At 36.9% G+C, this 144,179-nt stretch overlaps 1 protein-coding gene across 2 annotated transcripts; it reads left to right on the forward strand.

Annotated features, from left to right (window-relative positions):
- Positions 1–18,904: 18,904 nt before the first annotated feature.
- On the forward strand, positions 18,905–63,063 carry Gc (GC vitamin D binding protein). Of its 2 annotated transcripts, XM_004871747.4 has the most exons (13): positions 18,905–19,088; positions 39,822–39,891; positions 40,431–40,563; positions 42,279–42,490; positions 43,656–43,788; positions 44,096–44,190; positions 48,194–48,323; positions 49,099–49,301; positions 50,399–50,528; positions 50,992–51,089; positions 52,564–52,696; positions 59,453–59,507; positions 62,557–63,063. In XM_004871747.4, exons 1-12 carry the CDS (start codon positions 19,031–19,033, stop codon positions 59,486–59,488), a joined length of 1,431 nt encoding a protein of 476 aa, XP_004871804.1. In that variant the 5' UTR covers positions 18,905–19,030; the 3' UTR covers positions 59,489–59,507; positions 62,557–63,063. The 2 variants fall into 2 exon arrangements, with proteins under 2 accessions (XP_004871804.1, XP_087044505.1); XM_087188379.1 differs by lacking the exons at positions 59,453–59,507; positions 62,557–63,063 and adding an exon at positions 53,313–53,354.
- The last annotated feature ends 81,116 nt before the right edge of the window (positions 63,064–144,179 follow it).

Genomic DNA, 144,179 nt, shown 5'->3' on the forward strand with positions numbered 1-144,179 from the left:
CAATTTCATTGAAGAGTTCAAACAGTAGTGGCAGTATTTCCTCTCTAAATATCTTGTAGAATTCAGCAGTGAAGCCATCAGGGCCCAGGCTTTCCTTAGTTGATAAGTTTTTAATTAAGTTTTCCATTTCCTTGGTTGATATTGGGTTGTTTAGAATTTTTAGGTCTTCTTCGTTCAACTTTGGTAATTCATATGTATCTAGGAATCTGTCCATTTCTTCTGTGTTGTCCATCTTACTGGTGTATAGGTTCTGGAAGTAGGTATTGATGATCCTTTGGATTTCTGCTGGGTCTGTTGTAATTTTGCCCTTTTCATTCCTAATTGCATGGATTTGGGCCTTTTCTTTCCTTTTTCTGATAAGGTTGGCTAAGGGTTTGTCAATTTTGTTGATTCTTTTGAAGAACCAACTCTTGGCTTCATTGATTTTTTGTATCGTTCTCTTGATCTCCATTGCATTGATTTCTCCTCTGATCTTTATAATTTCTTCCCTTGTTTGACCTTTGGGTTTGTCCTGCTCTTCTTTTACTAGAATCTTGAGGTTCAGCACCAGGTTGTTTAATTGGGCTTGTTCTGTTTTCCTAATATGAGTATTCACTGCTCTGAATTTCCCTCGTAAGACTGCTTTCATTGTGTCCCATAGATTCTGATATGTTGTATTGTCATTGTCATTTAATTGAAGGAACTGTCTGATTTCTTCAATTTCCTCTGCAACTCATTGGTTATTCAGAAGTGTGTTGTTCAATTTCCATGTGTTTATGAAATTTTTCGACTTTCTTTTTCTATGGATCTCCAATTTCATCACACTAGGGTCTGATAATATACAGGGAATAACTTCAATTCCTTTGCACTTACTTAAACATGTTCTCTGTGTGAGTATGTGGTCTATTTTGGAGAATGACCCATGTGCAGCTGAGAAGAATGTGTATTCTGATTTCGTGGGGTGGAAGACTCTGTAAACATCTGTTAAGTTCATTTGTTCAAGAGTTCGATTGAGTTCTAGTATTTCATTACTTATTTTTAGTCTAGTTGATCTATCTATTTGTGACAGTGGGGTGCTGAGGTCCCCCACTACAATTGTATTAGTGTATATATGACTTTTCCTGTCCATTAATATTTGTTTTATATAGTTGGGTGCACTAGTGTTTGGTGCATAGATATTTATGATTGTCATCTCTTCCTCTTGGATTCTTCCCTTTACAAGGATGTAGTGTCCTTCTTCATCTCTTTTAATCAGTTTTGGTTTGAAATCTACTTGATCTGCAAAGAAGATAGCTACTCCTGCTTTTTTTCGGGTTTCTCTAGCAAGGAGTATTGTTTTCCACCCTTTAACTTTCAGTCTGTGAGTTTCCTTTTGAATGAAGTGTGTTTCTTGTATGCAGCACATTGTTGGATTTTGCTTCTTGACCCATTCTGCCAGTCTATTTCTTTTGATTGGTGAATTGAGACCATTAATGTTGATGGTTATAACTGAAACCTATTGACTTATCTTTGCCATGACTTTTTCTTTTTGCTGAGTTCTCCCCCTTTACATTTAATTTCTTGTCCTGCCAGATGGGTTCATCCTGCTTCATTTCCTTTGGTTGTGATCCTCAATGTCTGTTCCGTCGATATTGTGTAAAATTCTTTGGAGTGCTGGTTTGGTATTCATGAAGTTCCTAAGGTGCTCTTTGTCATGAAAGTATTTTATTTCTCCATCAATTTTGAAAGATAGTTTTGCAGGGTACATCAATCTGGGTTGGAGGCTGTTTTCCTTTAGGGCTTGGAATATGTCACTCCAAGCTCTTCTTGCCTTGATGGTTTGTGTTGAGAAGTCTGCTGTCATTCTGATGGGCTTTTCTTTGCATGTGATTTGTTTCTTTTCTCTAACTGCTTGTAGAACTTTGTTCTTCTGTTGAGTTTTTGGAATCTTAACAATTATATGCCTATGTGTAAATTTTTTTTGATCAAGAATATTTGGAGTCCTATATCTCTCACTTTTCTGTATGTCAAGTTCTTTTCCCCTGCTTGGGAAGTTTTCTGCCATTACTTCTGTGAAGAGATTTTTTATGCCATCTGCACTCTCTCCTATTTATTCTTTGAGTCCTATCCATCTTATGTTATTCTTCTTTGCATTGCCTAGCAGCTGCTGGATTTTTTTTGTTCCCTTATAATTTTGAAGCAATTTTTCTTTTCCTGGTCATTAATTGCAATCTTATCTTCTATATCTGAAATTGTGTCCTCACATTGGCTCATTCTGCTGTGTAGACTTTCAATGGAGTTTTTCATCTCCTGGAAATCTATTTGCATCTGTTTTATGGATTCCATTTGTTTCCTAGGTTGGGATTCCATCATGTTCCTCAGCTCCTCTCTAGGTTTTTTAATCATGTCTTGCACTAGGAGCACAATCTTTCCTGTTATCTGAGAAATTATTTCTCACTTCATTTTTTCCAGATCCCCTTTTGTTGCAAATTCAGTGAGTCCAGGTGGTTGAGTATCAGAGTGTTCCATCTCATTTCCCTTTGGGGTTGCTATAGGTGATCTGGAAGTCTGGTTTTGAGACTTATTTACATGTCTTCTCATTTTGACCAGGGAGGGGGTGCTGTTGGCACCCACGTGGCTCACCTCCTCTGAGCTGGGAGAGGTGGGGCACGGGGTGGGAGCGGCGGGAGGGATAGTGGCCTGGAAGCTCCTTCCTCTGCACCAGGATCAGTGGGACAGCGACTCAGAAGCCCCTACCTCTGTGCTGGCAGTGGTGGGATGGATGGTGGCCCAGAAGCCCCTTCCTCTGGGCCGGGAACTGCAGGCTGGATGGTGGCCCAGAAGCCCAGTCCTCTGCACCAGGAGCAGTGGGAAAGCAGCTCAGAAGCCTCTACCTCTGGGCTGGGAATGGCGGGATGGACAGTGGCCCAAAAGCCCTTTCCTCTGGGCCAGGAGTGGCAGGCTGAATCTCTATTAAAGTTTTCATACCTATGAACTATTATTGAATTGCTTTCAAAGTGTGTTGAACTTTTTGAGGACAGATGTATTTTTGGTTGAAATCAAATGATAACAAAAGAACACCTGCTTTCCAATTACCTTTACATCATCATAAACATACTCTTATGATAAAAGGTAGCTATATTTTTGGTTAGTGGTAATCATGTGATTTTATACTTAATTATTTCTACAAATGGTTTCTTTCACATAAAATAAAATGCATAAAACAATTATAATAATTTCGTTCAGCATTCCCTAAGAAAATACATTTTCTTAATTTCATCTTAATTACCATGACTGAAAGAGACATCACAATCACATGTAAATTACCCTTAGCAGGTTCACTAATGTCAATATTTTAAAATATATACTTTATTGGAAGATTATATGTGATTTCACCATGAAAAACAAAGTGATCATTCTATAGTGATCCTGTCCTATCTCTAATCATACAAGTGTTGAAGCTAAGCTAGGCATGAATTTGAGGCTCTACTCAGTATTTTAAGAGTTGTTAATTTCCCTTATTTTAAATTTCCTTAACTATAAAGGGAAGAAAATAATATCCATCCATTGTATAGTTGTGAAGATTTATTTGGTGCAAGATAGAGTTAATGAATACTTCTATGTTCCTGGTACTGTGCAAGCAACTAGGTGCACAATAAGTGATAAACCTAAAAAGAATTCCTCCTTCTTGATACCTGAAATCCATAAGGATTTCTAAATATTAGGGAAATAGTTACATCAAAAATATAATATCATAAAGCTGATGAATGTTATTGATATAGGATCTCCAAATGACATAGGGGAAATATAACTCCTAACCTGCTAGATATCTGATACTCTGAGTTCATGCTTCCCAAAATCAAAAATTGAATTCTGAGGAAAAATGCAAGTTAAGAGTAGGAAATTTTATTGAGAGAAAAACAGCTCCTGAGAGGTAGGAGGGGACCTGGAAAGTGGGTTGCCATGGGTCATACTGTACAGAGGATATTTTATAGAGCAAAATCAAGAGGTGGGTACAAAAATCACAAGGTGGGTATAACATGAAACAAAACTGTGATCAACTAATAAAGTAACAAGAGGCCTTAACAGTGTCTTCCTGCCCCTTTTATCTTATTCAAACTACTTAGGGTGGGTAGCCCTCACACTCTCAATCTGAGTACTCTCAGGCCTAGCATTGCAGCATGAATAACACACTCTAGATTCAGCCACCTCCAAAATACCCCCACTTCATTCACATGAGGCTTTGGGGGGACATCTAAACACAAGCTATAACACTATGGACCACACTTTACAGAGAAAGCTTTATAGAGCAAACTCATGTAATGGGTGCAAAATCACAAGGTGAGTATAACATGGGACAAAGGTATGATCAACCAATAAGATTACAAGTACAGTCCCTTAGGTAATATAGATCCAATGGGGAAGCAAGTCACATAGTAAGTGTACATGGAAAGAACAAGGATCCTTTTTGGAAGAGATGGGTCAGAAGATCTTGGTCTCCTCTGGGAGGTAGGTAGGCATTGTGGGGATATATGAAGGCATTCTGTCTTTATCTTGAGGCCTGGCCTTAAATGTGTGTGCCTCCAGCCATAGCTGCAATGTGCTCTTATCTTCTGCACTGATTCCTTCAAGTGCCTAACCTGTCTGACTGAAATATTTCTTCCTAACTTAGCTGTCTATAATATTATGACAACCTATGATGAAAGGCTTTTTCCCAATGAGATGTTTGAGCTGAGACAATATGTGTGGTTAGGAATTAAAATGGAAAGAAGGTAAGAGAATATTTCATGTGCAAGGGTCCTGTAGTAAAAGGGCACTTAGATAGATATTAGAAGAAAAGTCAAAGTTCCTTGCACTAAGGAAGTAAAAGTATAATGTGACATTGGGCCAATTTTTAAGACTCAGTGACACAGGAACTTTTTAGGCCTTACTGGGCAGTGTTGTCCTTATGTTACCATGGTACGGGCCAATGGCCCAGGCTTTTTTGTAAGACAACCAAAGAACTGAAAGTGTATAATCTACATGGCAAGTGAAAAACAGCTACATTTATTTAAGAACACAGGAAGTTGTGCTCAGGGAAAGTCCAAGCCAACAAAAGATATGGCATGGACAGAAAGGTGCTAGGGTAACAGCAAAGGCACAGCATGCAGCAGCAGTGGTGACAGCAGCACATACATAAAACCAGGCTTTTTAAATTTAAGGAATAGACATCTCAGTTTAGGTGCCTCCCTCTGAATCTCTAGGTGTGATTAACAGGAATGATTCACTGTTATCTAGGCACTGTGTTATCCTGGAGTCTTTCAACATGCACGCTCATAAAAGAATTCACTCTGACCTTAATTAATGTATGACATGTAGTGCATATTTATGAACCTTTAGTGAAGTTGGAGTATGGTGAAAGTGACTGAAGGTCAAGCTAGGAGATTCAACTGCATGTGCATATCACCTAGAGCATCAGAGATCTCCTGAGGTTTTATCTTATTTTCTACCTCTCATAAGACAATGTGAAATGACCCTAGAGTGCTGTTCAGATTGAAATGGATGGAAGGGAGTGACTTCCTCAGCTCCATTGTTTCTAACTCTACTATTCATACTACATGGAGAGGGAAGTCACTAGAAGTTATTGACCAGGAGGACAGGGAAATTTTGTCCTAAGAGTAATTGGAAAAATAGATAACTAAGAGCTAGTATTTAAAATAACTGAAGTTTTACTACTAAGACATCATGACCAATGGGGTTTCAAAGTTAGTATTTGCTACTTGAAATTTGCCAGAAAATATGGTGAAAATGTAACATAAGGCAAATATTAAGTATATTTTTGGGTGTTTCTTTTCTTTATGAACTTGATAACAACTAGATTTTCTAGGTAGGCAACTCAATTTTTGTTGTTCTAAGCAAAATGTATTACGTTCTGTAGCAGTTACTGTTAATTTGAGCTTATTACACATAGAACATAAGCTCTCATGACAAAAGCAATTCTTAACAGTGTATAATTTCTACATTGACAATCATGGTTACTTTGCCATTAGTTTTTCAAAGACCACATTGTGGTGGAATGATGAGTTTGTAGTAGAACATTTGCTGTCTTATAAATTATGCTCAAGATCTATACATGTATCAGCAGTTGATGTAATTCCTTCTAATGTCTTCAAGAATATCATTTCTTCTCTATTCTAATATAATGTCAAAAGTCTCTTTCAAGTACAAACATACATATTTTATTCAGATCTCCTTGACCACTAACATTAGTCAATATTTACATATTTATTAATTACTTCTACCCAGAATGACTATTTCTAGCAAAGCTAAGGGCACTGGACTCTGTCAAACAAAACATTACTGTCTTCAAGCAACACTTGGTTAACTTCAAGTTGAGATGGATGGACAACAGAACCTCCATGACCTGATGAAAATGATCCTGGGATAATATTTCCAGATGCCATCCTCTAGTTAAATACAGATATGAACATCTCAGCATTTTATCCTGACACTAAAATCCTCTCCTGGACTTGCCTGCTGCTCTCTTACAGTGTATCAAAAAACTCTTAAGTTTTCTATATCTCTTTTTTTACTACATTCTTTTTTATTAGAAATGTCTGCAGTACATAATGTTTACATTCCCTGTGTGGAGTTGTTCTGTGTACATGACACATCTTCATTACATTGTTCATCACCTTTATATTTCTTGATTATTGGTAAATTATTTTTACCACTCATGGCATTGGCCTCTCATGCCATGCTTCACCCAGTAAACAATACTGAGCAAATATTTTTAGTCTGATCCCTGCATAATAATTGTGTTAGGTTATGTTATGTTCTCACTATACCTAATTTTAAGAGTCCTTTCTAAAATAATGTGAGGCTTTAGTTTAAGATTGAAAAGGAGGCAAACCATGGTGGTGAACACCAGTGATACCAGTATTATAAGCAGGAGAGTTAGATAGAAATTAATATGCAGTTAGATAGGGAGGGGTCCTTGAGAGAATCAGGGCAAAAGACAAGAACACATCACTACTGTAGATGGAGGCACACCTGTTGAAGGCCAGACCTCAAGAAAAAGGTGTAATAATTAGGACTACAAGCCTCCCTGAGGGATAAACAATATCTTGTACTGTAATTGGTATCTCCTTTGGCTGTAAAGTCCAGATAGATATCAATCATCCAGGTGGGGAACCAGAACATCTGGACCCAGACACCCAGCTGGATGACTACAGCATCCAGACCATTTCTTCCCAAAACTGCCTTTCTTCTTTCCATGGGCCCTTGCTATGTGGCTCACTTCCCTATTGCACCAATATTAGGTAAGCAGAAATATTTGTAATCCTATAGGTTGATTATAGTTTGACCTATGTTGAACCCACATTGTGACTTTGTTGTATAAATTGCTCCTAATGAAGGGCCTTGGTGTCAACCCATTTCCAGGACCCCTCCATTCTCTCAGGAGCTATCTCTCAATAAACCTTTTCTACTCTTAACCTCCTTTGTCCTTCAGAATTCATTCTTCAATTTTAGGGCACATAAATTTGGCACAGGTTTACAATTCTCCTATATCACCAGCAGTTGGGAGGCTGAGGCAGGAGGATAATGAGGTCAAAGCTAGCCTGGGCTACATAGTAAGCTCAAAGCCAGCCCAAACCACACAGGAAGACCCTGTGAAAAGGAGTTTTTGTATTCTCCTCAAACATTGTCAATCTTTTCATTTCTTTAACTTTCTTCCATGAACCATTATGCAAATTAAAAGTGATATAGGAGAGCTATAACTCCCAACCTGCTAGATGTCAGATGAGCTGAGTTAGTGTCTCCTGAAATTGAAGAAAGATTTCCAAAGGGTGAAGGAGTTTAAAACAGCCACATTATTCCAGCTGCCAGGCACTAATAATCAGTGTCATTACAGGAACAGCATCCCAATTTAGAAATGTTGAAATGTGAAAAATTGGTGCTGAATTATTGTCCTTCATTCCCTAAAATAATGCAAACTTTTCGCAGTTTTGTTTTATTCACTGTTTCATCTCTAGTACTGGGAATATGGTGTAGAGGATGTATCCTAAGTAAATAACCACACTTGTTTAATGAAAGACCATTATTTCCTTTGGTGTTATAGGTTTTTCCAGATGAAGGTTTGAGAGCTTAACATCCTAGGTGAGGGAGTAGCAGCTTAAGAAAACACTAATTGAAGGTCCAATCTTAGTCCAATCTTAGTCACCAGCTAGAATTTTAATAAGAGCAGAGTTGGCACTAGTCTCTTCTTAATAGACAGATGTTATTCAATACGCCTGAGTAGCATGAAAAAATTAAAGTGGCTACTGCTGAGAAAACAGTAAAAGTTTTCAAATATCCTTCACATCCAGAAAACCTCCCCACAAATGTGGAAGAGGAAGAAAACAGTATTATCACCCAATATGTTTATTTCTAATACAGATATTTGGTCTATCTGAGGTTCCATATCTAGATCAAATAAAAGACATAAATTCTTCCTGTTTTCATGTAAATTGTTTGAATTTAATTTTATATAACCTTCTGTTTCCTAGGATGAAAAAAATTGTGTCTGTGGAGCCTACTTTTCAGAGGAAGTTTTATAGAGCAAAATCACGAGGTAGGTACAATGTGAGTCAAAACTACGACCAGCCAATAAGAGTACAAGTATACCCACCCACTTAGGTAATATTGCAGATCACATAGCAAGTATACTTGGAAAGAACAAGGACCTTTTAAGGAAGGGGTCCTGGTCACCCACCTGGATGACTGATGTTTATCTAGACTTTACTGGACTAGGTGGTACCAATTATACTATAAACTTCAATTTATTGCTTATTCCTTGGGGAGGTATGTAGGACTGGTCATTTCATCTTTTTCTTGAGGCCTGGCCTCTGACAGATGCACCTCTAGCTACAGTTGTATTGTGTTCGCATCTTTTGCACTGACTCCCTGGAGGGTCTAGCCCTGTCTGCCTGCCTGTAATATTTCTACCTAATTTAGCTGTCTATAATAATGGGTTGCAAGAAAAGTATCATTTGGCAATGTCTTTAACCTTCTTAAAGTGACCTCAGCACATTTCCTCTCTTCTGTTCCTTCCTTCATCTTGCTACCAGGAAGATGAATGGCACTAAGTTGTAATATGAAGGGAAACTATGCACAGGAGAATAAAAGAATGAACCAGGACACTTAACACCAGGAAGTTATTAACTGCCTACTTGAAATTTCATGTGAGAGAAATAAACTTCTGTCTAGGTTAAGCTACAGGTTTCTGTCAATTATAGCTGAGCCCAATCCTAACCAGAATATAAACTGAGGCAATAGTTTTTACAAAGATTCTGAGGCATCTTTTCCAGAATCAAAATACCAATGTGTATGAAAATTAGGAAGTAAGGGAAAAGGCTATCAGATAGAACTTTGTGTAAAAAAAGCGCAGACCACAGTGAGGAGAAGGTAATGAGAAATTCTTGGATTAAGAAGGGAGAGAATCCAATTCACTTTCTGAAAATGGATTCTGGATGTCTATCAGGAAACAAAGAGAAAGCAGACAAGAGGGTACATGAGCAGCAACTATGAATTCATTAGTAATTTATGAGTGGGGTCTAGATTAAGGTGGTGGCCAAGAATATAGAGACAACTGAATGGATAGAAGTGGGGAAGTTTCTTATCCTCTTAAAGCCTCAGATTTTCTCTTCTACAGCACACTATTCCTTAAAGCATTTCTGTGAAAATTAAATGAAAGATGATAGCTTTTATTAAATATATAAACTTAATATGTGCTGGGCACTATTCTCAGTGGAGGCTGTGCCAAATCCAGTTGATCATCTGGAGTCCAATGAGCTGAGCCCATTACTTTGACTTGTGTCTAAGCGTCAGAGAGCACATTCAGTTTCTTGCTGAGGTATTTACTACATTTATTTTTTTGAGTACAGCACATATGAAATTTATTACTCAACTTTTTCAGAGGCAAAAGACAATACATTTATTTATGTAAATCTAATTAAATCTGGTATGAATCACTATACTTCTGACCAGAAATAAATTTATTTTGGAGAATCCTTCTTCAAAGTTATGACATTGATCCTGAGTCTTATTTAATCTAAACTATTTACAAGAGTCATTCATCTGCCCATTCTTGGGCAGCTGTAGGGTCAAAGCAAGAAACACTTCAGTGTCTTTAGGCATTTTGAATACCATGAACTTTGCCAAGTAGGAGTTAGGTTCCTAGTAAATAGCTTTTAAACTCATCTGAAGTTCTGCTGCCTCACTGGTGTGCTAATAGAAGCAAAGAGCTGAACCCCACAAGTCACTTCAAGTGTTCCATAAAATTTGAAAACTTTTTCTCTATTTCTGGTGGGAAGATTTTTTTTCTTTGCACCTGGGATCAAACTCAGGACCTTGTGCTTGTGAAGCAGGTGGTGGCACCACTGAGCTAAATCCTTGGCCTGGGAAGATATCTTTTGACATCTTTTCTATCTCCTCCCTAAAAGCACCACAATCTGTTTCCTCCCTGCCTTCACCATTTGCTGTTCAAAATTCACTAATGTTCTGTTTTGCTTATTCAGTGTTCCTTTTAGGTGTAAAGAGAACAGTTTGTGTTTCCTTGGGAATTAGCACCACACCATGGGAGTGGGAAATTAAACTTTTTACCCCTTTGCCTTTTGACAAACAGCTTCATCCATGAAGTTATGGACTTGGTAACCTGAGAGGTTGGCTTCAGGAAGCATTAGGTGCTTTTATTCTGAAGAGATCCCCTATATAGGGTGTACCAGAGAAATAGGAGCAAAACATAGAAGGTAGTTTGCACCTTTTATGTTTTGCAGCAGCACACCAGAATTTCTTAACCTTATCTGATTGTATCCAATAAACTGTGTCTTAAGAAAACAAGGGGCAGGGAGCAGCCCTGAAAATTGACCAATAATTATTCTAAGAATGCACCCATTTTCAAACCCCACAAACTAGTTAACTCTGAAAGACCTTTAGTGGTTCTACCAGACTGCTTTCCTTTCCTTCTGCTCCCTCAGTCTGGAACAATGGTATGGTCTCTACTCCAGTAGTTCACAGAAACAACTCTGTCTAAGGAAAACAAAGATTCAATCCTCTTGAATGGGCATAGACCACAAAGGTCTTTACTTTTTCTAGGGTGCAGAGGAGGAAAGTTACAAGAACAACTCAGACCTTCATTCTGCCAGTGAACAAACTAAATGTCTATGGACAGAAGAATGCATAAATAAAATGTAGTCTATCCATGCAACTATTGCAACACTGAAAACAAAATAGAGTTACCAACATCAATCTAAATAAATCACAGGGGCCGGAGATTTAGCTCAGTGGTTGCCCGCTGAGCAAGCGCAAGGACCCTAGTTCGATCCCTGGTACAAAAAAATAAATAAAAAATTGCCTATCTGAATGATAAATTAAAATGAATGCTTTTATCTACCTGTTTCTCTCTTCACTGGCCAAGAGTTGTACCATAGTAATAATTCTCTCATGCTTACCAGTTGGTATGTGTATCAGAATGGTCCTGAAATGCTCTACACTGGTTCATAGAGAAAGAAGGAGTCAGGAGGCAAGAGATACACAGTGAAGCTGCAGTCACTCACTGCCATGTACTATCTTTACATAGGGAATAGCCGCCACTAGTATAAAAAGTAGAGCTCAGGAGCTGCCCAATACACTCCATTCCTTATACCACTCAAATTCATTGATCCAGTCATCAAAGAGAAACAAGTCATGGTCCCCAATTCTGCAACTCATCCAAAGGCTACAATTACCTTTATCCTCACATTTTAGATTACCCTAATTCACCAGTAACAACTCAGTAGCTCCAGATTTCTTTCCTAATGTGATAATATAGAACTCCAAGGGAAAGCCATACCTTCAGTTACTTCACTGTGGTTTGCTTTAGTTGCTGTGATTATATGTCAGTATTTGTGACTGGGCATGGAAGCATCAAGATTCCCTGCGATTCTAGATATAGTCCTCTTTGTCCCTACTGTGTATCATCTTTATCAGAGATACCTAGGACTAATCATTCCTACCCATATGGAAACTCAATACTTGCCTAATGGTTCAGCAGCAATAGGAGTTGAAATGATAAGGTAGCAGAGAAGCACAGAATCCTTTTTGTGTCCTCCAGTAGAAGTATTTCCTTGATGGGAACCAGACACTCTACGCCAGTAAAACCATGGGATGAGAGGCATAATCCAAAGATGGTATTTGGAGTAATGTTGAGTGGGGTCAATTCTCACTGCAACTATTGGTTCCCACACTCATGTTTGAGATACTACAGATAACACCATTTAGAACAGTATTTGCTAACTCAGTGCATATACTGCATTCTAAAGGACAATCCCCAAACTAGTGGTGTTAGTAAACTGACTTTTTTCCAAAGTCTTCTCTATTTCTTTGTTTTGACATTTATAAAATTATTTTTATAATGATAAAATATGTGCAATATATAATTTATCTTTCAAACTATTTTTAAGTATACAATTTAGTGCATTAAATACATTCATATTGTTATACAACATCCTCCATCACTTAATCTCCTTCCCATTTTCCAAAGACTTATTTCCCTGTTTCTTATTATATATCTTTAATTTTGGTCATTGATTTATCTATACTTTGTGTATCTCATGTGAAAGAAATGATATGATTTTTAAACTCATGTGTCTGATTTATTTCACTTAATATTATGGTCTCCAGGTATATCTATTCCTAAACATAACTCAAACTTATCCTTAAGGCAAAATAGTACTCTATTGTGCTGCTAAAAACATAGGTATGCACATCATTGTAATATGATGTCTTTAATTCCTTCAGGAAGGTACCTCAAAGGGGAATAACTGAGTTGAATTGAATTTCTATTTAAAGTTTCTTAAGGAATCGCCATATTTATCACCATAGTGGCTGCACTAGTGTACATTCGCACCAAAAATGTAGAAGGGTTCCTTTATAACCACACCTTCATCAGCATTTGTTATTATTTGATTTTTTGAAGTCTGGCATTCATTCTGTAGTAAGATAGAATCTCATTGCTTGAATTGCATTTCTCTAGTGATCAGGAATGTTGAAGATTTTTTCATGTACTTACAAGCTACTTATACTTCTTTTTCTGAAAAGTGTCAATTCATTTCAGTTCCCCATTTTTGATTAGGTCTTTTATTCTGGGGGTTCTAATTTCTTGAGTTTTTTGTATATTCTAGATACTAATCCTCTGTCAGAGATGTAGCTGGTAAATTTTTTTCCATTTCTGTACCTTGTCTCTTCATGCTGTTGGTTGTTTCCTCTGCTGTGCAGAAACTTTCTAAATTAATATAATTCCATTTGTTGATTCTTGATGTTATTTCTTGTGCATGTGAGATTATGTTCATAAAGCCTTTGCCTATGCCTATGACTTCAACAGTTTTTCATATATTATCTCTAAGGAGGTTAAATGTTTCATTACATAGTGAAAAATATGGGACTGGCTTCAATTTCATGCATGTGTACATGCAGGTTTCCCTACACCACTTTTTAAAGAGACTATCTTTCCTTCAACTATGTTGTTTGGCCCCCTTGTCAAAGATCACTTGATAATAATGCCTGGGTCATTCTCAGTTCTATTTCATTGGTCAACAAGTCTGTTTAGGGGTCATTAAATGTTGTTATTGTTGTTGTTGTTAATCACTATAGTTTTGTAATATAACTTCAGATCTGAGATTGTAATGCCTCCTGCTTCGCTTTTGTTACCTGGGATTCCTTTTGCTAGTCTGGGTCTCTTCTAGTACCATATGAATTTTAGAATTTTCTCTAATTCTGCTTAGAATGCTGTTGGTGTATTGAATGGGATTGCATTTAATCTATATATCATTATAGGTTTAGCCTACCAAGGAACAATAAATGTCTTTGCAAATTATTTTTTTATTCATTAAGTTTATTGGTATATTTTAGGTATACACTATGATGACATTCATCATTGGGAATTTGTACCTTTTCTTGATATATCTTGGTTCTTATTTTTCCCCATTCCCCTGCCCTCCCTTCAACACCTCCACTCCTTCCTATTTAAAAAGACTTTGTTTACATTTTTTTTCCTTTTCTCATATGTATTCCTTTCCTTTCTTTCCTTTCCTTCCTCTTACCCTTCCAAATTCCCCTCCCCCTTTGGAACTTTTTTTCCTATTTCACATTATCTATTATGCCTTTTGATCCTTATTTACACTTTCAGTTTCTCACACCAGAGAAACTATTTGGTATTTACACATATGTGTACTATTTATTTCACTTAAGAGTATGACCTCAATGTGCCTCCATTTAACTATTAGTTTCTCTCTCTCTCTCTTTTTTTTTTTGGTACTGGGGATCAAACTCAAGTTCTTGCACTTGCTAGGCAGGCATAACTGATTAATAATAGTGATTTGTTGTACTATATGGTAACTCAGTTAACAATAATATAAACTTTTAATTTTCTAACTACAGAAAATATGAGATGACAGATATATTTAAAAGAGGGGGAACTTTATTTTAATCCATTAACTTCAATTTTATCAGTTCACTTATCAGGGAAAGATACTAATAATGTAATTTTATGCTATAAAGAGAACCTAGATGAAAGTATCACTCTGACTCATGAAATCCTTCTGAAGAGGTCATTTCTACTGGAACAGTTTTAAAGTTTTAATGGAAGCATTCTAAAGCAGCTATAGCAGCATAAAAATGTTAAAGATACTCTTTGTAAAGAGTAAAAATCTAAGAGTTACTTAAAAAGAGAAATATGATAGAGGAAAAGAACTAAACAATGGCTTAATCTCACAATTTTGTTTAAAACTAGCTCTGATTGGCAAAAAATAATCTACATTTTCTTGAAAGCTAATTCAAGACGGAAACAGAAGAGAGTGGCTATTTCAAATCAGCTCTTTATGGGAAAAACAACTCCTATAAAAATCCACTGCTTAAATATTTAATGAATTCTTCTTAAATATATATTCTCTAATAGATTTCACAGTTTCTATAACTGATGCTTTAACAAGTCTTTTCACCCATGTCTTTGCCATCTGACTTACTAGAGTAATCATGGTGACATGAGGCTTCTCATGAAAGCCAATTATAATTACTTCTGAGCAGCTTAGGGTCACAGTACAAAATCAGCATCTAAGAGATTAAGGAAAATCACATAAATAAGACTGAAAAAAACATGTTAGTTCAGTTGGATAAAGATAAACACAGCCAAGAGAATGCATTTGGCAGCTTGTGTGGAGATTTCTCAAGAGGGAACCTGAATGAGATGCTGCAATCCTTGCACATGTAGTTTATCATTAAACAAATGGTGTTATTGCAAAACCAGAGATTAAATGAGATGCCAAATCATAGATTTTTTAAAACTAAAAGAATGGCTGGTCTTAAACCCTGTAGCAAAAATTCATGAGAATTAATCTGTACGTTTGGATGAACTAATCATCCAAAGATAACAGAAATATTTTAAGATATGAAAGTATGTATAGTATTATCTTTAAATTAAAACTATAAATGCACTAATATTTTAAGTTATACTAATTTCTGGGTACTTAGTATTTTTTAACTTTTTGGCATCCATTTACAGTTTATTTCCATATCATTTGCAATAAAACTAAATATACTTTCAAAATAACTTGCAAAGTAAACTAGGACATCAGGCAGTGGGAAAATTTAAAGATTTGTAGAAGATGATAAGCTGCTCAAGCATATATCTGGTATATTTGAACAGGAAAGCTATTTTCTATTATTTCCACCCATGCTCACAGAATCTGCTAATCTTTGTCATGTGTATTTCCACTGATTTACCAAAATATCTCTGCTTTGATCTTGTGCTGTTAACTTTTCCAACTAGCTAGATTCTGCCTTCTGAACACCCATGAACTTTATGTATAGTGGAGGATCCAGTTAAAAATGTAGCTACTTAATGTGGATCATTAGATTTTGGTGGACTCTGCCCACATACTGTAGTATGATCCTTTGCTGGTGAATTGATAATGGAATCCTAAGTTCCCTAACTGTGAGACCCAGGCCATGGGCCTGGATTTAAAATCTTCAACTGTGTTCCAGGCTTCAGTGGTTCCAAAGACCTCCTCTGGTATTATAAATGTAGAGAGACAGAGGGGAAGCAGCCAACAACTAGAATAAAATCAATAGGTAACATTAGTACATGATACCGTATGGAAGGTGTTATGATAAGTTCTGCACACGAATTCACCTCCCAGCAATCATGTGACAAAAGTATTAAGAGTTATCACTACATTGCATATTAGGAAGAAAAGGTTTAGAGAGGTATAATAAACTTCCCAAGGTCACATAGCAGTAAGAGCTGGATAAGGATTTCATTCCAGATCCTATGTACCCAATTTGTACTGGACCATTTCTTTTTCTTTTTTTTTTTTATTAAATTATTATATTGGTACATTGTAGGTATACAACACAATTACATTTCTCATTGGGAATTGTACCTTTACATAATGCATCTTGGTTCTTATTTTTTCCCCATTCCTAGCCCTCCCTTCACACCCTCCACCCTTCCCTATTTACAAAGACTTTATTTCCATTTTTTCCATTTCTCAGCATTTTTCCTTTCCCTTCTTTCCTTTCCCCTGCCCCTCCCACTACCCCTACACCTTTGGACCTTTTCTTCCCATTTTACCTTATCGATTATTCATTCTAATCATTGGTACATTTTAGGTATACAATATAATGACATTCATCGTTGGAAATTTGCACCTTTACATAGTCTCTCTTGGTTCTTATTTTTCACCCTTGCCCAGCCCTCTCTTCAACCCTTCCATTCCTCCCTATTTACAAAGATTTTGTTCCTATTTTTCCATTTTCTCATATTAATCCCATTCCCTTCTATCCTTTCCCCTAGCCCTCCCACTTCTTTCCCCTTTCCCCCTTTTCTTCCTATTTCACATTACCTGTTATACATTTTGTCCTTATTTACACTTTCAGTTTCTTACACCAGAGAAACTATTTGGTATTTATTCATGTGTGTCCTATTTATTTCACTTAAGAGTATTGCCTCAATGTGCATCCACTTAGCTATAAATGTCTCTAATTTCTCATTTTTTATGGCTTGAGTAGTACTCCATTTTATTAAAAAACCACATTTTCTTTATCCAGTCTCCAGTTGATGGGCATTTGGGCTGTTTCCAAGTTTTAGCTATTACAAACTGCGCTGCTATGAACATGGGTGCACATATATCACTGTGATATGATTCTTTTAATTCTTTTGGGAAGATCCCCAGCAGTGGAATAGCAGGGTCAAATGGGACTTCCAGGTCTGGTTCTTTGAGGTATCTCCATACTGATTTCCACAGTGGTTGCACCAGTCTACACTCCACCAGTAGTGGACCAGGGTTCCTCTTTCCCCACAGCCCCGCCAGCATTTGTTATTGGTTGATTTCATGATAGCAGCCATTCTTTCTGGAGTGAAGTGGAATCTCAGCTTTGTTTTCATTTGCATCTCTTGAATGACCAGTGATGTTGAACATTTTTTCATGTATTTATTTGCTATTTCTACTTCTTTGTCTGAGAAATGTCTGTTCATTTCAGATGCCCATTTTTGAATTGGGTTTTTGAATTTGGGGGTCTGATCTTTTTAAGTTCTTTATAGATTTGAGATAGTAGACCTTTGTCTAAGGAAGAGCAGGTGAAGATTTTTTCCCACATTGTGGGTTGTCTGTTCACACTGCTGGTGGTTTCTCTTGCTGTGCAGAAGCCTTTTAATAAGAAGAGATCCCACTTGTTGATTGTTTGTGCTAGTTCACAGGCAACTGAGGTTTTGTTCATAAAATCTTTTCCTACACTGATGTCTTCAAGGATTCTACCTAACCTCTGTTCCAACTGGTTCAGAGTTTTTATTTTAATATTTAGATCTTTAATCCATTTTGATTTTAGTTTAGTGCATGGAGAGAGATATAGGTCTGGTTTTAATCTTTGGCAAGTTGAAGCCCAATTTTTCCAGCACCATTTATGAAAGAGGCTATCTTTCCTCCAGTGAGGGTGTTTGGCTCCTTTATTGAAGATGAGATGGCTGAGTGTGTCTGGCATGGTTTCTGCATCTTCTAATCTGTTCCACTGGTCCTCAAGTCTGTTTCTTTGCCAGTACCATGCTGTTTTTATCACATGTACTGGACCATTTCTTACAAGGAAGGCTACAGGAAAAATCAGGAGCTGATCAACTCCCAATAAATGATCATCACCTAGGTCTCTCTGGAAAAATCATAGAATCTACTTGGGGTCACTTCTCCCTTTTGTCAGATGACAATACTGAATTTCAAGATCCATAAGGCCACCGTGAACTCTCAAGTTAAGTTATCCTAAAGTGTGCCAGCTTTGTAGTTTTAGAAGGAGATTTAAACTTTGTGTGGAGAATCTGGGGGTTTCCACTAACATTTTATGATTGGGGAAAATTAATTTAACCTCTGCCTTTATTATATTCCTTACTTCGCAGGTTCTTCTTACTATGAATACCAGTGCTTCAGAAAGTGTAATACAGCATATAAATTAAAGAACCACGCCACCATCTCAAAATTGTTTTGTGGCATTAAAAACATGGATTTAATGAATTCTGCTGAACTGGTTTGTCATTATTCCATTCTCCCCTTTTAACTTAAAACATCTGTCTGTGATATGTTAAGGTAATGCTACTTTTAGTAGACTTAAACACAGAGAGTGTGTGAACACATCTCCAATTTTCCATTAGTACATGAAGAATAAAGGATATCCAAAGAAGACACTTTGCCCTATAAAGAGGGGGGAAACGTGTCCTTAAATAACATATTATATCAGTTTTTGTGGAAATAGCTACAGAAAATTGTCTATATACCTTGGCTCTTTTGAAGTTTGACGAAATTAATGATTGATATCTTCTAGACTTTCCACTATGCTATCCCCAGTGTGTCTGTTTGCCCTGATTAATATTTTACCTCCTGTGGGTCAAAGATGACTGTTCCTTGTATCTGTGCAGAGATTAATAATTGATTTGTTTACAGTCATGGGTCTTAGTAAAAGGGAACTGGTAACTTTTGGTTGTCATCTTTTATTTGGTGACCTGCAGTGACAGAAGTGGCTGCGCCCTAGTGGAGAAATGAAGACAGTCTTGGTTCTGCTGCTCACTGTAGCACTGGGGCATGCATTAGAGAGAGGTAAGGTTTCTCCTGTTGTGACCATTCATGAGAATTCTTACTAATTTAATTTTCTATCACCATATGAAAAACTTGTACAAAAGGGAAACAACAAAAGAATTGGTGAATATGTTGAAAGAAAGAAAGAAAAGTCAAAAAGGGATTAATCTGAGCTCAACTATACCATATGAATCTCAGGAAAGAAAGAAAATATAGTTTGCCAATTATTCCTATTTTTGATATATAAGACCTGAAGAAATGCATTAACTTTCTTTTTTTTAATTCTTTTATTGGTACATTTTAGGTATACAATACATTTACGTTTAGCATTGGGTGCTTGTACCTGTACATGATGTATCTTAGTTCTTATTTTTTCCCCATTACCTGTGCACCCTTCACCCCCTCCACCCTTTCCTATTTACATAGACTTTGTTTCCATTTTTTTCTTTTCTCATAATTTTTCCTTTCCCTTCTTCCCTTTCCCCTTCCCCTCCCACCACCCCTACAGGTACCTTTGTACCTTTTCCTATTTCATATTATGAATTATTCATTTTAATCCTTATTTTCACTTTCAGTTTCTCACACTAGAGAAACTATTCTGTATTTACACATGTGTGTCCTATTTATTTCACTTAAGAGTATGGCCTCAATATGCATCCATTTAGCTATAAATGTCTCTAGTTTCTCATTTTTATGGAAACCACCAACAGAGCTAAGAGACAACCTACAATGTGGGAAAAAAAATTTTAGCAGCTGTAACTCATACAAAGGTCTACTATCTAGAATATATAAAGAATTGAAAAAAATCAGACCCCCCCAAATTCAAAGGCCCAATTCAAAATTGGGCATTAACTTTCAGAAGATAATGCACTGGAGGCTGATTTATCAGTAAACATTTTCAGACTTCAAATATTTATCCCAATTAAGAGTCCAATTTTCTTTGTCAATGATGCAAAAGGCAACTGAGAGATTTCTTTCCTTCTCCTCAAGGAATCCTATACATGCAGTATTTGAGGTTTTTGTTACTGTTGTTTGTGTTTTTTTGTTGTTGTTGTTATTTTATGCAATATTTGAAAATGCCTTAATGGTTTTCCAAATATTTGCCACGTACAATCAATTATTTTTCTATAACTGTGAAACAGAACCACATAAAAGATAATTGAGTTATGTTTTTCATTGAAATTGTTCTTCAAATTGTTCTTTGTTTCCATTTTTTCTTCTCATAATTTTTCCTTTCCCTTCTTTCCTTTCCCATTCCCCTCCCACTTTCCCTACCCCTTTGGACCTTTTCTTCCTATTTCAAATTATCAATTATTCATTTTAATCCTTATTTACATCATATAAACTGTTTGCATCATTTCAAAAAGGCTTTAAACTATTTAGCTGCATGGACACTAAATAGTTTAAAGCCTTTTTGAAATGATGCAAATAGATTATGTGATATATATAACTTTATGAATTCTGCAGCTGTCAACTTCCCCTATCAGTTTCAATTTACTTTTCTGACTGATTTTTTAATGTGTATAATGGAATCTGCATTCATGCTGCCCTATAAAATTAAAATTTTCATGTAGTTCTGTCAATTAACAGCTTCACCTGAATCATATATTTACATTTGTGTTAGCAAAGGAATAAAATATTATGTTCCTGGGAATTATCATTCATTAACCATGATCTGAAAAATATTTCTCTTGACTTTATCTCATTCATTTTATATTTACTTTACCTTGATGTTACTTTTGGCATCCAAATTATTTTAAATTTTACCTTACTCATCCATAGATTCCAAAGTAGGCTACTAGTCCTTAGGAAAGACTACATAATCTGAGACAAAATGAAAAATTAAAGAAGTAAAATGCTTTGTATAGGCCAAATCTCAAGAAACCCTGAAAGCTTACTCTTTTGCCTCAGATTTCCCTGGGGGCAGATCTGACCCTGAAAATCCCTCTGAGGGCTGATCCAGACCAGGATCTACAAATGCAAAGGCCCAGAAGTGGCTTGGTGTTGGAAATACACATAGGACAGTAATTTGGGACATGAGTCACAATTTGGATGACTGACTCTGTAGGTGTACACCGGTTCCACCTCCGCATTACTAGTGTCCTTGGAGTTCCAAATGAAATAGACACCAAAAACCTCAGCAGTTCCCTTATAAGTTCTGAACTTAGTCTTCTTACCCAGGCTTTCATAAGTCAAATGATATCCTTCTTATTCATTCATTTTAACAAAAGTAGAATGCAATCTTCAGGAAATTAAGGACTTTATTTTTATTCCCCATTGTAACTTCTAGTTTTAGACTACTACTTGACATTTAATGAGTGTTTGATGGTTGTGTAATATCACAAAACTAGAGTACCAACCTCAGAAAGTAGTTTTGGGCATTAAAATTGTGTCAGTGAAGCTACATAAGGGATATCTTGGAAGGGATAAACTCTTTGTAGGAGTTTATCGTCATTATTTGTATTATTCTCATCATATAAATTTTCCACTATGGAGCACTGCCACCAAAGTTTGTGCTCTGTAAATAAATTATTAGCTAATATTTTATTTACAATGCCAGCATGCTTAAAATCTTTTGAATAAATTGATTTTATTCTTACAGTATCATAATGAGCTCAGTACTGTATTCCCCAATTTACAGATGAGGAAACTGAGGAATAGAAAGCTAGTCCCACAGAGCCAAAGTCGATGCTCTCAATCACTAATGTTGCTTCTCTCATTAAATAAATACTTTAAATACAATGCTTTCCTAAACTAAGAACATATATAAGATCAGAACAAGCAATCACTAACATCAATTGAATTGGGATGACTAGTGAAATTCATCTGCCTACTGTGTGTATCCGTAACTTGTCCAAACTCTGCCATCATTCCAGCACTGACTCCTAACCGCTCTACGTACTTTCCTGGCACTGTCACATCTGAACTGTTTCCTCAATTCTTGGACATTATTTGATTCAGTTTTATTTCCTACATTCAGTCATTCCTATATTCTGTACCTTTAGCTGTGAAAATGATCAGCATTGTACAGAGTATTCTATTGCAGAAACCTGCACAGTACTCTGTTTCCATTAGTCTCTCTCCTTTTCCTCCTATACAGAACTAGTTATTAAAGTGTGGGCACTGCCTTTCCTACCTCTGCCAGTGGGATTTCCATATACTGGTCCTATCCAGACCTGTTTCCTCCTTTGCCTGGCCATTGTAATTGGCTCTCTAACCAACTCCTTACCTCCAACACTGCCCCAATCATTCATACTGAGAAAATATAATAAAATCTTCTTATAATGCACCGAGTCCAAAAATAAATTAGGTACTTAGAATTCAGGGCACTATTGTGACAGTAATGAAGTGGTGGGGTTGAGCATGTGGACCTGGCTGGTGGGGACTCTGGGGACTGGGGTACCTCATTTAAACCTACTGTAACTGTGCCCTCTGTTTGGAGTCACCTAATCATAGGTTGACTGAAGTTTGAACATGAATGGACAAAACAAAGCCCCCTACCCCAAAAGGTGTGTGCATCCTAGTGCAGGGAAACTGAATAGATCTGATTACATCACAAAGGGGGAATTAACATTATAGATTTAATAAAAGTTGCTAATTGGCTGAAATTAAAAAGAATGCTAGTTTATCTGTGTGGAATAATCTCAAGGTTGGTTAAAGGTGGAAGAGGGAAGTAGAGGAGAGCCAGGAAAGTTGTGACTAAAGAAAAGAGACAAAGACAATTGCAAAATTGCTCCCTTTGAAGATAGAGGAAGGTGCCTTGGAGCCATGTTAGATAGACCTCTTCTAAAAGTAGCCCTTCTAAAACCAAGCAAACAGATTTTCCTCCAGAACCTCAGCCCTGCTGATAACTTGAAGAATTTTAGGCCAGAAAGACCCATGAAAAATAGAAGAGTAAGGAAATATGTGTGAGGTTTAAGTCTCCTTATTTGTGGCAATAAATTATAACTGCCATAGAAATCCAGTCCAGTATGTTTCTGGGTCTGGAAACTTCCAGAATGAACGGGCCGGTGAGCCGTGGTGCAGCCCTTTTATTGGACTACCATTTCCTCACCAGATCCAAGGAGATTTGGACTAGGTTCATGTTAACTCTTCCTTGCTTCCTGGGGGTCTTCTGTTTTTTACCTTCTCTTTTATATTGGACTAAACAGAAAACAAGAATTTAGTCCAATACCTAAGAGAAGCACTGGAGCATATCGCATGATATGATATTAACATATTTTCAATTATTGGATTTTAATGTAAAAAATATTGCTAATATTCACTGACAATTTATCATGTGTTAGAGACTGAATGTTTGTGTCTCTCGGGGTTCATATGCTGAAGCTTCCAGTGTGATGGTGCTCCTTGAAAGTGAGGCTTTCAAAGGTTGAACACTATAATGGAATTAATGTCCTTATTAAGGGAGGGGGTGGGAGAAGAAGAAGGACAGGAGGAGGGGAGAGGAGAGAAGGAGAGAAAGGGAGAAGAGATGACAGGAAGGGAAGAGAGAAGAAGAAGAGAGATGAAAATCTCTTTCTTTACACACATAACCAAAGAATCTCCTTTGATGACATAAGATGTCCCCCCCAAAATTTGTGACCATGCTGGCACCGTGATGTCAAACCTCCAGTCTCTCGGTCCATGACAAATAAAATGTCTAAATTACACAGTCTATGGTAGTTTGTCATTTCTGCCTGAAGACACCATGTTAGGCAGGAAATAGGTGACCAGTTTTACACAGGTTAACATTTTCATAGAATAGCTTATAATTCCAGGAGTCTTTTGGTGGACTTTTTCGGTCTTGTAGGATAAGATTACGTCATTTGTATATAATGATATTTTGACTTTGTCCTATCCTATACTTCCACCTCTTATTTCTTTCTCTTTCCTAATTGCTCTGGCTAATATTTCAAGAACTATATTGAACAGGAGAGATGATAGCAGACATTTTTGTCTTATTCCTGATTTTAGGAGGGAAGCTTTCAGTTTTCCCTGCCTTAATATGATGTTGGCAGTAGGTTGGTCATAAATGGGTTTTATAAATTAGAGACAAAGTCCTTCCATATCTATGTTTTTCAGGGTTTTTATCATGAATGGATGTTGAATTTTGTCAAAGCTTATTTTGCGTCTATTGAGATGATCACGTGAAGATTATGGTACACAGGATGTTAACTGTTCTTTTTCAGTAATTAATTTATTATGAAATTTTGCTTTATTTTTTCATAGAAGAGTGCTTTTTATATTTTTATTAATATCTATATTTATTTCATTAAATATAAAAATAAAAGAACAGCCTTATAAAGGTGATATTTATCATATTTATCTCAAATCTAAGGATATTCTTCCTTGAATACAAGTCACAAAGTGACCATTCTCATACATAAATATATTTCAGTAGATTTCCCATTACCTTAAAAAAGAAATAAAGTTTTGCCTGCCAAGTCTTTCTGGGTTTATCCTCCAGTTTTCTTTTTGTACTACTCATTCTTCTCCAGATTTCTCAGCTTTTGATATCTCATCATGATATTGTCTCCACTTAAAATTTTCCTGTCCTGATCTCTTTACTCCCACTACAACCCTACCTTGCTCTCAGTGTACTACAAGCTGTAGTTCCTGTTTTGAGGCTCCCTAAAGTCTCCCTTCCATTCTAAAGTTTCCATTTATATTGCTTTGTTCTATCTCTTGTATGGTGATTACTACTAGTACTGTGTACTTTGCTCTTCTCTCAGGCTCAGGTTCCTCAAGGATTGGTGGCTTTAGAGTTTTCTTTTACATGATGCTCTGTTCCTAGTAGATAATCCATATAGATTTGTCATGTGCAAGTGTATAACAATAGTCACAAATTGACACAACTTGGCCAATAATAGGTATATACTATTTACTACACTAGGGACAATTACTGTTCTGAGAAAATTAACTCATTTCATTCTCACAATAACCTATGAGATATGATCAGCTCCATCTTATAAATGAGAAACTAAAGAGGAATGGTGAGAAGAAGCAATCCCATTGCTTAGGCAGCAGGGGTTCAATTCAAGGTGGTCTGGACCCAGAGTTTGTGTCTCCTGTAGGTATATTTTCTTTGACCATCATAGTTTGAGCCAGCAAAGGGTTTGGTTTTGTGTTATGTGTTGTCCTTTTGTTTTTGTGACAGGAGTTTCACAGTGTTGCCTAGGGTGGACTCAAACTGTGCTCAAGTGATCTTCCTTCCTTAGCCTCCAGAGTTCTGGGATTATAAGCATGTGACACAGCCCCAAGATCATGGAAACGTCTTTAAACTTTATTTTGACTTGTGAAAATAAATAATAATAGTTGGAGATTTTACATAAAAATACAGATTTCTAGCTTCTTTGGAGGTATGAGAAGATGTAAACGTAAGGGCCTCATTTTCACCTGGCAACAGTGATAGGTGTTGTGACTTTCCCTTTGGGATAAACTGATGGTTCCTACCATAAGCATTTTCCATTTGTCATCTGGATCAAATGTAAGTTGTGCAGTTTCGTGACTCCATGGACATAAGAGTTTGCTATCCTCAGTGTCTCAGGGAGCATTCAAGACTTAAAGCCACAAAGAAAACTGACATCATCTCTTTACATTAAAATAGGTAAAATAAGTAGATATAGCCAGTTACATTGTATCATCCATAAGTAAAAGCTCATGAAGATTTTTATTATTGCATCTCCAAATTTTTATTAGTGCATTTCATTTTGGCATATTTGTACATACACATAACATACTTTAATCATTTCTCCCCATGGCTGCCCTTGCCCTACCTACTCCCCTATTCTCACAATTTGGGGATTTCAATGTGTGAAATATATTTTCATCATATTTATCCTCCAATTACATACCCTTACATCAATACTCCTTCCTTATTCTCTAACTCTTGTCTAATAATAACCTCACCCCTAATTTCTTGTCATTTATTTTAGATTCCACGTATTAGTGAGAACATGCTATATTTGTTTTTCTGAGTCTGATTCATTTTGTTCAACATGATCACCTCTAGACCCATTCACTTTTCTGCAATTGGTAATATTTCATTTTTTATAGCTAAAATACTCCGTTGTGTATACATATATATATATATATATATATATATATATATATATATCACATTTTCTTTATTCATTCGTTGATGGCCACCCAGGCTGGTTCCATGTCTTGTCTATTATATATTGTGCCACAGTAAACATGGGTATGGCAGTATCGCTACAGTATGCTGGCTTTGATTTTTGATTTTATTTTCTTTTGGGTTTTTATGTTTGTTTTATTTTATTTTTTTTGAGAATGCTGACTTTGAGTCCTTTGGGTATATTGTTTACATTTAATAAATTATACTTTTCATCTAAGAGATGGAAATTTGGAAAGTTCTTTAGTAAGAAATATAACTGCAAGAGTAGTTTTAAAATAATACATTTTATCTTATAATAACATCATGAATGTAAATTTATTAGTTTATTATTTATTGGTCTGGAAATTAGCTAGCAAATGGCTTTAAAAAGAAAATATTTTCATATGATAAAAATCTACTAGATTTAAAAAAATACAAATAATAAATTATTGAATTACTAATCATGCTAAAATTTAAGTGGGTGTTCTTTTTAAAAAATTTTACCAAATATAGTTAAGGTATTATAGTCTGGTGACAATTAGAATACCTGCTACATATCCTGTAGTAAACACTGGCATTCACTTTCCACCTACATGGCAAATGACAGATTTCTTTCTTTTAAAAGGCCAAATAATATTCCAACCACACTATCTTAGCCTATTTGTACACCTAAGCCCTGAATGAACACAGAAGCGCAGAGGTCCTTTAAGAATTTTGATGCTGATTTCTTTTAAAATATATGCAGAAGCAGTATTGTCAGATCCCATGATAATTGTACTTTAAATTTTCTTTCAAATGTGAAATTTTATTTTATTTTTAATTCATTTTTATTAGTACATGTTTGCAGTATGTAATGTTTACATTCCTTGTGTGGAATAGGTATAGGTACATAGCACATCTTACAGAAATCAGTATGGAGATTCCTCAAAAACCTAAAACTAGAAATTCCATTTGACATAGCTACTCCTCTTCTGAGTATCTTTCTGAAAGAGTTAAATACATCATATTACAGTATTTTTAATATTTTGAGGCACCTCCATACTATATTTTCATAATGGGTGTTGTATGTTACAGCCTCACCAACAGTGTATGAAGGTCCCTTTTCTCTGTGTCCTCACACCTGACTTTCATATCAGCCATTCAAACAAGGATGAGGTAGTACCTCACTGTAGGTTTTATTTATATTTCCCTGATGATTAGTAGTGTTGACAATTTTTTCATATCCTCATTAGCCATTTATATATCTTTTTTTTGAGAAATCTTCAAGTCATTTGCCCATTTTTCATTTGGTCATTTGTTTTCTTACTATTGAGTTGTCTCTTATCTGTTTTGAATAGTAAATCCTGATTAGATATATGGTTTGAAAAGGTTCTCTCCCAGTCTGTGGAGTGACTCTTCATTTTGTTAATTGTTTACTTTGCTGTTCAGAAGGTTATTTTGGTTTAGTTTGCTTTGTTTTGGTATTTTAACGTGATGTAATTCTAGTTGTCTATTTTTCTCATTTGGTTGCCTGTGCTTTCAAAGTCATAACAACAACAAAAGTCATTGCCCAGACTAATGCTGTGTAGTTTTCCCCACTATGTTTTCTTCTAATAGCTAAGCAATTTAAGGTTTTACATTTAACTCCTAATCTGGTTTCAGTTGATATTTTCTGAAATTTTTTGTTTTTTATTTTTGTTGTTTTTAATTTTATTTTATTGGTACATTTTAGGTATACAATATAATGACATTCATCATCGGAAATTTGCACCTTTACATAATCTCTCTTGGTTCTTATTTTTCCCCCTTCCCCTGCCCTCCCTTCAACATCTCCATCCCTGCCTATTTACAAAGACTTTGTTTCCATTTTTCATTTTTTCATATTAATTCCATTCCCTTCTTTCCTTTCCTCCTTTTCTTACTGTTTCACATTATCTACTATAACTTTTAGTCCTTATTTACACTTTCATTTTCACACACTAGAGAAACTATTTGGTATTTACACATATGTGGCCTATTTATTTCACTTAAAAGTAGTGCCTCAATGTGCATAGCTATAAATGTCTCTAATTTCCATTTCTTATGGCTGAGTAGTACTCCATTTTATTAAAAAAAAACCAAAACCACATTTTCTTTATCCAGTCACCAGTTGATGGGCAGTTGAGCTGCTTCCAAGTTTTAGCTATTACAAATTGTGCTGCATGAACATGGGTGCACATGTATCACTGTGGTATGATTCTTTTAATTCTTTGGGGAAGATACCCAGCAAGGGAATATCTGGGTCAAATGGGACTTCCAGCCCTAGTTCTTTGCGATTTCACCAAACAGATTTCCACAGTGGTTGCACCAGTCTACACTCCCACCAGCAGTGGAGCAGGGTTTCTCTTTCCTCACAGCCCCACCAGCATTTGTTATTGGTTGATTTCATGATAACAGCCATTCTTTCTAGAGTGAGGTGGAATCTCAGTGTTCTTTTCATTTGCACCTCTTGAATGACCAGTGATATTGAACATTTTTTCATATGTTTATTTGATATTTCTACTTCTTTGCCTGAGAAACATCTGTTCATTTCCGATGCTCATTTTTGGATCGAGTCTTTAAATTTTGGAGGTCTGATCTTTATAAGTTCTTTATAGAATTGAGATAGTAGACCTTTGTCTGAGGAAAAGCAGGTTAAGATATTTTCCCACATTGTGGGTTGTCTCTTCACACTGCTCGTGGTTTCTCTGGCTGTGCAGAAGCTTTTTAATGAGAAGAGATCCCATTTGTTGATTGTTTGTGCTAGTTCACAGGCAACTGAGGTTTTGTTCATAAAATCTTTTCCTACACCGAAGTCTTCAAGAGTTCCACCTAACCTCTGTTCCAACTGGTTCAGCATTTCTATTTTAATATTTAGATCTTTAATCCATTTAGATTATAGTTTAGTGCATGGAGAGAGATATAGGTCTAGTTTTAATCTTTGGCAAGTTGAAGCCCAATTTTTCCAGCACCATTTATTAAAGAGGCTATCTTTCCTGTAGTGAGGGTGTTTGGCTCCTCCATCAAAGGTGAGATGCCTGAGTGTGTCTGGCATGGTTTCTGCATCTTCTAATCTGTTCCATTGGTGCTCAGGTCTGTTTCTTTGCCAGTACCATGCTTTTTTTTTTTTTATCACAGTAGTTTTGTAGTATAGTTTCAAGTTGTGTGTTGTGATACTCCCTGCCTGGTCTATGTTACCTAGAATTGCTTTTGCTATTCTGGGTCTCTTCTTGTTCCAAATGAATTTTTGGATTGTTTTCTCAAGGTCTGTGAAGTATGCTACTGGGATTTCAATTGGAATTGCATTGAATCTATGCAGCAGTTTTGGAAGTGTGGCAATTTCCGCTATATTGATCTTTCCTACCCAGGAGCAGGGGATGTATTTCTATTTTCTGATATCATCTTCAATCTCTCTTTACAGAGTGCCATGGTTTTCAGAGAAGAGGTCTTTGATTTCTTTTGTTAGGTTGATTGTTAGGTATTTCAGTTTTTGGATGCTATTGTGAAAGGAATTGTTTGCCCCACTTCTGTCTCAGTGAGTCTCTTGTTCATGTAGAGGAAAGCTATTGATTTTTGTGTGTTGACCTTGTATCTAGCTACTCTACTGAATTTGGTTAATTAAGTCTAGAAGACTTTTGGTGGAGTTCTTGGGGTCTTCTATATACAGTATCATGTCATCTGCAAATAATGACAATTTGACTTCCGCATTTCCTATCTTTATTCCTTTTATTTCTTTCTCTTGTCTAATCGCTGTGGCTAATGTTTCCAAAACTATATTGAACAGGAGTGGTGATAGTGGACATCCTTGTCGTGACCCTGATTATAGTGTGAAGGATTTCAGTTTTTGACCATTTAGTATGATATTGGCTGTTGGATTTTCAGAGATGGCTTTTTTCAGATTGAGGTAGAAATCATCTATTCCAATTTTTTGTAGGGTTTTTATCATAAATGCATGTTGGATTTTGTCAAATACTTTTTCTGCATCTATTGACATAATAATATGGTTTTTGTCTTTGGCTCTATTGATATAGTACATTACATTGATTGATTTGTGTATATTGAACCATCCCTGTAACCCTGGGATGAATCCCACTTGGTCAGGGTATATGATCTTCTTGATGATCTTCTGCATTCTATTTGCCAGTATCTTATTAAGGATTTTTGCATGTATGTTCATTAGTGAGTTTGGCCTATAGTTCTCTTTTTCAGTTGCATGTTTCTCTGCTTTGGGGATCAAGGTGATGCTTGCTTCCAGGAATGAATTTGGGAATATTGCTTCCCTTTCAATTTCATTGAAGAGTTTAAAGAGTAGTTGCAGCAGTTGCTCTCTAAATGTCTTATAGAAATCAGCACTGAAACCATCAGGACCTGGGCTTTTCTTAGTTGTTAAGTTTTTAATTACATTTTCAATTTCATTGCTTGGTATTGGGTTGTTTAGAATTTTTAGGTCTTTGTTCAACTTTGGTAATTCATACGTATCTAGAAATCTGTCCATTTCATCTGTGTTTTCCATCTTATTGGCATATAGGTTCTCAAAGTAGGTATTGATGATTCTCTTGATTTCTCTTGGGTCTGTTGTAATTTCACCCTCTTCATTCCTAATTGCTTGGATTTGGGTCTTTTATTTCCTTTTTCTGATGAGGGTGGCTAAGGGTTTGTCAATTTTGTTTATTCTTTTGAAGAACCAACTCTTGGCTTCATTAATTTTTTGTATCATTCTCATAGTCTCCAATGAAATGATTTCTGCTCTGATCTTTATAATTTCCTTCCTTGTAGGAGCTTTTGATTTGTCCTCCTCTTCTTTTTCTAGAAGCTCGAGGTTCAGCATCAGCTTGTTTAGTTGGGCTTACTCTGTTTTCCTAATATGCATATTCACTGCTATGAATTTCCCTCATAAGACTGTTTTCATGTGTCCCATAGATTCTGATATGTTGTATTGTCATTGTCATTTAATTGAAGGAAATGTCTGATTTCTTCTTTAATTTCCCCTGTGACCCATTTGTTATTGAGAAGTGTGTTGTTCAATTTCCATGTGTTAATGAAATTTTTTGAGTTTCTTTTGCTATGGATCTCCAATTTCATCGCACTATGGTCTGATAATATACAGGGGATAACTTCAATTCCTTTGCACTTACTTAAACACATTCTATGAGTGAGTATGTGGTCTATTTTGGAGAATGATCCTTGTGAAGCTGAAGTGAATATTTATTCTGATTTTCTGGGATGGAACACTCGGAAACATCTGTGAAGTTCATTTTATCAAGAGTTCGATTGAGTTCTAGTATTTCATTACTTATTTTTTGTCTAGTTAATCTATTTATTTGTGACAGTATGGTATTGAGGTCCCGCACTACTATTGTATTAGTGCATATCTGACTTTTCATGTCTGTTAGTATTTGTTTTATATAGTTGTGTACACTTGCATTGGGTACATAGATATTTATGATTATCATCTCTACCTCTTGGTAGAGGTACCTTTACAGAGATGTAGTGTCCTTGTTTGTCTCTGTTAATCAGTGTTGGTTTGAAATCCACTTGATCTCAAAAGAGGATAGCTCCTCCTGCTTTTTTTCAGGTTCCTGTCACATGGAGTGTTGTTTTCCACCCTTTAACTTTCAATCTATGAGATTCTTTTTGAATTAAGTGTTTTTCTTGTATGCACCATATTGTTGGGCCTTGCTTCTTGTCCCATTCTGCCAAACTATTTCTTTTCATAGGTGAATTGAGACCATTAACATTGACGGTTATAACTGATATGCATTGACTTATCATTGTCATGATTTTTTCTTTTTGTTGGATTCTCCCCCTTTACATATAATTTCTTGTTGCATCCAATGGATTCATTCTGCTGTGCTTCCTGGGGTTGTGATCCTCATTGTCCTTTCCTAGGATATTGTCTAACATTGTTTGGAGTGCTGGTTTGGTATTCATGAAGTTCCTAAGGTGCTCTTTGTCATGAAAGAATCGTATTTCTCCATCAATTTTGAAAGATAGTTTTGCAGGGTACAGCAATCTGGGTTGGAGGTTGTTTTCCTTTAGGGCTTGGAATACATCACTCCAATCCTTTCTTGCCTTGAGGGTTTGCGTTGAGAAGTCTGGTGTGATTCTGATGGGCTTTCCTTTGCATGTGATTTGTTTCTTTTCTCTAATTGCTTGTAGAACTTTGTTCTTCTGTTGGGTTTCTGGAATTGTTACAACTATGCCTATGTATTGATTTTTTTTTTTATCAAGGCTAGTTGGAGTCCTATATGCCTAATTTGTGTCTATGTCAAGTTCTTTTCCCCTGCTTGGGAAGTTTTCTGCCATTACTTCTGTGGGCAGTTTGTTAAAATCATGTGCACTCTCTCCTGTTTCTTTGTTGACTCTAATCCCTCTTATATTTTTCTTCTTTGCATCGTCTAGCAGCGGCTGGATTGATTTCTCATGGTCCCTTACATTTTTGAAGCAATTTTTCTATTCCTGGTCACTAATTGCAATCTTATCTTCTATGTCTGAAATTCTGTTCTCACATTGGTTTATTCTGCTGTGTAGATTTTCAGTGGAGTTTTTCAATCTCCTGGAAATCTGTTTGTATCTGTTTTATGGATTCCTTTTTTTTCTTATGTTGGGATTCCATTATGTTCCTTGTCTCCTCTCGAGATTTACAAATCATGTCATGCACTGTGAGCACCATCTCTGCTGTTACCTGAGAAATTATTTCTGATTTCATTTTTTCCAGATAGTCTTTCATTGCCAGTTCAGGGAGAGTCCAGGTGGTTGAGTATCAGACTGTTCCATCTCATTTCCCTTTGAGGTTGCTGTGGGTGATCTGAAAGTCTGGTTTTTAGACTTGTTTATGTGTCTTCTCATTTTGAAGGGGTTGGAAGGGCTTGTGTGTGCTGTTGGCGCCTGCATGGCTCACCTCCTCTGCATTGGGAGAGGTGCTACAGTGGCCCAGAAGCCCCTTACTCTGTGCTGGGTGTGGCAGTACCTTTGTTTTTTTTTTTTTTTTTTTGGTACTGGTGATTGAACTCGGGACCTTGTGCCTGCAAGGCAGGTGGGGGAACCACTGAGCTAAATTCCCAGCCTGACATTTTCTGAAATTTTAATTGAAATACTATATTGTTAACCATCAAAACAGAATTACCACTACTTCCTATTCATATTAGCCCACCAAAGAAATGCAATATATATACAAATATGTTATCCTTTATTAAATGAAAATTTCCTTAAATTTTATAGTAATTAATGACTTAGCATTTTAAAAAGTACAGGTGCTGCATCCAGAAATGTGCCTGGCATCCAGGATCCCAAAATTCAGATGTGATCTTTACCCAGAGGAACTTTCATAATAAAAAGTTTTTTCTTAAATGGAACATAGTTAGTATTGACCTCCTTTGTAAGACCTATCATCAAATATCTAGCATTACTCTAAGTTTCTGACTCTACTGAGATGGAAAAACATGACTGAGACATTCAGCTAACCCATTATCCTTTCTATTTTACTGTGCCAAACTCTATAAGCTTGTTTTTTTAAAGGAAAAATATGAAGAATAAAAATAAACTTTTCTAGTAGTGGCAGTCATTGATTAAAACTTCAGAAGGCATAAATAATAATTATTCTTTCAATACCATAAACACAAGTGTGTTCTAATAAAATAATTCTGTAACTCACAGGCAAAATGTGTTCAAAAATTATTATGCTAAATATTTGGGAATTAAAACACAATTTTCTATGATCATAATTTATATGCAAGATGAAGTTCTTAAGCTGCTTTTCAGAAATGTAGTTAGATCATAGGTAAACTGTAATAACCAAAATCTCATAGGACTTTGTGAGCATTAAAGGAGGTGATGTAGGTCAAATACTTAGACCAGTACTCATCAAATTATTGGCACTCAAATGTTACTTACTTGGTTATTTTTATCCTTACACAGGTTGCATAACCCTAATCCAAAAAATCTGAAATCTAATGTGTTCCAATCCTCAAACCTTCTGAGCACTGATCCTTTAAAAAATTGGGACTTTGGAGAATTTCAGATTTTGAATTTTAAAATTAGGCTACTCAACTGACAAATCAATGTAAATATTACAAAATTTTTAAAAACCCTGAAATCAAAAACACTTCTGAACTCAAGCATTTCAGGTAAGCGATACTCAGTCTGTTCACTTCAGAACTGCAAGATTCCAGGATGCCAAGTCCAGATAGGGAAGAGATTACCTTCAACTACCTCAATGGCAGAAGAGAGGAACATCCCTCCCATCTTTATCTCTGAAAAACCAACTGTAGATGAGGAGGTGACCAGTCCACAAAATGAAAGAGAGAGAGAGGAGAAAAATATGGAGGAAAATGCTCCCTAGGATTGTTGTGGGTATCCTAAAGCACAAGGTAGGTACCACGTGTAGTGATTACAAGGACATCAGGGTGAATGAGTCTCAGAGGGCATGTTCTCCAGCAGCAGTATTTCCAGGTCACTGACTTGTTGAACTTCTATCTCCTACTGTTTTCAGTGATTTCAGTTTTTCAGAATCTGAAATGAAGCTCCATTTGTTCCCCAATACCATCCTAAGAGATACATCAATTTCCTCTAGATTGCTGAAGCCATAGATGTCCTGCAAGTCTATGAATTTAATTTTTAAAGGGTAGAATTTCTTGCAAATGAGGCAAACCCAGAAAACTGCATACCTGCTCACAACCATGAATATTAATATGAAAAGCCAAATCAATGCTCAATAATAACAATCTAAAGTATCAGTGGACTTGCAACCAAAAAAAGCTTGAAAGACAAAACAAAGTATTAATTCAATCACCTCTTCTTCATTTACATTATTTCTAGAGATATATCAAACTTCATCAACTAGGGGACCTTCCTAAGCCAGCTTAATATTTACTTTCTCAAGTGAAATCAGTACTCTGAAATCACCATTACTCAGCCTTAATTAAACAATGTAAACTGTATTCTTGAAAGATAAACTTTTTTAAAGAAACACTAACAAGCTGGGCACAGCCTGTGATGCTAAGTTTGAGCTCAGCCTTGGTAATTCAGCAATTTATCAAGGCCCTGTCTCAAGAATTTTTTAAAGCTGGGGAGGAGGAGTGTAGCTCAACATGAAGGTCCTGAGTTCAACACCTAATACTGGGGAAAAATTCTAATAAATGTGCTAATCTTTTCTAACAGAGATGAACCCATCTGTACAGAATAAAAATTAAAATTTCAAAAAAAAGAAACTATAAAAATACAAAATAAAGTTCTAAAAATACATGATTTTCAAAACACAAGAGAGTATCTGGGATCCTGTGTTAGCATCAACTCAAGTCTGTGTTATTTAGGATAATTTATTGTTCCTGGTATAAATTTTCCTAGGGGACCAAATTAGGTTTCGGTGAAAGCTTATATTAATCAAGAAAACACCCAAAATTCTTATTCATTGGAATTTGTACAAAGACAGTGGATGTCTCCATTAGAATGAAACTTTCAGGAGGGCAGGGATATATCTATTTTGTTCTCCACTGTACATTCAGTACTAAACCCAATGCCTAGCACAGAACTAAGTCTTCAAAAGATATCTCCTGTTAGCTGGGCATGGCGGTGCATGCCTGTAATCCCAGCACTCAGGAAGCTGAGGCAGGAGGATCACCTTGAGTTTGATGCCAGCCTGGGCTACGTAGAGAGTTCAAGGCCAGGCTGAACTGCATAGCAAGACCCTGTCTCAAAATAAATAAATAAATAAATTAATTAATTAATTAATTAATTAAATATTTGCTGCATATTTGAGTGAGTGTTCAACTTTGTTGGGAAAAGTAAGGTGCATAAAGCAATAAAGATTTCCTCAAAGTAAATTGAATTTGTTTTCAAAAATCCAGCATTAGACATGACCAGAATATTTCACAATATATGTAGATGAAACTCAGTCATGATTTTGCAAAAAAGTAAAACCTGTTAGTGAAGTCTATAAACATTTAGTGCTGAGAGATCTCTTGATATGAAAATGATTTCACAAGAGCCATTAAGTTTATGCCAATATTTACTGGTACCATATTGAAGTCCATATTTGGACTTCAATACAACTAACTGGACAGAGTGCCATTTCATTTGAGATTTAAATTGAACTATAGGAATCAGCAATGAATCAGAGACAGTTCAACTGGTGTTAAACATTAACACCAAAAAATACAATTATTAAACAGTGTTCCATTGGCATGAGAAATCAATGTGTAATTATCACATTATTAATTAACTTCAGTATTTATTTGCTGTTTTCTACAAAATTAAAAAAGGATTAACATATATTTGTTCAGTTTTGTAAGCTAGATATCACCTCTTTGGACAAATGAATAAATACAAATTTTATCATAAATATATTTGGGGTTGTTCATTTAAAAGATCATGTAGGTTCCATAGGCTCCACAGGTTATTTTATAAGAGCAGTCTACCCTTATATTTTAATTCCAAAGTTTTTAAACTCACCCTTTCAACTCCTCCTCCCTTGGGTCTTCTCATGCCCAAGGCTGAATATTCCAGCAAAAATGGCTCTAAAACCACTTTAAGCCTTAGGTTTAAATTTCCTACTTTTCTCTCATCAGCATGCGCTCTAACTAAAGCAGTATGTAAACAAGTATTTGAACTAATTAAAACTATTTAACAGTAGATAATCTGTCATACTCAATTGTGCTTCTTTCACATGTGTGCACACATATTCTCATAATACATAAATACATAATACATAAATACATGAAAATACATTTTTTGTGAAATGAGAAATCTGAACCTAAAAGGCTAGAAATAACATTTTCTCAAAATGTCCATCACCAGCACCACATTTCAATGCAGGCTTTCACTTTTGATGGTCACATTAAAAGTACAAACACAAACAGTTATGTGTGGGGGGTTGTTTATTAAAGTTAGCTCATACTCATTAAAAGTAAAATGTTCTTATTACAGATTTTGGGGTATAGCTTAAAACATTGTAAGCTTTGGGGGGGGGAGTCCATATAATTGCTTACTATTTCTAAAAGGTACCTATTTATGATATCTACAAAGTGATATTAAAGACCATGAGGATACAATCTTATACTAAATTCAGGAATCTTTAGTGTGTGTGTGTGTGTGTGTGTGTGTGTGTGTGTATGGTTATTTAAATTCATTTCAGTATTTTCACTGAGAAAATAAACTAATTTCTTCCAAATGCTGCCATCTTTTCAATTATTGGCCAGTTACAGTAATGTTTTCTTACATTGAACTAAATTCTACTACTCTATAACTCCTAGCCATTTTTCCTAGCTCTATTTTAGAAATAGCATAAAACAACTCTATCTTCACCCTAAAATATAGTTCTTCACTAAATAAAGATCACTCTAACCTCTATTCTTTCCTACTATGTCCTAATCTTCAGTCTCATAAAATACCATTAATGATTAATGAAATTTTTTTGCCTTCCTTTCACATTTTGAGCCTGTCACAATATCTCATCTTGTAAACTGATCAATAAATTTCAGAAAATGAACTAGATGTGGAGGTTCTCAGACATAGAGAGCTTTGTTGCAGGTGACTTTTGATATTCTACTGACCCTTAGCTTTATAGGTCCTGTGGCCTTGTCCTGATTTCTGGGACATGTCAGATCCTTACACATGGGGATTTTCCTACTTTCCATGGGCTTGTGATGATATACATTTGATTTGGCTCCATCTTACAGAATAGTGCTTCACAATATCGTCTCATACTTCTGACTTTTTTCACATAAGAAATCCATTTTGGGTTGTCAATCTGAAAAATACCGTACAACTTCCACTGTAGTCCATTTATATCATAAATCTACCAATCCTATAAAGAATCTTTTTATTTAAAAAAAAAAAACCTCCCCAATTTGTATCCAACCATCATTATCTCCATTGAAACAAGTGTTTCTACTCAGTTGTATTCAGTCTTCCTAGAACTGTAACTGGCAGAGAAGTGAGGACGTCTTTGGAATAAAATACATGATAGCAGTTACCACCACAACCTTTAAGATGGCATCATCAATGTTTAAAGCCAAGAGGATACATTTCTAAAAGTAAAAGTCCCTTAGAAGACAGACTAGGCTATTCATATACTTCTTACAATTTTTCAAAAGATAAAGCATCTGGGCCGGGGATTTAGCTTAGTGGTTCCACAGCCTGCCTCCCAAGCTCAAGGTCTGAGTTCGATCCCCAGTACCAAAAAAAAAAAAAAGATAAAACATCCCAGGGTTGGGAGATTTCCTGGACTTACATGTGTAAATGATTAATCAGGACAGAAAACACTGAAGAAGGGGGTCTCACAAGTAATGAAGAACCCAGCCCTGAGGGAATGGCTACTGCTTGCTTCTTGGATGGACTGAAATCCAGGTGCCATGATTTATCTGTTCACTCACAGAGAATGAAAAAGTCCTCTGATGTTTTTAACTCTGAAATAACAATTTAGTCCTGAGAAAGAATGGTTCTGTTTAACACTTGACAGTGTAAGTTTATTTAAAGTGAAGCTGCTACCCCTGGTCAGGCCTGCTCCAGACCTGTGATAGGACATTTGCCTCTCTTTTTCTCTGCCTACGCCCTTCTCTTTCCTCCCATTCTGTGGGCTGCATGGGGAAGGGAGACACTAGTAGGAGAGGCAGCACCAGGAAAAACTAACCTAATGGCCAGAATGGTGAACTACTGTCATTTCCTCTGATTATGGAGCTGTGCAAGCTGATGTGCTCTCTCGGTGGCTTGCTTGGCCTAACATCCTCACATCCCTAGAGATGTCTTACAGCCAGCTGGCACCTTGAGACCCCTGTAGGACTCTGATTTCCAAAGGGAGCACCTTATTGCCTGCAGCCCATGCCCTCCTGGTAGCTCTTATTTAGGAGGTAGGGGTACACCTTGTTCTCCCGCTTGGTCTACTTCAGACCTGCAGGCCACTCAACCTGTCCTCACTGTTTAGATTTCTCCAGCCTGAATCAAATGCCTGTCCACTGTACCTCAAACTTCAAGGGTCACCTACCAAGGTTTCTGAGTGGTTTTCTTGAAGCTTGTTTACCTAAGCTTGAAGTGAGGGAAGTCCTTTCCACCTTCTTCATATTTACCAAACTGAAAAATTCCTTCAAAAAATATTTTGTCTTACTTTTACTTCTTCCTAGCCTTCCCTTATAGATCCTGGAAGCGGGTGGCAGTGTTTGTTCCCATACACTTCCTTCATGGTCCTGCATTAGCAGGGCTGACCTCTCACCTTGGAATGGAAAGCCTTCTCCATGTACTTTCTGTTCTGCTTTCTGTTTAATCCTTAAGTGGAATAAGATAACAAAAGGGAAAGGGAAAAGGGAGGACAATAGAAGGGAGGGAAGAAGAAGCCATTCCATTTTTCCATTGTTATGAAGATGAAACTTAAGGGAATGGTTTTCTTATTATTGGATTTGAACTCACTAGTGTATACAATAATTCAACCATTATACTTTCAATATTAATGCACTCTTCTTTTTTTCTGCTGTTCATTAAAACACAGCAGCACATTATAAAGTTGTTGCCAATTACATGACAATAGCTAGAAAGGCACCCTAAATTAAATTACATATAGATACTCAGGTAATGCTACTTTTACCATACATTGTGTAGATCACTTTATACATGTACATTTTAGTACTAGATATTAAAAGGGAAAAAACAAATTTTTTATTTCTGGTTCCTAGGCCGAGATTATGAACGGGATAAAGTCTGCAAGGAGCTCACCCAGCTGGGAAAGGATGACTTCAGAACGCTGTGAGTGTACAGTACCCTCTCAACTCTGTTACTTCACCCTGAACAAAACTAAACACAAGCCAACAGCCAGACAATACAAAGGAAGGAAGAACTGTGTCTTTGAAGACAAAGCAACAGTCCTGCGGGACCTACACCAGCAGAGCCAGGCAAAAGGGGGACACCCAACAATTCCAGTGGGTTTCTGATGACTGTGAAGTAATAATTTGGCACCAGTAAATTTATGAATGAGTTTAAAGAGAGTAATTAAGGGACAGTTTTCTGAGGTAAATTAAGATATAATAGTACATTGTAGGACTCTGGTAAAAAAAGGTAATGAAGTACAAAACAGGACCACTACAGGAGGCTTGGAACAGTTATTGACTGGTTTGATTAGAACAAAAGCTACTTTTAAAATTCAACCTCATTTTTAATTAGCCAAATTAAAAAAAGTAAATGTATGAAGTATTCCATTTAGAAATTGACCACTTCTCATATTTTAATATATGCAAAACTGTGAAAATTCAAATATAATGAATATTATAATTATATTTTCTCCTCAGGTCACTAGTCCTCTACAGCAGAAAGTTTTCCAGCGGCACCTTTGAGCAGGTCAGCCAACTTGTTCAGGAAGTTGTCGCCTTGACAGAAGAGTGCTGTGCAGAGGGAGCTGACCCCAACTGCTATGACACCAGGGTGAGTGTGCTCAGCCACTGTCCTTATAGTGGCCCTGAGCAGAAATCCACCATAGCCTCCATGTCACACCTCTGAGAAGCTGAGACAACAACTCTGCTTGCTCCAAGTTTAGGGAAAATACAAAGCCAAAAGTTCTGAAAGATGATGGAAGGTAGGATGAAGAGTTTGCTTCTATGACTCATTCATCACATTACTTTCTTCCCTGGCAGGAAGGGCCTTCAGAAGTTTAACATTAGAAAGGAGACCAGTATTCGAAATAAGGACAAGGACATTAAATTACTTTTCACACATAAATGCTGTGTTAGTTACTTTTCTCATTGCTGAGACAAAATAACTGGCACCCAAAGTTAAAGGAAAGATTTATTTAGCTCACAGTTTGTAGAGTTTCAGCCCATAATCAGCTGGCTCCAAGGCAAGGTGGCAGAGGGGCAACCATTCCTGGTGGTGGAAGCAGCAAAAGCATCAAGGGACCTTAACAGTCTTTCTGTCCCTTTATCCTATTCAGACTATTTTGGGGTGGTAGTATTAATTCCTTAATCCTAGTGCCCTGAGGCCTAGTCCACCATGAATCAATCACACTCTAGATTCTCCAAAATAGCCTATGACAACATGAAGTTTTGGGGAGGACATCTAGACAAACCATAACCAATGCCAAGGTAATTTTTCCATGATGAAAAGACTATTTCTAATATTTTTTTTCTCTGAGATGTCAATTTCTTTTCTACAGTTTTATCTCAAGTATTGAATTATTTCCAAAAAGAATACTCTGTTACTACAATCCCTCAGGTGATGCTTTGTCCTTGCACGTACTCAACAGTGTAAAGGGGTTGAGGCAGGAAATCAGAGCACAGTAGTGGCCTTCAGCCCATGCCATTGTTGCAAGTACATCTTCAAACTCTGGAAAAAACTAATTTTCACACCTTCATCTTTGACCTACTGAATCAAATTCCTGGGTTGTGTAAACTTTGTATTTCTTATTTTTACATAGCCAATGAATAACTGTGATGCTAAAGCATCCTCCAGAACAATTACTTAAAGAGTTGTAGAAGGGGAGAATAGTTAAGTAGCAATAGTCTGCTCATTTGAAAAAGGGAGGGGAAGGAGGCCCTCATCCCTGCTGGAGTAACTGCAGCAAGATACAGTAGGGGCTCGCATGGGAACCTTAAGGGGGTGTTCCTGTGACCTTCAGAGAGCTGAAGCCCCCACAGACAGACGGAGCAAGGAGCTGCAGTCGAACATATTCTATTATGAAGGTTTTATTGTTTGTGCTACTCTGAGGGAGTACTTTCTTAGCATAAATAAGATCTTGTACTTGCCTCTAATGTAATTGTGCAACTGTTCGTGTTCACAAATCGTCTCACAAAAACTTTCCCATGGGCATTTTGTTACTAATGAGAAATTTTAATTTACAGACTAAGATGTTATGCAAAAGGATAAATACAGAGCAAAATAAAAGACAGATAATAAGAAGCAGGGAGTTAGATCTTTCTTAGGGAGGAAGGGGATCAAGAGATGGGGGGAAGGGGATGGAGGGAAAGAAGAGGGATGAAAAGGGAATTAAGGTGTGTAATGTCCATGTACCAACTTCACATCATGTAAACATTATGCACTTCCAACATGAACTAATGAAAAAAAGATGCTATGCTGAGTGGAGAACTACAAGGGTAGAAACTTGCATATTCTGTGAGTGCCCCTTTTTCCTCTTCTCATTGCAGACCTCAGCCTTGTCTGCCAAGTCATGTGAAAGTGACTCTCCTTTCCCGGTGCACAAAGGAACTCCTGAGTGCTGTACCAAAGAGGGCCTGGAGCGGAAGCTCTGCATGGCCGCACTCAGTCATCAGTCTCGAGAATTCCCCACCTACGTGGAGCCAACAAATGATGAGATCTGTGAGGCATTCCGGAAAGATCCGAGGGGGTTTGCTGACCAGTAAGCTGTTCTCATTACAAATAGAACATTAGGTTATAAAAAATCTGAGCTGAATCTCATCTAACTACTAACTCTACGCAACACTGTCTTTTACCCCAGCCTGCGCTAGTAGGAACTGGGCTCTGACCCAGGATAGCCCCCTTCCTGTCAGAACTGACTATTGAGAATGCCTTTCTCAGCCAGAAACAAAACTATCCTGAACTCTCACCCACTGGGCCCAGTTCTATTATCTGAAGCAGAAGCAGTTTCATCCCCCCTCCATGTGACCTGTATTCAAACATGTAACAGCCTCTATTGTAATTCCTCTATGCAAAAGGATTCTTGTGGACTCCAAATGATGAAGCAACTCTGTTGCCATACACATTTTAAATACTTTCCCATAAAGCATAAGAAATGCAATTTTTTCCCTTCATTCCTATGTATCTCCAGAAAAACCTATGAAAGTGATACAGGAACTACAAAAGCGAGGGTATGACTCTGACCTTCTCATTATTTAATATGAATGTGAAGTCAGATTAGACTCTGATTATGTTAGTCTAGGAAAGTCTAAAAATGGACAAAAATGAGGAAAAGTCAATGTACGAGAAAAATAATATATACATATACAGGTAACACAAAAATCAAAAGTAATGTCATTCAAATTGTCATCATTTTATAAATGTTATAAATTGGCTTGTCCAGTCCTATAAATCTGCATAGAGACTTTTTCCAAAGTATCAGAATCTTTTAGCTCATAAGGACTTGTATTCTTAAAAATTAAAATGGTTTCTCCGAACAAATAAGTAAATTAATGTGCAGCAGCTGTCTAGAATAATCAACTAAGATACATAATGAAGAGTAAATCCACTAACTGGATTACTTATAATTAATTCAACAAGCAGCTTAATAAGCAGCTGCCATGGGTGATACACTTGTATAGATATCAAGTGAATAAAGGGAAAAATTACTCCTCCCTCAGGCAGATTACATAGGAATCAAAGAACCTATGTTTTTTAAATAAATACACTGATTAAACATGATTGGTACTATAGTTCTTTCTGTAAATCCCTAATGGTTTTTAGACATTAAAACTGTAAACTCGTATCATTTCTCCGTCAAAATACTTACGAAGCATTAGGTTTTGTTTTCTTACAAATTTTTAATTGATCTTATTTTTCTCCCACAGATTTTTGTATGAATATTCCAGTAATTATGGACAAGTCCCACTGCCACTTTTAGTTGGTTACACCAAAATTTATCTCTCTATGGTCGGGTCCTGCTGTACCTCCCCAAGTCCAAACGTGTGCTTTTTGAAAGAAGTAGGTTTCATTTCTTACATAGTTATGTTCTGTAGTTTTTCCCTCATCTAATTACATTCTTTTTAAATAAGTAGGTGTTGAGATTTAGCAATTAGTAAAAATTTCTAAAATGGTTCTATTAGCATTTCATTAACTTGGAAATAAACATGCCACTTCTGGAAAGGAGGTATCAATAAGTCCTTTTAATCAGTGCTCAGTTTTCTATTCACCAAAAACATACTGAAATTAATATCTGCTTTTGCTATTGGTGTGCATTGTTTTCAATGGGTCTTGATCTTTTAATGAAATTCTCTGTCTTATTCTCTAGAGACTTCAGATTAGACACTTGTCACTCCTGACCGCTATGTCAAATCAAGTTTGTTCACAATATGCTGCTTATGGAAAGGAAAAATCAAGGCTCAGGTAAAGACTAAGCACAATCAGATTTAGAAGTTTGGTTCTGCACATCTATGATGTTAAGGGTCGCTAAAACGATATTTGTAAAAGACAATATAGAACAGAATCTACCACAGAACTACTCAAATAAAGTGACATTTTCTCTAGCACTTGTGTTTGCCTTTTACATTGAGATCATGCATTTGTCAAGTAGAACATAAGAATTTATAACATAAAACCACCATATGCAGCTCTTAATTAATCATTACTTTATACTTGGATTAGTGGCAAAGAATTTACTCCAGAAAAATATCTTCTTTCTCAACTAGGAAGGGGATCAAGAGATGGAAGGGAGGGGATGTGGAGGAGAAAGGATGAAAAAAGGAATGTGTCATGCCCATGTCCCAATTTCCCACAAGGAATGTAGACATTATGTACTGCAAATATGTACTAATAAAAAAAGAAGTATCACCTGTCCTGAACAAATGTTGTTACAAAATACTGCTCTCTTATTTTTGATAAGAAAAAATTATAGATTTCCTAAATAGTGATAGGATAGAAAATGTTCCAGTTATAGTATATAAATATAAAAGAATACTACAGTTTGCCAAAATTATATTGTAAGAGCATGCTTAATAAAAAATACAAAGCACTGCTCAAGGAAAGCAAAGAGAAAATACAGTAAATGGAAAAATATCCCGTGCTCATGGTTTGGAAGACTTAATGCTATTAGAACATCCATACTACTCAAAGCAATCTGCTGATTTAGGATCTCTGTCAAAAACGTATTTTGCCGAAACAGAAAATATCTGTGTTAGTTTTCTATTACTAAAACAAATACCTGAAATAATCAACTTATAAAGGCAACAGGCTTGTTTTGGTAACAGTTTGAGAGGTTTCAGTCTGGGATGGGCTGGGCCTGTGGCTGTAGGGCTGGGATGCCATAGCATGGTATGATCACAGGAAAGCAGACCGCTCACTTTACAGCCAGGAGACAAAAGAGAAAGAGGGATGGGGTTTCATTATCCCTTGGAGGGTGTGTCTTCAATAACCTAGAGACCTCTCCCTAGGCCTCACCTCTTAAGGATTTGACTACCTCCCAAATCAGGACCTGGGGACATTCCAGATCCAAGCTATAGCACCATCTTAGAATTAAAAGAGGGTCTCAAGGGACCTCAAATGGTCAAAGCAATTTTGAAAAAAAGTAAACTTGGGAGCTTAAAACATCTTGATAGCGAAACACACTACAAGGTAACAGCACTTGAAATATGTGATACTGACATGAAGTTAGATAAATAGACCAAAGGGATAGAATAGAGAACCCAGACATAAAATGTCTTCATATATGAACAACAAGAGTGCCAAAACTACACATGACAGTTTCTTCAACAAGTGATGTTGAGAAAACTGGGTATCTACAGACAAAAGAATGATGTTGGACCCTGGCATTACACCATATACAAAAGTGAACCCAAAAAGGGATAAGGACATAAATGTAAGACCTAAAACTGTAAAACTAGAAGAAAACACAGGGGAAAGTTTTCAGGGTACTGGATCTGGCAATGATTCCTTAGATGTGACTCCAAAATGTGGTCAAGAAAAATAAGGGAAATGGAACCACATCAAACACTAAAACTTTTGTTTAAAGGACATAATCACAGAGAGAAAGAGCAATGCAAGGCATGGTTGATATGCACAGTGACCATTTAAATTTTAAAAATTTATTACCATAAAAGATGCATTGCTGTTAATTGCTGTCTGGGAACACATTTGTCCCATTGTTCTTGCCACTTTCTGAAGCAATTCTGGAAGTCATCTTTCATGAGTGTCTTTATAAGATTTAATCAAAAATACAGTGAATGCTGCCACCAAGGGCCATCTAATAAAAGGCAGGCTCATATAAACATAACAGTGTGCCTCATTTACCGTATTCACTGCATCACTGCACCATGTGATGTCTGGCTCTTCCCCAAAGTCAAAATGACCATGAAAGTGCAGTGTTTTAAATTGATTCAGGCATCGAGCCAGCCAGGACAGTGCAACTAATGACACAAAAGAGGATTTCAGAAAGTGTTTCAGAAAGTGGCAAGAATGAAGAGATATGTGTGTTTGAAGTGAGGGTGAGTGTTCTGAAGGGGATTCATGCCAGTATGTCTTTTACTACAATAATTATGTAATTTAAAACATTAATCATATGTTTTGATCACTACATGTATTTTCACTCCCATGTTCATTGTAGCATTATTCACAATGGCCAAGAGGTAGAAGCAAGCCAAATGTATTTTGACAGATGAAATGATAAAGAAAATGTTGTATATACATGCAATAGAATATTTTGTAGTTTTCAAACAGATAATACCATCACATGCTACAACACAGAGGATAAACTCTGAGAATATGATATTAAGTGAAATAAGCCAGTTAACAAAGGACACATACTACACAATTCCACTCATAGAAATTACCTAAATTAGTTAAAATTATGAAAACAAAGTAGATAGCTCATTGCCAGAAATTAGGGACAGCAGCAGAGGACTCAGTGTTTAATGGGAATATAATACCAGTTTTGCAAGCCAAAACTGTTGAAGAGGTCCATTGCAAGGCAATGGGAATACACATAACACTGTTGGGCTCTATACATTAAAATTGGTAAGGAGGGTAAATTTAAGGTTGTACTTTTACTACAGTTCTTAAAAAAGAATATTTAATGATATCTTGACATATTGAGAATATTAATGTAGAAAAGAATATATAATTATATTCCTGATACCGTGGGTAAAAAAATCAGGTCTGAGAACAGTACAGGATAATTCCAATTACACATACAAATCATGTAAAATACTTAAGAATTTTATAACATCAATATTTATCAACTCTGTAGTGTAGGGCTATAGTTTTTTTTTTTATTCATTAAGTTTATTGGTACATTTTAGGTATACAATATAATGACATTCATCATTGGGAATTTTGTGCCTTTACATGATATATCTTGGTTCTTATTTTTTTTCCTCATTCCCCTGCCCTCCTTTCAACCCCTCCAACCCACCCTATTTACAAAGACTTTGTTTCCAATTTTTCCTTTTTGCATATTTATTCCTTTCCTTTCTTTCCTTTCCCCTATACCTCCCACTTCCCCTTCCCCTTTGGACCTTTTCTTTGGTACTGGGGATCAAACTCAGGACCTTGCACTTGTGAGTTAGGTGCCGGAACCACTGAGCTAAGTCCCTGGCCCTGGACATTTTCTTCCTATTTCATATCATGTATTCCACATTTTGATCCTTATTTACACTTTCAGTTTCTCACACTAGAGAAGCTATTTAGTATTTACACATGTGTGTCCTATTTATTTCACTTAAGTGTATGGCCTCAATGTGCATCCATTTAGCTATAAATGTCTCTAGTTTCTCCTTCTTTATGGCTGAGTAGTACTCCATTTTATTAAAAAAAACATAGCTTTTTTATTACTCCTTTTAGCTATAGTTTTGAAGTAAATTTATAAAGACAAAAGCACAATGTAGGCCTCATGGATAGAAAGACATGACTGCTTTCTTTTTTTCCTGTACAATTTTTTATTTTTTCTCCATTTTTTTATTTTACATGTTTACAGTACCCAGTGTTTGCACTCCATGTGTGGAGTTGGTACATGTGCATAACACATCTCAATTCCCTTTTCATCCCCTTTTCCTCTGCCTCCCTCCATCTCAGGGCCACCTTTCCATTTGAGAAAGATCTAGCTCCCTATTTCCGATTACCCATGCTTTCTTTATTGCTATTTTGGATCCAATATTTTAAAGGTATTCTTCAACTGTGTAGATTTGACCAGAAGAGAAACTGCTTTTGAGTTCTAAAAATGTGAAAATATTCATTTGGGATGATTTGATTTTGAGTATGTGGTTTTGATACACAGAATCTATCACATAGCAGATGTTCTCCATAATTGAAAGTACATTATTCATCTAGGTAGTGTGTTGGTGAAACCAAGAAAACTGAGAATGTGGGTATGCTAACAAATTCATTTTTAACTCATTAGCCATCTCATAAAATTAGCCCAAAAAGTGCCTACTGCTGATCTGAAGGATGTTTTGCCAGTAGCTGAAGATATGACTGCAATCCTCTCCAAATGCTGTGAGTCTACCTCTGAGGACTGCATGGCCAAAGAGGTACTATGACCACCATTTACATCATTGTGTGCAGTGCTACGTACATATTCTAACTGGCACACACTCTTCTGAACTGTTTTTCACATGCATTATCTTCTTAACTCTGCAAAGAAAGATTAACAAGTTTCAAAAATCTGAAACTATGCAACTAAAAGTGAAAGAATCAACATACAAGGACAAAATTAACTGACTCCCAAACTCTTACGTTACCTGTGCTGTATAATATCCATTGGCTACATATGATTATTTAAATTAATAATTCAAATTGAATATAGGTATATTTAGATTGAATATAATTTAAAATTCAGTACTTCGCTAATACTAGCCACATTTCAAATGTGTAATAGTACTGGATAGTGCAGAAATAGATCATTTTCATTACTATATAAAGTCCTATTAGTATTGAAACCATTGTACTACTAGAGTCTATTAATGTTTTTATTACACTTTTTATAATTTAATGGGCAGTTCAAATGTCACTATTTTTAATTTGTGTAATTTTCTCAAGTAGATACCAATTGAACTAATTGCTTTAGATGAAGATCAGTGTTCAAAGTCTTGTTCACCTCCTTAGTAAAAGGTACATTGAGTTGCCTGGTCTTTTTCCATCAAAATGAGTGACCATGTTAATGGATTTTTTTTTTTATCATTATGTATAAGGCTAACTAGGACTCTGCTGCAAAAATATCCTTCTAGGACTTATCAGATTAAATCTTATTTTTAATAAGGCCATCAAGGAAATTAACAATGCACAAATTCACCATTCCATTTGTAGCTGCCTGAATACACAGTAAGAGTCTGTGACAACTTATCCAAGAAGAATTCTAAGTTTGAAAACTGTTGTCAAGAAGAAGCACCCTTGGGCATTTTTACATGCATATACTTCATGCCAGCTGCCCTACCACTTGAGCTGCCAGCCATTGAGTTGCCCACAAGTACAGAAATATGTGACCAAAGGAACACAAAAGCCTTGGATCAGTAAGTAGGGGTGCTCTGGAATGTGCTTCTGCTCTGCTTTTACCTGAATGAAGGCCCAGCTGAGGGAAGGTATGCTGTCACTCACTTCAAACACAGGCAACATTCTTTGCATGTTTTTTATGGAGTAGAAGTATTTGTTAATTGATTTACAATTTCTCAAATTTTAAAAACTTAATAATCCATTTAAAAGGCAGAAAAATTGATTTTAATAGAGAGATTTTCATATGGAGAAACAAACAAACATAGAATTTCAGATTCTGCCTCTTGCTTGGATTACTATGCATGCATGGCAAAAGAAGTGACTTGATCTTTCTGAACTTGAATCTCTTCTTACATAACTTGAAAAAATAATATTGCCTGTGTGCACAAGGTTGCTAATGAGAAATGCACGTAGAAATGCAAGTGAAAGTGAATGTGAGATTTTTATACAATAAAATTCACCACTCATACAAAATATAGTAAGACAAAGATTTTATCACATATTAACTAGTTTTATTATATTACTTATAATTCACTACCTCTGAATATAAAAATATTTAAATGTGAAGAAATGACAAATCTTTACTTTGTTTTACCTAATTATAAAAAGAACTATAACATAAATATGCCATATACAATGAATGTATGTGCACTAATAGCATAAAACTAGTTCACAAATAGATTGGTAAAACACTTCATGGTATCAATTTCTAATATCAGACAGCAGAATTTAGATAGGACTGGAGCTTTACATTTTTCTTATTAATACTGTTTTTATGCATGCATAGAAAAGCATAAGATAAAATGTAATAGAAGAATTTACACAAACATATTTTTACACAAAAGTTGCTTACAGTACCCACTCGATGTTACCTATAGAGTCAATTGTATTACAAAGGACAATTCCTTAGGAGTTTGAAGATGTGTCTATGTATATATGACATATATTTATATATTATATATTATATATTACATTCACTTATATTATGTAATATATAAATATACACTTCAAAGTATTAATAACATATTTTAATGAAATTTTTATATAATCTAAGGCACACACACATCTACACATGCTTTGAAAAATAATGTCTACCTTCTTTTCTCTCTCATGCCAGGTATACATTTGAACTGACTAGAAGGACTCCTATTCCAGAAGTATTCCTCAGCAAAATAGTGGAGACCACCCTGAGAAGCCTTAATGAATGCTGTGACTGGGAAGACTCTGCTGCCTGCTTTACTGATAAGGTATACTCAGGAATTTCTTTATCAACATGTAGATCAAGGGTTGGTAAACTGTGGTTCATGGGCGACTGCCTACTTTTGTATGGCCTGCAGGATCAGAACAGAAAAAAATCACTTTTCAAGTCTTAAATATTGAAAAAAATTATCAAAAGTAGATGACTAATTCATGGTACATGAAAATTTAATGAAATTCAAATTTCAGTGTTCATTATACAGTTTCATTGGAATACAGCAATCCTCATTGTTTACACATTGTTCAGGACTACTTTTGTGGAGAGGGGAGGAGTTATAATGGAAAACTCCTATGGCCTGCAAAGCCTAAAACATTTACTTACTATCTGGCCTTCTACAGAAAATGCTTGCCAATACCTGGTGTGGATAAGATATGAAATTCTGATTTAGTAGTCTCATGGGACAATGTTTCACTACAAAGGATTTTGTTATAGGATTATTATTTTTTTAACAGGGTTCTCAACTGAAGAAGAAATTATCTTCTTTCATTGAGAAGGGACAAGAAGTATGTGCAGATTATTCAGAAAACACATTTACTGACTACAAGAAAAAGTAAGAGGCTTCTTCTTGTTGCCTTCTCCAAATGCATCCATCATATTTGTCTAGTGCTGTATTATTATTTTAACAATAATTAAAAGCTTAGGATATGCTAAGTGAACAATAAAATGAAGAGGTGCAATTAAAGAGCTTTTAAAAGTAGAATCTAACAACAGTATAAGGAGATACCTGATTCTTGGGAAGTCTCCATTTGAAAAGACCAGGTCATTCTCAACCTTATTTAATAACTATCCCAGGTGCATTTGAAATCATTTTGAACCAGAACTCCAAGTGAGCACAAATAGAACTTCCAAAAATATCTCCCTAAAGAATTCTAAAGGCAGAGCATCTTCAATGATCCCCATGAACTGTACCATAGCAAAACTAAGAGAAAAGGAAACCTACAAGAGCCTTAAGTTTGAAATGGTGATTTTTCAGTTATCAGAAAAGTGGTTAATGGTATAATCTCAAAAGAACATTATGGATGCAGGATAGATAACATTAAGTAGATAATTCAAAATTAAGTTGTCTGTTAACAGTTTCAAATTCCAGAGTTGCATAAAGGCAACTGAGAAATTCTTTTATATTCCCGATTCCAGATGAACATGGAGTAGACTTGACATTTGGGCTAGGAAATTAGAGTAGATTGAGATTACTGAGTTTAGGTATCTGACATTCCCTGCTCCCACCATTTATTTTTCCCATCTTTTACATTCCTTCTGGTCAGTCTTACCTCCCATTCCTGCTACCTACTTGTTTCAATAAAGCTTTTATGGACAAACTACTCTCCCTATATGCTTGTGTCTCTTCCCAGCATCCAAGCCCAACTCCAGGTAAATTTGGATTTCCTCTCCCTCCCATTGGTCATTTCTAGGCCAGCAAGAATATCTTGCAGAAGGTCACAAAATCAGGGGCACCAAAATCGCAGATTGTTCAATGAAAGAATAGAGTACTACCAAGTCTATCACTATCTTGAATGTGAGACAGCAAATGAGCAGCTAAAAATAAGTCAATGCACTCAACTCCCATTTTGGTGCTTTGTAACACAGGGAATTGAGAAGAGACCAATTGAGGGGGGAAATATGGGAGGAAGGAAACACATAAAAGCATAGGAAGTCTTGTAAAGGAAATATTCTTTAAGGAGCTTGAAAGCTAAAACTGGAGATGGAGTGAAAGGTCAGAGAAATAGAAGAGAAAATCATTCATGTTGAACTAGTGGCCAAACAAAAGGGGAAAGATTGGAGATCAGTTCAGCAGCAATTTGTATGTTTACTGTCATGGTTATGAAAGAGGCATAGATTTTTTCTTCCTAATCTCAAATATCACCTAGATTCATTCCACAATTACAGAAAAGATAGAATTTTTTGATACTGGTAAGGATTTCTATTTTTATTTTTTTATTTCACAAGATCTTAAATGCTGTCATTTTTGCCTTAAAAATGTTTGCTAAATGCATCTAGTAAAATCTTACATAAAAATGGTGTTTCAGACTATCAGAGCGACTAAGAGCAAAACTGCCTGATGCCACCCCCACAGAGCTGGCTGGCCTGGTGGACAAGCACTCAGAATTTGCCTCCAAGTGCTGTTCCATAAATTCACCACCGCGCTACTGTGATTCACAGGTAGGAAAGCATAACCCTCTACTTATCGATAGAGAAGACTGAAAGAATTTGTGCACTCAGATTTACTTAGTTCTCTCTTGTTACTGAAATGTTATTATCACAGTGCTATTATAACTTTGTCGTCTTACCAATGAGAGTAAGAACAACTGTTTCCATATTATGTTCACTTAAAAGCAAATTTATGAAGGTAGTTACAAGCTTAGGAAATTTTATGTTTTAAGAAACAGAAAGGTTTGGGAACACAGGCAGCATAGTGTATGGTTTTTCAGACTATAGATTGGAATCTGTTAACATCTTTCAAAAAATGAAAGAAGAGAAGAATATGGTACAAATGTCAGAGTCTCTACATATGTTTGTGTGTTTATGTAGTTACATGCATGCATATGGGCAGATAAATTCATAAAAAAGATATACTTTTAGAAAATTAGATCATGCCTTCTATTTTATCTATCAAATATTAAATTTAACTTTGTTTTAATATGACACCAGAAAAATAACTGTAACTGAAGAATTTCTAAAGGTCATAAAAATGTTTCTTTACCATAGAGATATTTACTGAAATTAGAGGATTTACTATTAAATGTTAGCCATTTTTAATCATGAATATTTCTTTCAGACACTATCAGTTGGCTCTCCGTTCTGAAAGACAAAGAAATGAGAATTCTTATATATGAATTTTCCAATTTCCTTCCCCACTCCTCTCAATTTTTGTGAATTCTCTAAGTCATCTCCTCCTCTCTTCTCTTCCTCCCTTTCTCCCATTCCTTTTCCTCTGTCTTCCTCCTTCTCTCTTTCTTAAACATATTTGCATATTTATTGCATCATGTGTCTTTTTACCTTGTATAAACACAAGCTTTTCTGTAATAATAGATAAATTGGTGTCTCCCCATTCATGGTATCTGAGGCCTCTTGGTTCTCTCCTATAAACCAGCGTGAGACCAGCACTTTGTGTGCCCTCTGTCTCTTTATGAACTTCTGGACAGCAGAACACTGTGCAGGCTGTGTGGGTCATTGTTACCAGTCCTTGGCTCTCTCTGACTTCTGAGATTTTTGTCTTACACTATACTCTCTCATCAAGTCAGTTATCAACCCTACTCTGTGGAGGGATGTTTTATATGACTTTTTTAGAAATAGCCCATTTGTATACATTTTTCATTTTAACTATTACTCTCTATGAATTGCTTATATTATTTAGAAGAGCCTAAAGCTGGGGGCAACACTGTATTTCATTTTACCACATTGGAGGTAGTAGTGATAATTCTAAGAACTTTATGGTCTTACCTATTCCATTTATGGCATATAGAGGCACTATTAAGAACAACTCTGTATCATACTACAATGTTTTTTTCCCTTTGTTTAACTCTGAAACTTAATATTAAGTTGAATCCCTTTCCTACTCTGGTGGTTGCAGTTTAGGTGTTTTTTGACAGATTGAATTTATTTTTTTCTTTTGTTTTTATTTTATGAAAAAAATAAAACAAATTTTCATAACCAAATAGAATAATAATAGTTATTACACTGTGCATCATTATATTCAAAGTACTTACTCAGTTTGAGACATAAACCTTTGCTACTGGTCTTAATTGTTCTGTGTTGGCAAGGGCCACTTATGTTTTAAGTTACTTTTTTTCTTGCTGAGACAAAATACCTGACACTCAAAGTTAAAGGAGAAAAGGTTTATTTAGTTCACAGCTTGTAGAGGTTTCAGTCCATAGTTGGCTGGCTCCAAGGCAGGGTGGCATGGCAGAGGGGCATTGCAAGGAAAAACAGTTCATGGCAGGCAGAAGGCAGCAAAGCAACAAAATAGCAAAGAGCAAGTAATGATAACAGCTCTCTTTCTCTTCCTTATAGTTTATGCAGGCTACACACCCTTAGGGCAAGTAGCACCCACACCCACAGGGTGGGCCTTCCCATTATCCACTCTCAGAACTATGCCAAAACAATCAGTGGAGTAATTTAGTAATCACACATCCTTGACTCCAGTATCACACACTTAATCCCAGCATCACACACTCTAGATACAACCACCTCTGAAAAGTCCCACCTATCTACACATGAGGCTTTGGGTGGACATGTAGATAAAGCCATAACAATTTATAACAATTTAACTTCTTAGTTTTGTATGTCTTTATAGAAAAATAACTATACTGTGAAGATCAATGGCTCTTACCCTAATGATTTAATACCAATTATAAGTCATTTTCTATTAAGTTAAAGAATTTATTTAAGAATGAATTTGAATTTTTGTTCATTAATTAAATTATGAAAGAAACAAAAGATGGTTTCTTTTATAGCATATTTGAAAATATCCAAGAAATCAATATAAAAGAATCACAAAAGTAAAAATACTGGAAGAAAACTATTAAGATTATCAAGTAATTTCTCACCCAGTTAGTTCCTTCCAGAGACCTTTCAGTCCTCATTTAAATGCCTGTAGTCAATGTATTTTTTCTGGACTCAGAAATGGTCTATTTCACTGCAGGTAGCTCCATTTATGAGAACAGTCTTCTATAAATTAAGCATGAGAGTCCCTTCATAATTTCTATTGAACCTACACTGGATTTCTCTAAACTGGAATATTACTTTTCTGTTCTCAGTAGAAGCTCTTTTATACTAGAAGTGGCTTTTTAAAAATTATGCTGTAAATGGGCCGGGGATTTAGCTCAGTGGTTCCGCTGCCTCCCTTGCAAGTGCAAGGACCCAAGTTCGATCCCCGGTACCAAAAAAAAAAAAAAAAAAAAAATTATGCTGTAAAAAGTACTTTTAAAAAATCTTAGACTATAAATACCAATTCCCTTGATATTTTAGTGAAGTTTTGTTTTGTTTTTTATTGTATTGTACCTAATAAACAAAGTTTGTAATCAGTTTGACAAATTCAGCTACATGGTGTTCATTCTTTTCTTTTTAACTTTCCTTAGGGATTTCCTTAGGGATGATTTCTCTCCTGAGTTTTATATTTACACTCTAGTCTCAAACCTATTTGCAAATCTTGTTTGTGACAATTTATAGTCAGAATTCCAAGATGGATAGTAATAAAAAGCCTGCTGCTTAAATTCTTCTGACAAAAATACGACATCTTTATCTTCCATTAAAATTTAGTAAACATAAAACTTGAACATAAACATTAAAAAAGTTGGAATATCAGGTCATTTCTATCACCGTGGACATTAAAATATTTAGCATAAAGTGATTAATAAAATTGAACAGTTTCTTCCTTTCATACTAATTTGCTTTTGATAACCTAAATTTAGGTTGAATTTAGATAAATGAAATCACCTTACCTAGAAGTTATTTGCTATTAGAAAAATTTTTGTTTTTAAAATTTTTTATTAGTATATGTTTGTGATCATCAATGATTACTTTCAGCATGGGGGTCCAATACAAATACATGTCACATCCTGATCATTTTTACTTCCCCTGTCCTTCTGTGCTCCCCCGCTCCCCTCTCTCTCCTTTCCCAGAAGCTCTCCCCATCTCTACAGAGCCTACCTCCCTGTTTCTTAACATAGCTCTTTGATTGTTGGCCATTTAAAAAGAGGGCAAAATGAGACAAAATGCTCTTCTAGATGCTGCACAGAACACCGCTGTGAAAACCTCCATGTCCTTTGGTCTCTATCTTCCAGATGCACACTTTCCTCTTGACATCACAGAAGACACACTCAAATTTAGAAATGAAATGTATGCTTCCCCAAGTCCCTTGGCTTTCATGTCTTTGACTTGCTTTTCAGTGTATTTTCCATTATAACATACTGTTATGCTAAAACACTTTTTTAGTGTTAAGTGCAGTGATGGGGTAACAGATTTCTATTTTTTTGCTTTGTCACCAGCAAACTTATACTAGCTGCTAAGTGGCCCACCATTCAGTATTTGGTAAGGAAGAGGGAGATGAGTGGGGTTGTTGAGAGTCTTGTACACAGCTGATGATTTAGAGCTCCAGAGGTTTGATGCTGTGCTGTCTCTGTGGCCTTTCTGGTTGCCCTGCTAATGCCATCTCACAGTTGAATAAGCAAACTCACTGCCTTTCTGACTTCACGTCAAAGGAAGCCTGATAGAACAGCATTCACCTTAATTCCCCACAATCAGTGTGGCTATTTGTCCTATTTGGAGCAAAGTTTATTAGGTCCTCTTGCTTTATATTTGTATGACATTATTTTTCTTATTTTTTAACTCTTTTCACTCTTATATCCAGGATTGAGTTCTGCTTGCTTTTCTACATGGACTTGGGACAACTACTGGAAAGGTAGCAAAAGAGATTAGACTAGAGTTTCATTAGGTGGAAATCCACCTCCACCATCATCCTAATTGACACTGTTGAGAAATAGAACAACCAGTGATGTTTTCTCTGGCTTTACCATGGCTGTGTCACACTGGCTCATTTGATTATGCCACAGAGGCCCACTGCCTGCAAAACAACATGCAGTTTCAAAATCAGACTTGAAATATTTTTCTCTATCCACCATAACTCAGGCAGGGCATTCCCATACATTCTTCTGAGAATCTCTTACTGAACCTCCTCTGGGATTTGACTAAGACAGATTTAGTCAACACCAAGTATGACTGGGCAAAGTCTGTAGAAAGCTGCTTTTATATGATGCAGTTCAGCACTAGAATCGTGAAAACAAATGCACACAGCCAGGTGGGGCTGGGTGGACAGAGAGTGCTGACTACACACTCCAGGAAGGACTGTCGTATTGATTCCATTCCTACACCTCTCGGGAGACAGAGAATGCAGGCACATATTTATATAATGCTCTAAAACAGCCCTGAATGTTAAGTACTATTTTTATAACCCTCTCATAGACAGGTGGAATGTGATTTACAGAGGTTATAGGATGTTAAGAAAATCCTAGGCTCATTCTGTGCATTAGTCTGTTCCTCTCACTCCACCACACTGTCAAGGTCTTCAATCCTCATTGAGCTAATTAGTACAAAAGCAAAGTCTTGATACCAAAAGACTACTAACTATTGGCTGAAAACCCAAAATTATTCTTAAAATAGCAAAAACTATACTTATTTATAGTCTCTGCTTTTCCATTAACGCTTTCTTTTCACTGCCTCTGTACAATTTGTATTAAAGTTGCTTTTCTCTTTATCTCAAAAATAAATAAATAAGAAGGAAAGAGAGGGAGAGGGAGAGGGAGAGAGACTGAGACTATGGAGATCTCCTTGGAACACCACTGCATATCCCAACTCATCACACCTCCTATTAATGACCCAGTCTTGTGCCATCTGGCTTCTGATATCACCACACCACTCCCAACATGGCCACACCAACAGGCTCCTTCTTGATTAATCTAACAAACCTTTTTCAGTCTTTGTCAGACTTTTTCAGTCTTTGTCAGTCTTTTCTACAAAACACTTGATACCCAGAATGACTTCTTTCTTCCTGAATTAATTTCTTTGGCATCTGTGGTATCATTTTCTCCCTTTTTATCACATGGTTTTTCCTTTCTAATTTTTACATTTTCCTCTTCCTCTGTCTACTCCCTAAACTTCTGTTTTCCAGAGCCTTCTCCTTGGTCCTTTTCCACTCTATGACAGGACACTTCCCAGAGTGTTCTCATCTTCTCTACATGCCTTTATCTCTGTATCCCTGCCTCCAGCCAGGATTTCTCCCCTCAGCACCAGGCATTTTCCCAAGCTCTCCAATCACATGATACCTCATCCCATAAGAAATTCAAGATCAGCTAGGCATGGCGGCACATGCCTATAATCCCAGCACCTGGGAAGCTGATGCAAGAGGATTGCTGCAAATAGGCCAGCTTGGGCTACACAGTGATTTCAAGGCCAGCCTGAACTACATAGACAGATCTTGTCTCAAAACACAAAACAAACAAAATTCAATGTCAACATGACCAAAATCTTTCCCCCTAAATTTTCTCTTATGTTTCCTAAATTTATGAATATCATCATAATTTTCCCGAAATAAAAAGTGATAATTTTTCCTTCTTTTCCATACATATTCAATCAAATTCCAAATCTGTCAACATTAACTCAATATTTCTCAATATCCTACCTCAATATTTTTCAACATTTTAGTGCCTAATTTTAGGAAATCTTTCACCTGGATCACAGCCTCCCAGTTGGTCTTTTATCTCCAATCTGTCCACAGGGCTTCACACTCAATTCCATTTCCACACTAAGTCAAATAATCCCTGTAAAACAAAATGGTAGGTAAGTTCCTCCCACAGTTTTGCATTATTTCCAAATTGAAGGCTAAATTTCCCCTAATCAAGAAATTTAGGACCATTGATTTCTTCTGTAGCCTGACCTCCTATCACTGTGTCTTGTGCCTCCTGATGGGATTCTGCTGAACTCCATGCAGTTTTCCAAAAACATTAAACTTGGTCTCACCTCAAGGCCTCTGCACAGAGTGACTCAGCCCCGTTTTCCTGTCTTTCATCAGGCTTCAGGATTTTGTTTAGACACTATCTACTCTGGGAATCCCTCCCTGGCAGTGGGCTCTTCCGATATTCCATGACATTTGTGAGCACTCACTCACTAGCATTTATTAAATTCTTTTGTCTATTTTTTTGGTCTATTTTTCCAAGAAGACTGTAACTCTTCAAGGCAGGGGACAATATAAAGCTAAATGAATGTGAAACATGACCAGTGAGAACTGCAATATGAAATTGCATTTGGCAAGACTCTTTTCTTCCAAGTTAGGTTTCAAACTGTGGTATACCTTCTCTCTGACCTAATAGTCTGCAAATAAAGGACCTTATAAATTTTATATAACATTGTTTTTGTTATCAGATTGATGCTGAAATGAAAGATATTCTGCAGTCATAATGCATATGTATTGTCTTTGGTAAGTACATTTTAAAAATACAGCACCAAAGAATCCAGCATTATACAATGTATTTTAAAATCAAAGTGGGAAGGAGATTTTATTAAAATTAGTTATCCTATTTATTATCTATTTAAATTTATTTTACAATTAGAATGCTAAGCATCTAGAAAAGGTGTAGTGCTTACATGAGTTCACAGAGCCAATTTCCGACACATTTACGGGTAACTTCGGATTTATAGATCCCCAGCCTGATACTACATCCATCATAAGTTCACAACCAAGATAATACATCATAGAGATCATTAAAGGGATCCTGGTGTCCTTCAGTAGGAGAAAGTGTAAGAACAGGGATCATCAAGTTTTAAAATAACACAGCAGGCCTGGGGACTTAGCTCAGTGGTTTCACTGCCTGCTGCACAAGCACAAGGACCCGAGTTCAATCCCCTGTACCAAAAAACAAAACAAAACAACAACAACAAAAAACAACACAGCAGGCTGTTTGGGAGGAAAAGACATTCTGCTACAACTGAAAGCAATATGGTTGGAATAGCACCACACTGGCTCCTTCAGATATTACACTTTCATTCATTTAACAATGAAGATATTAATTCATTTCCTGATGGAGATATTAAAAACCTAATAGTTTATTTAGACATAACTTCATACCTTTAACTCAAAGTGACCTTAACTCTGCACATTTCAACCAAAATATTTTCTCTCCAGATCTGGTTAGATTCATTTTAAAGAATTACATCTGGGATTTTTTAAATGATGTTTCAACTATTAATGTCACCTTCCACTGTACCTCCTGGGACCAAGCTTTTAACACCTGGCCTTTGGGGATATCCAATATCCAAGCTGCTGCAAAGGCTTCATTATGCTATCAGTTACCGTTTTTGCTCTGGCAGTAATTCTTTTGATTCATAGTCATTATTTTCATCTGTATAAAATTTTTAAATCTTTTCCCCTGTGTTAGTCTATATTTTTCTCTAGATTTTAGGAAATCCCTCAATTTTTGTATCACCCACTTATTTGGCTACCCAAATACTTTTTGATCATTTGAATAGAAGCTCAAAAGTCATTCACAAATTTCTTCCATAGATTTCAGCAAAATCCATTGGCTCTTTTTTGCTCAAGTTTACCCTCTGCCTGTTAATCATAATCTCAATAATGAATAATCATAATCTGCAATAATGAAGGCCCACCAATAATCCACCATATCAGGAATGGTTACGTGGTTTTGAAAAACAAGATTATACCTTCTTCACAAGGTTATAGGATTGGTGTACATGATATCCAGGAATAATGATACAACCTAAACCTTTTTTAGGCTTCTAAAATGCAACAAACAGGCTTCTAAAACAACCAGTTCCAGGGTTTCAGAGAGAATTTTGTAGCCCTATCAAACAACTCTAAATTCATTCAGTTACCTGCAGCTTTGCCCCAAAACAATATGATCCCAGTAATGGGCTGCTCTGAACCCAAGTCTTGATTTAATAACTAAATGTTGAGTACTTTTTCTATCAGAAATTAATCTAGAAAATATCCATTTTATTCTATGATTTTTCTCTGACTAACAAATAAGCTTGCTGGCAGCTAAAGAGGCACATTGTTTAGAGTGAAGCTGTTCCTAAACAGTTCAACTAACTTTGTGGGCCCTTATATTTCTTCTCAATAAAAACCTACTCCTCTGCAGTAAAAGATTTGAGCAGCTTATAGAAAGCGGAATCCTTTTGTCTCTAGGTGTTCTGATCCCTAGCTAAACATCTAACTCATGCTTTATAGTCAACAATTACATGGTTCTTCACAAAGATTATTACCAACTTGAGCTGTCATTTTGACAGTTTTGGGGCCCTGGATCAATTATCTTCTTCAAGCCTTCAAGCCCCTAAATTGGCTTGTGGCCATATTTGCATGCCCCACTGAGAGGGAATTACTGTCTCTGTCTCTCAGAGCCAAGTAATCTTTTCCCTTCAGCTTTGGAAACATGTTTTTAGTGTCCCCTGGATTGCCAAGGGATAAAGGTAGAATCAAGCTGGGTGAAAAACGTTTTAGATACCAGAGTCACGGCCAGCACTGAGAGCTCATACTAGGGGAGAAACAGATGGCAGGGCAAGAGAGGATCACGTTGGTATCTCCCATCTCACTCTCATTCCAAGGCATAAACTTACTGGAGACAATGAAAAATGGAATTTCTTTCAGTGTGCAAACAAGGCTCTATTAGATTGTTTAGAAAGAGAAAAAAGGGGGGGGGGACAATATATTTACTGTAATCCAAATTAGAAGATAATTTCAGTTTTTAAAAACCTCATACTCATCAGTGTTTTACCAAAACAAAAACTACTGAATGACTTTCTCAGTTTGAGGAGCAGAAACTATATTACTCAGCTTTCCATCACTAGAACACAACACTTGAGTTTATTAAGGAAAATGTTGACACTTTTAGAGGTTCTAGTCCATAATTGGGCAGCCCCACAGCTGTTAGGCATCTGGCAGGGTGCCAGAGAGCAGTGGTGAGGAAGGTGAGCAGAGCGAATAGTTTACCTTATGGCCAGGGAGCAAAGGAAGGGGGGGGGTCCCACAATCCCACACCCTAGTGACCAAAGGATCTCCCATTACACACCCACTCACAGATTCTACCATGCCTCAATTATGCCAACCTAGCAATCAAGATTTTAACACATGGGCTTTTTGAATATTCAACTTCCATAGTACAGAAGGGGCCTCATTATGCCTTTCATTGCCTTTTGTGTTCTGGCAGTGATTATTCATTCTCATAAAGAAGAAAGTCAGAAACATTGTTAGCTTACAGAAAAAACAAAACACTGCATATATACCTTGGCATTACAAGAGTGATGATTTCTTTTCCTTTAATATTGGAAATTTCTTAGTTTCTTCTTCTGGACCCATAAAGTAGACCAGCTGAATATATGGATCATGCTAACTAGGTTTATCTTTACAATAAACATAAAAACAGCATGACCTTGTATGCCTCTTATGAGCAGGATTATGGTCAATGGCCATTAACTGCTTTCTGACTTACCATTCATCTCCCCTGTTCTTATAGACCTCGCACTGGAACAACCATGGAATGAGCTCTGACAGCCAAACCAAAGTATCCATGGACACCCTAGGATACTCCCTACCTTTTCCTGCTACATTGTCTTCGTGATCACCATGATGATTTGCTAAGAGAATAAACTGAAATGTAATGCAAACAATACAACTGAGAATGATGGTCTTAAGAACTGTTCACACATCTTTCACAAAGATGAGTGGGAGGCAGCCTGAACCTCACCAGCCCTATTTCTAGATCTTTGTTTTTCTCTAAATGACAACATTGATCATCCACTATATAATTTCCAACACATTGAACTCCATTCCATAATTGCTTCTCAGACTTACTGGGTGCCATTAAGGAAAAGCTAGCCAGCCATCTACCACAAACTGCCTGAGACAACTCCCTCCTTAAAAGCAAAACAAAACAACCCCTGAGACTCCCCTCTTGCTTCTTGCAAGATGCATGGCATTAGGTAGTGCCCACCTTATGAAAATAAAACCTTTGTGGCCTGAATGAGGTTTTTTGTTTGCTTTTTTTTGATAGACTCATTATAAACACAATTTTTCAACTTACCTCAATTTATAATATATAAAATCTATATGATTTTCTATGTGTCTTACTTGTCCAGGAAAAATAAAAGTGCTCTAATTTTGGAAGAAAGATCCTATTTTCAGAATAAATATCTCTTAAATCAGTACAGGCCAAGGAAAAGCTTCTAAATGCAGAGTTAATTGCACCAGAGAAGTTGAATTCACCTCATGAAATGCAGAGTTATATAGTAGAGATTAAACACATTTCTTGGGAAACATAAGTGGAGTTGGCCAAAATCATCTCTGTCATTAGCAGTATTCTAAATTCCATTAAGAAGTATTTCATTCACTGAAACTTTAACCAAGGTAAAGTGCTCCACTTTTAATTAGAAAATAAAATGCACATTCCCTGCACTTCTATCTATGGTAGCAGGTGCAGTCCTACCTTTCACAAAGATTCCAAAATGGGAAATTAATCTCAAATACAGAAACCCCTCAGATGCATGAAGTCACAAAGCAACAAAGTACCCACTACATAATTAGGCAGCATTTTTAGATATTCAAAAATGTCTGCAAAAAATTGCCCTACCAAAGCTTAAAACAACTCTGAGAAGGAGATATCATTTATAAAATATGAAAAGACAGATTTCAAAAAGGTGGATCAGTGGCTCAAAATCATAGCATTATCAAAGCACAGAGAAGGGGCTTTCCTTCAATTCCAGCATTTCACAGAAGATTAATGGGCATATTTTAACCAATTTAGTTTTGAAACATAGTATATTTCTCACTTCAAGAGTCAAAATTGACTGTATATAATTCATCATGCCCCAAATTCATTTAACCACCAACACCCTTTTGTTAGTGATTACCCAGAATAATTGCTCTGTGAAATTAATTTGGAAAAATTTTCCTCTGCTCTTATTTGAGAGATTTACAAATCTCTCATGAAGTACTGAAAACTAATCCAGTTCTTTTTACCCTTGATCAGAAAGAACTGAGCATTTCTATCACTAAGTAGCCAATAAATTTTACAAGTTGCTTGGAGTAGTGTTTTCACAGTTCCACTGAATATACAGTAACACCTTGGTTCACCAATGCTTCTGTTCGGAAACAACTGGGTTCACAAATAGAAGCATTCAGCAAAATTTTTCTTCTGCCCACAAATTCTGCATCAGGTGAGGAATACCACCGTGGCCATCTTCCCCACCCAAACACAAATGCAGCCACTTTCCCAGAACCGTGGAAAAATAGGGAAGGGTGGAGGGGTGAAGGGAGGACAGGAAATGGGGAAAAAATAAGAACCAAGAGATACCATGTAATGGTACAAGTACCCAATGATAAATGTAAATGTATTGTATACCTAAAACGTACCAATAAAAGAATCTAGGGGAAAAAAATCATTGATCCAAATATCCTGTTATTTTAGTGTTTATTTTTTATTACATATATTTAAAGATATATATATTTATGCCCATATTTTCCCATTTCATAGGAAACAAAGATCTTTTGATGCATATTGTCAAAATATGCTTGCTTTTTGTGACCCAAAATTAAACATACTTTTCCATCTACTGTCAACCATAAATAATTCCATTAGTAAATTTATTTTTAATGAGATGTCTTCAATTTTTTAATCCTTTTTATGTCACCTTCATCCAAAAACCTGGGTCCTTACCATGATAGAAGAAAAATAAAACCTTGCTTTTGTTTCTCAGAATAACATTTACAAGTTTCATCTTTCAGGATTTTCCAAGGAAACCAACAGTAGGAAATAGAAAGATAAAGAGATTTGTTTTAAAATTTTTTGCCTTAACCAGTTTGAAGCTTGCAAGTATGAAATCCACACGGCATACAGACAGTCTAGATATTCAAGTAGGATTTTTGTTATAAACTTGAAGTAGAATTTTTCTTTATTGGGGAACCTCAGTTTTTGTTTTTAAGGCATGCAACTCCTATTGGGCGAGGCTCACTCATACTATTGATGGTAACCCCTTTTACTTAAAGTCAGCTGATAGTGAATGTGAGATGCATCTATAAAATACCTTTACAGCAATGTCTACGTCAATATTTCCCTAAACAAATTGTCACCAAATCCGATCCAAGTAGAAACATAAAATTTAACTATCTCTCAAGCTTTCCATTCAACTTGCAATACTAACTTCTAGCATTTTTCTGGATTTCTAGGTCATCCCAAAGGATGGTTCTTAGACACTTCCTGAGAGGAGTGGATAAAGGGAAAATGAATGAAACTCAACCTGTTAGATGTCTGAAAGTTCGAAGAATGAATTTTAAGGAACAATGGAGGAAAAGAGTAGGAAATATTTATTGAGAGGGAGAATTATAGGTATTGAGAGAGAGGAGGGAACCCAGGAAAATGGGTTGCTGTGAACTCAACTTTACAGAGGAACTTTTATAGAGTAAAATCATGAGGTGGTACAAAATCATGAAGTGGATGTAAAATCACAAAGTGGATGGATGCAAATTACAATGTGGGTACAACGGGAGACAAAACTATGATCAACCAACAAGATTACAAGTTTAGCCACTTAGGTAATATTGATCCAATGGGAAAGTAGATCTTGTAGAAAATTTACTGGAAAGAAAAAGGACCTTTTATTAAGAGACTAATGAAGGGATCTTGGTCACCCACTGGGGTGACTGATGTTAATGTTAATTTATGGCTTCTCTCTTAAGGAGGCATGCAAGCCCGGCCATTTTATCTTTATATTGAGGCCTGGCCTCCAACAGATGCACCTCTGGCCACAGTTGTAATGTGTTTTGATTCTCAGTATTGACTGCTTCAAGGGCCTAGCCCTGGCTAACTACCTATACCTTCTGTCTAATGCAGCTGTCTATAATAGAATCACCTCACACAGTCTTCACAGGATTAGTGTACTATTATCTCACTTGGTAATTCTTGAAACATTAAGCTCCCTTTTATAGAGATTTCCACAAACACAAGTTAAAAATCATTCTAGAATATGATTTAATTTAATAGTAATAAGCCTTACTAAAGCAAAACTTGATCAGCTTTATAGTCTATCTAATTTTCTTCAGGCAATAAATAGCTAACAGTAAACAAGAAAGTTTGGAAGGTTATCTCTGACACTCTAGTCTCCCTTTCATGCACATGTCTTTACCACACAGATCTAATTGCACCATCCAACCCAGAAACATATGGAAGCCAGGGTTGGAACTCATCTGTAACCCCAAACATCAGGAGGCTAAGGCAGGAGCATTGTCAGGTTGTGGCCAGCTTGGGCTACATAATGAGATCTTAAGCAAAACAACTTCTCTTCTCAAAAAACAGTCCCCACCATCCCCTCAGAGGTTGAGATTTAATCAGTCCTCAGCAAAACTGACTATGCACTCAAGCCAGGGCTTCAGAAGCTTGGGGCCCTCACCCAAATTAGATAAAGAAAAGCATCTGAGATCAACCAACCAAACACAGTTTGGCTCAGTGACTTATCCTGCTGTGTAATAACAAGGGTTAAATTTTAACACTCCATTATTTCAATCTACCCTTGCATTTGAGTATTTTGTACATAATTATAGAATAAAACTTTTATCTTCTCCTAAAGAAGCCTCAGGCATGGATAATCATATAAATACCTGGCTTTTCCAAAGGCCCTTTCAACCTGGTCTGTTTCTTCCATGATCTGAAATATTCTTTTTCTCACTAGGCAGAAAACACCTAATGCCCTATTTTCTCAAAAATAAGATCTAACCAGAAAACAAGTTCTAGCTAGACTGGATAGGTCTTGTTTTCAGGGAAACAAGGGTTGTTCCTTCAACCACATGCACCACCACAAAGCTCATAAAAAGTAAATAATGCCTTTCACTTTTTTTTTTAAATAAAAAATGCTTTTTGCTTTTTGGCAAGTTCTAGCTGTAATTAACAACAGTAATGCCTACTTACCCATCTGTAGATCAGAAGCTTGGGATTCCTATGTTGCCTTTACCTAAGTAGGAAGTTTTCCAACTATGAATGAAATGTGAGTGCCCACAATCCTCACTGTCAGAAGAATGTATTTGTTAATTGTTTCTTCATGAAGTCTCAAAACAGGCCTGATTCAAGTAACAAGCTCTGCCTCCACCTTGTGGATACCATGTATAAATGCAACCAGCTGAACAGAAAGATTCTGAAATCAGATATTTAAAATTTTTTATCATGAAATCAACTGAAAAATGCTTTGTGTTACAGCTCTATTTACAACAATGTGAAAAGCAGTTGACAAGATACAGACACTTCAACTTTTTTCTCAGAAATCAACTTTAACAATTGTATCAATTTGGCAACTCTGTGTACATTGATTGAATGTTCCAGCAAGATGTGTCATTTAGTCACCCCAGGGTCAACTTTTTTGCTCAGGACGTGCACATGGCTTTGCAGTCCTTCTTACCCTTGACCTGTGAGGATAGCAGATCTTCAGGGAGAACACTGGACACCCTAGAAGCCAAACTCTTTGGCAAAGGTAGATGGTGCATGGTAAGATGAATAGCCAAAATAGTTATCAATGATCCTGTCAGGAGTGAATGAGATTTGAAGAATACTATTGCATCCAGAAGCTATCAAAGACTGTATACCACTGGAAGGTATAACTTCAGAATCCTCTGTGTGATTCAAAGAGCAAAGAAATTAATCCATCTGTGTGACTGGGTCTGATCCTATTAAGCTACGTAGAAGAGGTAGAAGAATACCAAAAAGTAAACGAAGCCAAAATCACATTACTGGAAAACAGACACTAAGAAAATAAATCTCCATACTAACAAGAAAGTCTTCATTCTAACTGATCCTCAATCCTCCACACACCGGAAGAAGAAGAAAGAGAAAGAGGAGGAGAAGAGGAAGAAGAGGAAGAAGGAGGAGGAGGAGGAACTCCCAACTTCCTTGAAGCAGATCAAAGGGCCACCAATGGGGAAGAAATCAAAGACCAAATGGCTGAAATGATAAAAGAAAAAAAGCAAAGAAGCTTAAAGAGTTTAAGTCTTCAAATATGACATAACTAAACAACAATAGACTTAATAAATAAAATAGTCAGTGAACTGAAAGAAGCTACTAATAAAAAATAACAGATCTCACTAAAACAATTCAAAACCCAAATGATCAATTTAGCAAAGAATTATAGTCTATTACAAGTTGTCAAACAGAAATATGGGAGATAAAAAAATTCCAATAAAATATGGGCATCAAAAGTGACTGGTGTGGAGGAGGCTCCTGGGCCACCATAGCACCACTCCCAGTGCAGAAGAGGTGAGCCAATCCCAGCGCCCAGGAGGAGGCTGCCAGGCCACCACAACACTGATCCCAGCACAGAGGAGGTGAGCTGCATGGGCACTACCAGGACACTCTTCCCCCATTCATGTCGGAATGAGAGGACAGGTAAACAAGCTTCAAAACCAGACTTCCAGATCACCTACAGCAACTCCAAAGGGAAAGGAGATGGAACAGTCTCATCCTCAACCACCTGGACCCTCTGAACTGGCAACAAAAGAGGATCTGGAAAAAATGAAAACAGGAATAATTTCTCAACAACAGAGATTGTAGCCATAGTGCAAAACATGATTGATAAATCCAGAGAGGACACAGATAAAAAAAATAGAGGACCCGAGGAACATGATGGAATCCCAACATAGGAAGCAAATGGAATCCATAAAACAGATACAAGCAGATTTCCAGGAGATGAAAAACTCCATTGAAAGCTTATGCAGCATAGTGAGCCAATGTGAGGATAGAATTCCAGATATAGAAGATAAGATTGCAATTAGTGACCAGGAAAAGATTGTAATTCAAAATTGGAAGGGACCATGAGAAACTAATCCAGCAGCTGCTAGATGATACAAAGAAGAATAACATAAGACTGATAGGAGTCAATGAAGAAACAGGAGAGTGCAGATGACATAAAAAAAAAACTTTTCACAGAAGTGATGGCAGGAAACTTCCCAAGCAGGGGAAAAAGAACATGACATACAAGTAAGTGAGGCAACTAGGACTCCAACTAGTCTTGATCAAAAGAAGTCTACACATAGGCATATAATAGTTAGGATTCCAGAAACCCAACAGAAGAACAAAATTCTGCAAGCAGTTACAGAAAAGAAACAAATCACATACAAAGGAAAGCCCATCAGAATCACAGCAGACTTCTCAACACAAACCCTCAAGGCAAGAAGAGTTTGGAGTGATGTATTTCAAGCCCTAAAGGAAAACAGCCTCCAACCCAGATTGATGTACCCTGCAAAACTATCTTTCAAAATCGGTGGAGAAATAAGATACTTTCGTGAAAAAGAGCACCTCAGGAACTTCATGAATACCAAACCAGCACTCCAATAAATTTTAGACAATATCCTAGGAAAAGACAACGAGAATCACAACCCCAGGAAGGCCAGCAGAATGAATCCATTGGCCATGACAAGAAATTAAATGCAATGGGGGAGAATCCAACAAAAAGAAAAAATCATGACAATCAATGATAAGTCAATACATATCAGTAATAACCATCAATGTTAATGGTCTCAATTCACCAATCAAAAGAAATAGACTGGCAGAATGGGTCAAGAAGCAAGATCCAGCAATATGCTGCATACAAGAAACACACACTCAATTCAAAAAGATATTCATAGACTGAAAGTTAAAGGGTGGAAAACAATACTACATGTGACAGCAACCTGAAAAAAAGCAGGATCAGCTATCCTCTTTGCAGATCTAGTGGATTTCAAACCAAAATCTGAAACACTTCTGGTCCCAAGAATTTCAGATAAGGGATTGTTACCTTGTATGTATAAATCTATTGTGAACATGTGTTTTCATTCTTCTTAAGTAAAATCTTAAGAACAGAACTGTTGGTTCTTAACAGTAATACAAGTAATTTCTATGTTGTTTTCCAAAATGGTTTTATCACCTTACATTCACATTAGCAGTATTCAAAAGTTCTAAATGGCTCACACCTAAGCTGACATCTGTTCTCTTAAAACTTTTAACTTCATCTCCCTAATGAGTGAATAATATGATCTTGTTATTGTACTGATTAGTATTTTTCTGATTCTAGTGTTGCACACCTTTCCTTGTGCTTTACAGGCTATTTATCATCTTTTTGTGTCTACTTTTTAATTGGATTATCTATTAATGACCTGAAAGAGTTCTTTATATATTCTGGCCATAGGTTATATGTATTATAAATATCGTCTGTTTAAGGACTACTTTTCATTCTCTTAACAATGTCATTTAAAGTTCTAAATTTTGATGGAATCTCATTTATCAATTTTTTTCTTTTATACATCATGTTTTTTGTATCCTAGGAAATTCTTGCCCACCCTAAATTTATGAACATTTTCCCTTCTAATTTCTTCTTAAAGTTTTATAGTTTTAGTCTTTCATATTTAGGTTAATAGATCCTTTTAAGTTATCTTTATGTATGGAAATAAAGGGTTGAGGTTAATTTTTTATATACAGATACCAGGTGTTCTAGTACCATTTGCTGAAAACTCTATCTTTTCCTCTGCTCTTGAGTTGAGTTTATGTTCTATAAAATGTTTTTTTAAATTAAATTCTTTTATTGGTACATTGTAGGTATACAACACAATTACATTTCTCATTGGGAATTGTACCTTTACATAATGCATCTTGGTTCTTATTTTTTCCCCATTCCTAGCCCTCCCTTCACCCTCTTCACCCTTCCCTATTTACAAAGACTTTATTTCATTTTTTCCATTTCTTATCATTTTTCTTTTCCCTTCTTTCCTTTCCCCTACCCCTCTCACTACCCCTACCCCTTTGGACATTTTCTTACTATTTTGCATTATTAATTATTCATTCTAATCATTGGTACATTTTAGGTATACAATATAATGACATTTATCATTGGAAATTTGCACCTTTTCATAGTCTCTCTTGGTTCTTATTTTTCACCCTTGCCCAGCCCTCCCTTCAACCCTTCCATTCCTCCCTATTTACAAAGATTTTGTTCCTATTTTTCCATTTTCTCATATTAATTCCATTCCCTTCTATCCTTTCCCCTAGCCCTCCCACTTCCTTCCCCTTTGCCTGTTTTCTTCCTATTTCACATTACCTAATATATATTTAGTCCTTATTTACACTTTCAGTTTCTCACACCAGAGAAACTATTTGGTATTTATTCGTGGGTGTCCTATTTATTTCACTTAAGAGTATCACATCAATGTGCATCCACTTAGCTTTAAATGTCTCTAATTTCTCATTTTTTATGGCTGAGTAGTACTCCATTTTATAAAGAAACCCCACATTTTCTTTATCCAGTCTCCAGTTGATGGGCATTTGGGCTGTTTCCAAGTTTTAGCTATTACAAACTGTGGTGCTATGAACATGGGTGCACATATCACTGTGGTATGACTCTTTTAATTCTTTGGAGAAGATACTCAGCAGGGGAATAGCTGGGTCAAATGGGACTTCCAGTCCTATTTCTTTGAGGTATCTCCATACTGATTTCCACAGTGCTTGCAACAGTCTACACTCCCACCAGCAGTGGACCAGGGTTCCTCTTTCCCCACAGCCCCACCAGCATTTGTTATTGGTTAATTTCATGATAGCAGCCATTCTTTCTGGAGTGAGGTGGTATCTCAGCATTGTTTTCATTTGCATCTCTCGAAAGACCAGTGATGTTGAACATTTTATCATGTATTTATTTGCTATTTCCACTTCTTTGTCTGAGAAATGTCTGTTCATTTCAGATGCCCATTTTTGGATTGGGTCTTCAAATTTGGGAGGTCTGATCTTTTTCAGTTATTTATAGTTTCAAGATAGTAGACCTTTGTCTGAGGAAGAGCAGGTGAAGATTTTTTCCCACATTGTGTGTTGTCTCTTCACACTGCTGGTGGTTTCTCTTGCTGTGCAGAAGCCTTTTAATAAGAAGAGATCCCACTTGTTGATTATTTGTGCTAGTTCATGGGCAACTGAGGTTTTGTTCATAAAATCTTTTCCTACACCAATGTCTTCAAAGGTTCTACCTAATCTCTGTTCCAACTGGTTCAAAGTTTCTATTTTAATATTTAGATCTTTAATCCATTTTGATTTTAGTTTAGTGCATGGTGAGAGATACAGGTCTAGTTTTAATCTTTGGCAAGTTGAAGCCCAATTTTTCCAGCACCATTTATTAAAGAGGCTATCTTTCCTCCAGTGAGGGTGTTTGGCTCCTTTATCGAAGATGAGATGACTGTGTCTGGCATGGGTTCTGCATCTTCTAATCTGTTCCACTGGTCCTCAAGTTTGTTTCTTTGCCAGTACCATGCTATTTTTATCAAGTAGCTTTGTAGTATAGTTGCAGGTTGGGGATTGTGATACCCCCTGCCATGTCTCTGTTACCTAGAATTGCTTTTGCTATTCTGGGTCTCTTCCTGTTCCAAGTGAATTTTTGGATTGTTTTCTCAAGGTCCATGAAGTATGCTGCTGGGATCTCAATTGGAATTGCATTAAATCTATATAGCAGTTTTGGAAGTATGGCTATTTTCACTATATTAATCCTTCCTACCCAGGAGCAGGGGATGTCTGTCCATTTTCTGATATCACCTTCAATCTCTCTTTTCAGAGTGCCATAGTTTTCAGAGAAGAAGTCTTTGATTTCTTTCATTAGGATGATTCCTAGGTATTTCAGTTTTTTGGATGCTATTGTGAAAGGAATTATTTGCCTTATTTCTCTCTCAGTGAGTCTGTCATTCATGTAGAGGAAAGCTATTGATTTTTGTGTGTTGACCTTGTAACCAGCTACTTGACTGAATTTGGTTATTAAGGCTAGAAGATTTTTGGTGAGTTCTTGGGGTCTTCTGTATAGAGTATCATGTCATCTGTAAATAATGACAATTTAACTTCTTCATTACCTATCTTTATTCCTTTTATTTCTCTCTCTTGTCTAATTGCCATGGCTAATGTTTCCAGAACTATATTGAATAAGAGTGGTGATAGTGGACATCTTTGTCTTGTTCCTGATTTTAGTGTGAAGGATTTCAGTTTTTGACCATTTAGTATGATATTGGTTGTTGGTTTTTCATAGATGGCTTCTATCAGTTTGAGGTAGAGACCATCTATTCCAATTTTTTGTAGGAATTTATCATAAATGCATGTTGGATTTTGTTAAATGCTTTTTCTGTGTCTATGGAGATAATTATATGGTTTTTGTCCTTGGCTCTATTGATATAGTGTATCGCATTGATTGATTTGCATATATTGAACCATCCCTGCATTCCTGGGATGAATCCCACTTGATCAGGGTGTTTAATCTTCTTGATGATCTTCTGAAATCTGTTTGCCATTATCTTATTAAGGATTTTTGCAGAAGGGGAAAGATGCTATATTGAAGAGTTTATTCATTATAAACATATTGGGTTGGTCCTTGGTTTTAATTTAACTCACATAGTTAAATGTGATATATTAATAACTACCACAAATTGTCATATTTTAAACTGTGCTTGAAGCTATGGTATTGCTGATTGGGTCATTTGGGCTAACATGTTGTGATTGATCTAATTAGTTTTCCTTCCTGGTATAAGGAAAATAAAATAGCCTCAGAGTAATTAGAGTCTCAAAACCCAGTCACAAGCTATATCTGGAAGACACCTCTGAAAAGCAATTAGTCCACAAGAGTTTTAAACACAAGCAACAAAGATACCTACATTAAGCAATTTTGAAATATCAACACAGGAATTAAACCAAGGACAGTACCAAAAACAAAAAATGAGAAGACACTTAAGCAAGGCACAAACACAGGCTTCCATGCCACACAAAGGAAATTCTGGGGGAAATGAGGTGGAAAAGTGTAATAAGCAACCATCTGGACACCCTGAATGGATAGCACAGGAAGTAACAAAGCAGATGCATGAGGCTCTAGAAAATTTCAAAACAGAAATAATCTCCCAGATAAATACAGACATGGTGAGCAGAGTGAAAGACATGGTTAGGGGCTCTGGAGCAGAAACAGATAAGAAATTAGATGAGATCAGAAACATGCTTGAAGCCAAGAATGCCCAGCATAAGAAAAAAATGGAAAACATGATCCCCCAACATAAGAAAGAAATGGAATCCATGAAACAGATTCAAACAGATATTCAGGAGAATAAAAACTCCATTGAAAGCATGCAGAGCAGACTAAGAGAATCTGAAGACAGAATATCAGATATAGAAGGCAGGATTGTGGTTAAGGACCATGAAAACAGAGATTTCTTAAAGATAGTAAGGGACCATGAGACATCAATCCAACAGCTGCTAGATGATGCAAAGAAGAATAACGTAAGACTCATAGGATTCCATGAAAAAACAGGAGAAAGTACAACTGACATAAAAAAACTGTTCACGGAAGTAATAGTAGAAAACTTCCCAGATGGAGGTAGAGAATTGGACATACAGGTAAGTGAGGCATATAGAATTCCAACTAGCCATGACCAAAAAATATCTACACCTAGACATATAATAGTCAAGATCCCAGAAACCCAACAGAAGAACAAAATTGTATAGACAGCTAGAGAAAAGAGACAAATCACTTATAAAGGAAAGCCCATCAGAATCACGGCAGATTTCTCAACACAAACCCTCAAATCAAGGAGAGCCTGGAGTGAAGTATTTCAAGCCCTAAAAGAAAATAACTTCCAACCTAGACTGTTGTACCTGGCAAAATTATCTTTCAAAATTGATGGGGGAATTAGATCCTTTCACGACAAAGAACACCTGAGAAATTTCATGAACACCAAAGCAGCACTCCAAACAATTTTAAACAATATCCAAGAAGAAGACAATGAAGATCACAACACCATGAGGCCCAACAGAGGGAAGGCACCAAGGAAGGTAAGACACTAAAGTGAAAGGGGGGGCGTGGAATAAGAAATAAAAGAGTCAACAACTGTAAAACATCATGACAGGGATGAGTCAATATCTCTCAATTATAACTATCAATGTTAATGGCCTCAATTCACTAATAAAAAGACATAGACTGACAGAATGGATTAAGAAGCAAAACCCAGAAATATGCTGTATACAAGAAACACACCTAACTCAAAAGGAAATCCATAGACTGAAAGTAAAAGGATGGAAAACAGTTCTCCAAGCCACAAGAACCCAGAAAAAAGCAGGGATAGCAATTTTATTTGCAGACAAAGTAGATTTCAAATCAAAAGTAAGAGGGACAAAAATGGTCACTACATCCTTGTGAAGGGAACAATCCAAGAGGAAGAGATGACAATCCTAAATATATATGCAACAAATACAAATGCCCCCAACTATACAAAACAAATATTAATGGACATGAAAAACCAAATAAGTACTTATACAATTGTAGTGGGGGACCTCAACACCCCTCTATCACAAATAGATAGATCAACTAGAAAAAAATTAGCAATGAAATTCTAGAACTGAACCAAGCTATTAAACAAATGGACTTAATAGATGTTTACAGAGTGTTCCACCCCACGAAATCAAAATACACATTCTTTTCAGCTGCACATGGGTCATTCTCAAAAATAGATCACATGCTAGCTCATAGGGCATATCTAAGTAAATGTAAAAGAACTGAAGTTATCCCCTGCATATTATCAGACCATAGTGCAATAAAATTGGAGATCAATAATGTAAGAAACTGCAAAACTCCCACAAACACATGGAAATTGAACAACACCTTCCTGAATGACCAATGGGTGACAGAGGAAATTAAAGAAGAAATTAGACAGTTTCTACAAGTAAATGATAATTCAGTACAACATACAGGAATCTGTGGGACATAATGAAAGCAGTTCTCTGAGGGAAATTCATAGCACTGAATGCCCATATTAGTACAACAGAGAGAACTCAGTTAAATAACCTAATGCAGAACCACAAGCTCCTAGAAAAAGAAGAGCATAACAAACCCAAACCTCATGCAAGAAAGAAAATTATGAAGATCTGAGCAGAAATCAATGCAATGCAGACTAAGAGAATGATACAAAAAAATCAATGAATCAAAGAGTTGGTTTTCTGAAAGAATAAATAAAATTGATAAACCTTTAGCCAACCTTATCAAAAAAAGGAAAGAAAAGGCTCAAATCCATGTAATTAAGAAAGAAAAACGTGAAGCCACATCAGATCCAGCAGAAATCCAGAGGATCATCAATACCTACTTCGAGAACCTATACTCTAATAAAATGGGAAACACAGAAGAAATGGACAGATTCCTAGTTACATACCAATTGCCAAAATTAAATGAAGAAGATATAGAAATTCTAAACACCCCAATTACAATGAGTGAAATTGAAAATGTAATAAAAATTTTAGCAACAAAGAAAAGCCCGAGTCCTGATGGCTTCACTGCTGAATTCTACAAGATATTTAAAGAAGAACTATCACCATTACTCTTTAAACTCATCAAGGAAATTGAAAGGAAAGCAAGGCTTCCAAATTCATTCCTGGAAGCAACTGTTACTTTGACCCCCAGAACAGGGAAAGACCCAACCCAAAAAGAGAACTACAGACCAATCTCCCTAATGAACATAGATGCAAAAATCCTCAACAAGATATTAGCAAACAGAATACAGAGGGCCATCAAGAAGATCATACACCCTGACTAAGTCAGATTTATCCCAGGGATGCAAGGATGGTTTGACATCTGTAAATCAGTATATGTAGTACACTATATGAACAGAGTCAAGGACAAAAACCACACGATCATCTCAATAGATGCAGAAAAAGCATTTGATGAAATCCAACACCCATTCATGATAAAAACACTACAGAAAATTGGAATAGAAGGGCTTTATCTCAACCTGATTAAGGCTATCTATGAAAAACCACCAGCCAACCAACTATCACCACTCCTGTTCAATATTGTTCTGGAAACATTAGCCATAGCAATTAGAAAACAGAAAGAAATAAAAGGAATAAAGATAGGAAAGGAAGAAGTGAAACTGTCATTATTTGCTGATGATATGATACTTTACATAGAAGATCCAAAAAACTCAGTCAAAAGTCTTCTAGACCTAATTGACAGATTCAGTAGAGTAGCTGGATGCAAGGCCAACCCTCAAAAAACAATAGCCTTCTTATACACAAATAGCAGACCCATTGAGAGAGAAATTAGGGAAATAATTCCTTTTATAATAGCACCTAAAAAAAATGAAATATCTACCTAACAAAGGAAGCAAAAGACCTTTACACTGAAAACTACAGCACTCTGAAGAAGAAGATCGAAGAGGATATAAGAAAATGGAAAGATATCCCTTGTTCCTGGGTAGGAAGGACCAATATAGTGAAAATGGCCATACTTCCAACACTACTATATAGATTTAATGCAATGCCAATTGAAATACCAACAATATACTTCACAGAACTAGACAAAATAATTCAAAAATTCATTTGGAAGTAGAAGAAACCTAAAATAGCAAAAACAATTCTAGGCAACAGAGACATGGCTGGGCGTATCACAATCCCCAACTTGAAACTATGCTACAAAGCTACTGTGATAAAAACAGCATGGTACTGGCAAAGAAACAGATCCAAAGATCAGTGGAATAGATTAGAAGATGCAGAAACAACTCCAGACATACTTAGCCACCTCATCTTTGACAAAGGAGCCAACCACCCTCATTGGAGGAAAGATAGCCTATTTAATTAATGGTGTTGGGAAAACTGGATTTCAACCTGCCAAAGATTAAAACTAGACCCATACCTATCACCATGCACTAAACTAAGATTGAAGTGGAGTAAAGATTTAAATATTAAGACAGAAACACTACACTTGCTGGAAGATAAGTTAGGTAGAACTCTTGATGACACTGGCATAGGAAAAGTTTTTATGAGCAAATCTTCAGTAGCATGGGAGCTAGCACAAAGAATCAACAGCTGGGATCTCATCATATTAAAAAGCTTCTGCACTGCAAGAGAAACTACCAAGAAATCTGAGAGTCAACCTACAATGTGGGAAGAAAGTTTTAGCAGCTGTACCTCAGACAAAGGTCTACTAGATATAAAGATATAAAGAACTGAAAAAAACCAGACCCCCCAAATTCAAAGACCCAATTCAAAAATGGGCATCCAAAATGAACAGACATTTCTCAGACAAAGAAGTAAAAACAGCAAATAAATATATGAAAAAATGTTCAACATCACTCATAATCCAAGAGATGCAGATGAAAACAACAATGAGATTCCACCTCACCCCACAAAGAATGGCTGCTATCAAGAAATCAACCAATAACAATTGCTGGTGGGGGTGTGGAGAAAAAGGAACCCTTCTCCATTGTTAGTGGGAATGTAGACTGGTGCAACCCCTGTGGAAATCAGTATGGACATACCTCAAAGAACTAGGACTACAGGTCCCATTTGACCCAGCTATTCCCCTACTGGAAATCTTCCCCAAAGAATTAAAAGAATCATACCATAGCGATATATGTTCACCTATGTTTATAGCGGCACAGTTTGTAATAGCTAAAGCTTGGAAACAGCCCAAGTGCCCATCAATTGGAGACTGGATAAAGAAGATGTGGGGTTTTTTTATAAAATGGAGTACTACTCAGCCATAAAGAATGAGAAACTAGAGACATTTGTAGCTAAATAGATGCATATTGAGGCCATACTCTTAAGTGAAATAAATAGGACATACATGTGTAAATACAGAATAATTTCTCTAGTGTGAGAAACTGAAAGGGTAAATAAGGATGAAAACGATTAAAATGAATAATTGATAATTTGAAATAGGAAAAGGTCCAAGAGTTTGGGGGAGGCAGGAGGGGAAGGGGAAAGGGAAGAAAGGAAAGGAAAAATTATGAGAAAGAAAAAAAAAATGGAATCAAAGTCTGTGTAAATAGGGAAGGGCAGAGGAGGTGAAGGGTGCACAGGTAATGGGAGAAAAAATAAGAAGTAAGATACATCATGTTCAGGTACAAACACCCAATGATAAATGTAAATGTATTGCATACCCAAAATGTACCAATAAATAAATAAATAAATAAATAAATAAATAAATAAATAAATAAATAAATCCACATTATAACTACTATGAAAAGCTATACTCCAATAATTTGGGGAATCTAGAAGAAAAGTATGGATCCTAGACACATACAAGTTAACAAAACTGAAGCAAGAAGACTCAAAAACCCTAACAGTCTAATAACAGGCAATGAAATTGAGGCAATAACAAAAACCTACCAACTAAGAAATGCACAGGAACTGATGTATTCACCACTGAATGCTACAAGAACTTCAGGAAAGAACTACCAACAACACACATCAAACTTTTCAATAAAATTAAAAAGAGAGGAGCACTGCAAACTCATTCTTTGCAATTATCATTACCTTGATTCCAAAATCAGACCATAACTAACTAAAAAAGAAAACTGCAAGGCAATCTTTTTAATGAATGCAGATGCAAAATCCTCAAAATATTGGAAAACGATGCAACAAATCATCAAAAGTATCACAGATCATGACCAAGTATGCTTTATCTCAGGGATGCAAGGATGTTTCAAAATACACAAATAGAAGGACAAAAATCCCATGATCATCTCGGTAGATACAGAGAAAGCCTTTGACAAAATCCAACATCCATCAATGATAAAAACCCTGAAGAAAACAGGTATAGAAGAAGCTTTTTCTAGAACTGATAAAAGACATTTTTCACAAAACTACTGCCAACACCATAGTAAATGGAGAAAAGCTGAAAGTTTTCCCACTAAAACCAGGAACATGACAAGGATATCCACTATCATCACTCCTATTCAACATGGCACTTGAAAGTTTAGCCAGAGAAAACAGGAAAGAGAAAGAAATAAAGGGGATACATACAGGGAAGTAAAAAGTCAAACTGTCATCATTATTCACAGACTATGTGATCCTTTTCATAGATGATCCAAAAAATTCCACGAAAGGACTCCTATAACTGGTAAATTCAACAATGTAGTACAATATAAAATCCATACACAAAAAATCAGTAGTATTCCAGAACACCTACAATCAATGCACTGAGAAAGAAATCAGGAAAACAATTTTATTCACATTACCCTCAAAAAAATTAAATGCTTAGGAATTAACAAAGGGGACCTATATAAGAAAAACTATAGTACTCTGAAAAAGAAGGTCAAAGAGAATATCAGAAAATGGAAAGATATTCCCTGTTCCTGGATAGGCAGAACCAATTGTCAAAATGGCCATACTCTCAGAACTGATACATAGACTTAATTTAATCCCAACCATAATATCAATAGCATTCTTCACAGGACTACAAAAAACAATCCTAAAATTTATATGGAACAAGAAGAGACCTAGCAAAAGCAATCCTAGGAAACAAGGGCAAAGCAAGAGGCATCACAATCTTGGATTTCAAGTTATATTACAAAGCTAGGGTGATATAAACAATATGGTACTGGCACAAAAACAGACGTGCAGATCAATGAAACAGAACAAAGGATGCAGAAGCAACCCCTGGCACATTCGATTATCTGTTATTTGATAAAGGAGCCAAAAACATATGCTGGGGGGACAGATAGCCTCTTTAAGCAGAAGATTGAAACTAGATCCATATCTCTTACCATGTACTAAAATAAAATCAAAGTGGATCAAAGATCTAGATATCAAAGCAGAAACAATCTTCTGGGAGATAAAAATAGGTAAAACTCTTAAAGTTATAGGCATAGGAAGAACTTTTGTTTTAATAGAATCCCAATTACACAAGAAATAACATCAAGAATCAACAAGTGGGATCATTTCAAATAAATAAATTTCTACAAAAGAGAAGAAACAACCAATTGAGTGAAGAGACAACTTACAGAATGGGACAAACATTTTGTCCAATATTCCTCAGAGGACTCATATCTAGAGTATATAAAGAACTCAAAAAATTAGAGACCCAAAATAAAAGACCCAATCAAAAAATGGGCAACTGAAATGAGTAGACACTTCTCAGAAGAAGTGCAAATGGAAATGTTCAACATCACTGGCCATTAGAGAAATGCAAATTAAAACAAAACTGGGATCCCAACTTACTTCATAAAATGTGACCATTACAAAGAAATCAAATAATAACAATGCTGGCAATGTTGGGGGGAAAAGAGGAAATTAGAATGGAAATTCCTCAAGAAAGTAAAAATAGAAATTCTACTCAACCACAAATTTTTTTCTTTCTGAAAGTATTAAAGACATTATACTACAATGATACATGTATACCCATGTTTATAAAGGAGCACTACTCATAACACTGTATCTTGCAAGTGGCCTATATGTTCATCATCAGGTGAAAGGATAAAGAAAATGTGATATATGTACACAGTGGAGTACTAATGCCATCATGAAGAAAGATAATTTGATGTCATTTGTAGGAAAACAGATGCACCTTGAGACTATGATACTAAATAAACCAGACATACAAGCACAAATATTGTATGGGTTATCGTATATGAAAAACACAAGACATAAATAATTTAAACTAAAAAGTAGATATTTCAAAATAGGGACAGAGATCCTCTGTGAATGGGAAGAACAATGGATGGAAGGAGGAGGAAGAAGGGAGTGCAAGGGGAAGTAGAAAGAATTGAGATGTGTTTTGTATACCTATCAACTCCCCCCAGTGAATGCAATCCCTTTGCACAGCAACATGTACTAGTAAACATAGAAATTAGAGGAAAATGAGTGAACATATTAAAAAGAAGTTTTTCATTTAGTTCCTTATAATGTTTAAAATTTGAGGAAAATAGATATATTTTGTGTCTCAAAAGATAGCAGTTGTGAAGGAGTATGATTATCTTCTGTATAATAAATTCTTGCTTATTTCAAGGTTAAAAATATGCGAAAATAGTAATGTGTCAATGTGTATGCCCTTTATTACTTTTCAAAGGACTTTCCAACCTAGGGTCTCATCTAATCTTCTTTGCAATCAGGTAGGGCAGATGATCCAGGTCCTGTTGCACCTAATTTACAGATGAATGAGTTCAGAAGAAAAATACACTAATGATATCACACAATAGCAAACACCAAAAACTGATCCAACAAGAGAGGACACTTATCACTTTCCATAAGACAAGTGCATTTGCTACTTTATGACTGGGCCACTTGTCTACAGCTCAGGAACCTGCTACCCTGAGAGCAGTGCTTCCATCAGTACTGAGCTGGGAGTGGAGGTTGAAGTCACCTTCGCAGATGCCTAAATAAATTGATAATCAATTGTTAAAATAAAAGACACAACAAGAGCTAAGCATGCTCACAGTCTGGGATGAACTGGGCCAGCATGTCCTTCCTGCAGTGGCTGGGGCAGGGGCCATCTTGAGAGCTTGTGCTCTCCTGTGCATGGTGGGTGCTTGGGCTGGAAGGAATCAAACAGTTGTGCTGAGGAGTAAATCAGGCTCCTGGGGGTCTTCCACACAGCAGCCTGGGGGGAGCCAGGCTTTTCCCAAGGAGGCTAAAGTCTCCTCAAGTGAGCTTCCTATGGGGCAATGACAGAAATTGTTATTTCTAATTGAGTCCGCAAGTGAAGTGACATCCTTTCCACTACATTATATTCATCAAATAAGTTCACAGACATTTCCCAGCTCAAGGGAAGTGGAAATGGACTGTACTTTTTGGTGAGTGAAGTAGCAAAGAATTTGAAGATGTTTCAGAATAACCATGTGTACATTATCTTCATTAACCCACACGAAGTGGCTACTGCTACTATTCCCAGACCATAGATGAGGACTCTGAGGCACACTGTGGCTAAGTAACCCTTCCAAGGTCAGTAACTCACAAGTGTCAGTGGTAGGATGTGATTCTCACACTGACACAAGGGCTAGGTATGCAATGACAATTCTGAAGGGTAGTTTGCTGCCAGTTACAATTATCAGGTAAAATAAATACAGAAGGTGATATTTATACTTCTCTTTGTCCCAGTTCCACACTCAGAAAAGGCTGATCTGACAATACTATGTCTTGCAGAATACTATTTGGGGGCAGGGGCCAGGGTGTTTTGAGACAGAGTCTCACTGTATAGTCCCGGCTGGCCTTGAGGTCACTATGTAGCCCAGGCTGTCCTCTAACTCACCATCCTCCTGCCTCAACCTTCTGAGTGCTGGGATTGCAGGTGTGTGCCTAAGCCTCGCAGAACATTTAGTCAACATCACAACATGGAGTTCCTTCCGTTAGTGCTTCAACTCTGCCAGGGAAGACAGACATGTAGACTAATAAATAAGGGTGTAAAGGACACCCGGTAGAGAGAAGGAATCACTCAGGATGAGCTATTCTGAGGAAAAAACTGGCCACTGGCTATGGCAGAGGCTCTTTAGGATGAGGTACCAGCCTCTCTATGAGGTCAGCCCCGGGGAAGGTGCCTTGTAAGGCTTCCTGTCTGCAGCCACTATGTCCTCTGTCTTTTTGCTCCTGCCTCTCCCCAGCCAGGTTAGCTGCCTTGAAATTCCATCTGGGGATTGAAACTGAGAAGGACAATGAAAACTGTGCATCATTCATTGGTATCTCATTGAGAAATCATTATAAGTTGTTTGGTTTTATGTTTTTGTTTACTTTAGTAATGGGTGGGAACATGACACATCAAGTAACAATCAAAATACATCATGCTACCGTTGTCTACACAATGAGGCCTGGGAAACTGACCTCACAAACAGGGCCCTTCCCAGGACCTAGTCACCCAGCACTGGACTCCCTTTTGTACTTTTAGCAATCCTTCTTCAAGGTCTTCAGTGTTCCAATAACAATAACGGTGCCTTATTTTCATATAACTCTCTATTCTTTTTAATGCATTTGTGTTATTACTACATTTGATATATTTATTCAGTCTACAAATTTGACTAATAACCTAAAGTAACTTAAATTTATATTCTCTTTCCAAGAAATTTTTTGTTAATTGACTGAAATTAGAATGTAAGGGACTCAATGTATTAGAAATTTAGAAGTAAATGGGCAGGCACAGGCTGTCCAGGAGACTAGACTGCAGCCTGTGGATCTTCTGTTTGTGAGCCAGCATGCCATGACCTCACCCTCTCACTGATGGCTTCTGCCTGAAATGTAAGTGTTTCAAATATTCTCCAGTGCCATGTCCTTGAATCTGCAAGACACAGAGCCAGTTTCATAGGAATACATAATTCACTGAGATTACAGCACTTTCCAAAAAGCCAGTTTTGTTGGGAAAGCAATAGGATGAAAAGCTATTTACACAGATGAGATTCAAAATATTTAACAATTGGGATAACATATGTCCTGACTAATCAGAATAGGTCACCTGACCAAGAAGGACACATGATGGTCATGAACAATTGGCAACTGCTCAGCCATAGAAGGGAGGGCACATCTGAACATTTCCTGGCCATAAGAGGAACACCTGATGGAGTTAGGAAAAGCCTCAGAGAAGAAAGTATACAAAAACAAGCAATCACATCAAAGAAAAATTTTACTTCTTTGGAAAATTCTTAGGTCAACATTTATGTTATGCAAAATATGACAAAGCACTCTTAAGACATGGGAAATAATTTAAACAGAATGCTCAGTTAAATTAAAACAAGCAGAAAAATAGACACCAACTTTGTTTTAAATTCCTGTGTCATCATTCTGGAAAGTAGTTCATAAAATAAGCTTAGGTATTTTAAATTAATCAGATGAAAATAAAATAAGCTGAAGAAACAACATAGAAAGAGCTAATTTTAATTTACAATAAATATTTTCATCATGCATCTTGTTATATATAAGTTCATTGTCATTTACAAGTTGCCAGTTATAATTTCTAAAAGTTAAATTAACAATGAAACAATGATGCTCAGTATTACTCTACTTTCCTTTCTTTTTTCACAGTTGAACTCAGTGTCTTTCTACTGAGCTACATTTTCTTTCTGTTCTTTCTTTCTTTCTTTCTTTCTTTCTTTCTTTCTTTCTTTCTTTCTTTCTTTCTTTCTTGTCTTTCTATCTTTCTTGTTTTCCTTTTCTTTCTTTTCTTCCTTCTTTCTTTCCATTTCATTTCATTTTGACAGATAGTTTCTCTCTAAGTAGCTTAGTTGCCCAGTCTGGGCTTGAACTTGCTATCTTCCTACCTCAGCCTCTCAGAGTGCTGGGATTACAGGCATACACTGATATGCCTAGCTTCCAATTTCTAACACATTGTTTCTGGGTAAAGGAGAGAATTGCATTGTGAGGAACTATCAACTCAAAAGACTGAAATGATCTCAAAATAGTAATGAAACTGATTAATTTTGGTTAAATAAAATCAAATACTCTCATCAGTTGGCAGTTAAATAAAGTTAATTTTCAATCAGCAGAGCCATATTTCAAAATGTTGCTGTAACCATTTCCTTATACTAAAAGTACTGAGAACAAATTTCTAACCAGTTAAAAATGTTTAAGCAGTACTGTTCTCACCATACTTTAGGGTAGAAAAATTGTTCTTGGAATAGATATCTAGCTCTATTTTTTTTATGTCCTTACTGTAGTTTAAATACTTGAAATAAAAAGAAATAGTGGTTTTCTAAGGAACACAGTCTGAAGCTCGCTCAGTCTACTCTTCTCTGATATTTATGAGCAGTATGGGGAATGTCACACAAAGGAGAGGACTTCTTCCCAGAAACTCATCCTCTTGAACCACCCTGGCAAAACAGCAACACCCGCCCACAATCTTCCTTTGTTCTCCCAGTAGCTTGAGCCATTGCTATCATCACTCATGTGCCTCACAAGAATTTGAAGCAGGGGAAAGACAATAAATGACCTCATAAACTTGCCTGTCTCTCCAACATGCATGCTCATGCGATCAGAGCATTTTCTGTTATTTTGTATGAAATACAATATTGCTGACAACTCCTAATGAAAAACTGATTTCTGCAACTGCCAGCCTAGCACACATTCTTATTTTTTATTTAAAACATTTCTTAGTACATATTTGGTATATATGAAGTTTGCATTCATCTTGGGAAGTAGGCACGTGTACATAACAGCTTGTTTTTTGTTTATGCCCTTTATAACCACCTCCATCTCTATATCCTCTTTCCCCATTTTCATTCTTATGACTGTTATTGTTATTATTAGCTCCTATTTATGACATATAATGTTTACACTCATTGTAGTCATTACATTCCTATACATAGCATATCTTATTTCTTACTCCTCCTCCCCCTCTTCCTTTTCCTTTGGTCTCCTGGGCCCTTTCCCATTTGCAAAGGGTATGTCCCCTTGTTTCTAGGACACATTCTTAGCAAACTAGAATAAGTTTCATATTTTTCCCTCTGTCCCTCCACTATTCTTAGTAAAATACCTATTTTGTTCCTTGAAAAAATGCTAAGAATGTGAATGACATGAATTTTTCAGGGTTAGGTTCAGTTTGTTAAGAGATAACTAAATAACTATGCCATTTTCTTTTAAATCCAACCATAACCTGACTTGAGAACAACTACGCTGTCCACATTAAGTGAGGCCTTGCTGACAGTGGCCTGTTTCCCCACTTGCCATTCACCCTTCACAGCCTCTATTTGAGGTTGCTCCATTCTCATTAAATTAGCTGGGCTGAGAAAGAGGGAGCCTGTGACCCACATCTGCATTATGCAGGTAGAGCAGAAATTTTCAAAAGGGGGTTTTCAGGGTGATGCCCCTTCTCATAATACATAGTTCATTTTATGCACAAAATAGAAGCTTATCTCTGTACTATGTGGGCAGCAACTATTCTTTGGATAAGAAATGGATGGTTTCTAGTCCTTTCTTTGATATCTACAAGAATCATTAGCACTTAACCAGTCCCACCCTCAGACCCAGTTACACTGAGCCAGGCTCTAGGTACTGTTCTTCAGGGTGTCCTGCTAGAATCACCCTCCAGCCAGGACCCTCTCCTTGAGTTCAGGTACTCATAAGGCCACTGTGTCACTCAGGGATCCCCTTGTCCTCTGTCCACTCTAGTACCAGAAATCCACACACACCCATACCTAGGCAGAACCCCTGCTAGGGAGTGACACTCTGGATCCCAAGGGTGACCAAGAAGAGGCAGGCGTTTGAGGAGAGTGTGGACACAGTTGGGCCAAAGTATATGTGTGCATGTGTCTGAGAGCCCCACAGAGCTAAGCCAGGGGACAGGACGGCACCAACTCTATGCCATCTGACACAGAGCTCAGAGGAATCTAAGTGTTGTAAACCTAAACTTGGATTCTGAGGTTGCTGTGAAGGCACATTTGCCAAGTTAGGAGGATAGAACATATTGTATTTAATAGCCTGTCAGCTTGATTTGAAAGGTTTAAGTATTTAGACACAGGCCATGTGGGACTCCATTTATGTTCTCATACGAAAACTACAGAATCAGGGTCAGGTCTGCAGTGTAGATACTGAAACAGATCAGATCTAGTAAGTTACTACTTTGCTTCCTCCCTCTCCCCACCCAATCAAAGCAACATACAGCCTTATCCAAGTGGGTTAAACAACATCAACACATCAGCCTCTGGCTTCTTGGGATACTGACTTAACACAAACTGCTGGCTCTCCTCCAAAATCAAGTATAGAAAAGCTGAAAATATGAGCAGACACTAACAACTATTTGAGGAACTAGTAACCACAACAACAATTATGAAAACCCATGAGGAGCCCAAAAACTAGAGCATCCCTTAACTGAACTTGTGAGCACTGTGAGGAAAGGAGGGTAGGTTGTGATAGATTCATCCCAGGCCAGAGAGAGCTGGAGAAAAATTTCTCTAATAAGATCTTGTGTTCAAAGTCATTAAAAATCCAAATAAAATTATAGAATATGGTCTAAATAAGTGAAAAACTAGTCCATGCTCTTGGGGTGAATGACTTGCTATAATAAAAAAGTTGATTATTTCCAAATTTATCTATAAATTAAATGCAACCCATATGAAAATCTCAGTTGAATTTTATGACTCACTCAAAATTTTTATTTGATATATATGTAGAAAGATAAATCCCATGGAAAAGTCAGCCTAAAAAAGCAATGTATGGAATGTACATAACATAACAAGATATAAAAAGATAAAAAAGCCATACAAATAATAAAAGTATAACAACATACAAACAGATAAAAAGAACAGAGTAGAAAATCAGAAATATATGAGAACTTAAAATACAGTAGTAATGGTACCAAAAATCAATGTGCAAAGTTTGGGTTATTTTATAGTTGGACCTGATGAAATAGGACAGAGCTAGGGTTGTGGCTCAGTGGTAGAGCACTTGCTTAGCATGCATGAGGCCCTAGGTTTGAGCCACAAACCACGAAAAGACAAAGAAAAAAGAAAGCATAGAAAAACAGTACCTGAAAAGGAAGACTACAACAGATTTAAGATTAAGATTTAAGATTAAATTTAAAGATTAAAACTTTAAGATTAAAACTTAAATATAAAAGATATATCCCTGAGGTTAATAGGAAATACAAGGATATTTGTAATATGTGATGGGGGGACAGTCTATTTTAGAAAAATTCAAAAAGAACAAATCATAAGATTTGATGAATTTTATTGCATCAAAGTTGAGGGGCTCTGTCCAACAAATGATACTGTGGATAAAGTTCACAGAAAAATGAAGATAGGGAGAATATATTTACAATCTAAAAACTGACAAGATATTTAACATATTAAAATGTAATCAAATATACAAATAAAAAAGAAGAAAAAAAATGCTTCAATTAAATGGATACATGAAGCACAGCGGATTACTAGAGTGGTAAAATTGTTCTGTATGATACCATAATGATGGACAAATGATATAAGACATTTTTCAAAGTCCATAGAACTACACATCATAAAAAGGAAGCTTTAATCTATGCAATTTTAAAAATTCCATCTAAGAGTTTGAGGATCATGAAAAGAAAGCTAACTATGACAATAGGCTCTAGATGTATTGCAGGTGTATAAAATGACTTCACTGGGGATTGGGGGAAAGATGTAAACTGAAGTAACTTTAGAAATGGATGATGTTGGACAGAAGAACTTCATGTGGCTGAGAGCACTCTTTCCCATGAGTATAGGGTGCTACTACACATGTATATTGGAATTAAACAATAAATCAGTAGGTGGAGAGGCATGAGAGACAGGTGTCTCACTATTGGAGTAAGAGTTTACAAATAAGCAAGGGCAGACACTGGAAGGATCCATCTGGTGATGTGGCGATGTTTGTAAGGGCAAAGTCAAACAAACCCAGATACTCAGCCCCAGAATCCCATGAATCAGAATGAGACAGACACACACCATGGAGTATCATGCAGAGGTTAAAAACATCAATTATACATCGCAAAACATATGTTTCATAAGATCATAGTGTTGACCAAAAAATATGAAACTAAATAGATGTGTGTGAATGTGGTGTGTGTGTGTGTGTGTGTGTGTGTGTGTGTGTGTGTACTGGGGAATGAACCCAGGGGCTTCCCACTGAGCCACATCTCCAGGCTCACCACTCTTATTTTGACAGAGTCTCGCTAAGTCACCCAGCTTGGGCTCCAACTTTCAATCCTCCTGCCTCAGTCTCCCAGAGTCTGGGATTATAGGCAAGTGCCACCAAGTTCAGCTAAAACACAACATTTTTTTTTACACAATGCTACCTACATAAATTTAAAATGAATACATGAAAAACAAAATTTTATATCTAGCTAGAACATAAGCAATAAAAATATAATAGGAAATACATAGAATTCTCAGTTATGAGCAGAGAAAAATGGATTATGCAGAATGGGGATAAATTTAAAAAGAGAAGAGCCTTATATAGGCCAAAAAGTGAGAAGAAAGGATTGTTAAAGTTTCACCATAAAGAGATGATAAATACTTTAGGACATAGATACATTTACCTTGATGTAAATGTTACATAACATATTTATATATTCAAACATTACATGTTATTTCATCAATATATAGAATGTTATGGTTTTATGTATCATTTCAAAAATAAGTTTACAAAAAGTGAGAAAGGGAAATGCTATGATGGAACCTTGGCATTTCATTCCTGCATGTGAGGTATGGTACAGGTCCTCACTTGCCCGGGTATCTCCCAAGCCCTCCCATAGTGTGGAACACCAACTGGAGGAGATAACCGTAATGTTACATTGTATCTCAAGGACTTCTGCAGTGTAAGTCCTCCAGGCCTAAAATGCCCACAACTTCTTAGCCCAGGTCCAACCTACCACAAAGGCTTCACCTTACGAGACCAGTTTTTCCTGTAGTCACCTGCTCAGGGACCAGTAAGCCTAGCAGTACATCAGAATCAACACTGTCTTCATATAGTTGAGGAGTGTCCTGCTTCATCTTTTATTGTTATGATGCAAACTAATTTTAACACTTTTGAGAAGAAAGGACAGTGTTTCCATTTACATTAGTCTAATTTTGTTCCTGCTGTGGTAGCATAACCTCACATAGGGTAGAGCAGAGGCAGCTTCCATGCATGCCTAGGAAATCCTGCTCTTTCTCAGATATTGAAGAACTATCCTCCAAGCAAAAGAATTAGTTCTAAATGGCTAGAATGAAGATAGGGTGAAGAGACATGCTATCTAATTCATGGTCCCTATGGGCTAGGCTTGGATGTTGATACTATATTTTCAAGATCTCTACCTAGAATCCAGTAATAAGAATTATTTTTAACAACTGAAGATTATTATTCAATATGTGCCAAGAATTTTTCCAAATACTTTAAGTGCAGTGTGCTGTCATGGTCACACACACACACACACACACACACACACACACACACAAAGGTGTGAGATGGCTACTACAATTATGCCAGTTTAATAAATCAGAAAATTGACACATAAGGAAATTAAACGATGTGCTAAAGTTCATGACTGGCTCCTGGCAGTGCAGTTGGAACAGCGGCCAGAGCAGTGTGACAGAGAGCCAGTAAACAGTACCCAGGACTCCCTCACTGGGCACAGTGGTCACTGAAGAGCGGCTTCACTGAAGTAAAGCCACATCTCTGATGGAAGGAATTTTTCTTGGTTTGTTCAGAAAGATATTTTTCCATCAACATATTCTAACAGCAAGATTCATTTCATACATTTTTCTTTGGATCTGAAGATTCTAAAGGGTTTTCTTTTTTCCCTATTGTTCTAAAATTGTTTTTGAAATATGGAAAATTTTTTAACTATATTCAGAATTCTGAAAAATTGAAGATAATGATAAAAATGAGTACAATGATGGTAAGATACATTTCTACCTATAAGATGTATTGTAGAAATATATATAGAAACCACATGAAAAAGGAGTGAAAAAATTTTTTAAAAACAAAATCTCCATCTAAAGGATATCATCCAAAAAGTAGCTTTTCCATGACAGGACCCTGTATTTATTCTGTCTCAGCTTCCCTGCTACTTTGCAAAGGAATACCACCAAATAGTTTTTATTTTCCCAGCTATACTGTTTTAAGAAAAAACAATTTTAAATGTAGCAAAGAGAAAGATCAATCATTTCAAATAACTTTCTACTTTATTATAGATTCAACAAACCAATTCTTAATATTAAAAAGTATATTGTGATAGGTTGTGTATGCTACTTGATATGGAAAATAAATGTATCAAAGGTAGAAATAAACATCTGTATTTGAAACAAGATTCTTTGAAACTTGCTAACATTCTTCTACTGCTCTGACTATAATTACATAAAGTATATTTATACATTATATAGAGTATATTCCATTATTCATGGTCCTTTATCTTTTGTTAACTTAAAAGACTGACCAGCATCAAGTCTACTTCTGGGTTTTCATAACTTAAGTGCACAAGAAATGGAAATTGATTCTGGTATTAGCCTAAGAAAAAAGATTATAGTAACAGAGATAAGGATAGGCAAAGGGAAAATATATTTAGATTTGGATTGACAGGCATATGCACATTATTACATGTACAAGTCTCCATTTCCCTTAGTGTAACTAGGAATTGACTGTCAAAGCAGAAGTTTCAGTGATATTCTATATCCTGAAAGCCTCACAATACTTCCAGCAAATAATTTGATTTTAGATTCCATAAATTGAAAGGTTATTTTCTTTTCCATTTGTTGAATAACACTAAAAAAAAAAAAAGAACACTGAACCAAAATACAGAGACTGGTATTACCGGCGGTTTTACATCATATTGTAGGATCTGAGAGAAGCTATTGAGTCTCTTCACGGTCATATTCTCCTCTCTGTAAAATTTTGATAATACTAAAGAACCTCTAAACTACCCCTCAGCCATATTCTCTGATAAAAACATACTGTGTGTTCACGCACATGTGTGTATGCACACCTGTGTGTCTGCACCAGCCTGTTAGTGGTACTCTAAACTGACACTTCCTTTGAAAATTGAATTACTTAGTTCAACCACTAGATGGTAGCAGATCCCCGATTACTGAATGATTGTTAGCAGCCAACAACTTTCATAACACTGAATGAATTCAGCTATCAAAAAATTAGTGGAAGGACTTTGCCTTGCTTGTCAAAAAACTTGAATTTTACTCTCATCTCTACCATGGCCAAATAAACCTTTCAAAGTTCCTGAATCCCCCATCAAAGGCTGGCTAATAGAACTAAAACCACAATTGAATGTTACCATAGCAAGAACAAGACCTAGTTAAGTAGCAATGTCCTTTTCTACCTTGAGCCATTCTAATGGTCTGAACTTTGCACAAAGTGTTCTAGGCACTATTTATATTACATTGATTGGGCCATTTATATTTTTGAGTTCCTTCATGTACAAAACACGAAATATTTTTTTCTTAAAGAGTACTGTAATTAAGGTATGGCAAGTAAAACAGTTAAGAAATGTTAATTACCGTTATTGGTGGTAGATTTCCAAACATTATTGTGTTTTGTCTCAGGGCATTTGTAGCTCCTCAGTGCACTGCCCACCCTCTCTTTGGAGGGCTGTAGCCACTGGGCAGTGACTGTGGACTGACTATAATAGGGACATTCAGAGTCTGCATAGAAAAACATGGTCCACATATACCTGATGGTATTCTTTCTAGTCTGAACTGCCACAAAAATCTCCATGGCTTAGGTATGGAAGTCCAGAAGTCTACATCTTTTATGTTACTCAAGTCCCTCTAAAAGTCCATGGCAGGGTCTTCTAAGGTCTTCTCTGACCTGAGTCTGGAGCCTTCAGTTTCTCCCTTAAGAACAGTGGAGTCAGCCTGGAGGCCTCCAGGTGGACAGGGTGGGCTTCCACATCTAGAAAGAACTACAAAAACCAGTAACTCTGAAAGACACCTAACCCTAGATTGCAGAAGACACTGCATTTGGCTCTTCCTTGAAATGGTTCAGTTTATTCACCACCATCTGCACTTATGCTGCTTCTACTAAAAATCTTGTGACTTATTATCTGAAGAAAGTTTCCATGTTCTCTTAGGTATTTGTTTAAAGACTTGAAGATGTAAAATACTGAAGAGGTCGAAGTAACCAAGCCCTTGAAGTAAATAAAATTCTGAGGATCCACCCTGCTTCTTTGACCTCACTGGCCATTTATCACTCTTGACAACATTTGATGTGATAACCTAGCAGAACTAAGTAGAAAAGCAAAGTAAAAGCTAGCTACAGTTACTACCAAGAGCTATCCTCTTACTTGTCCCACTCCTTTTTTCTAAAGAACTATATTACAACACCTTTCTATATTTTTCTTTTTCTATAATTTGGTGTTTAGCATCTAACTTACTCAGCAGTGATACAGGTGCACAGAGATATAGTGTTCTGAACAGGAGGATGAGTTCAAGTCCATACAGATGAGTCAGAGAGTGAGGGAGACCCAGGGCAAGTAAGGTGGAGGACAGAGCCCTGACCCTGGAGAGCGGAGTTGGTCCTGAGAACTCAGGACCAGATATGAAAAGGATAAGGATGAAAAGCCAGTGACTTAACCCCTCAAGATCTGAAGATGCTGACAGGTGGGTGAAGCCAGAAACAAAAGGTGTGGTGGCCTCATTAATAAAGCAATACTAAGAACCTGCTTATACTCTTATTCTCATTTACCAAAAGTTGCTTCGGGACTTTCAAAATGATAAAAAAGAAATCTTTAAATAGTTCTTCTATTCTTACACTGCCTTAGAAAGAGTATTGGAGCCAAAACAGGAAAGAAGAAAAGGTTGACCCTTCCTTGTGTATTTAGTTCAAGAAAAACTGCAGTTACAGACCAGTTAACACTCAGGACACCATGAGATCCCTGAAGGCAGAGACTGACCTACATCCCATCACCATCACCAGGCTGGTACCTGCCACAAAAACACTCTCAGTGATATTTGCTGTCATTACTGTCATTGTAGATGACACATCTAGGTATATACACATGAGAAGAAAGTGTGTGATGATGTCCCGCTAAGTGAACAAAGTCCAGAGTTATGAACCCCTGACCTTTAGCCCTCTCCTGACCTTTAAACTAAATGTGTACATAAGCGTATGAAAGAGTTCAACCTCCCCAAACAGGGAAGAAGGACAAGACACAGGCCTCAAAAGGGTGCAAACTCCATGTGTACCTACTATAGTTGGTGGCTTGTGACATGCTTGCTGAACACTGTTTCAGCTAATAATGGATTCCACAGAATTGCTTGGTAAACACAGTACATAATTCAAAGTCAGAAGTTACACACCTTGGGTCCATTTAATGTTTGCTTTTCTTTTTCGTAAATTAGGTTAATTGTCTCTCATGTCCATTTCAGGGTGATATTCTTCTAAGCTGATCATCAAGAGCAAAAAATTAGATTCAGCAGGGCCAACCAGAATTCTCGATTTTTATAAATTCCCACACAGTCTTTGCCCTCTCTAATCCACATATTTTTCAGTGTGTGAACAACTAAACTGCTTACAGGAGATTTGCTGGTAACATAAATGGACAGAGGATTCCAGTAAATTATATGTAATCATCCTTTTCCTGTACCTGACAGCAGTGAGAACTCTTACCATTTTAACACCCTCCTGAATTAGTTAACAAGATAAAGAGAAAATATAAGATAACTCAAAGTGAAGTTAGGATTTTCTATGCTTCATCTAAGAAATCTAAGTTTACCACAGGTGTCACATGGAATGAAAAAGAAATTAGCACATGTAAGCAAATTAAACCAACAGAAGACAAACTAGAAAAGGAAGTCAATAGAGGTGGGATTCTGGAAGACTATTTGCAGTCCTGAGACCTAGACTCTTTAACTTGGACTATTTAATATAAGACTTTCAAGAAAAACTGGTAAGGGCAGAAGTTTGGGAGCTGGGTCAACTATGGGTGAAGCTATGAGGAGCTGTTTAACTCTAATCCCAAATAATCTCATAAACACTATCATTCTACTAGGGCATTCAGTGTCCTCTTTAAGTTTATAATTATAGACTTTCTTCAGCACATCACCTTCCAATCTAACAAAAATTTTCTAGCCAGTTCCATTTTACAGTAAGATGGAGTAAGCATATTCTACCCTATATTTCCCACTGAATACAGCAAAAAATTTAGAGAATACACAAAGCAGATATTTGATGATTCTGAAAAGTGCATAATAGTAAGCGGATTAGAGAAGAAGATATTTGAAGTACCTCTGAGCCACCAGTGTATGGAACACATTTTCTCACTGACATCCCCAGACCTAAACTCAAAGCAGCCTAAAACCTAGAATTAGGATCTGTAAAAACAGAGTTCTATGGAAAGCTCTCTAGTTTAGAATTGAGAAGCAGGCAGGTGGTTACTTGGCAGAATTGCTAGAACTCTGAGGAAGAAGAAACCAAGGTGGGTAACCTTTCCATGTGGGAAGGAAAGCACATACCCAAGACCGAAGAGGGTCAGGTGGATGATGTTCCTCTTACCTTCCCTTTCATTCTACTGCCTATGTACAGACACTGCAGTCATGAGAAGTTTCCAGCAAAATAGGGTAAATAAAGGTCTAGCGTCCTAAAAACAGACTGAAAAGTGGAGTATCTAGAAATTACAAAGCAAGGATGAAATCATAGAGAGGGAGGAGCTCAGAGAAGCAGCTGGAGAAAATTGGTGTGGAACTCCTGGGCTCATCCTCACAGTGCGCAAGTCCAAACCAAGACCCTGGAAACTGGACTAAAATTCAGATCAGTGCCCAGGTTTAGACTGATCACTGATACTACACACATGGGACTGACCCACATAGCACTGTAAAGATTTTGAAAATAGAAATAGAAGGACTATTAAAGCAGACCTTACTGACATTGAAAGGAAGATTAGAGAATATTATGAAGAACTCTATGCACATAAATTTGATGGTATACATGAAATATCTACAAAAAAGAATTTCCTAGACCCTGAAACTTGAGTAGTACATTCTTCCCCAGCCCACCCTGCACTGGTGGATTCTGTGCCCTGATTGTGGCCACCAGCCACCTGCAAGCCTGCTCTGCATTCTGTTTCCCTCAGCACAGATAACAGAGGTGTTAGCCAACCTGCTGACCTGACTGTGGATGGGGTCATGCTGGGCAACAAAGGTCAGTCGAGAGAGGCCACAGCTCCAGAGAGGAACAGTGAACCCAGCCAGCAGCACTAGGCCCAAGAAAAGCCTACAATGATTGCAGACTGCAAAAAACAGCATAGGGTTCTATTAAAAGTGACTCTTTCAACACAACAGGCTAGAGTTGGAGAAATCCAGTGCAACATTCACCACATCTGAGAGTGTTTAACCAGGAGCCATTTTCGGACAGGTTTAATTGTTTAAGATTGAGCTACAGAACAACTACAGAACAATTTCACTTTAGGGTTTTCAACATTTCCCACCCCTAATCACTGGGTGACAGACAGCCACAGAGACAATTGTGGAACAATGTGGGTAGCCATAGATGCCCTAAGAGGTTTAAACTCAGGCCAGGAAGGACATGAGGCCCCAACCTTCATCATGAGAGGTCAGGTCTAGATTGAGAGACATTCAATGATGGCTGGATCTGATGATGCTGGCATGAAGTTCAGCATTGCTTGACTCCTGCCCTCCTGCTTACATCTAGCACTAAGATAAATATTCTAATTGCTTTCCAAATCTACCAAAGTGACCTAGGAAACTCCTTGGCTTGGATGGTTGAGATGGCCTGGAGAGCACAGACAGAGAGACCTCTGGAGCAGTAGGCTCTCATAAATCCATGGGTCATAAAGCTATGAAGAGAAAACTGACTTCTTGGATTCCAAGACTGCAGATCTTGGAAAGAAACCACTCTTCAAAAATGCAGAGAAATTTTTTTTTACTCATGTATTTTTCTGTCATTGGTTATTGAGGTTTGGGGTTCTTTTCCTTTATTTTATATATATATATATATATATATATATATATATATATATATTTAAATTTATATATATATTTATTGGTACATTTTAGGTATAAAATACATTTACATTTATCATTGGGTGTTTGTACCAGAACATGATGTATCTTAGTTCTTATTATTTCTCCCATTACCTGTGCACCCTTCACCCCCTCCAACCTTCCAATTCACACAGAGTTTAATTCCATTTTTTTCTCATAATTTTTCCTTTCCCTTCTTCCCTTTCCCCTTCCCCTCCCACCATCCCCAAACCCTTGGACTTTTTCCTATTTCAAATTATCAATTATTCATTTTAATCATTTTCATCCTTATTTACACTTTCAATTTCTCACACTAGAGAAATTATTTGGTATTTATACATGTGTGTCCTATTTATTTCACTTAAGAGTATGGCCTCAATATGCATCTATTTAGCTATAAATGTCTCTAGTTTCTCATTCTTTATGGCTGAGTAGTACTCCATTTTATAGAAAAACCACATCTTCTTTATCCAGTTTCAGGTCGATGGGCACTTGGGCTGTTTCCAAGCTTTGGCTATTGCAAACTGTGCCAGTATAAACATAGGTGCACATATATCGCTGTGATATGATTCTTTTAATTCTTTGGGGAAGATTCCCAGTAGGGGAATAGCTGGGTCAAATGGGACCTGTAGTCCTAGTTCTTTGAGGTATCATCATACTGATTTCCACAGTGGTTGCTCCAATCTACATTCCCAACAACAATGGAGAAGGGTTCCTTTCTCTCCACACACCTGTGAGCATTTGTTCTTGGTAGATTTCTTGATAGCAGCCATTCATTGTGGGGTGAGGTGGAATCTCAGTGTTGTTTTCATCTGCATCTCTTGGATGATGAGTGATGTTGAAGATTTTTTCATATATTTATTTGCTGTTTTTACTTCTTTGTCTGAGAAATGTCTGTTCATTTTGGATGCCCATTTTTGAATTGGGTCTTTGAATTTGGGGGGTCTGATTTTTTTCAGTTCTTTATATATTCTCGATAGTAGACCTTTGTCTGAGCCACAGCTGCTAAATATTTCATCCTACATTGTAGGTTGTCTCTTAGCTCTGTTGGTAGTTTCTCTTGCAGTGCAGAAGCTTTTTAATATGATGAGATCCCAGTTGTTGATTCTTTGTGCTAGCTCCCGTGCTACTGAAGATTTGTTCATAAAGTCTTTTCCTATGCCAATATCATCAAGATATTTTTAGATGCCAATATCACCTAATTTATCTTCCAGCAAGTTTAATGTTTCTGACTTAATATGTAGATCTTTAATCCACTTCGATCTTAGTTTAGTGTGCTGTGATAGGTATGGGCCTAGTTTTAGTCTCTGACAGGTTGAAATCCAGTTTTTCCAACACCGTTAATTAAATAGGCTATCTTTCCTCCAATGAGGGTGGTTGGCTCCTTTGTCAAAGATGAGGTGGCTGAGTATGTCTGGAGTTGTTTCTGCATCTTCTAATCTATTCCACTGATCTTCAGGTCTGTTTCTTTGCCAGTACCATGCTGTTTTTATCACAGTAGCTTTGTAGTATAGTTTAAGTTGGGGATTGAGATACCCCCAGGCACATCTCTGTTGCCTAGAATTCCTTTTGCTAGTCTAGGTTTCTTCTACTTCAAAATGAATTTTTGGATTGTTTTCTCTAGTTCTGTGAAGTATATTGTTGGTATTTCAATTGGCACTGCATTAAATCTATATAGTAGTTTTGGAAGTATGGCCATTTTCACTATATTGATTCTTCCTATCCAGGAACAAGGGATATCTTTCCATTTTTTTATATCCTCTTCGATCACCTTCTTCAGAGTGCTGTAGCTTTCAGTGTAGAGGTCTTTTGCTTCCCTTGTTAGGTTGATTCCTAGATAATTAATTTTTTAGATGCTTTTGTAAAAGGAGTTATTTCCTGAATTTCTCTCTCAGTGGGTCTGCTATTTGCATATAAGAAGGCTATTGTTTTTTGAGTGTTGACCTTGTATCCAGCCACTCTACTGAATCTGTCAATTAGGCCTAGAAGACTTTTGACTGAGTTTTTTGGATCTTCTATGTAAAGTACCATATCATCAGCAAATAATGACAGTTTCACTTCTTCCTTTCCTATCTTTATTCCTCTTTTTTCTCTTTTCTAATTGCTATGGCTAATGTTTCCACAAAGCTATTAAACAGGAGTGGTGATAGTGGGCAACCTTGTCTTGTTCCTGATTTTAGCATAGAAGTTTTCAGGTTTTGACCATTTAGTATGATGTTGGCTGTTGGTTTTTCAGAGATAGCCTTAATCAGGTTGAGATAAAAACCTTCTATTCCAATTTTCTGTAGGGTTTTTATCATGAATGGGTGTTGGATTTCATCAAATGCTTTTTCTGCATCTATTGAGATGATCACGAGGTTTTTTTTGTCCTTGACTCTGTTAATATGGTGTATTACATTTATTGATTTATGGATGTTGAACTATCCTTGCATCCCTGGGATACATCTGACTTGGTCAGGGTGTATGATCTTCTTGATGACACTCTGTATTCTGTTTGCTAGTATCTAGTTGAGGATTTTTGCATCTATGGTCATTAGGGAGATTGGTCTGTAGTTCTCTTTTTGGGTTGGGTCTTTCCCTGGTTTTGGAATCAAAGTAACACTTGCTTCCAGGAATGAATTTGGAAGCCTTGCTTCCCTTTCAATTTCCTTGATGAGTTTAAAGAGTAATGGTGATAGTTCTTCTTTAAATGTCTTGTAGAATTCAGCAGTGAAGCTGTCTGGACCTGGGCTTTTCTTTGTTGGTAAGTTTTTTATTACATTTTCAATTTCACTCATTGTTATTGGGGTATTTAGAATTTCTATATCTTCTTCATTTAACTTTGGCAATTCATACCTATCTAGGAATCTGTCCATTTCTTCTGTGTTTTCCATTTTATTAGAGTACAGATTCTCAAAGTAGATATTTATGATTCTCTGCATTTCTGCTGGATTTGTTGTGGGTTCCCCTTTTTCATTCTTAATTGCATGGATTTGAGCCTTTTCTTTCCTTTTTTTGATAAAGTTGGCTAAAGGGTTATCAATTTTATTTATTCTTTCAAAAAACCAACTGTTTGATTCATTGATTTTTTTGTATCATTCTCTTAGTCTCCATTGCATTGATTTCTGCTCAGATCTTTACAATTTCCTTTCTTGGATGAGTTTTGGGTTTGTTATGGTCTTCCTTTTCTAGGAGCCTGAGATTCTGCATTAGGTTATTTAACTGAGTTCTCTCTGTTGTCCTAATATGGGCATTCACTTCTATGAATTTCCAATATAGAACTGCTTTCATTGTGTCCCACAGGTTCCTGTATGTTGTAGTGGCATTATCATTTACTTGTAGAAACTGTCTAATTTCTTCTTTAATTTCCTCTGTCACCCATTGGTTGTTCAGGAGGGTGTTGTTCAATTTCCAGGTGTTTGTGGGTGTTTTGCAGTTTCTTATGTTATTGATCTCCAATTGTATTGCACTATGGTCTGATAATACACAGGGGATAACTTTGATTCTTTTACATTTACTTAGATATGTCCTATGAGCTAGCATGTGATCTATTTTTTGAGAATGACCCATGTGCAGCTGAAAAGAATGTGTATTCTGATTTTGTGGGGTGGAACACTCTGTAAACATCTATTAAATCCATTTGTTCAATAGCTTGGTTCAGTTTTAGAATTTCATTGTTAATTTTTTTTCTAGTTGATCTGTCTATTTGTGATAGAGGAGTATTGAGGTCCCCCACTACAATTGTATAAGTGCTTATTTGGTTTTTCATGTCCATTAATATTTGTTTTGTATAGTTGGGGGCATTTGTATTTGTTGCATATATATTTGGGATTGTCATCTCTTCCTCTTGGATTGTTCCCTTCAAAAGGATGTAGTGACCATCTTTGTCTCTCTTAATTAGTTTTGGTTTGAAATCTACTTTTTCTGCAAATAAGATAGCTATGCCTGCTTTTTCCTGGGTTCCTGTGGCTTGGAGAACTGTTTTCCATCCTTTTACTTTCAGTCTATGGATTTCCTTTTGAGTTAGGTGTGTTTCTTGTATACAGCATATTGCTGGGTTTTGCTTCTTTTTTTTTTTTTTTTGGTACCGGGGATCAAACTTGGGTCCTTGCACTTGTGCAGCAGGCAGAGAAACCACTGAGCTAAATCCCTGGCCCTGGGTTTTGCGTCTTAATCCATTTTGTCAGTCTATTTCTTTTGATTTGTGAGTCGAGGCCATTAACATTGATAGTTATGATTGACAGATATTGACTCATCGTTGTAGTGGTGTTTTACTGTTGTTGGCTCTTTTATTTCTTACTTCCCACCGTTTCGCTTTAGTGTCGTACCTTGCAGGGTGCCTTCTCTCTGCTGGGACTTATGGAGTTGTTTCCTTCATTGTCTTTTTCTAGGATATTGCTTAAAATTGTTTGGAGTCCTGGTTGGGTGTTCACAAAATTTCTCAGGTGTTCTTTGTCATGGAAGTATCTAATTTCCCCATTGATTTTGAAAGATAATTTTGCTGGCTACAACAGTCTTGGTTGGAAGCTATATTCTTTTAGGGCTTGAAATACTCCACTCCAGGCTCCCATTCATTTGAGGGTTTTTGTTGAGAAGTCTGCTTTGATTCTTATGGGATTTCCTTTGTAGGTGATTTGTTTCTTTTCTCTGTCTGTACAATTTTGTTCTTCTGTTTGGTTTCTGGGATCTTGACTATTATATGTCTAGGTGTAGATTTTTTTTGGTCATGGCTAGTTGGAGTTCTATATGCCTCACTTATCTGTATGTCCAATTCTCTACCTCTGTCTGGGATGTTTTCTACTATTACTTCTGTGAACAGTTTTTTATGTCAGTTGTACTTCCTCCTGTTTTTTCGTGGACTCCTATGGGTCTTATGTTATTCTTCTTTGCATCATCTAGCAGCTGTTGGATTGATTTCTCATGGTCCCTTAATATCTTTAAGAAATCTCTGTTTTCATGGTCCTTAACCTCAATCCTTTCTTCTATATCTGATATTCTGTCTTCAGATTATCTTAGTCTGCTCTGCATGCTTTCAATGGAGTTTTTAAGGTCTTGAATATCTGTTTGAATCTGTTTCATGGATTCCATTTCTTTCTTATGTTGGGGGACCATGTTTTCCATTTCTTTCTTATGCTGGGTATTCATGACTTCAAGCATGTTTCTGATCTCATCAATTTTCTTATCTGTTTCTGCTCTAGAGCTTCTAATCATGTCTTTCACTCTGCTCACCTTGTCTGTATTTATCTGTTTTGAAATTTCTAGAGCCTCATGCATCTGCTTTGTTACTTCCTGTGCTATCAGTTCAGGGTGTCCAAGTGGTTGCTTATTACACTTTTCCATCTCATTTCCCCCAGAATTTCTTTTTTGTTGTGTGGAAGCCTGCATTTGTGCCTTGCTTAAGTGTCTTCTCATTTTTGTTTTTGGTACTGTCCTTGGTTTAATTCCTGTGTTGATATTTCAAAATTGCTTAATGTAGGTATCTTTGTTGCTTGTGTTTAAAACCCTTGTGGAATGATTAGTTTTCAGAGGTGTCTTCCAGGTATAGCTTGTGTTTGGGTTTTAAGGCTCTAATGACTCTGAGGCTATTTTATTTTCCTTATATCAGCAAGGAAAACTAATTAGATGAATCACAACATGTTAGCCCAAATGACATAGTTGGCAATACCATAGCATCAAGCACAGCTTAGAAAATGATAATTTGTGGTAGTTATTAATCTATCACTTTTACCTATGTGAGTTAAATTAAAACCCAGAACCAACCCAACATAAGTTTATAATGGATAAACTCTCCAATATAGCTTATTTCCCCTTTGAGGTGGGGAATTAAAAGGAGTTGGAGAGGGAGGGAAAGGCAAAAAGAACAGGTAAGAGTAGAGGTGAGGCCGGAAGACACAGAAAGGTCACACAAACTCTAAGAAGTTGTTAAAGGCAAGAGAAAAAGGCAAAATGAAAGAATAAAGATGTGAATAGAATCACCTAACAGCAACAGGGAGGCTAGATTTACTTTCCTTTAAACCTAATGATAATCAAGAGAAGGAAAAAGAGAAGAAAAAAACAATAAGTGAGAAATCTGAATTCAGTGCAGAAAGGAACAAATTAGGAGATGAGGAGCAATGTGGGACAGCAAGAGAATGTGTGTGTGAGAGAGAAAGAAAAGATAAAAGAAAGAAAAGAAAGAAAAGCAAAACTTTGAAGAGTAGGAAAAAAGTAAAAATTAAGAATTAAAAATAAGAGAAAAAAATTTTGTTTTCTTTTTCACAAAGAGCAATATAAATTATGGGTCTTCTTCAGGGTATGTCTCTGCTGTCACAGTAGGCAACATAGGAATCCCTGTGCATATATGAGTCAACAGTCTCAGCAAGCCAGCAGCAGACCAAGTAGAGTGGTCTGATGTGCCTTTATTATAGAGATTCTCTTTACTTTTCTGCTGAACTTCAGTTTTCATTGAGGAGCCTGAGAGGCCCTCTTTCTGTTACTAACTTCTGCTCTATCTTGTGGCGCTCAGGACAAGGGTCTTTATAATCTCCTGTGCCTCTGTAGTGTGGGACCAGGCAGCAGAAAAGCCAGAATGTAGGAGGCCTGGGGGGTTGGGGCTGGGTGTTGGAGGTGCCCTCGCAGCTAAGTGAACCTCACCATGGCATGGGCGTGGCCTGGGACGGCCTTGGATCTTCAAGCTGCTTATCTCTCCTGGTCGGTCGCAGCTTAGAGGGGTTCTTTTCCGTTAAAATTTTTCCCTTTCTCCTTTTTCTATTTCTCCCTCATTTTTTTATTTTGCTCTTTCTTTTTTTCTTCTTTTTCTGGTATGTTCTTTTTTGTTACTCTTAACCAATTCTATTAATTTCCTTTTACTCCTTAATAGGATCTTTATTTTGCTTTCCTCTCCTCCTTCAAATCTTCCATTGCTTACTTTTTCAAATTTTATTTTTTTTCCTCCCATTTTTATCCCTTCTATCTTTGCTAGTATAACCATTAAGCTTATTAGTCATTAAATAGCTAACTTTTTGTAAACTGTTGAATTTTTTCTGTTATTAGTGGAGGTATAATTCTTGCATTTAGTATATATTTACTGTACATCAATATTTATTTTCTCTTAATGTGTATCCTATAATTATTGAACCCTTTTCTATGGTTAAGGGCGGTACATTATTAGTTCCTATGGTATGTCAATGTCTAGTTTATCTTTGATGTTTTCACTATTACTGATTTGGTTGCTATTGCCAGCTAGTCATAGTTGTTGCTGTTAATTGGTTTTGTCTGTATGCCAATGTCTGGATTGCTTTTGCATCATTAAAAATTTTGTGATCCATTCACTGAGTCAATTGCACTGTGTTCTCCCCTCCCAAATTCATGGAAGTGGTTGGATCTTGGGACAAAGATGAAGACCTACTATTAGCTATGCTCAGAGAGCATCACTGAAAAGCAGACACTCTTTAAAGAGGTCTGCATACTAAAAACAAAGTCTTTCCTCTATAACTGACCTGTGAACCTCAGCATATGTAGGGAGAGGGGAGGGGGGAGAGAACATGCGACGACAAGGCAACAAAATGCCTCTCCAAATTCCAAACTTTCCCAAAACTAATCAATGTGGCATGGTGGGGGCTAGGAAATTGAAAGTCACACAGCTAATTTATTAGAAAAAATAAGAGGAGACAAAAACTACATCAATAAGATGCTTGGCAATTTCAAAGAAAATGTAACTGAAAAGGTAATGAACTTAATAAACAAAACAATCAGCAAGTTTACAGAAGAAACTAATAAAAACCTAGCTGAGATAAACAAAATGATACAAAACATGAATGACCATTTTAACAAAGAAATGAAAAAGGCCAAGTCACAACAGACACCTCTGTAATTCAGAAAATTATTAATAACTACTTTGAAAATCTCTACTCAAATAAATTGGGGAATCCAGAAGAAATAGATAGATTCTTAAATAAATATGAATTACAACAACTGAACCAAAAAAATACAAAACACACTTAACAGTCTGACAACAGGCAATGAAATTGAAGCAGTAATGAAAAAATCTACCAACTAAGAAAAGTCCAGGACTGAAAGGGTTAACTGCTGACCTCTATAAGAACTTTGAGAAAGATCTTAATGCCAATCATCCTCAAACTGTTTAATGAAGTTGAAAGAAAACATTCCCAAAGTCATTATAGATGACACATTACCCTGATTCTAAAATAGAGAAAGATCCAACAAAAGAAGAAGAGATAGAAGAAAAGAAGAAGGAAGGGGGGGTTGGAGAAGGAGGGGGGAGGAAAAGGAGAAGGAGAGGGAGAAGGAGAAGGAGAAAAGAAAGACAAATCTCTTCAGAGAACAAAGACACAAAAATCCTCAACAAGATACAGAAATACAGAAATACAAAAAATCATCAAAAGGATCATACATCATGATCAAGTAGGTTTCATCTCAGTGAAGAAACATATGTACATGAATAAATGCAATGTATCACACAAACAGACACACAGACAAAAACTATGTTATCATCTCAATAGACACAGAGGAAGCCTTTTTTTTTTTTTTTTTTGGTACTGGCTATCAAACTCGGGTCCTTGCGCTTATGCAGCAAGCAGCGAAACCACTGAACTAAATCTCCAGCCCTAGAGAAAGACTTTGACAAAATCAAACATCCATTTATGATAAAGATCCTGAAGAAAATAGGTATAGAGGACCTTATCTCCAACTGATAGAGGCCATTTATGACAAACCAACAACCAATATCACATTAAATGAGGAAAAGCTGAAAACTTTTTATCTAAACTCTAGAGCAAGACAAGGTATATCTGCTATCTGCAAACCAGTTCTATATGGTACTCAAAATACTGGCCAGAGTCTTCAGGCAAGACAAAGAAATAAAAGGGAGATGTATAGAAAAGAAAGAAGCCAAATTATCATTATTTGAAGATGACATGATCCACTACCTAGAAGACTCAAGAAATTCCACCAAAAGATTCCAAGATTTGAGATACCAGTGAGCAGCAGTGTGGACCAGAGTGCCACAGCTCCAGGCAGATCCAGCCAGGGCCCCCATGCAGACCCAAGTCACATGGGCACACAGGCCCAAGCCAAGGGCCTGCCTGGAAAAGAGCTGCACAGGCACACAAGCAGTAGCCAGAAACTCACCCTGATACCATCAGTAAGTGTGTAGAGACCCTACCCAGAAGCCTGCTCAGACATGAGGAACTGGGGTGCACAGCCCTGAGCCAAAGGCCCTCCCAGACAACCGTTATGTAGGGAGGCAGGCACTAGCCAGAGGCACACCTAGATACTATCCCAAATGTGCACAGACCCCTGCCAGAGGCCTGCTCAGAAAACAGGACAGCTTAGGGAAACAGAAGGTCACCATTCTGAACCCAGAAACTGGAGTATTGGTGAGAAGATGAGAAAGGGATGCTCAATGGCTTGTTGAAAATTCAAGACCACAAGGTGAGCAAAAAAGTTGCCTCAACAAAGGCTCACTAGGCTGCATCTGTTAAAATGACAAGACACTTAAACAAGTCTCAAAACCAGAATTACAGATAACCAAAGGCAACCCCAAAGGGAAATAAGATGGAACAACTTGATACTCAACCACCTGGACTCCCTGAACTGGCAACAAAAGAGGATGTGGGAAAAATGAAATCAGAAAAAATTTCTCAGATAAAAGCAGAGATTGTGCCCATAGTGCAAGACATAATTAATAAATCTAGAGCAGACACAGATAAAAATATAGGAGCTAAGGAACTTGATGGAATCCCAACACAGGAAACAAATGGAATCCATAAAAGAGATGCAAATGGATATCCAGGAGAATAAAAACTCCAATGAAAGTTTATGCAGCAGAATGAGCCAATGTGAGGGCAGAATTTCAGATATAGAAGATAGTGATTAGGGACCAGGAAAAGAACAATTTCTTTAAAGTAATAAGGGACCACAAGAGGTCAATCCTGAAACTGCTAGATGATGTAAAGAAGAATAATATAAGCCTGAAACAAGTCAATGAAGAAACAGGAAGAGAGAGCACATGAAATTTAAAAAAAAGTGTTCACAGAAGTAATGGCAGAAAACTTCCCAAGCAGGGGAAAAGAACTTGACATACAGCTGAGGGAGGCATATACAACTCCAACTAGCCATGATCAAAAAAAAAAATCTACACCTAGGCATATAATAGTTAAGATTCCAGAAACCCAACAGAAAAACAAAATTCTACAAGCAGTTACATAAAAGAAAGAAATCACATACAAAGAAAAGCCCATCAGGATCGTGGTAGACTTCTCAGCACAAACCCTCAAGGCAAGAAGAGCTTAGAGTGAAGTATTTCAAGCCTTAAAGGAAAATAATCTCCAACCCAGATTGATGAACCCTGCAAAACTATCTTTCAAAATTCTTGGAGAAATAAGATAACTTCATGACAAAGAGTGCCCGATGAACTTCATGAGTACCAAACCAGCATTCCAAAACATTTTAAACAATATCCTAGGAAAAGACAATGAGGATAAAAACCCCAGGAAGGCCAGCAGAATGAACCCATTGGGAAGGGCAAGAAATTAAATGCAAAGGGGGAGAATCCAACAAAAACAAAAACTCATGACAAAGATAAGTCAATACATATATGTTATATCCAAGAATGTTAATGGTCTCAATTCACCAATCAAGAAAAACAGAATGGCAGAATCAGTGATGAAGCAAGATCCAGCAATATGCTGTATACAAGAAATGCTCTTAATACCAAAGGAAACTCACAGAATGAAAGTTAAAGGGTGGAAAACAATACTTCATGTGACAGGAACCTGAAAAAAAGCAGAAGTAGCTATCCTCTTTGCAGACAAAGTGGATTTCAAACCAACACTGATTAACAGAGACAAAGGACACAACATCCTTGTAAAGCAAGCAATCCAAGAGGAAGAGATGACAATCATAAATGTATACGCACCAAACACTAGTGCACCCAACTATATAAAACTAATAAAATACTAATAGACATGAAAAATCAAATCAGCACTAATATAACAGTGGTGGGGGACCTCAGTGCTGCACTGTCACAAAGAGATAGATCAAGTAGACAAAAAATAAACAGCAAAATACTAGAACTCTATCAAACTATTGAACAAATGAACTTAACAGATGTTTACAGTGTTCCACCACACAAAATCAGAATACACATTTTTTCAGCTACACATAGGTTGTTCTCCAAAATAGACCACATACTCACTCATAGAACATGTTTAAGTAGGTGCAAAGGAATTAAAGTTAGCACCTGTATATTATTCGACTATAGTGTGATGAAATTGGAGACCAATACCAAAAGAAACTGCAAGAATTTCATAAACACACGGAAACTGAACAACACACTTCTGAATAACCAATGGGTCACAGAGGAAATGGAGAAATCAGACAGTTCCCACAATTAAATAACAATAAATATACAACATATTAGAATCTATGGAACACAATGAAAGCCATCTTATGAGGGAAATTCATAGCAGTGAATACTCATATTAGGAAAACACAGGGAGCTCAATTAGACTACATGATGCTGAACCTCAAGCTTCTAGAAAAAGAAGAGCAGGACAAAGCTCATACAAGGGAGGAAATTATAAAGATCAGAGTAGAAATCAATGCAATGGAGACTAAGAAATGAGGCAAAAAATCAATAAAACAAGCAGTTGGTTCTTCAAAAAAATTAACAAAATCGACAAACCCTTAGCCAACCTTATAAAAAAAGGAAATAAAAGGCCCAAATCCATGCAATTAGGAATGAAAAGGGTGAAATTACAATGGACCCAGCAGAAATCCAGAGGATCATCAATACCTACTTCGAGAACCTATAGGACAATAAGATGGAAAACATAGAAGAAATGGACAGATTCCTAGATATGTATGAATAACCAAAGTTGAATGAAGAAGACCTAAAAATTTTAAATAACCCAATATCAATCAATAAAATGGAACACAAAATAAAAAAACTTACCAAGTAAGGAATGCCTGGGCTCTCATGGCTTCACTACTGAATTCTAAAAGACTCATAGAGAGGAACTATTGTGATTACTGTTTAAACACTTCAGTGAAATTTAAAGGGAAGCAATACTCCCAAATCCATTTTTGGAAGCAAGCCTCTCCTTGATCCCCAAAGCAGAGAAAGACCCAACTGAAAAAGAGAACTACAGGCCAATCTCACTAATAAGCATAGATGCAAAAATTCTTAATAAGATACTGGCAAATAGAATGCAGAAGATCATCAAGAAGATCATATGCCCTGACCAAGTGGGATTCATCCCAGGGATGCAGAGATGGTTCAACATACACAAATCTATAAATGTAATATGCTATATCAGTAGAGCCAAGGACAAAAATCATATAATCATATCAATAAATGCAGAAAAAGCATTCGACAAAATTCAACATGCATTCATGATAAAAATCCTACAAAAAATTGGAATAGATGATGGTGTCTACCTCAATCTGACAAAAGCCATCTATGAAAAACCAATAGCCAATATCATACTAAATGGTCAAAAACTGATATCCTTCATGCTAAAATCAGAAACAAGATAAGGATGTCCACTATCACCACTCCTGTTCAATATAGTTTTGGAAACATTAGACATAGCAATTAGACAAGAGAAAGAAATAAAGGAATAATGATAGGAAATGAAGAAGTTAAATTGTCACTATTTGCAGATGACATATCTATACAGAAGACCCCAAGAACTTCACCAAAATTCCTCTAGACTCAACAGCCAAATTCAGTAAAGTAGCTGGATACAAGGTCAACACACGAAAATAAATAGCTTTCCTGAACAGGAAAAACAGACTCACTGAAAGAGAAATGGGGCAAACACCTCCTTTCACAATATCATCCCCCAAAACTGAAATACCTAGGAATCAACCTAACAAAAGAAAACAAAGACCTCTACTCTGAAAACTATAGCACTCTGAAAAAAGAGATCAAAGATGATATCAGAAAATGACATGACATCTATGGAGATAATCATATGGTTTTTGTCCTTGGCTCTATTGATATAGTATATTACATTGATTTATTTGTGGATATTGAACCATCCCTGCCTCCCTGGGATGAATCCCACTTGATCAGGGTGTATGATCTTCTTGATGATCTTCTGCAACCTGTTTGCCATTATCTTATTAAGGATTTTTGCATCTATGTTCATTAGTGAGATTGGCCTATAGTTCTCTTTTTCAGTTGGGTCTTTCTCTGCTTTGGGGATCAAGGTGATGCTTGCTTCCAGGAATGAATTTGGGAGTATTGCTTCCCTTTCAATTTCATTGAAGAGTTTAAACAGTAGTGGCAGCAGTTCCTCTCTAAATGTCTTGTAGAATTCAGCAGTGAAGCCATCAGGGCCCGGGCTTTTCTTAGTTGATAAGTTTTTAATTACATTTTTCAGTTTCATTGGTTGATATTGGGTTGTTCAGAATTTTTAGGTCTTCTTCGTTCAACTTTGCTAATTCATATGTATCTAGGAATCTGTCCATTTCTTCTGTGTTGTCCATCTTCTTGGCGTATAGGTTCTGGAAGTAGGTATTGATGATCCTCTGGATTTCTGCTGGGTCTGTTGTAATTTCACCCTTTTCATTCCTAATTGCATGGATTTGGGCCTTTTCTTTCCTTTTTCTGAAGTTGGACAAAATTTTGTCAATTTTGTTGATTCATTTGAAGAACCAACTCTTGGCTTCTTTGATTTTTTTGTATCATTCTCCTAGTCTCCATTGCATTTATTTCTCCTGTGATCTTTATAATTTCCTCCCTTGTATGAGCTTTAGGGTTGTCCCACTCTTCTTTTTCTAGAAGCTTGAGGTTCAGCATCAGGTTGTTTAATTGGGCTCTTTCTCTTTTCCTAGTATGCATATTCACTGCTATGAATTTCCCTCATAAGACTGCTTTCATTGTGTCCCATAGATTCTGATATGTTGTATTGTCATTGTCATTTAATTGAAGGAACTGTCTGATTTCTTTAATTTCCTCTGTGACCCATTGGTTATTCAGAAGGGTGTTGTTCAATTTCCACATGTTTATGAAATTTTTTGAGTTTCTTTTGCTATGGATCTCCAATTTCATCACACTATGGTCTGATAATATACAGAGGATAACTTCAATTCCTTTGCACTTACTTAAACATGTTCTCTGTGTGAGTATGTGGTCTATTTTGGAGAATGACCCATGTGCAGCTGAGAAGAATGTGTATTCTGATTTTGTGGGGTGGAAGACTCTGTAAACATCTGTTACGTTCATTTGTTCAAGAGTTCGATTGAGTTCTAGTATTTCATTACTTATTTTTAGTCTAGTTGATCTATCTATTTGTGACAGTGGGGTGTTGAGATTCCCCACTCCAATTGTAGTAGTGCATATATGACTTTTCATGTCTGTTAGTATTTGTTTTATATAGTTGGGCACACTAGTGTTTGGTGCATAGGTATTTATGGTTGTCATCTGTTCCTCTTGTGTTCTTCCCTTTACAAGGATGTAGTGTCCTTCTTCAGCAGTAGGAATGGTGACCCAAAAGTCCTTTCCTGTGGGCTGGGAGCAGCAGAAGGGATGGTAGCCAGGAATCCCCTTCCTCTTTACCAGGAGCAGTGGGGTTGTGGCTCAGAAGCCCCTCCCTCCGGGCCAGGAGTGTTGGGAGGGATGGTGGCCCAGAAGCCCCCTCCTCTGGGCCAGGAGCAGTGGGACAGAAGGTGGCCCCAAAGCCCTTTCCTCTGGGCTGGGAGCAGCGGGAGGGATGGTGACTGGGAAGCCCCTTCCTCTGGACCAGGAGCAGTGGAATGGTGGCTCAAAAGCCCCTACCTCTGGGCCTGGAGCAGTGGGACTCAGTACTTTGGTCTGGTGGGCTGGTGTCCTCTGCATCTTTGTAGTGTGGAACCAGGTGGCTGCCTGTCTGAAGCGGGGTGATTCGGCATCTTCCCCGTGACTCGGGACCTTGGTATGGTGTGCACAGACCTGCCTGTCTCCAGCAGGCTGATTCAGCTTGTTCTGTGCCACTTGGGACCTCGGTAGGGTGTCAACTTCCAGGAATTTTTCAATTTCTTTTGTAAGCCCCTGGTTGGTAAGCAGTGTGTTATTAATTTTCCAGGTGGAGAGAAACACTGCAATATTTAAACATACATGTCCAATTTCTTTCACTTAATAGTATGACCTCTAGGGACATCCACTTAGCTGTATATGTCTCAAGTTTATCATTTTTATAGAGTACTGCTACACTGTATAAAAAAAGCACATCATTTTTATCGACTCATCATTTGATGGGCAATTGGGCTGTTTCCTAAATTTAGGTATTACAAGCCGTGCTGCTATAAAGATGCATGTGCATATATCACTGTGGTATGATGCTTTTAATTCTTTCAGGAAGATACCAAGAAAGAGAATATTTGGGACAAACGCAACCTTTGAAAAACTTTTAGTTTTTTGAGGAATCTCCACACTGATTTTCATACTGTTTGCACTCCCACCAACAGTGGAGAAAGGTTCCTTTTCCTGCACAACTCCACTAGCATTTGCAATTGTTATATTTCTTGATAATAGTCACTCTTTTTGAAGTGAGATAAAATCTCAGTATTGTTTTAATTTGCATGGCTTAAATGACCAGTGATGGAGTTGGGGACACAGCTCAGTGGCACCATGCCTGACTGGCAAGCCCAAGGTCCTGAGTTAGATCCCCGGTACCAAAAAACCCCAAAAACAAACAAACCAAAAAAACCTGACCAGTGATGTTGAATATTTGTTCATATATTTGTTTTCCATTTATATTTTTTTATCTGAGAAGTGTCAGATGCCCATTTTTGGATTGGGTCTTTAAATTTGGAGAGGTCTGATTTTTTTTTTTTTTAGCTCTTTATGCATTCCACATATTAGTTGTTTGTCTGAGGTACAACAACAAATTTTTTTTCCCGCGCTATAGGTTGTGTCTTCACTCTGTTGGTTCTTCCTTTTGCTGTTAAATAGCATTTTAATAAGATAGTATCCCAGTTGTTGATTTTCATGATATATTTCTATGTGATCACGATTTTGTTCCTGAAGTCTTTGCCTATAGCAAAGTCTTCAGTAGTTTTAGTTATTCTATCTTCCAGCAGATTTAGTGTTTCTGTTTAATATTTAGATCCTTGGTCCACTTTGATTATAAGTTAGTGCATGGTGAAATATATGGGTCTAGTTTTAATCTTTTGCCTAGGGGAAGCCAGTTTTTCAAGAACTGTTTATTAAAGAGGCTTTCTTCCAGTAAGGGTGTTTCACTCCTTTGTCAAAGGTAAGGTAGCTGAGTATGTTTGGGGTTGTTTCTGAATCTACTAATCTGTTCCACTGATCCTTGGGTCTGTTTTTTGCTAGTATCATGATTTTTTTTTTCCACAGTAGCTCTGTAGTATAATTTCAAGTCAGGGTTGTGATGCCCCCTGCCTTGCCTTTCTTGCCCAGAATTGTTTTTGCTATTCTAGGTCTCTTCTGGTTCCAAATGAATTTTAGAATTGTTTTCTCCAATTCTGTAAGATATGCTATTGGTATATTGATTGAGATTGCATTAAATTTATATAACAGTGCTGGAAGTATGGCCATTTTCATTACACTTGTTCTTCCTACCTGAGAAAAAGGGATTTCTTTGCATTTTCTCACATTCTTTTCAATCTCCTTTTTCAGAGTACTGTAATTCTCAACATAAAGGTCTTTTACTTCCTTTGTTAGGTTGATTCCTAGGTATTTCTTTTTTTTCTTTTTGGATGGTATTGTGAAAGGTGTTGTTTCCCTAATTTCTCTCTCAGTTAATTTACATATTTGTATACAGGAAGGCTATTGATTTTTGAGTGTTGATTTTGTATACTACTGAATTTAGTAATTAAATCTAGAAGTCTTTTGTTGGAGCTTTTGGTGTCTTCTATATAGAGTATCATATCATCCATTAAATAATAATTTAATTTCTTCCTTTCTTATCCTTATTCTTTTTATTTCTTTCTCTTATCTAATTGCTATGACTGTTTCCAGAACTATATTGAACATGAGTAGTGATAGTGGATATCTTTGTCTTATTCCTGATTTTAGAGTGGAAGCTTTCAGTTTTTGTCCATTTGGTATTGGATCTTAGTTTGTCATAGATAGCTTCTACTGGATTGAGATAAAGATCATCTATTCTAATTTTCTGTAGAGTGTTCATTATGATTGGGTGTTGGACACTGTCAAACACTTTTTCTACATCTATTGAGATCATATTGTTTTTGACCTTTACTCTGTTGATATGGTGTATTACATTTATTGATTTGAATATGTTGATCTGTCCCTGCTTCCCTGAATCCTACTTGGTCACATGTATAATGTTCTTGATGATTTGTTGCATTCTGTTTGCTAATATCTTATTGAGGATTTTTGTATCTATGTTCATTAGGGAGATTGGACTGTAGTACCCTTTTTCAGTTAGATCATTCTCTACTTTTGGTTTCAGGGCAATGCTTGTTTCCAGGAATAAATTTGGGGAAATTGCTCCCCTTTCAATTTCATTAAAGAGATTGAGAAGTAGCAACATTAGGTCTTCTTTAAACTTCTTGGAGGATCTAGCAGTGAATCCATTAGGGCCTGGGCTTTTCTTTGTCAGTAGGTTTTTAATTACATTTTCAATTTCATTGACTGCTATATTTAAAATTTTTATACCTTCAGATTCAGCTTTGGTAATTCATATGTATCTAGGAATCTGTTCATTTCTTCTGTTTTCCATCTTATTAAAATACAGGCTCTTGAAGTAGGTATTGATGATCCTCTGGATTTCTGCTGGGTCTGTTGTGATTTCATTCTTTTCATTCCTAATTGCATAGATTTGAGTCTTTTCTCTCCTTTTTTTGATAATGTTGGCTATAAGTTTGTCAATTTTATTTAATCTTTCAAAGAATAAACTCTTTAATTCATTGATTCTTTGATTGTTTTCTTAGTCTGCATTGAATTAATTTCTGCTCTGATCTTTACAATTTCCTCACTCATATGAGTTTTGGGCTTGACTTACTCTTCTTTTTTTAGAAGGTTGAGGTTCAACATTAGGTTGTTTATTTGACCTCCCTCTTTTTCTAATATGAGAATTCACCTCTATAAATTTCCCTCATAGGACTGATTTCATTGAATACCATAAGTCACAGTGTATTGTATTGGCATTATCATTTAATTGTAGAAACTGTCTAATTTCTTGTTTAATTTCATTTGTGACCCATTGGTTGTTCAGGGGGGTATTATTTAATTTCCATGTGTTTATGAAGTTTTTGAGATTTCTTTTGCCATTGATTTCCAATTTCATTGCGCTATGGTCTGATAATATGCATGGAATAATTTCAATTCCTTTGCATTTACTTAAGCATGTTCTATGAGCTGATACATGGTCAAATTTGGAGAACATCCTTTGTGCCGATGAGGATAATGTATATTCTGATGTGGGATGTAACACTCTGTAGACATCTACTAATTCTATTTGTTCAAAAGTTTGCTTCAGTTCTGATATTTTTTGTTGATGTTTCATATATTTTATCTATTTGTGACAGATAAAATAATGGGGGTATTGAGGTCCCCCATTACAATTGTATTAGTGCTTATTTGACTTTTCATGTGTGTTAATATTTGTTTTTTATAGTTGTTGCACTGGTATTTGGTGCATATATATTTATGATTGTTATTTTTTCCTCTTAGATTGTTCCCTTTACAAGAATATAGTGACATTATTTGTCTTTCTTATCAGTCATGGCTTAAAATCCACTTTGTCTGCAAAGAAAATAATTATCACTGCTTTTTTCAGGATTCTGTCATATGTAGTGTTGTTTTCTATCCTTTGACTTTCAATCTATGAATTTCTTTTTGAATTAAATGTGTTTTGTGAATGCAGAATATTGTTGGATCTTGCTTCTTGATCCATTCTGCCAATCTATTTCTTTTGATTGGTCAGTTGAGACCATTTACATTGATGAAATATGTTAGCTTATCCTTGTGATGTTATTGTCTCGCTGTTGGTTCCCTGCCTTTGCCTTCTGTTTAATTACTAGCCTTATCTGGTGGATACATTCTGTTGGTGTTCATGGAGTTGTAGTCCTCATTATGTCTTTCTGGAATGTCCTTCAGAACATTTTGGAGTGTTGGTTTGGAGTGTGGTCATGAATTTCTTCAGATGTTCTTTATCATGGAAGTATCTTATTTCTCCATCAATTTTGAAACAGTTTTGTGAGGTACCTCAATCTAGGCTAAAGGTTGTTTTCTTTTAGGTCTTGAAATAGTTTACTCCAAACTCTCCTTGACTTCAGGGTTTGAATTGAGAAATCTGCCATGATTCTGATAGGTTTTTCTTGTAGGTGATTTGTTTCTTTTTCTCTAAGAGCTTTTAATATTCTGCTCTTGTGTTTAACTTCTAGAATCTTGATTATCATATGTCTTGCTGTAGATTTTTTTGATCATGGATAAATGGAGTTCTATATGGCTCACTTATCTGTTTGTCAAATTCTTTTCCCCTGTTTGGGAATTTTTCTGCCATTACTTCTGCTAACAGGTTTTTTATGTCATTTGTGCAATCTCCTGTTTTTTCATTGTCTCTGATCAATCTTATGTTATTCTTCTTTGTGTTATCCTTCTTAGCTGTTATCTAGCAGCTGTTGGATTATTTTTTCATGGACCCTTGCTGTCTAAAAGAAATCTTTCTTTTTATTATCTCTAACTACATTCCAGTCTTCTATGTCTGGTATTTTGTCCTTACTTTGCCTCATTCCACTGAGTACTTTTTCTTGTAGTCAGGGTTTGCAAGGGAATAGATTTAATACAAGACACATAATTTGTAGGATTATTTTATAATATTCACCCAAAAAGTAAATACAAAGGAGTTCAAGAGCTCTGTCCATACACCAGTGGCCCAAAAAATCTAAGGTCCTGAATCACACAGCAATGTACTGCACAAGTCCAGCTGAAGGCCTACAGCCCAAGTCAATGTCCTACATGAGTCCATCCAGAGGGCTAGAGCCCATGTTAATGTCTAATGCAAGTCTCTATCAAAGATCTGTACTGGGAAGGCCCAAAGGCCAGTGGTGAAAGCTAAAGAGTCTGCACCATCAGGGTGAAAGATCTGTGCCACCTGGCTGAGGGATCTGCACTGGAGCCAGGAAGCAATGCTTAAGAGAAGAACTCCCCTGAAAAAAGCAGCCATCCTCAGTGACAATGAGGACCTGAGGTCCTCTGACAATGAGAACATCTGAGTTCATATTAGGAAAACCAGCTGCAGGAAGCTTCTCCAGGAAAATCATCAGCATACAATCTTTTACCTCCAATTCTCCTTTTATGCCATTGGGAACAATTCTGTGGTTGGTCAGCCATGCCCCATGCTGACTTAGTTTAGCTGGGCATTCCAAATTGACCATTAGTTAATCCACCATACTTTCTCTGGAATTTTTAATCTCCTGCATATCTGTTTGAATGTTTCATGTATTCCATTTGTCTCCTTTGTTGGATGTTCATGGTTTCCATCACTTTCCTAAGCTCCTCTGTTTTTTATCTGTATCTGCTCTAGCATCACTAATCATGTCATCCATTATGGTCACATTATGGTCTGCAGTTATCTGAAAATTTATTCCTGATTTGTTTTGTTTTTTTCTGGAGTCTCATTCGTTTGCTTTTTTGCTTCTGCTGTTACCACTTCAGAGAGTCCAGGTGGATGGCCTTTAAATCGTTCCACCTCATTGCCTTCTAGGTTTTTAGCTGTCAGTTTCATTGTTTCTGTCAAGAATATTCTTGAATATTTTCTGAAGTCCTGGTTAAGCATTCATGTTTTTTGAGCTGATCTTTTTCATGGAAATACCTTATTTATGCATTTTGAGGCCTAACTTTGCTGAATAAGTTGATCTGAGTTGGAAGTTATTTGCACTTAATGTTTGAAATACTTCACTCCAAGCTCGTCTGTCTTTTAAGGTTTTGAGAAGTCTATAATTTTAATGGGTTTACCTTTATATGTATTTTTTTCTGACTCCTTTTAAAGTCTGTGGAGTTTTGTCATTATTTTTGTTGGGTATCTGGCAATTTAATAAGGATATATCTTGATGAGCTTCTATTTTCTTCAAAGTTGTTTTGTGTTCTAGAAGCCTTGTTTACTTATATGTTGAATTCTTTTCTCATATTTAGAAAATTTTCTGTTATGATTTCTGTAAGCATAATAACAGCTCCATTTCTATTATCTAACTTCTCTTTAACTTCAACTACTCTTTGGTTGGTTTTTTTAGTGTCATCTTGTAGCTGCTGGATGGTCTTTTCTTGTTCTCTCTCTTTTTTATGGCTTCTTGGAGTATGTCTTCATAATTTATCATTTTGTCGTCAATTTCAAACACTCTGACTTCACTTTCATCAGTCCTCAATTTCAAACACTGACTTTTCATCATTTCTGTAATTTATGAATTCTAGGTATTGTATTTCAAGTATTTCTGTCTGTTATATTTTAAGAATTCTATATCTTTGGTGAATTTGTCATTCACATTTTAAACCTTTTTGGTCAGTTCTTCCAGTTTTATACTATTTTCCCCAGATCCACTTTGGGCGCTTTGCATGACATTTCCCTGAAATTTAGTTCATTTCCTCTTTGAACTTATCTAATTTCTTCATCACTTCTATAATTTTTTTTAAAAAATTGTTTATTGGTACAATTTAGGTATACATTAAATCCCATTCATCATTAGGAATTTGTACCTGTACACGATATATCTTGGTTCTTATTTTTTCCCATTTCCCTTCCCTCCCCTTAAGCCTCCCATCCCTTCTTATTTACAAAGGCTTTGTTTTTATATTTTCCTTCTTTTCTCATTTTTTTCTTTCCCCTCTTGCCTTTCTCCCTCCCCTTCCCTTGTTCCTCTTCCCCTTTGAACATTTTTTTCCTACTTCACAATATCTATTATATAATTTGGTCCTCATTTACACTTTCAGGTTCTCACATGAGAGACACAATTTGATATTTACATATGTGTGTCTTATTTATTTCACTTAAGAGTATGGTCTCAAGGTGCATTCACTTAGCTATAAATGTCTACTTTGTCTTTCTTTATGGCTGAGTAGTACTCTATTTTACAAAAAATCTTTAATCGCCAGTTGATGGACAAACATGGGTGTGCATATATCACTGTAGTATGATGCTTTCTTTTGGGAAGATACCAAGAAGGGGAATAGCTGGGTCAAATAGTACCTCTAGTTTTAGTTTTTGAGGAATCTCCACATTAATTTGCACAGTGGTTGCACCAGTCTGCACCCCCACCAACAGTGGACAAGAGTTTCTTTTTTCCACAATCCTGCCAACCATTGTTGTTGGTTGATTTCTTGATAGAGATGACAATCTTTTGTGCTAAAATCAGGAATAAGACAAGCATGTCCATTATTACCACTCTTGTTCAAGATAGGTCTGGAAATATTAGCCACAGCAATTAGACAAGAGAAAGAAATAAAAGGAATAAGGACAGGAAATGAAGAAATTTAATTGTCATTATTTGCAGATGACATGATACTTTATATATAAGACCCCAAAACTCAACCAAACGACTTCTAGACATAATAAACAAATTCAATAGAGTAGCTAGATACAAGGTCAACACTCAAAAATCAATAGCCTTCCTCTACATGAATAACAGACTCACTGATAGGGGAGTTCATCCAAAAAATGAAATATCTAGTAATCAATCTAACAAAGGAAGTAAAAGACCTCTACTTTGAAAACTACAACACTCTGAAAAAAGAGATTGAAGAGGGTATCAGAAAATGGCATGACATCCATTGTTCTTAGGTAGGAAGAACCAATATAGTGAAAATGGTCATACTTCCAAAACTGCTACATAGATTCAATGCAATCCCAGTTGAAATTCCAACAGCATACCTCACAGAATTAGAGAAAACAATGCTAAAATTCATTTGGAACCAAAAGAAACCTAGAATAGCAACCACAATTCTAGGCAACAAAGACAAGGTAGGGGGTATCATAATCCCCAACTTGAAACTATATTGCAAAGCTACTGTGTTAAAAACAGCATGCTATTAGCAAAAAACAGACCTGAGGATCAGTGGAACAGATTAGAAGATTCTGAAACAACTCCAGACATATTCAGCCACCTCATCTTTGAAAAAGGAGCCAAACATCCTCACTGGAGGGAAGAAAGCCTCTTTAATGAATGTCACTGGAAAAACTGGGTTTCAACTTTCCAAAGATTAAAACTAGATCCTTATCTTTCACCATGCACTAAACTAAAATTAAAATGGATCAAGGATATAAATATTAATACAGAAACACTAAATATGCTGGAAGATAGGTTAGATAGAACTCTGAGGACCTTGGCATAGGAAAAGACTTTATGAACAAAAACTTGGTCACTGGGGAACTAGCACAGTGAATCAACAACTGAGATCTCATTTTATAAAAAGCTCTTGCACAGCAGGAGAAATCACCACCAGAGTGAAGAGACAACACACAATGTGGGAAAAAATTTTTACCACCTAGTCCTCAGACAAAGGACTACTATCTAGAATATATAAAGAACTCAAAAAAATCAGACTCCTGAAATTTAAAGACCCAATCCAAAAATGGGCATCTGAAGTGAACAGATGTTTCTCAGATGAAGCAGTAGAAACAGCAAATAAACATATGAAAAAATGTTCAAATCACTGGTCATTCAAGAGATGCAAATAAAAACTTCCATAAAGTTTTTGTAGAGTTTCACTACCTGGTAGTTGCTTTCTTCTCAATTTGTGCTCCCTTGATCTGTCTTAGGAGCATTTGGAGAACTTTGGGGTCTTCTGTTGCCTTGCTTTCCCATGTTTCTGTTTGTGTGTATATCTATTTTTATTGTTGGAGATACTCCAGGAAATCTAGATTTTGGCATAGAGAGAAAACAAATCGTCAGTCATTCTAATGTTACAATGTCTGTAGTGGGAAATTCAGTGGCATCATTAACATCAAATGTCAACTAGATATTGATAAGCCCTAGGAACCACTCATGTACAGCCCTTAACCAGAACAAAGAGAACTACGATTCTAGAGAAGACAATTAGGGCTCCTATATATTGGCCTACACTACTTCAGACCTCCAATTTCTGCTGAATGTACACAAAAGTGCCAGACCCAAAACATACCACTTGACTAAATGCCTTCTTCTTCAGGTCTGCCCCCTCATGATTTCACCCTCCAAACCTGGCCTCCCAGAACATAATATAGGTCCCATGCACTTTGTGGTCTGATTCTGGGCCTCTCACGTGATACTAGAAGATTGTTATTTCACCCTCTCCCTCTTCAACCCTATCTTCCTAAGATGTCTCTCACCTAGTCTCCATTTCAGATAATACTACAGTCCTGAAGTGAATCTCTACTCCTGGGTGTTGGTCCTTTCTTCGATCAGTTTGGTCTGTTGGTTGTCTCCAAAGTTGTCCTGTGTTATTGAGGCCCCAGGAGTGAGAATAGTGCTGGCTGGGGGCAGGGTGCCTGGTCCCTGGGTCCTTCTGGCTCAGTACATGGGGCCTGGATGGGCAGATGGGTGGAGACATTAGCTGGAAGCAGAGTGCTGACCTCTCTTAGCATTAAGGATAACTGAGTCACTATTAGAAAACAAGAAACAAGTAAAATGCATACAGATAGGAAAGGAAAAACAAATCTCCTTTTTTGCAGATAACATAACTGTGTATGTAGAAAATCTCAAGTAATCATTCAAAAAGAAACCAAAAATCCTTCCAAAACCCAGTGACTTTGACAAAGTTATAGTATACAAAGTAAATGCATAATACCAATATTATTTCTACATACTAGCAATGAACAATTGAAAAGGTATACCTTTTTATAATATAATTTACAATAGCTAAAAAGTTGAAATATTAGATGCAAGTCTAGCAAAAATGTACAAAATATTTAGGCTGAGTATTACAAAAGAAAGCAAAAAACAAACTCTTTAAAAGTAGAAAGGCATACTATGGTCACTGATTGAAAAACTTGGGTGGTAAAGCTGTCAATTCTCCCAAATCGATCCACTGCTATAATGCAATTTCAATCAAAATCCCACTGGGAGTTTTTTGTTGATACATACAATCTGATTTTATAACTTAGGTGGAAAGGGAAAGCAACTAGAAACTCTTAAACAATTTTAAAGAAAAGAATAAAGTTGCAGTAATCACACTGCCTGTAAGACTCACAAACCTACCATCATCAAGACAGTGGGGTAATAGCAAAGGAATGGACCATCAATCAATGGAAAAAATTAAAGTGTCCAAGGATAGAAACATACAAATGTGGTCAATTAATTTTCAAAGTTAATGGAGAAATGACAGCTATTAATTCATATTGAAACAATTATGGGCAAAAAGTGAACCTTTACCAAAACCTCATATCTTATACATTAATTAACTCAAAATAGATCATGTATCTAAACACGAGTATCACCGAGAAAACCAAGAGGGTACAAAGTACCGAACAATATCTAAAAATAAATATCATTGTTGAGTGAGGTGGTACATCTCTGTAATCACAGCCCTCTGGGAGGTTGAGGCAGGAAGGTCACAAGATAGAGCCAAGCTTGAGTAATTTAGTTATGCAGTCCCTGTCTCAAAAAAATCTAATAAAATTAAAAAGGGATGGGAGTCTAGCTAGGTAGGAAGATAGTGAGTTTAATTTCAAGTATTGCCCAAAAAATTAGATATTAAAAATAAATATCTCAAACTTCCAAATTGCAGGTATATTTTTTTCCATTGTTGCTCAAATTATCATAAACTTACAAGCTTAATGCAAGTTTACAAGCTTAAAATAAAGTATCACGAATTTAAAGCTTAAAACAACACAATGTATTCTCCTAACCATTATGTAGTTCAAACATGTAACAGAAGTTCCCACTGCCAAAAATATCAAGATGCCTTAGGGGCTGGGGATTTAGCTCAGTGGTTCCAGTGCTTGCCTTGCAAGGGCAAGGTCCTGAGTTAGATCCCTGGTACTAAAAAAAAAAAAAAAATCAAGATGCCAGATCTTCTTTCCTTGTAGGTCTAGGGAGAACCTATTCCTTGTTCTTGCCCATGTTTCTTGGCTCATGGTCCTTTTCATCACTCAATAGAGCCAGAAACATTGCAACTCCCATGTCTTTCAGTCTTCATTCCTTTTTCTGCTTCCTTTCTCCACTTTTAAGAACCCTTGTGGTTGCACTGGATCTTCCCTGATAGTCCAGAATAATCTTGTTATTTTAAAATCAGCTGTTAAACAATCTTAATTCCCCTTTGCCATGTAACCTAACATAGCACAGCTTCTTGTGATTAGGGTGTGAACGTCTTGGGTGAGCTATTCTTATGCCCATCACAGCAGGCCTTAGTAACTGATGAATATAAGGAATCAAGACATGGAGTATAAAAAGAATTGAGTTGCTTAAGACAAAGCTAAAGCTAGCAGGGATTTTATACATGTCACAGAAAACTTATTTATTTATGACTGAAAGTTGAAATGTTTTTATTTTGTTCTTATATATCTATCTTCTATATCTCATTGCTATTACCCTGAAGTCTATACCCTATTGACCTAAAATGTCAATAACCCCATAAGCATATGGTTGGATAAAAAGTTCATTTGATATTCTGGTGGTTAGGAAACTAAATGAATACATCCCATATTATTAAATAAAAGCCTGAACTGAATTTGGAAGTACATCTTAACATGATAAATGTAATCAGAAACATAGAAAGGGAATACTTATTGATTTACCTGGAAGAAAATGGACATAATTTCATTAGTGGGGAAAAACTCTGGAAAGAAAAGAGAATAATGGATGGAAAAATGACTTAATAACTAAATTATTCTTATACAGTTTTTGTTTTTCAAGAACCATCACTTGATTAATCATACAACTATTATCATATATTGAAAAGATACTAGGGCTGTACTCTTGGGTTGGAAACAAAAATATTTACATCTGACTATAGCTAATGAAAAAGGTAATGTAGGATTTTCTTAGATAGAGGAGATTTATGTTGCTTTTCAATAAACTCTATTAAGTCACTTTTACTCAGTACTACCATTCCCGCAATTCCTGGTGAACAGACAACCAGTGATTCTCACTCTTTGTTCCTCAGAAAATACTCTTGAGAAATGATCGCATTCATATGTGCGATACATATATGAGATTTGAGTTCCATTCCTTGTACAATATTTCTGATACCAACTCTTTCTTTTCCATTCAAGGTAATGTAGTCAATCATTTGGGAATTAAACTTATAGTACTACAGGTATAACATAGCAGGCCATTAGAGTTTTGGAGTCCCCTCTTTTATTGTCACAATAATCACCAACTGGACTATCATATGGGATATCATGAAGCCCAGACCTCTTCTGAGAATCCACAGAGAAGGCTTAACTTCTCCTGGTTGTGGTTTTGCCCACCTTCCTCAGTATCTTTTCTCATTCCTGCCCCTCATAACTACTCTGTGTAGTGCATTGTCACTGCTAGCTTCATTCTACCACTAGACTCAACTTTCCTCTCTCTGAAAGCACAGTTAATGTTAGGCTCTGTTCTTTAAAAGACTGCACTCCAGGAATTCTACTATGAGCTACCTTCAGCCAGGGATCTTTTTCTGTTCACAGACATCTCTTAAGTCCTTATAATATTGCCTGATACATAGCACATGTTCAATAAAACCTGCCAAGTAAATGGAAGGCAAACATAAGGTAAGAGCAGTGAAGAAAAGTGGAAAATTCTCCTCCTAAAATCTGTTGGTCATTCTTTACTGCTCAACAATGTTAAGACCTATTCATTCTTCCCACTTAAAGAAAAATCATTTCTACTTTATTTTGGCTGTCCATGAGAAACCAAATCCATTAAATCTATAGCAATCTTTCAAAAGTACTGCTGTAGCCACAGAAAACAGCCTTTTACATTGTTGTGTGAAACAGATTTCTTGTATTTCAAACCCATTATTCTGGAACACTATTTAGTTTTACCTTTGCATATGGCAAGTGTTTATTCCAAAACTCCAAACTGCCTGTATCCCAAAGGTGATAGGGAATTCATCTTTATCAACAGTTCCAATAAAAGCTTTGACATTCCAGGTTTTTATTCCTTAAACATTTCAAAGAATCCAAATCTATTCTCTTCCTCTTTCCCCTTGCAGTCTTTGAAGGTGGAAAGAGTGGTAAGCATTTCCCAATGAAAGATAAATCCAGTGAGAAGGCAAGAAGTAGCAAGTCATGTCCCCCCCACAAACACATGCAAAGATGACTTCAAATCTCCTGCAGTGCTGTCTTTCAATGTTGAATGCAAACAGTCCTGAGATGACTATTAGTAGTAACAGATTGCTAGAGAAAAAATATTTTTGCAAAAATCACTTTTAAGCTTTGGTCCCCAAACCTGAAAAACTTCCCTTTACTTGCTCTAGAAGTTTTCTTACCTACACACTGGGATACTTCAGCTGAAAGCACAAAGCAAAGATTTTTACCTGAAGGTCTTAATTCCTCTAGTGTTGGTTTCCAGCTCTGTGTGAAAAAGGTGTTTTCCAAAAATTTAGTTTACAAATTGGGAAGATAAGGAGTAAAGGAAATGATAGCAAACTCTGTCATAAATGGGAAGGATACACAACACAAGGCAGCCAAGTGCTCAACATAATTCAGCTAAGTGCTCAGATATATTTAGTTTACAAATTTGGAAGATAAGGAACATACAAAGCAATAACAAACTCTGTCATAAGTGGGAAGGATACACAACATAATACAGCCAAGTATTCAAACAGCACTTCATGCTCCCTGACATCCTGGAGGCTGAGACAGCATAGCCATAGGTAGTGTCCAGGTCCTGGGTAACAGCAGCAAGCAGCCCAGCTTCCTGGCTCACTTCTTAGTTTCTTATGTGATCCTTACTGAACCGGAAACATGCCTGCATGATAACAGATCTGTATTTGATTAAAGGAGTGTATAATCACAAGTGTACAGATGAAAGAAGAGAAGGTAAAAAATTTAAGTTTGGGAAGAAGTGCTAGAGAAGTACAAGACAAAGTTCTCAAATAAAAAAACACCAAGATAGGAAAAAAATTTCCAATATTTGATTCCTTGGAATGAGTTTGGTTACCCTCACTTCCCCATAGTTCCTCACTTTATGATGCAGCTACACATTGAAAATATCATAGGTTGGAAATTCATTGAATACACCTGATCTTCTGAGCATTACAACTTAGCAACACAGCATTCTGTAAGGTCTTGGTGATTTATCCAGATGGTCCTGGGGCTGAGTGGGGGCTGTAGCAGCCAGTGTCAAAAGAGAGTATCCGCCACATCTAAGACTTGAAGTTAGGTTTCTACTGAACATATATCTCTTTCAAACCATGGTAAAGTTGAAAAATGGTAAGTGGAATGACTGTTAAGTTGGGAACTTTCCATACATTATTATTAGACTTGCAAGACTCACCTACAAAATTAAGAAACTAAAGGGAAGGGCAAGAAATTCTACCTTTCTTATGTTTACAGAAAATGAGTGCTATATTAACACATCTTTCTGAAGGACTGTTAAAGGCTTAATGTTTACTTACAAACATGAAATATTCTGCATCAGTAAATGACCACCCTAGGGCTTCTCCAGTACATACACTCTTTGGAACTAAAATAATGCTGTGATAAAAAAAGAAACAATCTTACCTGGAATTGATCAAGAAGAAACAGAATACTAAAATCTTATTACCTGCAAAGCTCCAGGGAGCCCGAAGCAAAGACTTTTTTTAAGTTTGGTCAAGAACCTCCTCAAATACGATATGATTCTAAAAATAACATGGATTAATTAGGTCTTCCCAAAAGTAGTACCTCTCATATTATGTAAAAGCATTGCATATAAGTCTTATGACTTCTACACATATACAAAATCTCGGTCTCTATTCTGTTTGCTTGATCTATTTTTCTCTCAATGGGTTGTTGGGGAAAGATATCTTGAAAATAAGAATTAAGAATTACTGTTTGTAGAAATAAAAAGATCACATTATTTGTCATCTCATGTGCTATTTTGTGTATCAGAAGTCTGTGATAAACTTAGAATGAAGGACAATATATGAACAAGTTAAAGAGGGTAAAAAGTGACAAGATTCATCAGAAAGCTAGCTTTTTCAATTGAAAATTCATAAAAGAAGAAAAGATGAATTTGAGTTTAAGAGGAGCATATTAGTATAGGGAAAACTTCTAGAGCAAGTAAAGGGAAGTCTTTCAGGTTTTTGGGCCAAAGCTTAAAAATGACTTTTGCAAGAATCTTTTTTCTCTATGTCTTGTGCTCTAAGCTATTAATTTAAAGATAATGATGCACATTTGATAATGATAACAATTAACTATCATTATTCTCTTATTTTGTTATGCAATTTTGTTTTATTTTTTCACAAAATACAAAAAATTACCAGAAATCCTTAGGAACCAAGTGACAAACTTTTGCCATTTCAGAGATAAACTCTTGACCTTTGTCATAGATCTTATTAATCACAATAGTGTGGGGGTAACGGGGCATGGCACAATCCCCACAGGCATTCAGTAACATTTGTTCTACAGCAGAAACTTAGAAATCATGTTTCAATAGCCATGGCGCTTTTGGTTAATTATTTACCCTCTCTGGATCTTAATCTTAATGAGAGTACAATATAAATTATCAAGTGTCACAGGATCTCTTTTAGTAAGAAATCTTCAAAACTTTTGGTAGGCACAAGTGTTCCTATTTGGAGACAATTTCCAACCTTTCTTAAAGCTAGGATTGACTATTGTACAGAAAAGATGATTTTGTAATTTTTATGTCATTTTCTTAAAGATAAAGTCACTAGGCCTGATCCCCCTCTACCACCACTGATTGTCAAATGGCATCATCTGCCACCACCTTAAACCTGGCTACAGGAAACCCTTCTTGAGAATAACAGAGCCTCCCCTAGTATGGGTTCCTGAGAACCATCATTGGACAGGGAAGCCCCACCAGTCCCTTACACCTCCCTCTAAATTCTTACACAAAAGAAAAAAACATCTACAGTATACTGATTTAGTGTGGTGTCTCTGTGTTCCTTAACTTAGCCAGAATGTTACTTAACACATAAAGTCCTGAATGAATAATATGTGAAGTATGTTCCAGTTCTGAATGTTAAAGCAATGGAAGAAAAAGTTTTGCTTTAGAACTAAAGCAAAAAGAATAACCCTTATTATCCTGCCAGTGATGATCACAGAAGCACATGTTAAAAGCTTAAAGCCAACTTTTAAAAATTATTCTTTTACTTCTCTTTCGCAACATCTGAGACTTTGAGGCCCCTTTATTACACCATTTAATTGCTCTGTTAATCACTTTCACTATCCTTCCTTTTTATTACCAGGCAGCATGACAATAGATTGCCTTCATTACAAAGACTATCTTCAAATTCCCACGGGCATTTTGTAAAGTTTCATTATCCTCAGCATAATCCTATGAGAAGATTAGATCGTAAAAAGCAGTTTTTTGCCAATCAGCATAAAGCAGGCAGGGAGGGCTTGCAGTTGATGTAAGGTTAGAACCCTGAAATCCTGCAGCTCACATGGGGATTGCAAGTGCTTGGGCAGAGTCAATTGGATTTGACTTGGACTTGCTCCAGCTTATGCCACCCTTTTCCTAAAAATGAGGTCCAGAGAAACTTCTGGTTATTTTATAAATGCCAGGATTTAAATACTTGACTTTACAAAAATGTTACAGTCATACACAAATTGTTTTTACTATTAAACTTTTTTATTAGATTTTTTTTGTTTTATTATAATACTAACACACAGTCTCAATGATCTGAAAAGATCAAGGAAGAGTTATTTCATTAAATTGAATTTAATTTTATTAAATAAAGTGTGACATCTGTTGATGAATGAAGGGTAAAAACGTATAGAAGACAGGTGAATTTAGAAACATAAAGTTTCCCAAAAAGAACATTTCATGCACTAAGGATTTGGACATTCCAGAGGCCAGGCAAATGGACCTTTATAGGTCAGAGATCCAGAAAAGTGAGGCGTGTGGGACAGCCTAGAGGGAAGCTCAGCAAGACATGTAAGAGTACAAGGTTGTGCCTCTCTACTTGACCATTTATCTCCCACACTGAGCCACAACATTTAGGAGCATAAACCTGGTCAAATTTTAAATAAATCTGACCATTTTTATTCCCCTGCTTAATTTTATTAAGGGTTTACCATGGCTTTTTAAACGTACAAAATCTCACCTAGAAATATGTTGCATGCCTCAATCCTAATTATCTTCATGATATCCTAATTATCTATCATGAAGTCATTATTCTTATGGCTCTGTCTGAACTGATTATAGTAGGATTTATGGATTGAACAATGTCTCCAACAACATGTCAGACAGTAAGATCCTATCTTCTCAGAAAGGGACTTTGTTTGGAAAAAGTTACTGTGAAAATTAGTTAAGAGCAGGTCTTTATAGAGTGTGGTGAGCAGAAGATGAATATCTTACTGGTTGTAATGCCAGCACTCTGGAAGGCTGAGGACTGCAAGTTCAAGCCCAGGCTATGAATTTAGTAAGAACTTATTTTTAAAATAATAAAGAGAGAGAGTGCAAGAAAGAGGCAAGAAAGGAGCAAAGCAAGAAGGAAGGAAAGTAAGAAAGAAAGGAAAGAAGGAAAGAAAGGAAGGAAGGAAGAAAGAAAGAAAGAAAGAGTAGGATAGAGATATAGCTTAGTGTGAAGGCTCTGGTTCAATCCCCAGAATTGCCAGAAAAAAGGAGGTAGGGGATATCTGGACATGGATACATACAGGGAGAATCCACATGAAGACATCTGTAAAGATTGCAATGATGCTTCTATAATCCAAGGAAACATCAAAGATTGCCAGAAAATTACCAAAAGCTGGAGAGGGTCTTAGAAGAAATTCCTACTCATAGGCTCAGAAGAATCCAATCCTCCTAAGTCTTGAACCTCTAGCTTCCCAAACTCTGGGACAAGGCATTTCTGTTATTTAAGCATCTAATTTGTACAGGAGCCCTAGAAAATCAGCACACTGGGTTTCTCAGCACTTTGCCTGTGATGTTATTTTACCTAATAGGGTGACTTTGCTTCTTTTTTTTCCAGTTAAGCCACCCCTAAGTCAATTTAAACCTCATTTCCTCAAGAAGGAGACTTTGCTAAACCTTGCAGACAGGACAAAACTTTTTCCTCCCCAACCTACATTTACCCTGAATTCTATCAGACTTCAAAGTGTTTGAGAGCTCAATGCTCCCCTGAATTATTTTCTCATTTGCTTACTACTCATCTTTTCATTTGGCTATAAGCACAAGCTGGGATGGCATCTAATTCATAGCTGTATTCTCTGTATCTAGACCACTGGTTGGCAAATAATTTGAGCTCACTAAATGTTTGCTAGCTGGCTTCCTTGATTTTACTTGGACTCTTCTGTCCCAATATTATTTCAAAGATACCACATCCTTAGTAGTAATTTCCACCAAATACTTTCTACACTCACGTATATATTCATGTGCCCGAAGGCAGCCTCATATTTCTATAATTTGTTGTTGTCATACCTAACATTTTATTCCATTCCACCCCACATCTGTATAAGCAATAACATTTGTAAATGTACTAGTCTCCAGGAATGTTTTTGATTTGGGTTCTATATTACTGAAAAGAATTTCAAATATTTGGCAAGCTGACATCCTTATAAGATTCTATCAGCCCAGGAAGGCAGATGAGGGAAATCATGTGAGAGAGAACACTAACAAGAGTCAGCAAACACTTGTTCAACCCAAGTCTCCAGACAGAAAACGTGGTGGTGGAAATGAGAGTTTTGGTGAGAATTACCTAAAGTCTGTGGAATGTTTACAGTCTCAAAACATCTATACCTATCTATATTTGTAAAAAGAAAGAGAAACACTTTTCTACTTAGGTAATTTCTACCTCTTAGAGCAATTCTTAGTCTTATTTTGGCTCCCAAAGAATTGCACCAACCTTTGCAGTCTATTTAAACAGATAAATTCAGAAATCTCTCTTTAATGAAGCTCTTGGTGATTATGTTCACTGAATGGAAACATTTTTATTTATCCCAAGGAGGAATTTCTGAATAAATGGGAATTTGACAGGTAGTCTCTAAAAGACACAGTAGTTACAGATAACGTGTTCTTTAGCAACGTGTCTTCAGACAAATTCTCCAAGTGACACAACTAAAGAGTAGCAGGTTTTGAATTCTATCATACAATGGCGAAGTATAGCAAGGTCTGCTCCTGGACATGGGAGGACCACTTCCCAGGAGAAGATCCCCAGTGGGACCTAAATGTAGAGGGGGGGACTTGCCCTGAGCAAATGGTACCAGAAGGCCCTCCTAAATGGTTTGAAGGCCAGAGGAAAAAGGGCAGTCAACATGAGCAAGAGCTCACAGGTACTCGAGGGACCAAAAAAAAGCCCAAGCCATTTCTACAAGAGACTATGTGAAGCATATTGACCCAAAGCAGCTGAGAACCAATGAATGACAAATGCAGCATTCATCAGCCAAGCTCAGGGAGATATCCAGCACAAACTATAGAAGCTGGAGTTGAAAGTCAGCCAAATGTTGGAGGTTGCCACAAAGGTCTTTGTCAACTGAGACAAGGAGGCCTGGCAGGAAGAAGTTAGCAAGATGAAGAAAAAGGGAGACTTGCTGGCAGGCACCCTGGAGAAATGATCAAGACACTCCCACAAGGACATGTCCAGGGGCAAAGGACAAAGCCAGAAAAGAGGGCAATGGAGAAATCTGACAGAAAGTGCCACCCTGCCCAGGAATGAAGCTAGATTGGACCCAATGTGCTCACTGTCGCAGGTATGGACACTGGAAGAATGAATGCCCCTATCTGCTGAAAAAATCTCCCCCTCCTCTTGAAGAAGAGGACATAATTCAAGTAGTACAGAGCCAATACAAGCCCTCTCAGAGCCCATGTGGGATTCTGGAGGATGATTTTGTAGGGCTGCCCATCATGGTAGAATATGAGGACAAGGACAGATTAGGCTCTATTTTGTTAGACCCTCAAGAGCCTGTGGTCCAAATAAATGTGGAGGGCTGGCCCATTGACTTCATGGTGGACACTGCGGCAGAGCATTCTGTGGTGACCCAACACACAGGCCCCCTCTCAAAGAGATAGGACACTATCATGGAGGCTATGGGCAACCAAACATGCTGCCCTTTCCTGGCTGCCCTGAAGATGCATTTTAGATGGCCATGAAGTCATTCACAAATTCCTGTACCACCCTGGCTGTCCCATGGCTTTAATTGGTCAAGACCTGTTAGGAAAGCTTCAGGCCCAAATAACTTTCAACTCCCAAGGAGACTGCCCTGACTCTTCATAAACCAGGAGCAAAAATCATGACTCTTACAATTCCCCAAGAAGAAGAATAGGGCCTCTACAGTCTCATAGAGAGGCCACAACAGGGACTTGAGCTTCCCTTCAGAGTACCCATAGGCTGAAGACAATCCGCCCAGATTAACCTGGAACATACCTCCAGTAATTGTAGAACTAAAGCCAAGGGCAAAGCCAATTCAACAAAAACAATATTTTATTCCTTGAAAGACATAGATTGGGATCCAGAAACATCGAGAGAGGGTTCTAAATTACGGGATTCTTTGACTTTGCCAGTCACCTTGGAACACATCTCTCCTGCCAGTCCAGAAGCTGGGCACAGACAACTATCATCCAGTTCAGGATTTACAAGGGTAAACCAGGGCACCATCACCCTACACCTGGTTGTCTCAAATGTCTACACTATCTTGGGTCTCATCCCCACTGAAGCTATCTTCTTTATACATCTAGACCTCAAGGATGCCTTCTTCTGCATCCACCTGGCCTCAAGGAGCCAGCCAATTTTTGCTTTTCAGTGGGAAAATAAAAAAAATTGCAACGAAGCCCAGCTGACTTGGACAAGGCTGCCCTAAGTGTTCAAAAACTCCCCCAACTACCTTTGCCACAGCACTATTTGTCTGAAAGCCTCCCTAGCAGACCAACATGACTGTGTTCTGCTTTAGTACATAGATGACCTGCTGCTGGCTGGAAGGTCTCAGGAGGATTGCATGGAATGAACTCAATATCTCCTTACTCTCTCGTGGCAGGCTGGCTACATGATCTCCAGGAAAAAGGCCCAAATTTTCCAGGAGAGGGTCAAATAGCTCAGATTTCATTTGTCAGAGGGACAGGACTAAATTTGGTCTTTGAGAAAGCAGTTTGCTCAATCACAGTTTCATCAACGTGACTCCAGGTCTGGAAATTCTTCAGGCCCACAGATTTCTGTAAACTCTGGATACCTAACTTCTTATCCCTGGCAAAACCCCTTTACAAAGCTAGAAAGGGGAAAGAACAAGAACCTTCACTGGTGGGAGCAAGTACAGCAAAAAGCCTTTGAAGAGATCAGCCAGGCTCTTACCAATGCACTAGGCCTGGGACTTCTGGACATAACTAAGCCTTTTTTTTTTTTGTATGTTCACAAGCATACTGGCATAGCAATGGGTGTTTTAATCCAAGTGCTGGGGTCATGACATTGGCCAGTATCATACCTCTCCAAGCAATTCTGTCACTCATGGCTGGCCACTTTGTTTGCAAGCACATGCAGCTACAGCCATCTTGATGGAAGAGGCTGACAAACTGACTATGGGACAAGAACTGAAAGTCTGAGTGCCACACTCAGTGCTGACATTAATGGAGTACAAGGAACAATACTCGATAAATAATACCTGTATGGTCAGATATCAGGGGATGTTATGTGAGAACTCTTGCTTTCACCTACAAGTACTGAGGACCCTAAATCTGTGACCCTACCACAGGTCAGGCCAGGCCAGCAAGATCATGACTGCATTGAGATTATGGATGAGGTGTTCTCCAGCTGGCCAGACTTAAAGGACCAGCCTCTCAAGGACACAGACTCAAGTATTTCACTTGTGGTAGCAGCTTTATGAAAGGAGATTGCCTTGCAGGGTACTCCATGGTCACTCTGACTTCCATCACTGAGTCAATTCTCTGGCAAAAGGGACATTGGCACAAAAAATAGAATTCATTGCTCTAACTCCCACCCTCCAACTGGTGGTGGGGATACATTTAATATATACCCAGACCTCAAGTGTCCCTTCACCACCCTCCAGGTACATGGAGCTTTATATAAAGAGAAGGGTCTAATAAACTCAGGAGAAAAAGACATAAAATATAGCAGAGAAATCCTTGAACTCTTGGAGGCTGTATGAGCCCCTAACAGAGTGACAGTCAAGCACTATCAGGGACATCAGAAGGGAAACACTACAGCTGCTTGGGAAAACTGTTAAAGCAGACCAAGAAGCAAAGCTGGCAGCCTTCAGGGAAATGACAAAACTAAGGACTGTGGCTGCCATGCTTTTCCCTAAACCACTGGCAGAATGGGACCCTAACTACTCACAGATTGAGAATACTTGGTTTGAGATTGAGGATGGAAGGAACTTCCCAGGCAGATGGTGGAAATTTGAAGATGGCTGGATACCAATCCCTGAGGCCCTGGCTCCAACTTTTGTCAAAAAGTTTCATCAGACCCCCAGCACAGAGGGAGTGAGCCTCTTGGGGCACTGTACCACCACCCCAGAGTGCTGAGGAGCAGAGTCCCCCCCAGCACTGAGGTGAGCCATGCCAGTGCCAGCAACCCCCACCACCACTATGGCTGTGCCGAGCCATTACCTGGATCCACACTGCAGAGTTGCAGGGGTCATAAAGGACATTGTTCTGAGCTTGAGAAGATACAGCAGACGTGAACAACAAAAAGAGGGCCTCTTTAAGGCCCCTTGATGAAAATTAAAGCTCACCAGAAAAATGAAGAAAATCTCTGCAATAAAGGCACACCAGACCACCTTACTTGGGGGAACAACAGTGTGGACCAGAGCAGCTTGGCTGCAAGCAGATTGGAGGGAGGGTTCCACCCCCACTCCAGATGCTGAGACACTGGGGCACACCGGCCCAAGCCAAGGGCCTGCCTGGAAAAGAGTTGCATAGGCACACAAGCAAAAACCAGAGGTTTGCCCCAATACCATCAGTAAGTGCTAGAGAACCTAGCCAGAATATTGCTCACACAGCAGGAACTGGGATACGCAGCCCCCAGCCAAAGGCCTGCCTAGACAACAGCCCCATAGGGGCCCAAGCCAGAGGCACACCTAGATACCATCCCAAGTGTGCAAAGGCCCCAGCCAGAAGTGCACGGAGACAATAGGTCAGCTCAGGGATCCAGAAGGCAACCAGGCTGAACCCAGGAATTGGTGTACTGGTGAGCAGCAGAGTAAAGGATGCTTAGTGGCTTGCTGAGAATTGAAGGCCCTTGGGTGAGGAAAACATTGCCTCAAAAGGACACAGCAGGCTGCGTCTGTTGAAATGAGAAGACATGTAAACAAGTCTCAAAACCAGATCACCTAAGGCACCACCAAAGAGAAATGAAATGGAGCATTCTGATACTAAACAACCTGGACTCCATGAACTGGCAACAAAAGAGGAGCTGGAAAAAATGAAATCAGAAATAATTTCTCAGATAATAGCAGAGATTGTGCCCATAGTGAAAGATATGATTAATAAATCTAGAGCAGACAGAGAAAAAAATAGAAGAGCTGAAGAACATGATGGAATCCCAACATAGGAAACAAATGAAATCCATAAAAGAGATGGAAACAGATTTCTAGGAGATTGAAAGTTCCATTGAAAGTTTTTGCAGCAGAATGAGCCAATGTGAGGACAGAATTTCAGACACAGAAGATAAGATTGCAATTAATGACAAAGAAAACAAAAATTCCTTTAAAATTGTAAAGGACCACAAGAAATCAATCCAGCAGCTGCCAGATGATGCAAAGAAGAATAACATAAGTTTGATTGGAGGACATAGTGCAGATGACATAGAAAAAACTGTTCACAGAAGTAATGGCAGAAAATTTCTCAAGCAGGGGAAAAGAACTTGACATACAGACAAGGGAGGCATAAAGGACTCCAACTAGCCTTAATTAAAAAAAAAAATCTACGCATAGGCATATAGTAGTTAAGATTCCAGAAACTCAACAGAAGAACAAAGATCTACAAGCAGTTAGATAAAAAGGAACAAATCACATACAAAGGAAAGACCATCGGAATCACGGCAGACTTCTCAACACAAACCTTCAAGGCAAGAAGAGCTTGGAGTGATGTATTTCAAGCCCTAAAGGAAAAGAGCCTCCAACCCAGATTGATACATCCTGCAAAACTATCTTTCAAAATTGATGGAGAAATAAGATACTGTCATGACAAAGAGCACCTTAGAAGCTTCATCAGCACTGCAAAAAATTTTAGACAATATTCTAGGAACAGACAATGAGGATCAAAACCCCAGGAAGCCCAGCAGAATGAAACCATTGAGCAGGACAAGAAATCAAATGCAAAGGGGGAGAATCCAACGAAAAGAAAAAGACATGACAATGATAACTCAATGATAAGTCAATATGTAGGAGTTATAACCATCAATGTTAATGGTCTCAATTCACCTATCAAAAGAAATAGATGGGCAGAATGGGTCAAGAAGCAAGATCCAACAATATGCTGCATACAAGAAACACAATTCAAAAAAACTCATAGACTGAAAGTTAAAGGGTGGAAAACAGACAGCCTATCGAGGTCCTGAGTCTCATGGAACAAGCTGAATCAGCCTGCTGAAGACAAGCAGGTCTGTGCATGCCCTACCGAGGTCCTGAGTCACCCGGAAGATGCCGAATCAGTGGGCTGCAGACAGGCAGGTCTGTGCACACCCTACCAAGGTCCTGAGTTGCACGGAAGATGACAAATCACCCCGCTGCAGACAGGCAGCCACCTGGTTCCACACTGCAAAGACGCAGAGGACACCAGACCACCAGACCAAGGCAATGAGTCCTGCTGCTCCCAGCACAGAGGTAGGGGCTTCTGAGCCACCATCCCACTGCTCCTGGTACAGAGGAAGGGGCTTCCTGGTCACCATCCCTCCTGCTGCTCCCAGCCCAGAGGAAAGGGCTTTTGGGCCACCTTCTGTCCTGCTGCTTCTGGCCCAGAGGAAGGGGTTTCCTGGCCACCATCCCTCCCACTGCTCCCAGCCCACAGGAAAGAGCTCTTGGGTCACCATTCCTACTGCTACTCCCGGCCCCTGTCCCACCTCTCCCAGCTCAGAGGAGGTAATCTGTGCAGGCGCTAACAGCCCCCTGCTACAGTCTCAATAAATAAGTCTCAAAACCAGACTTCCAGATCACCTACAGCAACCCCAAAGGGAAATGAGATGGAACACTGATACTCAACCACCTGGACCCACTGAACTGGCAACAAAAGGGGATCGGGAAAAAATGAAATCAGAAATAATTTCTCAGATAACAGGAGAAATTGTGCCCCTAGTGCAAGACATGATTAATAAATCTAGAGACAAGCTCAGGAACATCATGGAATCCCAACATAAGAAACAAATGGAATCCATAAAACAGATGCAAATAGATTTCCAGGACATGAAAAACTCCATTGAAAGTTTATACAGCAGAATGAGCCAATGTGAGGACAGATTTTCAGATATAGAAGATAAGATTGCAATTACTGACCAGGAAAATAAAAATTGCTTCAAAATTATAAGGGAACATGAGAAATCAATCCAGCAGCTGCTGGATAATGCAAAGAAGAATAACAAAGGACTGACTGGAGTCAATGAAGAAACTGGAGAGAATGCAGATGACATAAAAAACCTCTTCACAGAAATAATGGCAGAAAAGTTCCCAAGCAGGGGAAAAGAGCTTGACATAAAGATAAGTGAGGCATATAGGACTCCAAATAGCCTTGATCAAAACCAAATCTACACATAGCATATAACTGTTAAGATTCCAGAAACACAACAGAAGAACAAAGTTCTCCAAGCAGTCAGAGAAAAGAAACAAATCACATACAAAGGAAAGCCCATCAGAATCACAGCCGACATCTCAACACAAACCATCAAGGCCAGAAGAGCTTGGAGTGACATATTCCAAGCCCTAAAAGAAAACAGCCTCCAACCCAGATTGATGTACCCTGCAAAACTCTCTTTCAAAATTGATGGAGAAATAAGGTACTTTCATGAAAAAGAGCACCTTAGGAACTTTGTGAATACCAAACCAGCACTCCAAAGAATTTTACACAGTATCCTAGCAACAGATATTGAGGATCACAACCCCAGGAAGCAAAGCAGAATGGACCCATCTGGCAGGACAAGAAATTAAATGTAAAGGGGGAGAACTCAACAAAAAGAAAAAGTCATGGTAATGACAAGTCAATATGTTTCAGTTATAACCACCAATGTTAATGGTCTCAATTCACCAATCAAAAGAAATAGACTGGCAGAATGGGTCAAGAAGCAAAATCCAACAATATCCTGCATACAAGAAAAATACTTCAAAAGGAAATTCATAGACTGAAAGTTAAAAGGTGGAAAACAATACTGCATGTGACAGGAACCCAAAAAAAGCAGCTGAAGCTATCCTCTTTGCAGATCAAGTAGATTTCAAACCAACACCGATTAAGAGAGATGAAGAAGGACACTACATCCTTGTAAAGGGAAGAATCCAAGAGGAACAGATGACAACCATAAATACCTATGCACCAAACACTAGTGTGCCCAACTATATAAAACAAATACTAATGGACATGAAAAGTCATACATGCACTAATACAATTGGAGTGGGGGATCTCAACACCCCACTGTCACAAATAGATAGATCAACTAGACTAAAAATAGGTAATGAAATACTAGAACTCAATCGAACTCTTGAACAAATGAACATAACAGATGTTTACAGAGTCTTCCACCCCACAAAATCAGAATACACATTCTTCTCAGCTGCACATCGGTCATTCTCCAAAATAGACCACATACTCACACATAGAACATGTTTAAGTAAGTGCAAAGGAATTGAAGTTATCCCCTGTATATTATCAGACCATAGTGCAATGAAATTGGAGATCCATAGCAAAAGAAACTCAAAAAATTTCATAGACACGTGGAAATTGAACAACACACTTCTGAATAACCAATGGGTCACAGAGGAAATTAAAGAAGAAATCAGACAGTTCCTTCAATTAAATGACAATGGCAATACAACATATCAGAATCTATGGGACACAATGAAAGCAGTCTTATGAGGGAAATTCATAGCAGTGAATATGCATATTAGGAAAACAGAACGAGCCCAATTAAACAACCTGATACTGAACCTAAAGCTTCTAGAAAAAGAAGAGCGGGACAACTCTAAAGCTCATACAAGGGAGGAAATTATAAAGATCAGAGGAGAAATCAAAGCAATGGAGACTAAGAGAATGATACAAAAAAATCAAAGAAGCCAAGAGTTGGTTCTTCAAATGAATCAACAAAATTGACAAAATTTTGTCCAACTTCAGAAAAAGGAAAGAAAAGGCCCAAATCCATGCAATTAGGAATGAAAAGGGTGAAATTACAACAGACCCAGCAGAAATCCAGAGGATCATCAATACCTACTTCCAGAACCTATATGCCAAGAAGATGGACAACACAGAAGAAATGGACAGATTCCTAGATACATATGAATTACCAAAGTTGAACGAAGAAGACCTAAAAATTCTGAACAACCCAATATCAACCAATGAAACTGAAAAATGTAATTAAAAACTTATCAACTAAGAAAAGCCCGGGCCCTGATGGCTTCACTGCTGAATTCTACAAGACATTTAGAGAGGAACTGCTGCCACTACTGTTTAAACTCTTCAATGAAATTGAAAGGGAAGCAATACTCCCAAATTCATTCCTGGAAGCAAGCATCACCTTGATCCCCAAAGCAGAGAAAGACCCAACTGAAAAAGAGAACTATAGGCCAATCTCACTAATGAACATAGATGCAAAAATCCTTAATAAGATAATGGCAAACAGGTTGCAGAAGATCATCAAGAAGATCATACACCCTGATCAAGTGGGATTCATCCCAGGGAGGCAGGGATGGTTCAATATCCACAAATAAATCAATGTAATATACTATATCAATAGAGCCAAGGACAAAAACCATATGATTATCTCCATAGACGCAGAAAAGCATTTGACAAAATCCAACATGCATTTATGATAAAAACCCTACAAAAAATTGGAATAAATGGTCTCTACCTCAAACTGATAGAAGCCATCTATGAAAACCCACCAGCCAATAGCATACTAAATGGTCAAAAACTGAAATCATTCACACTAAAATCAGGAACAAGACAAGGATGTCCACTATCACCACTCTTGTTCAATATACCTCTGGAAACATTAGCCATGGCAATTAGACAAGAGAAAGAAATAAAACGAATAAAGATAGGTAATGAAGAAGTCAAATTGTCATTATTTGCAGATGACATGATACTCTATATAGAAGACACCAAGAACTCCACCAAAAGTCTTCTAGACTTAATAACCAAATTCAGTCAAGTAGCTGGTTACAAGGTCAATGCAAGAAATCAATAGCTTTCCTGTACACCAATGGCAGACTCACTGAAAGAGAAATAGGGCAAATAATTCCTTTCACAGTAGCATCCAAAAAACTGAAATAACTAGGAATCATCCTAACAAAAGAAATCAAAGACCTCTTCTCTGAAAACTATGGCACTCTGAAAAAAGAGATTGAAGATGGTATCAGAAAATGGACAGACATCCCCTGCTCCTGGGTAGGAAGGATTCATATAGTGAAAATGGCCATACTTCCAAAACTGCTGTATAGATTTAATTCAATTCCAATTGAGATACCAGCAGCATACTTCATAGACCTCAAGAAAACAATCTGAAAATTCATTTGGAGCAAGAAGAGACCCAGAATAGCAAAAGCAATTCTAGGTAACAGAGACATGGCAGGGGGTATCACAATCCCCAACCTGCAATTATACTATAAAGCTACTGTGATAAAACAGCATGGTCCTGGCAAAGAAACAGACTTGAGGACCAGTGGAACAGATTAGAAGATGCAGAAACAATGCCAGACACACTCAGCCATCTCACCTTCGACAAAGGAGCCAAACACCCTCAGTGGAGGAAAGATAGCCTCTTTAATAAATAGTGCTGGAAAAATTGGGCTTCAACTTGCCAAAGATTAAAACTAGACCTGTATCTCTCACCATGCATTAAACTAAAATCAAAATAGATTAAAGATCTAAATATTAAAATAGAAACTCTGAACCAGTTGGAACAGAGGCTAGGTAGAACCTTTGAAGACATCGGTGTAGGAAAAGATTTTATGAACAAAACGTCAGTTGCCCGTGAACTAGCACAAACAATCAACAAGTGGGATCTCTTCTTATTAAAAGGCTTCTGCACAGCAAGAGAAACCACCAGCAGTGTGAAGAGACAACCCATAATGTGGGAAAAAATCTTCACCTGCTCTTCCTCAGACAAAGGTCTACTATCTCGAATCTATAAAGAACTTAAAAAGATCAGACCTCCCAAATTTAAAGACCCAATCCAAATATGGTCATCTGAAATGAAGAGACATGTCTCAGACAAAGAAGTAGAAATAGCAAATAAATACATGAAAAAATGTTCAACATCACTGGTCATTTGAGAGATGCAAATGAAAACAACGCTGAGATTCCACTTCACTCCAGAAAGAATGGCTGCTATCATGAAATCAACCAATAACAAATGCTGGTGGAGTTGTGGGGAAAGAGGAACCCTGCTCCACTGCTGGTGGGAGTGTACACCAGTGCAAGCACTGTGGAAATCAGTATGGAGATACCTCAAAGAACTAGGACTGGGAGTCCCATTTGACCCCGCTATTCCACTGCTGGGAATCTTCCCCAAACAATTAAAAGAATCATACCACCATGATATATGTGTGCCCATGTTCATAGCAGCACAGTTTGTAATAGCTAAAACTTGGAAACAGCCCAAATGCCCATCAACTGGAGACTGGATAAAGAAAATGTGTTTTTTTATATAATGGAGTACTACTCAGCCATAAAAAATGAGAAATTAGAGACATTTATAGCTAAATGGATGCACATTGAGGCAATACTCTTAAGTGAAATAAATAGGACACACATGAATATTGAATACTTTCTCTGGTGTGAGAAACTGAAAGTGTAAATAAGGACTAAATGAATAATAGGTAATGTGAAATAGGAAGAAAATGGGCAAATTGGAAGGAAGTGGGAGGACTAGGGGAAAGGATAGGAGGGAATGGGATTAATATGAGAAAATATGAGAAAATGGAAAAATAGGAACAAAATCTTTGTAAATAGGGAGGAATGGAGGGGTTGAAGGGAGAGCTGGGCAAGGGTGAAAAATAAGAACCAAGAGAGATTATGTAAAGGTGCAAATTTCCAATGATGAATGTCATTATATTGTTTACCTAAAATGTACCATTGATTAGAATGAACAATCGATAACGAAAAATAGGAAGAAAAGGTCCAAAGGGGTAATGGTAGTGGGATAGGCAGGGGAGAGGAAAGAAGGAAAAGGAAAAATGATGAGAAATGGAAAAAGTGGAAATAAAGTGTTTGTAAATAGGGAAGGGTGGAGGGTGTGAAGGGAGGGCTAGGAATGGGGAAAAAATAAGAACCAAGATGCATTATATAAAGGTACAATTCCCAATGAGAAATGTAATAGTGTTGTATACCTACAATGTACCAATAAAAAAATTTAATTTTTTTTAAAAAAGGTGGAAAACAGCACTCTATGTGACAAGAACCAAAAAAATGCAGGAGTAGCTATCCTCTTTGCAGATCAAGTGGATTTCAAACCAAAATCTGAAACACTTCTGGTCCCAAGAATTTCAGATAAGGGACAGCCAACCTGTATGTACAAATCTGTTGTGAACATGAGTTTTCATTTCTCTTAAGTAAAAACTTAAGAACAGAACAGTTGATTCTTAACAGTAATACAAGAAATTTCTATGTTATTTTCCAGAATGGTTTTATCATTTTACATTCACTCTAGCAGTATTAGAAAGTTCTAACTGGTTCACACCTAAGCTGACATTTGTTCTTTTAAAACTTTTAACTTAATCTCCCTAATGAGTGTTTAATATGATCTTGTGATTGTTCTGATTACTATTTTTCTGATTCTAGAGTTGCACACCTTCCATTGTTCTGTACTGGCTATTTATCATCTTCTTGTGTCTACTTTCTAATTGAGTTTTCTATTAATGAGCTGTAAGAATGCTTTATATACTCTGGTTATATGGTTATATGTATTATAAATATATTCTTTTTAAGGGCTACTTTACATTTTCTTAATGATGTTTTTTAACATTCTAAATTTTGATGGAATCTCATTTATGAATTTTTTTCTTTATACATCATATTTTTTGTATTCTAGGAAATTCTTACCTACCCTAAATTCATGAATATTTTCCCTTATAATTTCTTAAAGTTTTCTAGTTTTAGTCTTTCATATTTAGGTTCACAGATCCTTTCAAGTTATTTTTATGTATGGAAATAAATATATAAAATTTTTTATATATGGATACCTGGTGTTCTAGTACCATTTGTTGAAAACTATCTTTTCCTCTGCTATTAAGTTGAGTTTATGTTCTATAAAATGTTAATGTTAAATAATCTTTCAAAACTCAGTGGAACATATTTGTGTGGTTAAATATGGTCTGTTTAAGGACTACTTTTCATTTTACCAATGTCATTTAAAGTTCTAAATTTTGATGGAATCTCATTTATCAATTTTTTTCTTTTATGCATCATGTCCTTTTTATGCCTAGGTAGTTCTTGCCTACCATGAACACATAAATATTTTCCCTTATAATTTCTTCTTAAAGTTTCATACTTTTAGGCTTTCTTATTTAGGTTCATAGATCCCTTCAAGTTATTTTCATGTATGGAAAAAAGGGTTGAGGTTAATTTTTTACATACGGATACCAGGTGTTCTAGTGCCGTTTGCTGAAAACACTGTCTCTTCCTCAGCTCTTGAATTGAGTTTATATTCTATAAAATGCTAATGTTAAATAATCTTTCAAAACTCAGTGGACAGTATATGTGTGGTTCTATTTCTATATTCTCTGTTTTATTCCAATGACCTATATGTCTTTCCTTACACCAACACTGCCTTGATTACTGTAGCTTTAGAAGAAG

Source organism: Heterocephalus glaber, unplaced genomic scaffold, assembly GCF_053883595.1.
Source record: "Heterocephalus glaber isolate CG9 unplaced genomic scaffold, H.glaber_assembly_v1.0 deba00000281, whole genome shotgun sequence".
Lineage (NCBI taxonomy): Eukaryota > Metazoa > Chordata > Mammalia > Rodentia > Bathyergidae > Heterocephalus > Heterocephalus glaber.

Coding starts and splice junctions, on each gene's coding strand:
- Gc (XM_004871747.4), top strand. CDS start 19,031: ATGAAGACAGTCTTGGTTCTGCTGCTCACTGTAGCACTGGGGCATGCA. Junction 19,089..39,821: donor GGGGCATGCATTAGAGAGAG/GTAAGGTTTCTC, acceptor TCTGGTTCCTAG/GCCGAGATTATGAACGGGAT. Junction 42,491..43,655: donor CCGAGGGGGTTTGCTGACCA/GTAAGCTGTTCT, acceptor TTTCTCCCACAG/ATTTTTGTATGAATATTCCA.